The 144,179-nt window shown below is 43.8% G+C and overlaps 1 protein-coding gene across 1 annotated transcript; it reads right to left on the bottom strand.

The window, feature by feature from the left end:
• Positions 1 to 60,086: 60,086 nt before the first annotated feature.
• Positions 60,087 to 117,967, bottom strand: NPVF (neuropeptide VF precursor). The gene is made up of 3 exons (XM_069209250.1): positions 117,760 to 117,967; positions 80,957 to 81,423; positions 60,087 to 60,588 (listed from the first exon to the last, which is right to left on the bottom strand). The coding sequence occupies exons 1-3, from the start codon at positions 117,895 to 117,897 to the stop codon at positions 60,492 to 60,494; spliced, it is 702 nt and encodes a 233-aa protein (XP_069065351.1). The 5' UTR covers positions 117,898 to 117,967; the 3' UTR covers positions 60,087 to 60,491.
• Positions 117,968 to 144,179: the final 26,212 nt, after the last annotated feature.

A 144,179-nucleotide genomic window follows, 5' to 3' on the forward strand; every position in this document is an offset into this window, starting at 1 on the left:
GCAAGGCAGTGACCACAGGGAGTACTTTAATTTTCTCAGTTACTTCCAAAGTGATTCTGAAAATCAATAAAATGTTACCATTGTACTTGGTAAAATGTACTTGTAAACGGGAAAAATGAACATCAGTGGAGTACGTTCCACGTTAATGCGAGAATAAAGACGATAACAGTGGACATACTTCTTGTGATATATTTTTTGGGAGATACACGTTCCCTTTCGCTAAAAAACGTTTAGACGTTTTGGGTCCTTCACATACAGTATATTTTATCCACTGTAGTTAAATCATTTTTGGACTTTTTTCAAGGTGCTCTTCTACCCCACACGACCCATATAATTGGGTTGTTTGGGATAGCACTAGGTAATTTTACGCATTGTGGAACTAGACGTGAAAAGGGAAACAAATTTAAGGTTTTCCTCTCCTCTCATTAGCGTCCTGTCCAGATTGTGAGGATTCCTACAATCATGCACATCCCTGAATCCTCCTTCCACCAGTGTTAAGTTGAGGTTGATTCCAAAGTATTTGGTTTCTTCGAAGACACTGCCCCCAATCTACTCACCGAATGGTCTGTTCCACTATTTAGCGTTCCTGTTACAGCCTCCAGATTCACGACCCTTCGCCCTGAGGTGGAGGCACGTGTCACCCCCGCACCACGCTCCGCTCAGGAGGGGGAGCATTATGAGCATGGGGCGGGTAAAAGTGACCCAGCAGTGCTTTTTGTCTCTATACATATTACAAGAGCGGGCTTCTGTGTTTATGCGGGAACTAATAACAATTGGCTAAGGACATACTTTAAAACATGCTTGCTGAGCCATTGATACGAGGAATATTTTAAGCGCACGAGGGACCAGATAATCTCTCTTGTATTTCCTGTTCGAGGAAAGACTACAGGATATTTCTACTGCGGGTTTAGAGCGCAGAGTCAAAAACGGTTGCTCAGACAATTCGTAGTGAATGGAATAAGAAAGGAAACGTTCATGGCACAATCTTCTCTGGGACACTCAAAAGCGATTCCCCGAACAAATCGGGAAATGCACTTTATTTAATGTCACCCTTCCTCAGGGAAAGCTGTAGAAGGGAAACTGGACCTTTGACAACATAATTTCTGACTTCCACACATAGGCTCTCATTATAACATTGGTGGTATATACTGCAGCGGCTATGTCTGCCAAAAGACCATCGCCGTGGGTACCAGCCGTCAGCCGTAATATGACCACAGCCGTATTTCCGCCAGAAGGATGGCAGAAATACGGCTGTGGCCATGCCAGTGGATGGAGGTAAGGTGGCGATGCTGCCAGCAGCAGCGCCACGCCAGTAGACTGCTGCAGACCATATCATGAACCATGATACGGCTTGACGGTGTTCTGCCGGTGGACGCTGCTGCTGGTAGCAGCGCCCCGTCTCCTGCCGGAGGACCCCATCAAAAAAGGTAAGATAGGGGAGGGGGATGGGGGTGTTGTGTGTGTGTGTTGGGGTGTGTGAGTATGTCTGTGTGTGCGTGAATGCGGGTGTGTGTTGCGTGTAGTATGTGTGTGCATGTATGGATGTGTGAGTGTGTGTATGTTGTGTTGTGTGAATGCGTGTTTGATTGTATGTATTAAAGTGTGTGTGGATGTGTGTGTGAATGGATGCCTGCATGCGTGGATGAATATGGGAATGAGTATGTGAATGTGTGTGTGAATGAAGGTGCATGAATGAAGGGGGGTCTGGAGAGGGAGGGAGGGGTGGGTAGGAAACAAGGGTAGAGGGGTGGGGAAGATTCCTATCAATGACAGAGAAGGGATTCCCTGTCATCAATAGTGCCTACTGCCATTGTTTTCGTGGCAGTACGGTTGCCACAAAAACCATGGCGGTAGGCGGGGTCATAATCCTGTAGTTGGGCTAGTGACAGCCGCCAGGCTGGAGACAGAAGTCTCCAGCCCGGCGATCGTTACAGCTGTGGTGGACGGTATGGTACATTGGTGGTTGGCTTGAGCCAAACCACCAATGTCTTAATATGGAGAAAAGTACTACTAGCCTGTTGGCAGTACTTTCCTCCATATTGATGCCATCCGCCGGGGTCATAATGACCCCCATAATGTGTTTCTACTGTATCAGGAAACTTGGATGACTGTCCTCCACCTAAGAAACTAGAGGGGCAGTGTTTAATTTGTAAAAAAAAAACATAAGTACCAGGGCCCACCTCATGAGGCCAACTCAGCTTGCACCACATATTGTCACTGTCATTGCTGCCAATGACAGGACCTACAAAACTTCTAACCATCACACTGCTACAGTGCTTAATTTGTAAATAAAAGCGTGCCGGTCCCCAAAGCCCTCCTCTTAAACATGCGGCTGCTGCAATTAAATGTGCGAACAGGGAATACTGAGGCAGTGTAATCCTGAAGCCATCTCAGGCCTCTTCAATCCATTTAAAGACACTTTCTGCCACCTCAGTTCACTCTTGCACCTTTCTGCTTTCTCCCATACTGTTCGAGCCCCCAAAGCACAAGAATGGCTTCAGAGGCAGGCATAGTTGTTTACAATGTATATTCAATTAGTGAAAAACTGTTGTTCTGCTCATCTTTAAATTACAAAAAAAAACAGCACTACTATGTAGCAGCTGTCAAGCTGAGCACTCAAAGCCATTGGCTCAAATTAAGCACTGTAGAGGGGAGAATGTGGGTCAAAAGAGATTGGTGTAGGGTGACCACCTTCCACAAGGGTATTGTAAGAAACTGGGTTATTAGTTGAGGGGTGTAAGTACCCACCTCAAGTAATAATCACAGTCCTGTCAGGGTGAAATCACTAAATAAATCTAAGCCCAAGTGCTTGGTAGCTATCGCACAGAGCAGACAGGTTTAACTTAAATATTAATGCAGTACCAAAACAGTAATAAAGTCAAAATGAAAAACAATACGTATCCCAAAACAAATTTAAAAAATACTGTAAAATTTAATAAATGCACTTACACCAAAATGACAAAAATTCAATAGGGGAACCAAAACTACACATTTTAAAAGTGCAATGATAGTCAATGAATGCAAAAGAACAGGGCCTAGGGACAATTTGTTGTGGAACATTGGCTGGATACACTAACTAGGTACATCCTGGTCAAAGATTTTACCTTATGCTTTTAGTCCTTTAGGTCCTGATCCATCACAGCAGTACACTTCTAAAACCCCTGGGACCTCAGGGGAGGCATTTAGAGAATCACAGAGTGTCAGGCAGAGGACAACAGAAGGGTCCAATACAGGTCCAGTTGCCACTGTTCGCTGGTCAGTTGCAGGAAAAGCCCTCTTGTAGCTTACGTTCTTGTAGGTTTAATAGGAGGTCAGTCTTACGGTCCTTGAAGTCCACTTCGTTGTCTTGGGTACACAAGGGGGAACAGGTCCAGACTTTGTGGCTGTCCTCAGGTTACAGAACGGAGGTTCAGTTCTCTTCTGATATTCCACATGTCCAGGAGTGTTCTGAAGTGGTGCATGGAGATACCACATTTATGCCTGGCACAAGCTTCTTGGTGCTAACTCTGCCCACTTCAGGCATTTTCAAGATGATGTTTTCGGCCTCTGAGGACTCTGAAGGATGTGTGTATGTGAGTGTGGGAAGAGTACTATGGTAACCCTAGTGTTCTCACACATATAACCCTAAAAGCCGGTTTTAAGAAATCCCTGTACACAAACAAGCTCAGAGACTTAAGTCTGATAGCACAAAGCCTAGTTTTCAGCAACCAGACAGTGAATACTCACACGGTTTTTGGCATTATGGTTCCCTTTGAAGTTTGCCCGAAATGTCACAGGAATCCCCCATCAGACCTGTCAAGTAGGTTTTGACACCTCAGTAGGTTCTGTTACAAGAGGCCCACTGTGATAGAAGCCAATCTGTCTGGAGGGACAAAACAAGGGTGCAGGCCTGAGTGCTAGCTACATCTGCTTGTGACAGGGTTGGTTTCTTTGAAATTAATGAAGGCCGTGGGCCCAGCCCACAGGGAGTTCTGTAAAGAGCAAACAAACACCTCCACACCTTAGGCCTACCAGGGAGACCAGATCCTCGGGGCCTGCGCACGTTCCCATGTCCACCACTAGACAGCTCCAAAGCTCAGATAGAAATATCACAGAGCCTGAGAGAGTCCAAGTGGGGGAAAAGGGGATTAGGTAGGTAACAGCTGGGAAGGAGACCTGTAAGAAGCAAAAGGTTAAACAACACAATATCAAGATATAATCACATTGATTTTCATAAAAACTCTCTGTTGAATCTAGGTTCCAATGATACTCGGAACATGAAATAACACTCTGTTGAATCTAGGGTTCAATGATACTCGGAACATGAAATAACACTCTGTTGAATCTAGGGTTCAATGATACTCGGAACATGAAATAACACTCTGTTCTGAAGAAACATGAATGGTCTAGAACTAGACTCCAACTAGGCCTCAAAAAATCTAGGTACCTGGAAAAATCAAGAATGGGTTAAGACAATGTTTCATATGAGCTTTTCATGAAATATCATATACTGTGCATTTTTACATGAGGACAAAAGGCTATCTGAAACACTCCCTGGAAAACAATAGGAATTGTACTAGGGACTTAATATGTACAAAGAATGTCACATTTTGAATTTAGCATCTTCACAGAAAATCCAAAAGCTCAGGGTAAATGTGTGCACCTCAACAAACACAACACACCAAAGCTTTAATTGCCATGAAATGGTCGCGCACACTGTTGCCGATCTGAACGTCAAATTTTACATGCTGGAAATGAATCGCGCACACTGCCGATTTGAACAAGAATATGTAAATGCCATGAAATGATCGCGCAAGCTTTTGCCGATCTGAACATCAAGTTTTACATGCTGGAAATGAATCGCACACCCTGACGATTCGAACAAGAATATGCAAATGCCATGAAATGATCGCACAAGCTGTTGCCGATCTGAACGTCAAGTTTTACATGCTGGAAATGAATCACGCTCACTGCCGATTTGAACACGAATATGCAAATGCCATGAAACAATTGCGCAAGCTGTTGCCGATCTGAACTCCAAGGTTTACATAAGAGCAATGAATCGCGCACTCTGAAAGTTTCACAAGTAGGTCCAAAAACTCGAGAGTCTTTGAGAACGGGGTCGGGGGCCCAGCCCGACCTCCGCCTTACCGCCCTGCTCAAGGATCACCAATATAATGCGGGCAAGCCTGGAACATCAAGGTAGGCCTCCGGAACAGGAGCTCAGGAAGTTGCTGCTGCTCTGCACCGGGACCTCTGAATATTGAGCACGTGGAGCTGGGTTGGCTCCCTTATATAGAGTCTGGCCCAGCCCACAAACCACACCCAGTTGTGCTGCAGGGAAAGCTTCCAGAAGGTCCTAGAAAGAGACCACACCCTGACACACTCTGTAAGCCTGCAGCAATACCTTGCAAATGAACATTATTTGCAAACATCATTAATAGTGGTTTCAAGGTAAAACTCTGCAATGCAAAAGGTTAACAAACTGCATATAAACACAATGCATGAATTCTGATTTTTGCATAAAGACTGGGTTTTTGCATTTTAGTAGCCCGTAGAGCGCGCACTGTCCTGATGTTGACAAAGCCTTTTGTTCCTGTTGTGGAAGCAAGTTTAAACCTTAGTCATACTCTTTGAAATGCTAATTACTGTACGGAAGAAGGGAGAGGACAAAATGCAGATTTGGTTTCCAGGGACTTCAGGCAGGGAAAAAGTGACTTTTTAAAAGTCAGCTTTCCATAATATTTGTTACAAATCCGACTTCTCCAGTGAATTGAGATTGTTCTACATATTTGAAAATGTCCACAATTGGATTTGTGGCCTATTACTAGGCGGAGAAAACATTTTTTAAATTGATATTGTGTCCCATTGCTTTCATATGGACCAGCTAACCCTGTACCAGTGAAAATAGCTTTTAAGTGCTAGTCACTGTAAGGACATGGTTAACATTAACATTCACATATCCTGCTTTTAAATACCATGCACCCTCAGTTCATAGGCAGTGAGGCTTACTTAGGTGTGACGTATAAATAAATAAAGGAAAAGTTGTAGGCCTGTCAAAAGGGGTTATTTTGACTGTTCAAATTTGCAGTTAAACCTTCACAACCAAGCTACTGGTGGCAGGCCTACAGTCAAGTTTATATTGTCATTGTATTGGGTGGCACAATGAGTGCCACAGCCCACTGGTGATAATTTAATGCACATGCCCTGGGAACACTATGGCCCTCATTAAGAACCTGGCGGTCTTTTGACTGCCTGGGTTTCTGTGGCGGTATCACAGCTAACAGGTTGGCAGTATATACCGCCACACTATGAGTGTGGCGGGTTGGCCCCTGCCAACCTGCCACATCTCCACTCATACCACCATGGCGGTATGAACCGCTGGGCTGGAGATGTACATCTTCGACCCAGCGGTCCACAGCAGACCGCTGGCGGCATTTTAAGCTGGCCTACTGCCATGGTTTCCGCGGCAGTAGCACCACCACGAAGACCATGGCGGTAGGGCTACCGGTGATGGGAAATTCATTCCCTGACACCGGTAGACGGCTCCCCCACCCCACCAGCAAGCACCTGACCCCACTACACACATAGCGCCCCAAACTCCCAACAGTCTCAGTGCCCCCCAGCCTCCACCCCCTACAGTCACAGCATCCCCCTACTTACATGACACCCCCCACATACATGCACACATACACCCACACACACCATGCATACACCCATTCACTTACACTTCAAGACCCGCATTCACTCACACTCATCCATACACGCATCCACTCACACTCATCCATACACATTCACTCACACATACTCACATGCATTCAGGCACGCATACACACAAACATCCAAACATGGATACTCACACGCATACACACTGCCATGCAGACACGCACTCATTTCAACATACATACATGCATTCACTCACACGACCACCCATAAAACACAACACTCACAGTCGCATTCACAAACGCACACACACATTCATACACACACGCAGAGACCTCACACTCACACACAACACCTCCCACCTCTCTCCCATCAGCGCCCCGCCAGCAGGACACTGCCAGGCTGTATTAATGGTCTTAATACGGCTGGCGGCATCCTTCTGGTGGGGCGGTGCAGGTGGTAGCAACACCAGTGTGCCGCCATCCGCCAGCAAGGTTCTGCCTGGGGCAAGTCTCCTGTCCTCTTTCTTTGTGACAGAACAGACAGCACCTATATGTCAGAATTCACTAACGTCACTCTTGGGGTGCTCTTCCCTCAGAGCAGGTAACCCCTGACCTACTGGTCCTCCAACTATGAATGGCCTTCACCTCCTACCTTTTACTCTCCATCTGAGTCGCCGTACTCTCAGTTTGGGAGCAGTACCTCCAGAACTCTTTCCTGGGTGCACCCTGGCAATCCCCAACACCCAGCTCTTTTCTCACCGATAGAAGCACATTGCCAAGGATGCAGTCAGTGGACTGGGGACTGACAGTGGCCCTCCTCCAGGCCAGTCTTCTCCCATTCCAGGAATACCAGGGGCATTGGGCAGAGAAAGTCCTGCCCATATCTTGTGGTACCCTACATATCTGTCCTGGCTTATACAGTTCTTGGAAAACCAGCTTTTCCACAACCATGGTGTGACTGACACAGGTATCCCTCAGAGCAGTGACACAGAACCCACCATCATGGACCCTCAGATAACCTTCTAGGTCCACCTCCTAGTTAAGGGACACTAGAGCATACTCTCCTTCAGCAGAGGAACCAACAACATTTTTTTCTCTGCTGGAACCATCGAGGGCTGTTGTATTGCAATGTAGTAGCTACACAGTGTGTTTACTTACTATACCTGTGTCTTTAATATTTTCCACTTTATTTAGATATTACTTTTTACGTTCTGGTTCAGATGCTGCTGACACCAGCACTGACAGTACTGCTTTTGGTTGTGGGCTTTTCTCCAGTATTAAAGCAGAGCTTCCATACTCATTAGATTTGTCTGTCATCCTTCTGTTGCCTTGGCTTTACTGGGATCCCACCAATTGATACCAGGATTGGGGTATAAAAAAAAAGAGAGATTCACACATCCCACCAACAGGGGAAAGGACATCCACATTTAGGCCAGATTAGAGTGGTGTGGATGCCAAAGTAGGAAGCAACTTTTGGAAGCCGCAGGTTGCAAGTAGAAAGAAAATTTGATTCATAGAGACTTCATGATCAGTGAAGCAGTGCTGCTTACCTCGGCTCATTATTTTTTTAAGTACACTCAACAGCGAATGCATGAGATGGCATTTGGGCCAACAGTGAATGACACATGTTGTGGAATGCTGAGGGTCAAATCCTTGTGATTTGTTGCACAAGTAGCCACCCTGCCACAGTGCACTGCGTAAACCGCCAAATTGGATTCAGGACATGTACTTGTTAGAGTGATTGCACAGCATCAAGGGGGGCATATTCCTCCAGTATCCTCTCCCTAGAAATGTTGTCCTTAGATGTTATCTGGGGTTACAATTCAGTCAGAATTTATTAAAACGAATTAACAAAGTGGGATTTAAATTACTTAATTTATCACTTTACACAAAAAAGAGGGAGTAATAGCCACAAGTCAGAATGCTGTTTAGCCCCCCCTTCAGATAAACTAGAGATTTAAGTAGAAACGATGACTACTTATTTTTGAAAACTATTTAACAGCTATTGAAGTGACTAGATATGGTGCACCAAGGAAGCTAGCTCTCCTTTCTAATCATCTGGCTATTGCCGACCAGTGGGTCTTTGTTAATTTACTTGTTGCTATTGACACATAATGAAGCCAATGCTGTCTGGGATGTTTATAGTGAAACAAATGAAAAAAAGTTGAGACAATATGCAGAGGAGGCAAGTGTGTTGCTGGAAAAGCTTAATTTCTTTAAACCAAAATGGAATACTGATGAGTCTGTAGAAGAATATATTGGCACACTACAGGTTCTGTCATCAAAGTATGCATTTAAGAATTGTATTGACATTTATATGAGTCCAATGTGTGTTGAATTGTTTTTCCAAGAAAATACAAGAAAGGTTATTGACTTGTAGGAACCCAACTTTGTCAGAAGGTATTGACATTGTGAAGAGTAACGGAAGATCAAATATTTCTTCACAGGCTTTGTCCAATTAAGAGTGTTTGCTATCAGTTACTTGCATTTCTGAAGTGTCTGCTGTGAATACCAGATTCAGCAGAGTTGAAATGGGGCAAATAAGTTGCTACAAGAGGAGCTCAAGAAATCATGTGGAGAACAATACCTCATGTCCAGCTTTGGGGAAGAAATGCAACAACTGTAATAAACTAGGACGTTTCCAATCTATGTGTAGGGCACCTGGGAATAATGTTAAATCAGTGATGAGGATAAGCAGGAATGTGCAAGTACTATTAGCCATGTGCTATTGATACTTGTCTCAAAGGGTGAAACCACTGCAGATAATAAGATCAAAGGACCTTTGTGTCAAGCAAAAAGTGATGGCAGATTCGTACTTGTAATGGCTCACTCGGGACCACCCATTAATATTTTAACAGCTACAACCAGTTATACGGTATAGCCTCGTAATCTCTAGCTGGAGGACACTGATAGTACTCCAAAAGCCTGTGGTGATCATGATATTTATATATTTGGGTACTTTGAGGCTCAAGTGGACTGTTTGGGAAGAAAGAATTGTACTGAAGTGTATGTGGCCATCAAGGGAAGGGACATTGTAGGATTGAAAGACTTGGTGAGGCTAGGCATTATATTCAGACAAGTTCATGAAGATACCACTATGTATTGTGAAATGCCGAATTTATATTTTGAGACAAATGAAAACATTCTTCAGTTGATGGTTGAAATATTTCCTGGTGTTTTTAGGAAAGATAGTGATACAGTTAAAGGTTTCTCACATTGTATTAAGACCAAACATTATGCTACACCCACTGCCCATAAAGTCAGACCCATTCCTCTTAGTGTTCGTAAAGATCTGAAAGTACTGCTTGACAATCTTTGCTCAGAAGGTGTTATACAGCCAACCAATACATCTGAATGAGTTTCTCAAGTTGTATTAAAGAGGAAATGCTCAGGTAATTTGTGTGTGGACCAATGCTCAAAAGAATCAGAACATCTTGATTGGCTGTTATTTGTTTCCCCACATACAAGAAATGATTGCGAATATTGGTGAAGCCAAATATTTTTCTACTATTTATCTGCACTCTGCTTATCACCAGATTGCTTTGAGCAAAGATTCTCAGGATCTTACTACTTTTGTTCTGTATATTGGGGTATACAAGTATTTGATGCTGCCATTTGGCCTGACTTCGGCAGCCAATATTTCCCAAATTATATAGATATCCTATTTAGTGATCTAGAGAATTTTAAGGCTCTCCAAGAGGAATCTCTGATTTTCACAAAGGAGAGAGAAGAACATGTATTGGTTCTTGAGAACTTTCTGGAAAGTTTAAATGAAAGGGGTATGAATGTGAGACCAGAAAATGTAAACTTCTTGTTTAACAAGTTGATTGAGGAGCACACTATTTCAACTGATGGCATAAAACTCAAAGTTTGCAATTTGGAATCTACTAAAAAAGCACAGCCACCTACCAATGAGGATTTGCTCTGATCTCTATTAGGGCTTTACAAATATTACCCATGTTTTGTTCCTGGATAAGCTTTGTCTCTGAAACCCCTAAAATCATCACTTTGTATAGGAGCTATATTTGATTGGACGTTAAAGGTGAGCAGTGCATTTAATGAGATTAAAAAACAAAAACTGATGAATGCACCTGCTCTAAAGCCCCTATGTACCGGAAGGCAAGTGTTCTATAACTGTGGATGCCAATTTATAAGGGTTAGAGTTGTATTTGGCCTGTTGGTTGATGGTAAAGAAATCATGGTTGGTTTTGCATCTAGAACATTAAAACACGCTGAAAATAAGTAAAGTAACATTAAACATGGCACCTTGTATATGGGCTGTACAAAATTTGATTTATATACCAATTAAAAACCACTTGTATATAATTTAAGTGGCAATGGCCTAGGCAAAGCTCTAGTTCAGACGCCTTTCTAAGTTACAAGAGTATGACATGCATGTAAAATATATTGAAGAAGGAAAGACTGCTCACACTGATTGCCTGTCACACCTACCTTTATCTATTTCTGAGCAACATGATGATGATGACAGTCATCATGAGTGTGTGGTGGCTGTGATTGATGCTGTTTTGGAAACTAAGGGATCAATTTTTGAGGATGATTGGGCGCTCACAACTTCTCATGATCCTGTTTTTCAGAAAGTGTTACATATGTAAGAGAAGGTTGGCCACACCCTAAAAATCCTTCTAATGATTTGAAATGTTTTAAACATGTTTAATCTGAGCTGATTTAGGAATACAGGTTTGACCAAGGAATGTCCTTTTCATACCATCAGACGGTTTACGAGAATCCATCATTAGGATTGCTCATGAGGGGCACTTAGGCATTGCTGCAATTTAGAAAAGTTTGAGACAATATTACCTGTGGCCAATCATGGATAATCAGATAATAAACACTGTTAATAAGTGCCCCCAACTTATTGTTCCCGACAAACATTGGAAGACATTAGAGAAGCCTTTTAACCCAGTTTGTTTGCCAAATGGTTCATGGGATTAATGGGCTCATTACGAGTGCGGCGGTCTATACACCGCCACATTCACGGTGGCAGTCTGGACCTCTGCCAATGCGGCGGTCCGACTGCCACATTAAAACCCTGGTGGTCGGACCGCCAGTGAACAGCCAGAGATGGCGGAGATCCTAATCCGACAGGGCAGCGCTGCAAGCAGCGGTAACACTGCCATGAAAAGGCTGTGGCCCCTGCACTTGGCATGTGGGCTACAGCATTGCCGCTGGCTTAGTAACGAGCCAGAGACAATGATGTAGCCTGTTTCCCGCTAGTTCGGCGGGCGGAAACCGAGAAACCCACCAGCCTAGCAGGGAAACTCTTAATGGGGACGGCGGGGAGGTAGCATGTATGGCGGCAACCTCCCCTTCGAAGTTTGGCAGACTGTAAAAAACATCAACCAAACTCATAATGACCCCCTAAGTCTCTTAAGATTTTTCTGCACCTTTCTAACTTCTTCAGTATAAAAAAAAAAAAATCATTGTTTCAAAAGGCTACTTTTCAAAATAAATTTGTTTTAGATTTGTTGATTCACCTAACACAAAAATACGTTTGCATTAGAAGGATCTTCTAATTGAATTCTTACAGAAAATGGCACATGTGTTGTATGTAATGAAATGAACCAGTTATGAAATTGCACAATGTTAACATTTAAACATTTTCAGGTAGCCTTTTACAGTCCATCTCAGACTTTGTGGAAAGGGCAGACCGTTTCATGAAAGAGGGAGTTCAGACTGCATTTTCAGCAGGACTTGATGTTGATAATTTTCTTATAGGGAGGGTTTAGGGCTATTTGATTTCTCCACAATCTACCACAGGTATTTCACCATTAAATTGCTTAGAGGAAGAAACCAAAGTCTAAACTTGTGATTGGCTGGTTGATTAAGAACGATAAACGTGGTGCAAGTATTGAGAAGAGTGTTGGGAAAATATGCGAAAGAGTACTTTTCAAACAAAATGAACAGCCTATGAATTTTGAATGCAGGGAAAATTGGGAACTGGATTTTAAGAAAGAAGCTTTGCAAAGTAAAAAAGGGGAAATCTAGGTTTACTCTTTCTGTTAACATTGTGAGAGTTGACAAAAGGGCTGTGGTATTGTATGAAAGGAGCTAGTGCAACAAAAGCAGTCTTGTTCCCACACATTAAAGTTGGACTCCGTGCGGTGTGGGTGTGGGTGCGGGGTGCACTGTGGTAATCCTAGAATCCTCCCTTATCTGTCACTAAAATTGTGTTTTAGGCAATCATTGTACCCACAACAAAACCAGAAACAAAGCTGAGCTTGCTGCTATCAGAAAGTGGATATACACAAATAGTTTGAGCATTCTGCTTCCCTCCTTTGTAGGATTCACAGACTGCATGGGCCAACAATGACGCTCTGCGCGGTTCGAGGACAGGACATTGCATTTATCCCAGTAGAGCCCAGCAACGACAAAGTGACCTGACTGCATTCAAGATACCCCCACATCGATCCCTCGACATGGATGCTTGCTGAGGTACTGTTTCAGCGGACCCTGCATGGGTTCTATAACCGGCCTACTCTCCATCGTGGTCGGCCTAAACTTTAAGAATTAATATCTTGACTTCTACTGATAGGATGTTTGTCATTTTGGTCTTGTTTTACTCAGATAAATATTCTCTATGTTTCTGAACTGGTGTGGAGTCACTTTTGTAGTGTCTTCTTTGTGTTGCTGTTTGTGTGTATTACACAAATACTATACACATTGCATCTTAAGTTAAGTCTGACTGCTCTGTGCCAAGCTACCAGGGGGTGAGCACAGGTTAATTTATCTGACTTACCCTGACTAGGATTGTGGTTCCTACTTGGACAGCGGGCATATCTCTGCCAACTAGAGACCGAATTTCTAACAATCAGGAGTTTGGAGGACATTAAAACACACTGACATGGCCATGCGGTCCTGCTTTGGCTTCAGAACTATTGGTTTGGACTGAGCTTGTTTCGGTTATAGTAGTTTAATATTCGTTTCCTTTTCAAAGAAAGAAATGCATTGAGTATCTTGGAAGGTAAACTAATGCTGAAGTATAACAAAATGCATTCTAAGATGGCCCTTATATGCAAATGAATGTGAATGCGTAAGTGACCGTTTTATAATGGTGTTGTTATACTTTAATAAACACAATTATATTATGGCTGCAGGTGCTTGCGCATGCATGTGAACACAAATTTGGCCTTCTTGGATTGTGTTTTGTTAAAAAGTATATAAAAACAAAGCTATCCACCCATCCATCTTTCAAGCACCCACATTGGAATGACTTCAAATGAAGTCAACAAAGTCAATCTAAGATGACCATTTGTGTGTGTAAGTATATGCATACATACACATGGGTGTCCATAGTGGAATGGTTTTAAAGGCCATTTAAAGGTTTTTGATTTAGCACACTGCAAGTTACATCGAGGGGCTGGGTAGCTGTATCTGGTGAGTTGTTGGTTCCTCAAAATCTCTAATAAAAAAATCAAATGGGAAGCATTTGTTTTATTAAAAAACAAAAAAAAGACACCTTGATCCATCAATCCCTGATTGCTATGGAGACTACTCTTGTTGCAGCTGTGCTGATTGTGAATAGGCAAAATGCTGTCTCTTACAGTGAGGGGAGCCAATCTTTGAAGTGGACCAATCCATTTCCATTTCCATTTGCAGTATGCTGCATTGGGTGGAACCTAAATGTTGATGGCACTACAATAGAATAACGGATGAAGGAGGCTGACTGAAAAACCTCTCTGTATAAGTATGTATTTTTAAAGGTTTTTTTTTTGGGGGGGGGGAACAAAAGTACTTCATTAATGTCAAACATAAAATAAGTCTGGCTGAACCTGGAGGCTGACCACTGAAGCAGCTTAATTTCTGTTTCTGGGCATACCCCAACCCACACTGCTCGCCTTGCTACTTTACTCCAAATGAACAGAAGAATTCTAGGGTCACATAAAAGATGAACAGGCGAGGCAACATAGAGAGGAAGTAAATTATAATAACAAAAGAAATAAAATAAAGCAGGGATTTAGCTAAGGGGAACTCACTAATAGGTTGAATGTGTCTATGAGTTAAAAAGACAAGAAAGAAGAAATTAAGAATATGTTCATATCATCAGAGATGCTGCTTGGTGTTAAGTATAAACCAGTACATAAGTGTAATCTATCGAGCCGGAAATGTTTTGCATTTCCTATGGTACCACTAAGAGAAAACCAGATGGATATTGTAGTATGAAGTACACTTTATCAGAAGAGATCTCAAGATGTGGATGAAGGGCTTACAATTGATGAGATTGAAATCCCGGATAAGATCCCTAAAATTATCTTTCTCCTCCCTTTTATAATTTGTAGATTTCTCACATTGTAAGTAAATTTAACAAAAGTGAAGTATATGATATCATGACAGCAAATTGATACCAGGCTTATGTACTATCTTTCATTCAACAAGTGCTGTTTTATTACTTTTAAATGCTGTAAAGATATGCATTATTTTTAAGAGATTAAAATGCAGGGAAATTGTATGGAATATATTACACTTTTTAAAGTTTTCTTTTCACTTTTGACTGGAAATCAGCGATAAAGGTCTTTGAATCCTACAATGATGCAACTACCTTTCAAGAGCTCCATCATGATGCCAAAAATGCTAGGAGGCTTTACGTCCATGACTTTGTACTGCAAACACACTGACTGATAACACCCACGTTTAAGATTATCCCCAGTCTAAACACACTACTTTGCAAAACCTTGAATTTCTTGTGTATTGAGTTCTTAGATTTCAGTTCAAATCACTTTATTCAACACACAGGTGTTAAAAGATACATACATTAAACATACATAAAATATAATACAATCTTATGAATCAATCAACATTAAAATTCAGCAAAATACAATCTAGAACATAGTCGCCCTTGATGGGTGACGCGTCAGACAAAGAGCAAGTAAGCTATACACTCCCCTATGACTGACATGTTTCCAATGGGACTGTATCTTTCCAGACCACCGCTCCTATCTAAGAGAATGGCTTGACTAACTTCCCCTTTGCAGCATTAAAAATAGGTAGTGCACTAACCCTCCAATGATTTGCAGCTTTCAAAAAAGAACAGACACCACAACAAACATTATAACTGTCTAAAAACTGAAGACAAATCAAAGCATTCCTGCATTTCGTGATTCTCAAAGATTTAAAAACTGGCTTATGAAATAAATATAAGAAGGGTTTGTTAAATTTGCAAAAAAACATGAAGTAAATCAAGGTCTGCTCCAACAGACCGTCAGAGGGACAAGCCGAATCAGACACACCACAAATACCTTCTGTATTTGAAAAGTTAATTAAACGCTATACAATGCCCACCCTGAAATGAAAAAGTAGGGATCTCTTCCAATGTGAAAACAAAGTATTTAAATACAATACAGGCTCTGCAGGTACAGGGAATACAAGATAATCTTTGTCCGATTTTATAACAGATTGAGACTTCAATCTTTGCAGTGACAAAACTCTGAGGAATTAAGCTTAACCAGTGATTTGACTGCTTTTTTTGAAGTGCAAGATGCATCAAAGTGGCCTGGCAGGCCCAATGCTCTAAATCTTTTTGGCAATAAACTAACCAGAGAATGGGGAGCCTTTATCCAATGTGAGGGAGTCTAACATGATGTATCGCCTCAATGTATATTTCAGTGTGGGTCTTTAGTAGCCGATAAAATAGGGGGGAGATATACATTACAAATGGAAACCCCTCCAAGTTGGAAAGTTAGGTGCATCTGCTGTTCTAATATTGAGTGAAATTTGAAGTGTGAGCAATGTAATTGATTAGGTACCCTGCAACAAATACGTTGGACCTCTATCTAAAATGTATATTCAACATGTGTAGAAATGATGGTCCATAAAGTTGAGATCTTCAAAATGGTATTTTATTGTAATTCACAATAATATCTCATCCACATAGAGTCCCACAGCAGCTCTCCTTTCTTCAACTCCTTCCACAGCCTCTCTGCAGTCTCTCCCCCACAGGAATCTAGAATTCCTTTATATTCCACTACTTAAAAGATGCAGAGCATGCTTCACTGCAGACACCACACACCTTTCCCTCAACAAAATTAGTTATAAACATAAAACTAAAAAACTATGTACATTAAAAACGACACAATAAAAGCACATATTGAAATTTCTTAAAGGAAACTTTTCCAAGAAACCCATAACAAAGATAAACAGAGAAGAATTCAACATCTTTCTTCCTAGAGATAACAACAAGATTAAGATTTCATATTCTTCCGTCACTAACTTTGACTGCATTCTTGAACAACTTAGTGACCACAAACAGACCACAATATTTACTCCCACTCTTACCTAATATTGGTTTCCTAATCAAAACCACTGCTCCTACTTTTACATTGACAGAACATGCCCTTTTTGTTCTATCAAAATATTCTTTCCTTCTTTCCACTCGATCTTTTTCACTGTTCCTGTCATACTCCTCCTGAGACCAGGAAACTGCCTTGTTTTTGTCCCCAGATACCCATCCAGGATTCTAATGTAGTATTAGCCTTTCTACCCCTGAACAACTCAAAAGGAACTGCCCGGTGGTTGAATGTGGAGTAAAACGGTATGCTACCAGAATTTTTTTTAAAACATTCTTTCCAATTTCTGCCTGCCGCCACCTCCAGTTGCACAAATTCTTTTATACACCTATTAAACCTCTCTACCACTCCGTTCCCTTCTAGATGGTACAATGAGCATAACTTATGCTTGATCCCCAATTTCCTCAGATACTCCTCCATTTCCTTGGAAATTAATTGTGGACCATTGTCTGTTAAGATAGAATTGGGAAATCCTTCCAGAGCAAAGATTTCTTCAAGAAGACCAATTATCCTCTTAGTTTCCACACTGCTGACCACGCCCATCTTGACCCACCTGGAAAATTGATCCACTAAAACTAAAATGTAACTGCTTCCTGCTCTTCCATAAACTGGTCCTACGATATCCATAGCTACCACATCCCACGGTCTGCTTGACAAACTCCTGACACACATCAATGGTACTCTTGTTTTATAAATCTTATCACTGTTACAACAGTCCGGACATTCTCTAATTACTCTCTCTATACTCAAGTCCATTCCTGGCCACCAATAGTTTAGGCGAATTCTAGCTTTAGTTTTGCTTACACCTTGGTGTTCCGTGTGTCACAGTTGTATTATTTTATTAGTCAAAACACTTGGGACTACTAATCTTCCTCCACCAAACAATAACTCTCCTGACACAGATAACTCATCCCTTACTTTCCAGAATCCTTTCAATGTTTCAGAATCTCTCAAGCTCTCAGAATCCCACAAGTTCTTCAGAGAATGACATACATGTTGTAAAACAGGATCATTAGCCACTGCTTCCATCCACTCATCCTGTTCAATTATACCCTCTGTGATACTGCACACACCAAACTCATCTTCTTGACACTTGTTCAAGTCAGAAGCGAGTCTAGACACACAATCTGCTGTATTGTCATAAGCTCCTGGCACATAAAACATTCTGAAATTAAAGTCCTGAAGGTTAACAACCCACCTGCTTATTCTAGTCGAGATTTGATCAAGTCCCTTTCTGAATGAAAACTTCCAATAATGGCTTGTGATCAGTATAAACATGGAACTTCCTTCCCCACACGAAGTTCTTAAATTTATTAATAGCCCAAGAAACTCCTAAGGCCTCTTTCTCAATAGTGGAGTAATTTACTTCTGCACCTCTCAGTGTTCGTGAATTGTACACCACTGGTTTCCACTCCTGATCATTTCCTTTTTGTAAGAGAACAGCTCCCAAACCCTTAGTACTTGCGTCTGTCATCTGGATTAAACGATTTCAAACATCCCACTTTAGATAGCTCATTTTGTACACTACTAAATTCTCTCTCACACATTTCATCCCATGCAAATTCAACTCCTTTCCTGAGCAATCTATGCATGTACTCTGTTTTTGAAGCTAAGTTGGGTAGAAACTTGGCATGAAACTCTACCATACCTAAAAATGACAGTAATTCTTCTTTCTTTTCTGGGGAATGCAACTTCAATATATTCTCTATCAAATCTCGTTTAGGGTACAACCCTGTTGAAGTAATCTTGTGTCCCAGATATTTAATGTCCTCTTTTCCAAAGGAACACTTTTTCAGCTTTAATGTGAGGCCATGATCTCTTAAGATGCTCGAAACTTTCCTTACTCTCTCCTCATGCTCCTCTTCCGTTCAGGCATACACTAAAATATCGTCCTGAAAATACTTTACCCCTAATTCAGAGCCAAATAAATTGTGCATTAAATGTTGAAATACTGAGGCAGCTGACACTAGCCCAAAAGGCATTCTTACAAATTCTAAAGGTACCAAAAGGTGTGATAAAAGTGGTGAGGTCCTTGGAATCAGCATGCAACACAACCTGATGGTAAGCTGAAGCTAAATCCAAAGTACTAAAATACTTTGCCCCATGCAATAAAGTTACCTTCTCACTAATTTTGGCAGAGCAAACTGGTCACTGATGACTGCCTTGTTGAGATTTCTCAAGTCCACACATAATCTGATCTCCCCACATGATTTACGTGTGACTACTATGGGAGAAACCCATTCTGATGCTTCTACTGGTTCTATTATACCTTCACTACACAACCTTCGTATTTCTTTTTCCACATCATCTCTCATTGATATGGATATTGGTCGCACTTTGCATACTACTGGTTCTGTCCCTTCCTTGATTTTGATGCAATGCACATTTTTGGCTAGGCATCCCAAAGTGTCACTAAACACATCCTTGAACTCACGCACAAAATCTGGTACACCTTCAGCCTTATTATTTTTCTTACAAGTAGATATCTCACACACACCACTTGACATTTGCACAAAATCCTTCTTAAGCATAACTGGCGTTGGGTTATTGGGATCTAAAATGACCTTCAGTTCTTTCTGATGTGGCCAGCTTAAAACACTATCGCCCTTTACCGGAACATAGATTTTCCCAACAATAGTGTTAAATCTGAAAGTAATTTCTGATTTAAAGTATCCCTTCAAGTCTATGGTTTGTCCTCCATAACCCCCTGGAATTACATCTGGATCCTTCAGTTTCACACTGTGACTTAAATACATATCAAACACTTCATTGGACAATAAAGTCAACCATGCTCCCGAATCAAAGAGGGCTTCACACTCGACCCCACACATGGTTACAAAGTCCTTTGGATGTTTCTTCTTCTTTCCTTGTGCATCCACCATCAATATGCAGTCTTCCACCACCTTGACTGAAGGAGAGTCTTTTTCTGATCTACAACACTTTGCAAAATGTCCACGCTTGTTGCACAGTTTGCAGATTGCATTGACCGCAGGACACTTTTTATAAGAAGCATAATGTCCTAGGTTTCCCCACCTGAAACACTTGGTATCCTTGAACTTAAACTTCTGAATTTGACTGAGCTTCGCCTCATCTTTTCCCCCATCACTGTTTTGTGGTCATCTTGTTGCTAATTTTTCTGAGATTTTTATTTACCGCCGGACACTTGCTTCTCTCCAACTCTTCCACACAAGCTAAAGTGTGCTCTACACTCTTAGCAATTGTCACTACCTCCTATAGAGAAGGATCATCCTTGCTCCAAAGTTCCTGCCTGATTTTGTCACTAGAGCATTTTAGCATGAATTGATCCCTTATCCGTTTCTCTAGTGTCATTCCAAATTTGCATGTAGCCGCTAGCTTCCTTAATGCTGTTATATAATCCTCAACCGGGTGATTTCTGTTCCCTCATACCACAGTGATAGCATTCCAGAATTGTGCTGATTTTCGGCAGATAGTGTAAATCCAGCTTTTTTGAGCATAATTCACATTCATTTAGATCTGTCCCATCATCATCCGGTTCAGGTAGAGTTTCAAAAATTTCCTGTCCTTCACTTCCCAAACAATGCATAAGGAGGGAAGTTTTTCTTTCATTGGATAAATTCGAACCATGCACCCTTGTATAATGAAGAAAATACTTTTTTTAATTTGGACCAGATACTTGGTGCTTCACCTGTGACAGTTAAGAAAAAAGGAGGCGGAGGTATATTCTGCATTGTTAATATTTGTTTAAAAGATTTTTGTAAATGGTTTTTCTTTTCCTTATCCTTTTGTCTTTTTTTTTTTATTTGTTGCCTCTCACCCTCCTTTTGTTAAGATAGATACTAAAGAGGCGTTTTCTTAAGGAATTCCTGCTTGTTTCATTGTTGCTTGCACATTTTTTTTTTTTTAAGACGAGTTCCCAAGGAAAGAAGACTGCAGCTCCAAAGGTAAGGTCGATATTTATTTTTATTGTCCTTTTATTTTTTTTAATTAGATGCTGCAGCTCCAAAGGTAAGAGCGATACTTATTCTTATTGTCCTTTTATTTTTTTCAGTTAGATGTTTTCACACGCTCGCAAGGCGCGCACGAGTTCAAGCGTGTGTGCTAAATGGCTTGGTTACACGCGTTAGTAACCAAGCGGTCCACGAGCACCAAGGTGCTTGGTTACATGCGAGAGAAAGCACGTTGGAAAAGCTGCACGCGCACTCGATTGCATTGAATTTGAAAAAATGCCTGCAGGTCGGTCGTACAGCATTCTTGAGATATTTACACAATGCCAGAATTTAAGCTGTAAATATAATTTTACTTCGATAAAGAAAACGCATAGTAGTAGTTCTGATGCTTTCTTATAAGTCTTTCCGTTTGAAGTATAACCACAAAAAAAACAGTAAGAACAGGATGAGGAAGGTTCTTTTCTCTTTTTTTCTTTAAAAAAAATGTTTCATAGAAATATTAAAAGATGAATAAGACTCACCACAATAAATACAGTCTTATAACAAGGTGGGTTTGAAGAAGAAGATGTAGATGAGTTCAGAACCAACTCCTTGCTGTAATCCAACGTGGGTAATTTTGTGTTGAGATATGTTAATAAGTCCAGACCCTCGTCGCCAGTGTAGAAATGATGGTCCATAAAGTTGAGATCTTCAAAATGGCATTTTATTGTAATCCACAATAATATTGCATCCACATAAATTCCCACAGCAGCTTTCCTGTCTTCAAGTCCTTCCACAGCCTCTCTGCAGTCTCTCCCCCACAGGAATCTAGAATTCCTTTACATTCCACTACTTAAAAGATGCAGAGCATGCTTCACTGCAGATACCACAACATGGCCTTATTAAGAATGGGACCGGAATATTATGGATTGAGGTGTCACAATAGTTGGAAAGTTGTGCCCGATGAAAGTCATTATAGAAGATTGTTGGTTAAAATTGAAGGTGTAGATATTTTTTTAATGTAAGTACTTGATAACGTCCCAATTAAGGAACTGTGAAAGTGTATTTATTTCTGCTATACCAGGAAAGAGTTCTCATTCCTGTTTTTTATGTCTAGATTGGAGACTGAAAGCCATATTGTTAGTATTCGGTTCCCTTTAAAATACATTTGGAGAATGGAGGGAATATATGGTAAGCTTTGAGGACAGCATTGGGTGACTGAACACGATAACATAACTATTTCTAATCACTATATTGCGTTTATTTTTTATATACACAACATATCGGGTGATAAAAGGGGCATTGCATGAGGATATTATATCATGGATAATGAAGAGAGAAAGAAAAAGACAATGCAGTACTATAGAATACTGAACTTCATGGATGTGACTATTGTTTATCTAATTGCTTTGTCCATATAGAAGTGATCTGTGCCTCGGACTATAGGGAAGCAAAGGACGTCTTCTGGATGAGAATAGAAATTTGGTGATGGTTGGTGAGATCATGTTTTTATGGTGTAAACTGTACAGGTGAGTGGTGTGATTTTATGATGATGATAAGAGTATGTGTTTTTTTAAAATGAGATGAGTGACCGACTCGAATGGGACACCTCCATGTGATGTTTTGACAAAAGAAAAAAGGTGAACTGATGTTCTTGCTTATATAATAATGGGAGGTTTAATTAAAGGATCTCTATGTTAAAAGAGGGTTTTAGAACCGTGGGAAATTTGGGTATTTATCTATATCTATATTTTTCTGTTTTTTTTAGTCGTGTCTTGGCATGAAAGCAGTGTGATGGGAGGATATCGCATTGTCCTGAAGAAGGTGGTGGACAGATTTTGAAAGACCACCGAAACGCGTGAAAGCATGTTGAATTGCTGGACCAATTGGAACTACCTAAAATAGATTTGTAAATTTGATACACAAAGCAATTGGACAGTAGATACCAAACTTTGGACAGCATAAGATGACAGACTATGGAGTTTGTCTTGTGTTCTGTCTCCCATTTTATGTGGTGTTAATTGATTGTTTTTAGTTTTATTTTCAGCATTTGTCTTCTTATGAGGCATTCTAGCTGAGTATTTTATATGGGGCTATTTATTAAATTAGTCTTTAGATATTCCTTTATCAAGACTGATCATTGGTGGGTATGTATGTTTGTGCAGTGTACTGAGTGGTGGATAGGTCTTGTGTTCCCTCCAGGGGTTATTTGTCTTTATCGCCTCAATGTTAGCCCAAACGCTGGCCCCGAGTAAAAGAGGGGCCAACTTTGACTTATCCGATATATACTGCAGGTTTAGTTTTGAATGGATACTGAAATGAGAGCTGGTGGGCGGCAGATGCATGAGGCTCCTACAGATGGGGTTTTCCTCGGTCTGATGAGTCTCAGCATTATGATGTCCTCAGGCCCCAGCACCATAAAAGGCCACTGAAATGTACGGACCATTATACATTTTCAGAAAGTGCAGAACAGTCCCCCAACCTGCAGCCTGTGGCATGCTGAATAGTGCCTCTGATGACCTACATAACCTCGTCGAGAACAGCGGATCTGCGGTTGCCAGGAGCCTGCATTGTTAAAAACATCCCTATATAGTTAAAATCACTCACAGTGCCAAGTGACTGCCCCTTCACCATTAATTATGATACATTTTTCTTACCCATGCCATAATGTGCGACTTCCCAAATTTAGTTAGCAGGTCTAGTTTACCCATGCAAGATATAAAGGATTCAACCAGAGTACGCAGTACAATGGGGTCTGTGCCATGAGTACTGTGTTGTCTGTGTAAAGAAACACTGGCACAGGAACTCCAGAGACCATTGGAGTGTCACTAGTTGTATTAGCTTGGATATGGCACAAGTAGTTAATATAGATAACAAGCATTTGCAATACAACAGGTCTTGCATTTTCTTGAGTTAGAGCTACTGGCATTGTAAATTCATAACCAGAATTTTCTTGCCACATAAACTGGTCAACCCTGCCTCATAATTTTGCCTTTTGAAGGTATAATAACAGTGGCCCTGCATAAAACTAAAGCACTTCCATGTACCTTCTTCCTCTATCTGCAGCAAAAAATGAAAATGTTGCTATTTAGCAGCGTTTAATTAGGCAAAGCTTAATTGAAGCATGCTAACATTGTGTTTACTGAAGGCAACTATGTGCTTACAAAATATATGATTTCCACATAAAAACTATAGTAGAACCACAGAACATATTGGCCACACGGAAAATAAATATTTTTTAAAAGCTAATGCCTGCATATTAATACAATTGTGTCTTTTAATATTTATGTTTACGTGTTGTTTTACTGGTGTGTCCCATATGGTGTTTGGCTGCAATTTACACTGTTTAGGTCTGATTCACTCCACAAAGTTTTATAGCAACTGATAACATTGCTGCTGTCTGCAGAGCAAGCCAGCCAGCCAGTTATTTACACTCTTTTATCTGGGTGATGCTGCCCTTTCATGAACACATGCTAATGTTTCTGCTCTGTGATTTTGTTTTTCACATTAAACTTTTGTCTCCCCAGCTGTCTTTTTTACGTTAATTTGCTGTATTTCACAATGTTTAGAGTAACGAGTGATTTATGTCCTTGTGTTAAAACATGTTTTCTACAACATGATAACATCTTGCTGTTTAAATTTCCAGCCTAGCAGCTTGTTTATAGTTTGCATTTCTAATAAATTATTCTTTATTTTGCCCACAGAAAATCAGTGAGGCAGAAAATTAACTGATGGCCCTTTAACAAAAATTGTTTGTGCCATGCATCGGAACACACCGGCTCAAATTAAGCACTGCAAACATAATAAGTGTGCCTTATTTAGATCCAGCTGTTACTCTACACAGAAGTCAGATTTATTTTTCCTTGATAGTGAAGCCATAAGCTTTCTGGTTTTAGCTTACAAGACCCACAATTGCCTTTTTAGCAGAAACAAAAGTATGTTTTTTCTAGGCTCAGCTGTCACTTTACACCCCACTCTAATAACTGCTGCATATACTTTTACGAGTACTGAATAATAAAGCAGGCTAATTTGAAATTGCAAAGAAGTGAATTTTCCACTGTTTGTGTTGCGCTTTCATTTTGGTTTTGTTATGACCTTCCCAAGTGTCTCTTTTGGTAATTCTAAGTGTAGCGCTGTAAGCAAGAGATGAAGCTTGGAACTATTATAAGGCGATATTTACGGGCTGCTGGCAAGCAGCAGAAACTTCACTGGAAGGACAGATGGGGATTGTTTTTGTTAAAGCTCTTTTCCCATTCGGAGGTGTTTCTGAAAGCGATTGAAACCAGGGGCCAGCTCAGCCCCTTCGCTCCTGATAGCAGGGAAGGATTTTGGTTTGTGCACAGTTTCTAAGCAGTACCGCAGTACCCCCATTGTGAAAAACATAGACATGAGCTGCTCAGAATGAAATATTCCAAAACCACAGGCTGATAGGCCTGTGTTCTTAAAACCGAGGCTGTTGTGAGAGAAAGAAAGGGCATAAAAGAGAAATAAGTACAACACACACCAAAGACATGATCAATAAACAACTAATAAAAAAATGAACGTAATACAGTTTCACATAAGCAAGCCGATGGCCGCTATGAGTATCAGCATGAAGAGACATAACAAGCAAGCTGATTCAAAGCACCACCGCTGCCATGAGTGTGAGAGCTATTAGCTCCCTGCCTGAATATCCAGAAAGGATCCCGGCTTGGATGAAAGGCAAACCGAAACCAGAGGAGGTGCCATTGCAAGCTGTAACAGGAGGAAGCATGACGGAGCGTGATAGCCAACAGAAATGTTCATGAATGTTCACTTAGTTAATATGCCTGGGGAGGGAACTCAACACACAGAGGAGGGACATTTCACAAAATGCACCAATAAAAATGAAGCATTTAAGAAAAGCACAAAAAGGAATGAAATGCAAGAGTGGACATGGTTAAAAGCCCACAGAGATATTACAACAGGCTGTAGAGCGCTTACGCGCTCGACCCTAATAAAAAGAATTGGGTCCATGAACCACCCCTGCCAAACCCCTCGAGCTAGGGAAAAGAAGTCAGACAATTCTCCAGCCAAATCAGACTTTTACTGGTAGGTTCTCATGAAGCGAGTGCAGCCACAATTTAGTGTGGTTGATGCAATCAAATGCCGTTGACAAGTACCTAAAGGCCATGTCCAGGGACAGCGCTTAGCGACAGTATACCTGCCAATGATCAGATTTAGAGTTAACCACTGTTCTCTACCCAGTTCCTGGCAAAGCCCAAAATGAAATTGGCACACAATGTTATTATGATTAATCCATGTTTTTAAACAGTTTAAAAGTCACCCTAGCAATGAACTTGTCCCAGCTATTAATAAGGGAAATGAGGTTATAGCATTTGGGTGACAGACAATCCCCTTTCTTAACAATAGGGACTATAGTGGAAAAAGCCCAGGAACTTGGGATCCTACTACATAAAGAGTTATTGAAAGTGTTTGCTAACAGGAGTCCGCATACATTGGCATTACATTTGATGAGGTCCATTGGCACCCCAGCGAGTCCTGGTGCTTTTCCACTTGGGCTTTGCCTAATTGCCTGGGTAACTTCCTGGAGAGTAATCCTCGAAGTTACAGAGTGAGACAATTTTATTGTTTTTGAGTCCCCCAAGCTCTCTTCCCCTATCGATTGGTATATGGCTCTGAAGTGATTAACCCATCCAGAACTCAGGACATTACAGTTGAGAGGTGATTAGGTGGCGCTCCCCTATGTTTGATCTTGTTGACCAGGTCCCAAAATATTTTACTATTCCCAGTTCCTACAGTTCAAAATAGTCTTTCTCATCCTCACAGTGGTTTTGTAAATTTTGCTAGGTCCCCACACCACAGAATGATCGTTCTGGGTGGGGGAGAGAGAATTTATGGTTGGCTAATATGCAGTGGCTGTCAAATCAGCGAGGGTTCATCTGTCCCCATCTTATCAATTGTAACAGAAACTGATTGATTTGTTTACTTAGGATTTCATAATAAGCTAGCATTTCACCCCACTGTTGTCTGACAAACAGTGCAAGAATATCGCACTATGCGATTTCAGCAGAGCGCCTAAGGTCACCCCTGGATCTTTCCAATGCCACACAAGCCTTCCACTATCCCCAGAATGCTGAGAAATGGAAATAGGCGCACCTGGTAGTGCAGCTTTAGGCAACGGGGATTGTTCCACAGGATGCAGGGCGTTGTGATGCCTCCAATCTATCGCCAGAACTGCACCATGCGAAAACCATGCTGAAAGACTTCTAGTTGTGAATATATAATCTATAACTAAGCCCTCTAAAAAAGGTCAATAACGCCCTATCATTGTTAAACAATTCCATAACGTCAACAAAACCAGGTTCAGCAATATATCTATTAAATTCCTCCCCTCTACTTTCTGGTTTAGTCCACGGGAGAGGATAACACATCTGACCCCGGACCAGAGAATTGTGACTGAACACCGAATTAGTACTAAAGTTTCCACACACATGACAGTTGGGCTGTGACATACGCCTGGAGCCAAAAGGCTTTAAATCAGCAAGGAAAGCAAACATGCACTTGAAATGGGTACATACAGAATTTAAAAAATAATTGTTATAAAAATTGTTTAAATAAAAATACAAAGCACTTTATTCATCCTTAATAAGCAGAGCAATGAAAGCAGAACGTTTCGTTTCTAAAATTGAGACGACCACTTTCAGATTGAGCTTAACCCACACCGAAAGCCCCCCCTTTGATCTGCCTCGTACTGTGGGGATGGGGCAATAAGGATAGCAGGCATAGTCAGGACAAGTAGAATAAGTAGTGTCCCAAGTTTCCTGAAAAACGAAATGTAACCAATCAGGAAAAGAAATCTTGTATTTGAGCCCAGCGATGATCTAACTCATCAAAGTAAAGGAACTCCTTGTACAGTCGTTCATGGGACCCATGATGAAGGCTCCATCACCCACAGAGGTAAGGGTGCTGTGAGGTGCAAGAGAGAGAGTTTGGTTGACACCTTGCTTACCATCTAGGAATCAGTCCACAGAGGACAAGACGTCAAAGCAATTCAAGAGTGGAATAGAAAACTGAGCCCCATTACTATAAGGAGGGTGCAAAGTCTCCCCAGATGAAAGTGAAGCATTTGAGAGATTGAAGGGACCAGCTTGGCTATTTGGATAGTTATTTGTGGGCGAGATTCCACAGTGAGGGTACCATGGTTGCAGAGCAGCAGGGCTAGGTCCATGGGGCCACTGGTGTGCTGCCCCTCACTCTTGCCCGGCTCAGAGACCCAAACAAAAGACTTTGTACGAAAAAAGGAGTCCTAAAACTAACAATTACACAGTCTCCCTCAGTAGAGACCGGGCTGGGCCCAATCCATCCATCTCTGTGGGTCATCCGAATGTCATTAGTGAGGGCGAAGGAGAACCTTCTAAAGTGTACAAGACAGACCAAAACGTTATTGCTCAGCTCATAGCTGGACTCCATCTGCCCCCCATGCAAAGGAGGAACTCCAATAAGTATAGCCATGTATGGACAGGTGGCGGAGAAAGGTTTATGTTGATCTGAGATTTGCTGGTACATAGATCACTTCTAAGTTGCCCCTCAGCATGCCCCTCTATGCGTGGATTGTTGAGAGAGCTGCCTCTACTAGACCCTTCGGAAGAAAGAGGACACTGACCTCAGTTCGTTTTTCAAGCAGGCCTTGATGTCGGAAACCTAACAGTAGGCCAGTTTGGGACCAGCTCTTCTGGTGCTCTTAAGGTAGATAACATTGTTGAGCTGCAGGGTGGTGGCAAGGAGGCAATTAAATGAGAGTTATCCCCTAATGTAGTCCCCTCTGGGTAGCTGGACTAGCTGAGCAACGAAGTACTTTGCAATTCAATAGTTTTAATTTGCTCAGTTAGAGTGGAACGTTCCACATGAAGGAGATCTTTGATTTTCCCACAACAAACTTCCATAAAGTGGTCAAACCAGAATTGATCCATTAGTGAGGTCCCTAGGCCCCTAGCCTGAGACGGGAGTAGAGCGGCAGACTCCGAACTGATGGTGGGGACTGAACCCGTAGCTAGAGTTTTGCTTGCCTGGGTAATTTTTTAGTCACCTTATTAGTAGAAGTGTTTTGCTTACTGCTTGTTACCCATTTTGTTCTCCTGTTGGTTAAAGGAGGAGAAGTAATGGTTTTGCTAGGGGCTAAAATAGACGAGCCAAGAGTGCCCACAGAGTCTGTGACAGGGACTCGCTTGTTGACTGAGAATGGACTGAGTTTCCATGCCTGGGCCTCAGAACTGCCTGTGGATACCTCATTGAAAAAGGGTGTGGGTACCATGGCCACACTCGGCATGAGTCTCCTCTCTGTTAGAACAGTGTTGGTGCTAACAACCACCACAGCTCTTTCCAACATACAGTCAATAAAGGTGAATTTCCCTGGGGAGTGAGGGCTGGATGATCCCAAGTGTTTTTTTCTTTCCCATTATCTTGACAAGCGAGCCAGTAAATTAGCAACAAGTCACTGTGATTAAAGCTAGGAAATTGTTAGAAATTAGGTTGTCCAAGCAGGAGCCACAGTCCTTGTCAGGGTATGTCAGATACGCACGATAAATTAAACTGTGCTCACCCTCTGGTAGCTTGGCATAGAGCAGTCAGGCTTAACTAAAGGGGCAATGTGTAAAGTATTGGTGCTACACTTCAAACAGTAACCCAGTGAAAACACCACAAAAGAACCCACTCCAGGTTGGAAAAATAGAGCTTAATTGTATTAACAAAACAAGTCCAAAACAACAGAAATCCAATAAGTTGAAGTTGAAAAATGATTTTTTAAAGAATAAACTGAAATGTAGTGCTTCAAACCATAAAGCGCTAACCAGGACTATCTGGTTGCACTAGAATTCAGCCAAAAGTCCTATTTGCGGGGAAGAAGTTTGGCGGGAGCAAGGACAGCTTAGATGGTGGTTGTCCACCGGCATGAACAGTTGGCCAGGCCTCGTGGATGGGCAGACTGGAGCCTCATGGGCATGAGCAGCGATGCTTGCTGTGTGAAGACATTAACTTGCGGCGACTCACGCTGATTCTTCGGGCGAGTGGCATAGTTCCTCAGCAAATGGGCCTGGTCGCTGTAACAAAGACCCCAAAAGCTTGATTTTAGGAGCCTAAGAATGCTTTCCAAGGACCCAGGACCTGAGAAGCACCTCTTGGGGGGTCAAGCTGGTTGAAGGTGGGTTCAGAGCTGTGGGTGCTGAGTTGGAAGTCTTTTGTGTCCTTGAGACTTCAAAAGAACAGCAGACAAGCCAGCAAGCCCTTGGAGCCCTTCTGGGGTCCTGAGTTCAAGTTGAAGTTGCAGGTCCAGTTCTTTTGCCCCAGGTCAGGACGGTAGCAGACAGCAGGTCGGCCCAGCAGGAAAGCAGTTCTTCCAGAGCAGCAGTTCAGCAGAGTAGGAGTCCTTATAGCAGCACAGCAGTCCTTCTTCCTGGAAGAGTATCCACGGTTCAGACGTGTACTGAGTTGGTAGCATTATAAGTCCATTTCTCATACCCAGTGGTGCCTTTGAAATGGGGGAGAGTTCAAAGAAGGGCTTTGAAGTGCAGGGAATCCCCTTCCTCCCCTGGCTCCAAGCTGGCTGGAGTGACAATACAGGGTCATTAGGCTTATTGTGAGGGGACAGGGCACAGCCTGATCAGATCCAAGTGGGGCTGTATGCCAGTTCTCCCCCACATTAGGCTAGTTAATGACACATCAGGGCCCATCAAGTCACACCTAAGCTCCTGTCTAGAGGGAAAACACAAGCCCAGCTGTCACCCCACCCCGTCGTGTATTGGAGACTGGCTGCAAACACGAGGGCTAAGAGCAGGAAAATGCCACCTTTCTAAAAGTAGCATACTCAAAATTGTAACAATAAATCAGACTTTAGCATTAAAGAGGATTTCTCATTACAGTTACATACGTACTAAATATGACATGTCTTCTGCTCCACCCCGCTGGATTGTAGTAACTCCTGCACTGGGGGAGACAAGATCTCCTTTTAAAGCTCCTGCCTAGGGCTTAATTAAATTTGGCTGTGTCTTCCTGCAGCTTTGCCTGTTGGTTAGCGAAGTCTTTTGGGTCCCCATAGGACTGTAGTAATTCCCATGCTGCAGGAGACAAGATCTCAGTTTAAAGCTGCCGTCCGGGGCTTAATTAAATGTGGCTGTGTCTCCCTGCCACTTTGCCTGTGGATTAACAAAGTCCTCTGGACGTCTGCAGGATTGTAGAACTCCCTTAGAGAGCTAGGAACTGGTGGGAGTACAGGACCTCTTTTCAGTTCTTGAGAGAGACCCAGGAGAATACTCCTGCTTACCTTTGAATCCTTGAAGCAATCATGATGCATGGCTTGGGAAGGACAGATATGACGTAACTTATGTCTGCCAGTTTTGGTAGTCATTGGTCTAGTTTCTCAGGGTGTTCAATATGTGTAATATAGCTAGCTTCTAAGTGCTCACAACTTTTTAGGAGAATTGAGACCCATCCTTCATACTTTAGATGAACATGCTTAGATTAATGTCCCTACCCTGTTGTGAGGGACCCGGCCCAAACGGTCAGATAATTGTAGAAGGCTTTGCTCTTCAATCTGGCCTCCAGAACAGTGGTGTAACGAAACTTGAGGGGGGGGGGCCTGCAAATCACATGGAGGTGCCACCCTCCGAACTCACTCAGGAGCTCTCAGGTTAGGTTACTGGGCAGAGGGGGCCCCCTGGAGCTCAGGCCTCCCTTGCATCTCAGGGCTGTAGGGGCCTTTGTTATGCCACTGTTCTTGACTGCTCAGCATCAAGATAAGAGCTTAGAACATGGTCCAGTCACTGGGTGGTGACTCAAGTACCAGGTATCAAGTATTTAGAAAATCCTGAGATACGTTCATTTTCTAAACTAATATATTTAATGTGTAGAAAAATATGTTGGAAAATTATGTTCATGAGCTAGTATTAAATGTACTGGGTAGAGGATTTTCAGCAGTATTTATATGGTGTGAATTAATTGCACCCACAAAGGCTGCCTGACTCAAACTCAGCCTAACCCAAGGTGCCAGGAATGTCTATAAGGTTATGGAACAATAGAATTTGAGATAAAGCAAACTTACACTGTTGGGGACAAAGAAACTGCAGGAGAAAGTTTACATATTTGGAAACAAGGACTTTATGCTTTGATGGCCCTCAAAACAGAATAAAAATAATTATACTAGTCCCCACGACTGTTCCTAAACATTTTATAACCTTGACCGAATTTTTAGAAAGACAAACTTTTCTGACACACCTAGTTTTAATGGACATGAGGCAGGCAATTTTTTAATGTAATACCAGCAGTTGTTTGAAAACATCACAACCTTGACCATGCCATCTGATATCAGATTGTAGCCAAGATATTGACCTTCCCATAAAAGTGGCAGTGATGAACTGCTCTGGAGACTGGAGTTGGAACACTTTTCAGAATAAGGTGTTGGACAGTGGTGTCCGTTCACTAAAATCACAGGTCTTCTGACAAATCTTGGGGTTGATACCAGTGATTTTAGCAAATTTCGGAAGCCCCTTCTGCAGCAGAGTATGGGGTTAGGCCTCAGATAGATTTTTGTGTTAAAACGAGGGCCTTTGGTGGATTTTGGACTCCAGTATATATATTTGCAGTTTTATATGCCACAAACATGGCCCAAAAGTGATTTACATGAGCACCAGATTACATTACAAAAGGTCAGATTTATTTGATTTTACATAGGGGATATACATTTTAGGACTGGGCGGAGTTCACTGAGTTCCAGTCCGTGGAATTCTGCGGAGTTGATTAAAAACTAAGTGCAAACAGAGTTCCGTGAGCTGCGGAGTCCTGAATGTGCCTGATCTCAGAAGCATTAAGCAGGGTCGAGCTTGGTTAGTCAGGCTCGACCCTGCTCCTCTCTTCCGAGATTGGGGCATTCAGGAGAGGGCCATAGGCAGTGAAAACTGCCATTGCAGGCCTCTTGTACACCAGCCTGTCTTGTGAGCACTGCACATGAGGCAGGCCCGTGCACAAGAGTTCTGAAACTGCAGCTTTCTTACGCTGCTGACAGTCCTGGCCTGAATTCAGGCAGGGGCAGTAGGCAGCAAAAGCTGCCAGGCCTCTTGTGCACCGACCTGCCCCTTGTGCATTGCAGATGGGACAGGCTGGTGCACAAGAGGCCTGAAACAGCAGCTTTCTCTGCCTACGGCCCAGGCCTGGGGGCCATTGAAATCAATGGGAGTCTCATTTTAATGCCTGCTTTAAGCAGGTGTTAAAAATGACGGTAGAAATGATACAATGGAATGTTGTAGATTCCATTGTGCCATGTTTAGAGACCCTCTAATGAGGGAACGCCCCCTTTGCATACATCATGCATATATTATGCATGATGTCGTGCAAAGGGCATACAGGGTGGCGCAAACATAGTTTGCACCACTTGTAAACATGGTGCTGTGGTAGTGGGCCATTAGTGTCACATTTGTGGCCAAAATGTGGCCGCAAATGTGGTGCTAAGGGGCACAAGGGCATTGTAAATCTGGCCCTTAGTTGGCAGGCAGCAACTTAGCGCTGCATTTCCTTGCAAGCAATATCCCCCACTCCCTACACCTCCCCACACCAGCACCCTCTTCTGCACTGGAGTGAGAAGGGGTTTGGGGTAGACTGTGAACCATGTGGTTGGGTACCACTGTAAGAAAGTACCATCTTTCCTGGCATGTTACCCACAATTTCTGCCTGCTTGTCAGTGTGTTTTTACTGTCTCAGTGGAATCCTGCTAGGCAGGACCCCAGTGCTCATAGTTTGTGGCCTATATGTGTTGTCAGTATGCTTGACTGTGTCACTGGAGTTCTGCAAACCAGAACTCCAGTGCTTATGCTCTCTCTGTGTACCAAATTTGTCACTATAATATAGTGACTTCGTACACCAATTCCAAATGGCACACTGGTCCCTCCTTATAAGTCCCTAGTATATTGTACCTAGGTAATCAGGGCATTGGGGTTCCAGGAGATCCTTATGGGCTGCAGCATTTCCTTTGCCACCCATAAGGAGCTCAAACAAACACTCCTGCAGACTGCCATTGCAGCCTGACTGAAATAGTGTACACACTGCCATTTTTCACTGCACCAGGTAACTTATAAGTCACCTATATGTCTAACCTCCAGTTACTGAAGGCTAGGTGCAAAGTTACTGTGTGTGAGGTAGCCCTTGCACTAGCAAAGGTGCCCCCAAGTTGTCCAGGGTCAATTCCCGGGACATCGTGAGTGTGGGGACACCATTATAAGTGTGCACTACATATATGTCAATACATATAAATAGCTTCACAATGGTAACTCCGAATATGGCCATCTGAGGTGTCTAAGATTGTGAAAGTGGACCCCCAATCCAAATGTGGTTTGGGGGGCCAATTCAATGCACCCTGGGAGCTCCACCATGGACCCCCAGTACTGCTAAACCAGCTTTGAGGTTTCAACTGCAGCACCAGCTGCTGGCACATCAGAGACAGGGTTTTGCCCTACTTGGGATCGAGCAGCTCAATCCCAGGAAGGCAGAGCAATGCATTTCCTTTAGGAGAGGGGTGTTACACCCTCTCCCATTGGAAATAGGTGTTACAGGCATGGGAGGGGTATCCTCCCAGAGCCTCTGGAAATGCTTTGAAGGGCACAAATGGTGTCCCCCTTGCATAACCCAGTCTACACCTGTTCAGGGACCCCCAGTCCCTGCTATGGTGCGAAACTGGACAAAGGAAAGGGGAGTGACCACTCACCTGTCCATCACCACCCCAAGGGTGGTACCCAGAGCTCCTCCAGAGTGTCCCTGGTGTTAGCCATCTTGGATTCCAAGGTGTGGGGACCCTCAAAGCACTGTGACCTGCAACTTTGGCTCCAGCCAGCGACTGCAACAGTTTCCAAGATGCGCACGCTCTGAGGACTGCCTGTCTTCATCCTGCACCAGAAGAACCAAAGGAATCTCCCATGGAGTGATGGAGTCACTTCCCTGCTTCAGCAGGCACCTCTCTGCGATGACGACCGGTACTCTGGGACTCTTCTCCTGTCGTCGAGCATGATCCCTGGAACACAGGTGGTAGACCGAAGTGATCCTGACTGCCCAAAGGTCCAGCTGTCCAAATTTGGTGGAGGTAAGAGCTTGCCTCCCCGTGCCAGACAGTACCCCTGTGCTTTGCGTCTACTGCAGCTCCTTGGGCTTCTGTGCACTTCTTCCAAGAGTTCTTCATGCACAGCGTAGCGCAGGTCTCCCGCACTCCATCCTGTGATGCACAGCTCTCTGAGTTGTTCTCCGGCAGTGTGGGATCCTTCTGTGTAGTGCTGAGATGACCACACTTTGCAACTCCTCTGTCCCTGTGTCCTGGGCTCTCCCATGGGTGCTGCCTGGTCTTCTGAGGGCTCTCTGAAGTGCTGCGAGCCCCTTCTGTCTCCTCAGTCCGAATTGAGACTCGGTCTCCCAAGTCTCTCAAGTGGGTGGTTTGCCCACTGCATGATCCTGGGGAGTGCAAAGCCACAGTCTCTCAAGTGGGTGGTTTGCCCACTGCATGGTCCTGGGGAGTGCAAATCCACAATCTCTCAAGTCTCTCAAGTGGGTGGTTTGCCCACTGTTTCAGGAGGGGAGTTTGTGCCCAGAGTGCTTCATCCTGCCAAGGACTGAGGTTGTGGATGCTGCTCTCCAATGGTTCTGGAGGGGGCTTGGTGCACAGAGTTTTTCATCCTACCAAGGACTGAGGTTGTGGATGCTGTTCTCCACTGGTTTTGGAGGGGGCTTGGTGCCCAGAGTGCTTCACCCTGCCAAGGACTGAGGTTGTGGATGCTGTTCTCCACTGGTTCTGGAGGGGGCTAGGTGCCCAGTGATGCTGCACCTGGGGTGTGGCAGTTCCCATTCCCTCACCTGGGTGTCTGAGCCACAAGATTTTCAGGGAACAGGTAGCACGATACTCCATGGAGGCAGAGGCACACTCTAACCTGCGGCGACTTAGCCTGCCAACTGCTGGTAGTGCCAGTTCTGGCTGTGGTGGCTCATGTAGTGTGTGCAGGGTCCAGGATGTCTCCAGCAGCCTCGGACGGCTGCCCACTGGGGATGCTGCTGATGTCCGCTGTAGTGGCACTGGCTGGGCACGTCACAGGGCAGGTGGCAGTGTCTGCGGCGGTGTCTGCGGCTGAGATACTGCCGGTGGTGCAGGTGTCTGTACTTGTGGAGGGAGACACCAGGCCGTCTTCTGCAGTCTCGGGAGGGTGCCCACTGGGGATGATGCTGGTGACTGTAGTAGAGGCAGCAGACGTGCTGGTGGCAGTGCAGGTGGGAGTTGTTGCGGCGGTGCCCACCGCCGTACAGGTTGCTAGTCCGTCTTGCAGAAGGGATGACACCAGTCCCTCAACCGGAGCCTCCGTGCCCTGTGATGACTTCCCTTTGCCCTTGTGTCCCTTCCCCACCTTGGAAGTTGCTGCTGGGACCTTGCCACTGTCCTGTTTGGTCCTGGAAGAGGCCTTGCTGGGTGGTTGTTGCAGCTTCTCTTTTCAGCATGCGGGCCCCTTCTTTACCTTGGCAGGTGGCAGAATAGGGTGGTCCTTGGCCTCAATGGGTGGCACACTGGCAGCCCTGATGGATGGCGGCTTTGATGTTCCCAGACTTGCAGGGACCGCACTGGATGATGATTTGGTGGCTGAGGTGCTCGGCTGGGATCTGGACATCCTGGCCCTAGCCGAAGGACGGGGGGGAGGTGTAGGGAAGAGGTCAGTGGCAGCTAGGAAATGTTTTTTAGACACACTGGGATGGGAAGATGGAGGGGGTTGGGAGTGGAGGAAGAGGTAGTGGTTGTAGGAAGTGTACGTCTGCTGAGTTTGGGTGAAGGTGCATGGGCTGGAGGCTGTTGTGAGTTGGATGGCTGTTGAGTGGGTGTGTGCCTGCGTTTGTGTACTTTGGGAGGAGGGCTCACAGACACACTGGGAGAGGACACAGGGGACGTGTGCATGGTAGTGGTGATTTCACCTGAGCGGTGTGTGGTGATGGGCGTGCTGGTAATGGAGGTAGTGGCTGAGGATGTAATGCATCCAGGTGTGAGTGGAGATGAGACTGGGAGGGAGGTGGACGACGTGGAGGAGGGGGACACAGTGGATGTTGGTGTGTCTGCATGGGTGTGGTGCTTGTGTAAGTGCCTGTGGGATGTGTGGTGCCTATGTTTGCCTGAGCTACTTTTGTGTGTTGATGTGTGTGCATGCTGGTCAGATGGTGTGCTTGGGATAGGCTGAGGTAGAGGGGATTGGGTCTGGGTAGTGGTAGTTGGAGGGGGAGGCTGGACACAGGGACAATGGCTGCCATCAGTGCTGAGGCCAGAGCCTGAAATACTCTCTGTTGGGCCGCTACGCCAGAGTGAATGCCCTCCAGGTATGTATTTGTTTGTTGCAAATACCTCTCAACACACCCTGGATGGCATTCAAAATGGTTGACTGCCCAACAGTGAGGGATCTCAGGAGGTCAATAGCCTCCTCACTGAGGACAGCAGGGCTGACTGGGACAGGGCCTGAGGTGCCTGGGGCGAAGGAGTTGCCCACCCTCCTGGGTGAGCGGGCACGGGAAACACGCTGAGGGGCTGCTGGGAGGGCGGTGTTGGTAAGGGGGTGGGGGCTGTACCTGTTGTTGTGGTGGGCACAGAGGTACCCGCCACTGCAAGGGAGCTCCCATCAGAGTAGGAGTCGCTGTTGCTGGTGTCCCCTCCAGTCCCCGTCGTGGAGCTCCCCTCACCCTCCGTCCCACTGGTGCCTTCAGACTCCATACATTCACCCTCCTGGGCCATGTGGGTTGCAGCTCCCTCCTGCTCCGGTGCCACTGCTCCTCCGCCAGATGATGCTAATGCATACAAGGACAAGGTGACAAAACAAAAAGCGGGGGGAAAACACAGGAGACACATGGTCAATGCCAGCAACACCACTACCGTTGGTGGACACAACACACGGAGCAGCCCTATGCACTAGGCCATGCACTAACAGTTATTAGGAAAATCACCTGCAATGCCTAAGCCCATTTGCTGCACACCTGGAGCCCACAGGAGGCTGACTAGTTGTATATGGCCACTACCACTATTGGGGTTGGAGTGCCACAGAGCCTGCCTAACAAGGGACCTACCCTACCAAGTTCGCCCTTGCCTAGGGGAACCCACAGCCTACTTCCCCCACCCAGACACCTCGTAAAGCGTGCAGAGTCAGCTGTATGCGACTGAACTCACCCCCTTGTGGCTGCTGTAGTGCCCTCAAGTGCCCATCCAACTCCAGATATGCCACCGCCAGAGTCCGGAACATCAGGGGGGTCCTGGTGCAACAGGCACCCCTTCCATGTTGGGAGGCCATCCCCAGCTGGGTCTCTGCCGTCTTCTTCCTCCAGCTGCACAGGTCCTCCCATCTCTTGTGGCAGTGGGTGCTCCGTCTATGATAGACCCCCAGGGTCCGCACTTCCTTGGTGATGGCACACCAAATACTCTTCTTCTGGTGGGCGCTGACCTACAGGAAAGGTAAAGTAAGAATGGTTTTTACTCCCCCGTCCGGTTAATCTTACTCATTGGCCACAACTTCCCTACCGTGCCCTGAAACACATACACTGACCATCCTCACATGGAGGCCACAGCTGCACCCCCACCCCCCATTTATCTTCCATCCACGCCACTCCATACATTAATGTCACATACACCATGCACACAGTGTACTCACCTGTTTGTCTGGAGGACCGTAGAGTTGCGTGTACTGGGTGAGGACCCCATCCACCAGGTTGTCCAATTCCTCAGCGGTGAAGACAGGGGCCCTTTCCCCAGATACTGTAGCCATTGTTGCTTCCAGACTCAGGTCACAGCAGCACTTGCAGTGTAGGTCCTCTCCTGTTGAAGGTCAGGTATCAAGTGAGTGACGAGTTAGAAAATGGCGGTCACGTCCGCGGCGGTGCATACCGTCACCGCCGGCGTACATCATCATTGGCTCCTGGAACCTATAGGACCCAATGATAACCAATGCTGAATTGTACTGCAGTCTTCGTCCGCCTACCGCGACGCTGCACAACGCCAGCGCAGTTACCTCATTTCTCCTTGTCCCTTCTTACAGGTCAGGCAGCCGCCATTTCAGGGGGACACATGGCAGGGCACCTAACTGCATCACAGCACTTTGGGGCAGGAGTACAGACAGACAGTGCCACACACAGATTACATCACAATAGTGCAAAACACCCTTTTGCAACATATGTGGTATATGACCCTCTGCTCACCCTTCTCCTCCATAGGTCACATCCGCTGGGGCAGATGATGAGATGGCGTCATCCTCCGGTGTACAGATCCCTGGTGGACCTGTCGACAATGGAAGACAGACACATCATTATTACCTACAGACTTGATTGTGCCACAATCCATGAACTGTGTGCCCAGTTGGAGCCAGACCTGATGCCAGCTATCTGCCATCCCACAGGAATCCCCCCTTTAGTGCAGGTCCTGTCAGTGCTCTATTTCCTGGCCAGTGGTTCCTTTCAAACAACAGTGGCCATGGCATCAGGGATGTCTCAGCCAATGTTCTCTAATGTGTTGTCCAGAGTTTTGGCTGCCCTGCTGAAACACATGCGCAACTACATTGTTTTCCCCCAGGTGGAAGATTTGCCCACAGTGAAAGGTGACTTCTATGCCCTGGGACATATCCCGAACATCATTGGTGCCATTGATGGAACACATGTGGCATTTGTCCCACCCTGCAGGGATGAACAGGTGTACAGAAACCGCAAAAGCTACCATTCCATGAATGTGCAGATGGTGTGTTTGGCAGACCAGTACATCTCCCATGTGAATGCCAAGTATCCTGGCTCAGTGCATGACGCTTACATTTTGAGGAATAGCAGCATCCCTTATGTGATGGGCCATCTACAGAGGCACCATGTGTGGGTAAAAGGTGAGCCCAAGGTCCCCACACAGTTTGAATAGGTGTCTGGGTATGGGGTAGTCCTTAAGGGTTTGTGTATGTCTAACAGATGCCCCTCGATAGTTGGAGGTGACTCTGGTTACCCCAACCTGTCATGGCTACTGACCCCAGTGAGGAATCCCAGGACAAGGGCAGAGGAACGCTACAATGAGGTGCATGGGTGAACTAGGAGGATTATAGAGCGGACTTTCTGCCTCCTGAGGGCCAGGTTCTGGTGCCTCCATCTGACAGGTGGCTCCCTTTCCTACTCACCGAAGAAGGTGTGCCAGATAATCGTGGAATGCTGTATGTTGCACAACCTGGCTTTGCGATGCCAGGTTCCTTTACTGCAGGAGGATGGGCCTGATGTTGGTCTTGTGGCAGCTGTGGAGCCTGTGGACAGTGAAGAAGAGGAGGCAGAAGAAGAAGTTATAGACAACCGAAACAACATCATCATGCAATACTTCCAGTGAGACACAGGTAAGAGACTGGCACTGCTCCTCTCATATCAGACTACTGTATGACAGTGCATAAATCTGCATTTTTACCTCTGTGTATGGACCCTGACAGTTCACTTTGGCTTTCCTTTTCACAGATCTGTGTACCACAATCTGCCTTCTTCTATGTTTACTGCTGCCCAACAACTGTCATACATTGGTATGTGCAAATGAACATTGCCATTGATATTTGTCAGAGAGGTTGTAATAATACATTGGTGAAAGTACAGACTGACTCCAGATTGTTTAGTGATTCAAGGGTGTTTATTTAAGTGCTAATCAGTGGAGGGGTATGTGCAATGGGCTGGGGTGATGGTGGAGGAATGTCCATGGTAGATTCCAATCTATCGGTATCACAGGTGAATTGTTGAATGGGGCATAGGAAGTGGAGTAATGGCAGTTAAATTAGGATAGGATGATATAGTGGGACAGAGGGGTGACAATCAGGAGAGTCTTATTTCCTGGTGGGGGTCTTCGCAATGTTCTCTGTTTTGTGTCTGGATCGCAGGGACCATTTGCGGGGTGGTTCTCCTTCTGCAGGGGGTGGGGTGCTGGTGGCCTGTTGGTCCTGTGGCGGGACCTACTGTCCATTAGCGCCGGCGGATGTGGAGGGCTGTTCATCGTTCAGGCTAGTGTCAGGGGCCCGGTGGTGTGCCATTGTCTCCCTCATGGTGTTGGCCATGTCTGCCAGCACCCCTGCAATGGTGACCAGGGTGGTGTTAATGGACTTCAAGTCCTCCCTGATCCCCAGGTACTGTTCCTCCTGCAGCAGATGGGTCTCCTGAAACTTGGCCAGTACCGTGCCCATGGTCGCCTGGGAATGGTGGTATGCTCCCATGATGTTGGAGAGTGCCTTGTGGAGAGTGGGTTCCCTGGGCCTGTCCTCCCCCTGTCGTACAGCAGTCCTCCCAGTTTCCCTGTTGTCCTGTTTCTCTGTCCCCTGAACTGTGTGCCCACTGCCACGGACCCCAGGTCCCTGATTGTCTTGAGTTAGTGGGTTTGCCTGGGGTCCCTGCAGTGGTGGACACACTGCTGATTGACGTGTCCTGGGGACAGTGGCATGGGCCTGCTGGGTGGGTGCTGTTGGTGGTGTTTCCTGAGGGGGGAGGTTCTGTGGTGGCTTGGAACTGTGGCAGGGGAACTGACTGTCCAGAGGTCCCTGATGGGCCGAGCTGGTCATCTTGATCCAGGCGTGCAAAGCTGCTGTCGTCACTGTGGGCCTCTTCCGTGGGGGGACTGGATATGGCTGGCTCCTCCTGTCCAGTGACGTTGGGTAGGGGTCCTGTTGGGGTGTAAATGCATGGTTATTGGGTCTGTGGGTGCCATCTTGTGCAATGTGGGAGTTTCCCTCTACTCCTGTGCTAGCATTATTGCCTGGGCCCTTGTGTGAGTGGTGATTTTGTGGCCTGGTGGGTCTCTCTACTGGACATGCTTTGGTGATGGGTGTCCATGCAGGTCTGTGATGGGTGTCCATGCATTGGTGTTACATGCAGGGCTTGGTATAGGGATGTGTGGGTTGGGATAGTGGGGTATCTGTGAGGTGTTGGGGTGATGGGTGTGAGGGTACGGGTAGGAGTTTGTGATGGCATGCAGGTAGGGTGGGGGGATATAGTTGTAAAGATTTGACTTACCAGAGTCCAGTCCTCCTGCTACTCCTGCGAGGCCCTCAGGATGCATGATCGCCAAGACTTGCTCCTCCCATGTTGTTAGTTGTGGGGGAGGAGGTGGGGGTCCACCGCCAGTCCTCTGTACGGCTACCTGGTGTCTGGATACCACGGAACGCAACTTCCCCCGTAGGTCGTTCCACCTCTTCCTGATGTAATTCCTGGTTCTTGGATGCTGTCCCACTGCGTTGACCCTGTCGACAATTCTCCGCCATAGCTCCATCTTCCTTGCAATGGACGTCTGCTGCACCTGTGATCCGAATAGCTGTGGCTCTACCCAGATGATTTCCTCCACCATGACCCTGAGCTTCTCCTCAGAAAACCTGGGGTGTCTTTGAGGTGCCATAATGTGGTGTGGGTGATGTGTGAGGTGATGTTTGTTGTGCTGTGTGATCTGTTGTGTTGGAGTGTGTTCTTTGAGGTGCGTGGATGTTGTAAGAGTGATGGTGTTGTGTGCATGTCGATGCTGGTGTTGTGTTTGCTATTGTCTCTATCCCTGCTTCTTCCAAAAAAGTCATTGTAAGGGGTTGTGGGTAATGTGGGTGAGTGTTTTATAGTGGTGTGGGTGTGGTGTGTGTATGTGTATCAGATGTGTGTATTTTGAATTGTCCCATGTGGTTGTGTTTTGTATGTGTGTGTGTATTTTGAGTGTGGCGGTGTGAACCTCCAATGGTTTACCGCGGTTGAATGACCGCCGCGTTGATTTGTGGGTCGTGATAGTGTGGGCGTAGTCCTAGTGGCGTGACAGTGAAGGTTTTGCTATTGTCAGTTTATCACTGACCTTTGGTGTGGCGAACTTGTGTGGGTGACCGTATTGTGGAGGATTACGAGATGTGGGTCGTAATACCTGTAGCAAATTTCTGCCGCGGCCATGGTATGTTGGCGGCCGTCAGCATGGTGGTAAGCGGGATTTACCGCCAGGGTTGTAATGAGGGCCTATGTCTTTTTTGCTCCTAACGTGTGCTCTCTTTTGTCAGTGAGTTCCAATGTTTTAAATTAAGGTCACCAGTCATCCCTCTAGATTCCACCTGCTGCACTTGTGCTGCTCCCATGAATCCAGGTAAATATGACAACTTAATTTTTAGCCTTCTGTTTGAAATTCTTATACATTTGTACTGCATTTTGAGTTGTGCTACTTCATGTCTATATACCTTCGTAAACTGCTAATATAATTTGATTTTCTAAGCAAACACAGACCCCCTGAGTCAGTGCTGAATTTGTGCTGGTGTTTGTGTGTGTTTGCCACCGGCACTTATTTCTGGCAGCCCAAAGAAAGAGTCAGAGTCTGGAAGTGTGTGCATGTGTCTGAAAAAGAGCTTGTCTGTGACAAGAAAAATATTGTGAGTGTGTATGGGACAATGCGCTGTTGAAGAAGAGAGTTTTGGTGAAAGTGTGCCCCACTCTTCATTCCGGGCCAGACTGGGAACCCAAAGCAGCCCTGGCAAGAATGTCAGACCAGGCCTCGGGTGGGGAGTGGGGGAGGACGGACAAAGCACTGCTTCTTTTGTTCTGGGGTGCGATATTGCAGCACTTCTGCAATACTGACCCTCAGCAACAAAACGGTCCCCACTGCTGAAAAACCGGCTTCCACACTTCCAGCTCACTGGGAAAACACCTGATGTCCGCTATGGCCGGATCGCCATGTCTTCATTCGTTAGACTACCTCGTCTTTAATAATTTTACCCCCTTTATGGGGCCTTTCTCTCTTTATTCAGCACTGTAAAGTCAAGTCTATGCCTTATGAGCTCTCTAGCGTCCCGGAAAGGCGACATGTAGGGCCAGATTTACAAGCCCTAGACCCTCTTAGGGCCACACTAGCGTCACTTTTTTACGCTAATGTCATGTTAAGGAGGCTATTCTCCTTCGCCACCACTTTTTAACCCCTTGCACCACATTATGCTTGTGCGAGGCATAATGTATGCAAGGGGGGCGTTCCGGCACTGTGTGGCCTATAAAAATAGTGAACCAATATTTACAACATTTCACAGAGCCATTTTTAGTGTCATTATTAACGCCTGCTCAGAGCAGGTGTTAATATGGCGCACCCATTACTTTCAGTGGGCCCCCCTTTAGTTTGCCAGATTAGTGCCAAAAGTTATGGCGCTAATCCTACAAAGTACTACAATAACGTCATAAATTATGATGCTTTTGTCCTAATGTGTGTCATGGTGCACCGTATTGTAAATACGGCACACACATGGTGTTATTGGGGGGGCACAAGATAAGTAGTGCGTCACAACAGATGCACTACTTTCTTGTAAATATTGCCTGTAGTGCTTTAAGAAGGATGAAAAAGGTGGCGGGCACTAAAACGCTTGTGGCTTGAAAATCATTTACATGAGACGTAGCTTATGTAGTAACGCACGTGAACTCACATCCTTTGTTTGACATATTATTAAACGGGGTCTCACTAGAGAAAGCATAATCAAAACCAACAGACTACTTTATTTTAACTGTTCACTTAGAACTTTTGTCCACTGCCAAAAGCAATAAAAACTTGACAAGTTCAATTTAAAAGAAAGTGGCAATACATTCGTTATTCAGTTGTAATGATGCTTTCGGCCTTGGTACACCAATGGTACAAAACAGTAGTCAGCTGTCTCTTAGTCCCTGTGTCACAAAAGATACTTTTAGTGACATTGTATTGCAGCACTAGCATATGACAGGCCAGTAAATGTCAGAAAGAGAAAGACCTATAAGGTTCCCTGCTTCAATGTCCATTTTTTGCTTTGCCAGGGCCCAGTCTTGGCCAGCTTAGAGCAGTGGTGACATGTCTCTGCTACCTTGCAGACGTTTTCACACACAGATGAAAGTAAGCGTTGGTCTGAAGTATCCGTAAGACAACTATAGCTTAATTTTTTTCAAAGGACTATAAATCAAACAATTTTCAGTCTAGTAGTTTGTAAAACATCAGAACAACTCCATGCCAAGCCTGCACTGCTGGTGCCTGTGTTGCATCTCATCTATAAGCATTATTGAGGAATATGTTCCTGCTCTGTCTGCTGGCACCATTCTGCCAGATCCCACGCTGGCCGTAGGGGCACCATTTGTAGAAGTGGGCAGCTTTGGAGTGGTGGTGAACTTCTAAGAAAAATGGTGGACTCTGTACTTATATTTTTTTGTTTTACAGGTTAAGCAGTGCCAACACCGGTCCTTACTAAAAGTAGCCTGGAGATGTAATTTCAGCAAAAAACATCAATGTTCAGCTAAGATAGGATTACAAGCAGTGCAGTATTACCCAGTAATTCTGTGTAGATTTCCAGGTACACATCCACCTCCTAACGCAAGCGGAATACATGTGTGAACCACATGCGGAAATGATTCCCCATTTAAGATGCAAAACTAGAAATGGCCCAGTAAACGTGTGGTAATACCACATGGTATTCATCCAACAGTGTGCAGTATTACCATGCCACTTTACTGTACCAGTTGCAAGCATTGCGCCACTTTGTAAATATGCCGTGGCGTTTTTGCCCTTCCGACGCCACATTAGAGTAAAAAAAAATGACACTAATGTGTCCTTGGAATGACGCTTAGTAACCATAAATCTGGGCCTTAGTAGTGTCTTCACGGATTAAAGTATGAAATGTGAGCCTTATTGGCTTCCAAGTCAGTCTCCTAGAGTTATTTTTTAAAACTATTTCTCCCAGATATGAGTTTCTGTTTTTTAGCTTACATACTGTTACTGTGGATATATATATTTTTTTTTTTGTAATGGGTCATATTCATGATTAAACTGATTTTGTTTTATTAAATACACCTTTAGTCTTGTGTTTGATTTTGAAAATGTCGCCTTTACTACTGTGGTCGTTTGTGCATTACGTAGCATCGGTATCAATTTATAGTCTTTGCTATCTCCTAGTGTCGTTATATATTCACCGCATAACTTCATTAATTTGAATGATGGGTCTGCATGCTGTAGTTAGAATAATTAGTTGTTTATCAAATGCCTCCATTCTATTCACATAGTTACTTTTTCACAGGCACGTCCTTTCTATGTAGCACCTTCTCAGTGTAGGTGAAACATCTGCTCATGTTCTTTCATATAATAATAAAAAGAATATAATGCTTTTTAAGGCTAACTACTTAAAACAGGCATAGTTCAAGACACACTATAAACACGGCCGTAGGTTTAGGTTTGTACCAACTTTACCCCAGGTATGCCTGCCAGGGATTCCTCGCAGGGGTGAGCCTCTTCACAGGTACAAAGATCTCTGTCACAAGTGTGGCGATCTCTGCACCTGTAACTGGTACCCAAGTCGTGGGATAGAGTGAATTTCTGGGCATTCTGAGCATGTTTAACGTTGGAAGTTTGTGAACGCCCATAAACAAGTATGGTTGTAGGCATTCACAAACTCATATAATTACCCTTTATAGCCTGGAAAGGGTTGTATATTTAATTTAGCATAGATTTGTCATAAATACCCTTTCCTGTGTGGGAAGGGAAATGAAACTCTGCCAAATGTTGTGGCGGTGTATGGGAAGAGGTTTCTCCATGAGCAAGCATATTTCTTGTGGGGGAAAAGAAACATAAACAAATTGTATTTATATGGTAAGATATATTACCGAAATATGGAATACATTGTGGATGATTCGTGTGAGCTACGGGAAGTGTGGAGATGTGTGTTCAGAGGCAAGTTGCGGCTTTGATGTAGCCAGCCAGGGACTGACCAGTGCAAAGGAGCTGCTGTGCCATTTTATTTAGCAGCAGTCATGAAGGCGGTAATTTATTTCCACCACCCAGGACACTATTGAGCAAGGGCCGGGTCTGAAGCTAGCCAGAGGCTGAAGTGGGCTGACCTATTGCCTCCTGCTGCATGTTGTAGCTGGTGGAGGTAAAATGTGAATAACTTAAAAGCATTCCAACTGATGAAGAGGGCTGCCTGAAATCCCCTATGAGAACGTAGTTTGTATCTATCTAATTTTAGTAAAAATCAGAATGTCTGGGCTGACGCCAGGCCTAACAAGCTTTCCAAAGCCATAGGTCCTACTTTGGTTGCCAGCAATTTGGCTTTGTCAATGCTTATGTTGACATGGATTTCACTAAATATTGTTGGAGACGCTGCCAGGCCCTTGACATTTGAAAAAACGGGGCTAAAAACAAAATCATTTTTTTGTCAAAAAGCACACATTGTCATAATAATCCCTGACACACAATGGAACTGCTTTGCATATGTACGGGCTTCTTGTAGAAATGAAGAATTCCGTTATTTACAATGCACTTAGCCAATGGCTGAAGTAGGCGGGCACACAGCCCCATGATGTATGATGTACTGGGATGACAAAAATGTGAATGACAATAATAGAGAAGTGGATGAAGAGGACTGTTTGATAGCCCCTCCAAGTAAGTATGTCCTACATATAATTTTAGTGAAATCAAAGGTTCTATCTAACGCCAGACCTAAAAATCTCCCACTAACTGCATAAAAGAAATACTTTCGAGCTGTTTGTCCTTTGCTGCCCTCTAGTGGTCTTTCAAGCATCTCACAGTCTCTGCACATTTACGTTGTACGTACCGAAAAACTATGAATCACTTTCAGTCCAAAACAATCTCTCTCGAGTTGTCGGCTTTTAACGGTATAGGGAATGTACATTCTGGGCCGTCTCTTTCAAAGGCTTTGCGTCTCGGCCGAAGTCTGACCTCCAGTACACTGCCCACAGAGGAATGGCTGTCTCTGTTTTTTTTTCTTTTTGTTTTTCAAACTGACCAGGGACGTAGCTTTCATTGATGCAGCGCATGCAATGACACCACCGAGGCCTGAGGGCTCTCTGAAACCTGATTACCACACCCACCCAACACAGGCGTCAAAATTGACTTGGCGCCTGCAAATAAAACAAGCATTTGCAATGCAAGGGTCTCTCATTTCTCCCAGTTAGAGCTATTACCATTTGTAAACGCCCAACCGGACTTTTCTTGCCACATTAAATGAAAAAAAAGGGCGCGAACGCGCTGCTACAGTTCACTCGTAGTGAAACCTATTGGCAAAAGTGCAATTATCTACACAATTATCTACGTAACAGGCAAAAGTACAATTAACTAAGTAACAGGGTCGATGTCATGGAAAGAAAGTACAATTAACTATGTAACAGGGTCGATGTCATGGAAAGTGCTCAACTTCTGCCAAGCGAGATCGCGCTACGAAAAAAGATAAAAAGTAGTCCATAAACCAGACGGAAAACAGCGAGCCTTGCATGTTTTCAGTACTTGGTCGCTGCGCTCGAGGAGGGCTAACCACCGCAGAAGGCATGACCTATGCATGCCTTCCACTAATGAAAGCAAGCAGATTTTAACAGGCAAGCCCATGAACCAATGAAAGACACTGACGTGACATGGACAGGGCTCCGAGCCCTTTTCTAACACCTAAAGCGTCTCGCAAGCGAAATGCATGGGCAAGCGCATGAGATGCAGGCTCAACTCTAAAAAGTGTCCGAGCGCATGTGCTCAGGGCCAGTTATTTACCATCTGATTATGTGTCCATGTTGTCCTTTCTGCTATATGAGGACCGAGGGCCCAGCACACCAATGCCGCATAGGTGGTCTGACTCCACGTGGTGCGTCACCTCACTGCTCATTGCCCTGAAGGAGGAAACAAGATGGGCTCTGCTGCTGTTGCCTGCCCAGGACAGTGGTAACGTCACCCACACACATAATGGTAAACCTTTTCCTTGCCTGAAGGAGGGAACCGAGATCATCTGTCTCTATCACCTTGCAGCAGCTGCTGCCGTCACCTACAGACAGGCTGTGTGAATTGGTGTGAAGAAGGACAAACACCACTATTTGCAGGACGAAAATGAAGGAGGTGCCCAGGCACCTCGAGGTGAGGTATGCAGCACTGCCCACCTGTCAGTGGGACAAGCGAGGAGTTAAGATCCACTTAAGCGTTGGTCATCAAATGGATTTATTAGGTACACAAATGCGACATGGAAACAAGCAAGCTCCCTCACCGACCTCCAGCACTCATTGATCTCCCAATGTCTCTCTGCTTGCCCTTGAGCCCCTCCATAATTCTAGACTGTAGGATTCTCGGCATGCAGAGAATTCCACAAGCACTACATATCCACCTCCTTTACAAAAGAGAAAACAAAACAAAATAAGGATCCCAAACCCAAAATACAAGTTACATTACAAGTCTATGAACATTTTTAGAAACATAAGTTACATCACATGTCTATGAATAATTTTAGAAAACAAGCTTTAAATAACAAGCTTTACATAATGTAATCAGGTAAATACTCTGGGGGTTTACAACTTGTTATACCAACTCCACTTGTTTGGGTATTTTTTGCATTAATTCCATGAGCATCAATTTCCAAACCAACCCTTGGCACCCAGTCCCCTGTGGACACCAGACTGTGTCTGAACACACCCCTCTCTACCAACCACTCCATTGGTCAATAGGTCTTCATTACTCATAAGTAAGAAACTACTGTATTCTTAAGGATTCAGTCTTCTTTCCCTCACTTTGTAGCCTCTGCTGTACAAGGCTACTCTTCTCTTGTTCCACTATTCTCTGTTTTCCAAAACTACATGGAACTCTTGTACGTCTTTAACCACATATGGTCCACGGAATTTCGTAGGACCTTTTCCTATACATCCTGACTTTATTTTCACTTAATCTTCCTTCCTTATGTTCCTCTCCCAATCCAGACCCAGTGTTCCTACCCTCCTATCACCTAAACTTCTTTCTTCCAATACTGACAACATCCAAAGTGGGTTAATCTTAGTGCGTGCCCTTCTACCTGTCATCTTCTTAAATTGTATTTTGCCCGTAACATTGTTCATAGTGGTATGATAAGCCCATACTAAATTATTTACCATAGTACATACATTTTTGCCACCTCTTACCGCCATTTGAATAACTCCTTTCACCATACGATTACACCTCTCTACAATGCCATTCGCCTGTGGATTGTACAATGCGGTACGGGTATGGCGAATACCACACTGTTTAGGAAATTCTTCCATCTCATGGGACACCAACTGTGTCCCATTGTCTGTGATGAGTTTCACCAGACAACCTTCCTCATAAAATATTTCTTGCAATACCCTGATGGTGGTTCTTGTGGTGACTTCCTTCATGAACTTCACTGTCAACCACTTTGAATGAAAATCAACCATTACTAATGCGTACATCATGTCCCATGCAACTCCACTCAATGGCCCAATGAAATCCATGCATAAAGTATGCCACAGCAAACCAGGATCAGGTATCGTTCCAATTAAATTCTGTTTACCCACCTTCAACCTTTTATCACTCTCCATGCAATCAACACACCTTTCGACCCAACTGTCCACATCACTATCGACTCCTAGCCACAAAAAATTCTCTTTCAATCTTATTTTTGTTAACGTTTGGCCTAAGTGACCCTCATGAGCCAATTTGAATAATTTGTATCTAACACCCACCGGAGGAACAAATCTATCACCCCTCACCACAATGTCTTTTGTAACAAGAGACAATTCCCCCAGAACTTTTAGGTATGGTCGAACCTGAACATTCAATATACTTTCTCTCCTCTCTCCTTCCATAATTATTTTGGCTACTCCATTTAATGTGTCATCATTTTCCATTCCCTCACACCACTCTTCATGGAATACTACGCCTTGGGCACATTCCACAACATCCTCTAGACACTCACCACCGCTCCTTCATTTTCATATTTCCGTACACATTGTTTATCTACCTGCTGCCAATCTAGAGGTAAACGGGATGAACAATCTGCCTGAATGTTACGCCATCCTGGGATGTACTCAATAGTAAACTGTACTTGTAACCTCGCAGATAATCTGGCTAGACGTGGCAACACTTTGCTCACCCCCCTCCCCCGGTGACAACACCCTCAACAATGGCTTATGATCAGTACGGAGTATTACTTGCCCTCCCCAAATATAAGTTCTGAAATATTCAAAGCCCCATGAAGCAGCCAGTGTCTCTCTCTCTCTCACTTACAGAGTAATTTCGCTCTGACTTAGTCAGCAACCGTGATGCAAATGCTACTGTCCATTCCTTTTTGTTGAGAACTTGTGAAAAAACAGCCCCCAACCCAATTCCACTCGCATCCACAGTTACAATAGTTTTCGCATCAACAGTAATAAGGCACTAATACTTTTGCCTCACACATTTCTTTTTTTATGTTCTTGAAGGCAGACTCTTGCTCCTCTCCCCATTGGAATTTTTGACATTTGCGTAGTAGTTTCCTAATGTTTTCAGTCTTATCAGCAACGTTTATTATGAACTTGGAATAATACTCAATAAGTCCCAAAAATGATCTTAATTGCTCCTTGTCTTGGGGAGAAGGAACTTTCTCAATGGCCTCCAGTAGACTCTTCTTTGGTTTAACGCCTTGTTCTGACAAAGTATAACACAAATACTCAATATCTTTAACTAAAGAATTTACATTTCCCTCTCTTTAACGTAAGTCCAGCTCCCTTGACCTTTTCCAACACACTCCTCAGTACTTGGTTGTGTTTCTCCAAAGTGTCCCCAAAAATTAGAATGTCATCCTGAAAATAAATTATGTTATCTACTCCTTCAAACACATCACTCATCATCCTCTGAAACACACCCGCAGCACTGGCCAAACCAAATGGCAACCTAGTGAATTGAAATACCCCATCCATTGTGAAAAAAACACTGTTAATTCCTTTGAATCTTCCTGCAACTTGACTTGGTGAAATGCACTTCTAAGGTCTAACTTGGAGAAGTACTTCCTCCCTTGTAGTAGTAGGATCATTTCATTAATATTCAGCAATGGGTAATTATCCTCCACAATATTTTGGTTGAGTGATCTAAGATCAACACAAAATCTCAAAGAGCCATCTGATTTGCTCATAATAACTACTGGAGAAATCCAGCTTGAGGTTTCAATTTGCTCTATGATACCTTCCTGAACCATATCGGAAATCATTTTTTTACCTCTTTTCTAACATTTATGGGAACCCTCCTCAAGTATGCTGTACCGGAATAGCATCCTTCCTTACCATGATTTTGTGTATGTACCCTTTGAGTTCTCCTAACTTGTTAGCAAAAACCTCTTTATTCTCGTTTAAGATCTCATCTAGGGTGATGTCTTGTACCATCATAACCCTATCATCTACTCTCGGGTCTAACCTAATGTGTAAGTCATATTGATGGTGCCAACCTAAGATTGGTGGGCCATTAGTGGCCACGTAAACCTTCCCCTCAATTTGTCTCTCCCAAAATGTTATCTTCGCCAACATGAAGCCTATTATATCTATTTTTTCACCTTGATACCCACCAGGATTGATATCTTTTGGTAAGAGGTGTACCTTAGGCTATTCCTTCATAAACATGTTCTGGGCTACAACTGCATATAAAGAACCAGAGTCAATCATTAATTGAACGCACTTCCCATGCACCACAAAATTCGCTGTTGGGCTGGGCAGCCTGGATACATTACTTTTCCTGTCACAATTATTTACTACTGACAAAACCCTGTCCACCTCTTCTTCTAACACCATATCTTCTTCATGAATGACACCCAGTCTAGATTTAACATTGATCTTACAAATGCGAGCAAAGTGTCCCTTTTTACCACATTTCATACATTCTTTACACACAGCAAAAAATTACTTTGATTCTGCATTGTGAAACTTGCTCCCACACGTAGTACACATTTTACTAGCTGACTTGTTTATGTTGCTGTACACATTTTTGTAAGCATTTTTAGATGTACGTCCAATTTTTGTGCTTGGTAATATGTAATTGCTCTCTTTAGTAATTCAATTTGTATCAGAATCATCAGTGTATATTTTATCTTTTTTTCCATTTCCTTCATACAGTACTCAGATTGTTCCTCTATTTTTGCTATATCAATGGCATCCTTCAATGAAGGGTTTTTCGTTGCCCACTATCTCTCCTGCATCTTTTTGTTATGACATTGCACTATCAATTGGACACAAATGAATTCTTCTGTCATAGCACCAAACTAACGTTTGGTAGAAAGTTCCCTTAACCTTGTAACAAACTCATCAATGCTCTCTTCTGATCTTTGTGGTTGGGTATTAAATTTGTGCATCTCCATTACAGTATTAATTTCCTTTGAAACCCTGTTTTCAAGTCTTTTCTTTGCTTCTTTATACACATCTGTTGCTTGTTGACCATTCAGCTCCAACATTGGAGATAAGTCTTTAAATATATGCTGACCCTGCTGGCCCAATGTGCTGAGAAGGATAGCTTTCTTCCTTGGTGGCCTCAAGTCCTGACCATCGAGTGCCACTAAATAATTCTCAAAAATATCAATCCAGTAATCCCAAGGAATAGGTGGGTTACCTGGTTGGGCAAGGAATGGGAGGGATGGTACTATTCCTTGTGTATTGGAAGCCATGTAAATGTTCTATAGAATAAATGAAAAAAAAAAAAAACATTTCTCCTTAAAATGATGTATTACATTTTCCTTAAAATGATGTATGCCAATACTTCCTAGTTAATATGCTGGAAGTCCTTTGTTTCCTTTTTTTTAAGGAATGTCGGTTGAAATATCAAATCTGTAATGCTACATATACCTAAAAAGAAAATGTCTACTCCAAAGATGGCCGCCAACTGTTCCAACATATGTGTGCTGAACATGAAGTTCCTAAAGAAAATAACCTGCACGTTGACGGTGGTGACACGCACCTGCCCCTTGACTCCCGCACCATTCGCTGGCTGTGGTGCGTGCCGGCGCTCAAGTAAATGTGAGTGAAGAAACAGGGAAAGAAACATACAAGGTACTTTCTTTTTACTCACAAATGATTAATGGTCAGTTTGTATAGTACCTTTTCCGTAGTACGACAGTCTATTCACGTTTCACCGTTTTAAAATTCGGAGGTTCGACACTTGCGGGTCTCCATGCTCCCGTAGTGTGAAGCCAAAGGTAGGTGCTCGTCGCCAATGTTAAAATCCACTGAAACATCTCCTAAACTTAAGTGCTGGTCATCAAATGGATTTATTTGGTACACAAATGCGACATGGAAACAAGCAAGCTCCCTCACTGCCCTCCAGCCCTGATCGATCTCCCAACATCTCTCCGCTCACCCTCTAGCCCCCCCATAATTCTAGATTGTATAATTCTCGGCATGTGTCACATGCTGATAATTCCACAAGCACTACACAAGGCTCTTCTGCTCCAGAGGGAGTGGCGCTACAATAAGCAAAAACCTGGGATGATCCGTACAGCCACCGGCTACCGGCACCACTGTTCTCTCTGATAAACCTGTCATCCACAAGAGCCTCACTGCATCACTGAACCCAATGTAGGCCTTGCCGAAATTGCAGATATTTTTGATGCAATGCTGCTAGTGCCAATGAAGACGTGAGGCGCAGAGCAATACTGCCAGATTGAGGTGCTACTCGCGCAGTCCTGGAGAGGAGTCTGCCTCACCCGAGGCTGCACCTGCACTGCATACCCCATGCCTATCTCAACAATGCTCACGAGGGGCAGTGTGGCCTACAGCGAGACACACGTTCAGCCCCTTGAAGCCCCAAACCTACCTGCTCGGTCCCAACTGTGCACAGAGTAGCAGTGGGTGCGGTTTTCTCAAGCAAGCCTGCAGCGTCACCTAGTAGTGGTTCATCAAATCACAGCAGTGGCTGCTTGTTACTACCACATGAGGGGGAGAAGAGATGTTCCTGTCCAACGGTAACCCCACACCACTATACAGGTCACTGGCCCCAGCAAAAGTTTAAAAAAATAAGAAAAGAAAGCTGCTTGCACTGGTCGGTCCGCTATACCTCACTCACAAGGGAAAGAGCAGAGCCAACTAAAAGGGCACTCTTTGTGAAGCACCAGTAGACCGGCACCAGACCGAGGGGTAGAGTAGCCGTGCCCTCCGGTGGTCGGTTGACACTTCCGCACAGAAGCGGAAAGAGTTTCATTTCTCACAGCAATCCAGCTACAGTGGCTGAGGCCATGATAGAGAAACTAAGTGACTTGCAAACCGCCCCCTTTGATTAACCCATTACCCGCAGCGGTGGGAGCCGCCCACTGCATCCCTTGCCATTGCTGCAGCTGCAACAGCAAGGTAGATGAGACGCAGGAACGATGGCAGAGGGCTCCTCTAGTGCCCACAGGCCAGAAGAGTACTGTGTGTCCCCAGTGGCAAGATACCACTACCGCAGTACGAGAGAAGGTTATGACCACCCACAACAGCAGCATCTGTGTGTTTTTATGCCAGCAAGAGAAGAGGAGACAAGTACCTGCCAAGAAAGACTGCCAGCAGAGGGATACAGCACCCTGCCAGCAGGTGAGAAGTGCCACCTGGCAGCCACTCACTGCACTGCACACAGGCAAACAGCAACTTACATAATGGTGGCACGAACTAAGCAAACACAGCCATGAAGATAAGCTGCCCTGCCCAATATGTGCCTACAGGCCCTGCACACCACAGTCCACACGTAAGGGTGGCCTCAGCAAATCTAAGTACCAAAGCTCTGCAAGAGGAAGACAAGAGCACTGCCTGCCGCCTCTGCAAAGTGCAGAGAAACAAAAAATTGGTCATACTCTGAAATGCCCTGGCCAGCCACGAATTCTGCTGATGTGATGAGAAGCAACACTGCCCCAAAACCTTCCCAGAGCAGCAAGTCACACGGAAACTATAAAAGAGACTGGCCATGTGGGCTGCCTATCATTTCAGAGAGCAGAGACTGATAACCCCTACGAAGAGCCCCAGGAAGCCCAAAGCTTACCCTGCCAAGAAAAACACAGCCACAGCAGTGAGACCCAAGGCAGCGAAGCCCCAAGCAGCAAAGACAAAGACAGCAAGCCCTGCTTGACAGCTAGCAAGACACAAGGAGTACGGTGCACTGTGCATGCACCCCCTGACAGCTGTCTACCACCACAGCAATTAGGAACATAGAGCCACCCACCCCTGGTGGTGAACCGCCACCAATGCAAGAAAGAAGAACAAGCACTCAAGGTTCCAGAAGAGGGCACCCCTGAAGAAACTGTCTAAAGAACCCAAAAGCCCTCAGAGAGTGAGGAGACATGCTGCATGAAAGAGCCTGTGCTAGCTGGCCACCCAGGCACTGAATGGCCACCGTTGGCCCATCAAGGAAAATGTCACATGGGGTGACCAACCCGGCACAAACCTAGGCACGACCAGGCATTGTGGCGACACAACGTCGAGGCACAAGCACTACGTCCTCAAATGAAGGTGGAAAAAGGTGATGCAGTGAGCAGAGCCACCAGAAGATCTCTGAGGAAGGGACATGACCTGCAAGAGGTCCATGAGGAGAGAGCCAAATACTACTGACAGGACAGGACCTAAGTGAGGTCCACAAGGAGAAAGTCAAGTCCTACTGATAGGACTCGACCTGTAAGAGGCTGCACCAGAAGAAGATCAGCACCGTCCTAGGAACAGGATGCAATCAGTGAGAGGTCTATGTGAAGTGAACGTGTGACAAGTGGCAGGACGCCACATCAACGAAGGAGATTGTGTTCATCTTAACTGCACTAGCACTTCCCCGCCGGGGGCCTGAGACTGTTCAGGGAGTGTCCCCCCAACACTGCTTCAAGGCGGAGTTGCCAGTGACCCATTACAGGCAAGAGGCGAGTTGCACACCCGTGAGTGGCAAGCTGCCACCAACGCAACACAAAGAAGAGAAGACATGTAGACAGGTGCCACATCACAGCAAGCAAAAAGAGACCATGGCACAAAGCTATGTTGTGAAGAAAGAAGAAAAGGCAAAGAAGATTATGTGACAGACCAGTAATGCTGAAAGACCTGGCGACCACAGATGCACAAGAGTGAAAGACCACAGAGTGAAAAACTGAGGACTCACTGCTTGGGCAGCAAGTATTAGTTGTTTTATTCTATATTGAATTAATAACCAATTATTGTTGTGTTCATCTCTAATTTAGACAAACAGCACCGCCATCTGGCAGAACGTCATAAGTGCCAGTGTTGAAAATTAAGTGCACCGGAAACCACTGGCTCAATTTAAGCACTGGTTGGCTCATTTCCTTCCTTGCAGTAAGGCCTATGACACACGGCCTATGCCACTGGAACTGGCCAAAAATCTTGTTCGACAATGATAGGCTCAGCACAGCTGGGGGAGGATCCATGCAGTAGCTGTCACTTGGTACTGAGGCTTTTAATCAGATCCTTGACGTCAGTGTGGAGTAGGATTCCTGTGAGCTGTGTCCTGGCCAGATATGAAGGCAAGGCTGTTGAACAAGTCTAGGTATTCATCAAAAAACAGACTACTGTGACACTATGGAAGCTCACTGTGGACCCCCATGTGGCTTCCAATGTGCTGCTGAAGCTTGCACTGGATGCAGGAGTTTAAGTGGGCTGGGTCTCTCTGGGTCTGAGACCTGGTAGTAATCAAAACCAGGCATAGAAATGGGTCCCTATTCATGTCACAATGTACTTTTTCATGTTTAAGTCACATCCTTGATTATGGAGTCCACACTCTTTTGAGAGACCCGCCAATTTGTTTTTCACACTTAAAGCCCTGAGTAGACGTTTTAGCACAGAAAATCAGTGTGAGCCTGCCAACAGCTCCATTACCCTTAGATGAGAGTCAGTACAGGATTATTATATCACATGTGACAAATTACACGCCAAAAATATTGCAACCATTATGCCAGTCTAATTCAAACTAACCACTGTATTGCACGGTAATTCTAGGTAAGTAGTATGGAGTTAGGAATGGTAAGTGTATACTTATCCTGTGGTATAGTGGTAGGCGATCTAGTGGATGCAATATTTTTGCAGGGGGAAATTGTAGACCTAAATATAGTGCTATGGAACCTGAAAAACGACATTATTCAAGAGTCAAAATCTATAGCAGCCTCACCTCTTATCTTCATATCTCAAAAAAGTTGATGAGTTGCAGCTACATCGAATCCTGCACAATGTGCAACATAGCCATCAAGAATGAATATTGTTCACAGTTTATCACAATTGTATTACAAAAAGTGTAAAGTATATTGGGTGTGTTTTATCAGGAGCAAATGCACTGATATGGATTACTGACAGGCTGTGTTTAAATAATAGTGCTACTTTCATTAGCAAGTGCTCTCTGTGATGCCTCTGCCATAGTCCAGTTTTTACATAGTCAGCATTTCTTTGACTTCATGATTACATTCCTGGTCATTCTTCCTGTTTTACCTCCATCGTAACATTATTTTCCCCCTTCCAAATGATTAACATGTGCAGCGTGTTAAGCCGATGTTAAATGTATACCAGTTAACAATTTGTGTGCAGTCCTGCAGGCGAGTTCAGTTCTCACTGTCGCTCAGAAATTCTTTGGAAACAGACCCTTTCCTGATGATTGACAAATCTAACTGGGAAAAAGACATTCTAGACACTCCGGTAACCACAAAAGGTAAAAATGTGCATATGTAACAAACTTTCACAACTGTCCCATTCTACTGTTTTCACTAACCATCAATTATCTTACTTGTGAGAGAAAATAATATTGCATACTCAAAACAAGAATTCAGCACGAATTTAGTCCCCATCCTGGAATGTCAAAATGGCATGAAATGGCATGAAAACCAATGCCTCATGATTTACAGCTGAGACATCATTTCTCTAGTGCTAGCTAGACTCTTACATCCAGTAAGTTTTGTTCTCAACCGACGTGGCTACTAGGCATGAACTATGCAGTCACTATTACAGAGTTACTGGCCGCAAAAGTATTAGAATGTACTTTTAGTTTAGTCGATGATTTATCTCTAGGATTCTAAAATGTCTGTGAATCTTCTGGCACAGCCATGTCTGTGAATTATCTGTCATTTTATCCCTGACTATCAGCATGTGTTAGATCACATATGTATAACTGGATACATGCTAGATGCATGTACCTGATTGATTTCTTATTCTGTACCTGCCAAGACAAATGCCTGCACAATCTGGACTCTGTCCGATGGACAATTTTCAGAGTGGAGCAAAAAGCTAAAAACATAGAAAGTGCGTTCCATATTAATGCTATCTCTTTAACGTTCCTTTCATTTGTATCATTGTTCCATTGTTTGTACAACAGATTAAGGACTTGCGGTCAGATGTATAATTTTCCACAATAGCGATTACCTAATTGCGATTTTTAGTGAATCACAATTAAGTAATCGCTATTGGAATGTATGAAACTCCAGGAGTTTCATACTGTGATTAGTAAGGGCTCGCAAATCGACCTACCTCATTAAGGGAGAGATGTAGAAAGCTTTTGGCATGGTGCAAACTGCGAAAATCGCAGTTTGAGCCATGCAAAAAGCCCTTTGCGATGCACATTCACAATTTTCTAGTCGGTATCGACTCGCAAATTGTGAATGCGACTCTCAAATAGGAAGGGGTGTTCCCTTCCTATTTGAGACTTGCATCGCTATGCTAAATTGCTTTGTGACCGCGAATGCGGTCGCAAAGCAATTCACAGTTACCACCAGTGTCACACTGGTGGTAACCCATTCGCATTCCCCTTTGTGAATGTTGCCAATAAGGGTTTTTCAGAGCAGGCAGTGGTCCAATGGACCACTGCCTTCTCTGAAAAACCGAAACCAAAAGGTTTCGTTATTTTTTTTATTTTGCAACTCGTTTTCCTTTAATTCAGTGTTAGGAAGGGACGCGCTTGGCACGCCCCTTCCTAATACCGAATTGGTATGTAGTCGCAAATCCAATTTGCGTTTTGGTAACAAGTTACCGAATCGCAAATTGGACTTGTTACATACCAAATCGATTGGACAGCCCAATGCGTTCCCAAAAATGTTTGATACATCTGGGCCTTGGTAACTAGTAATCTGCAAAAAATATCAGCTATAGAATAAAACATCATTAATAGCTTCACATATAAAAAAATATTTTCTAAACACTTACTTATCATCCTAGATGGGAGTTATTTTGTGGAGTCATTAAATTGGCCAGATATTCAGAATCTAGATCAATTTAACCCCACCTCTTAATTCAGTGTCAGAGTTGTTAACTGGGTATGAAAGCTGGTGCAGATCATCAGCCTTTAACCAAGTGCATCCTGGATTTGATCTTCTGTGATTAGAAATTCTAGGAAATACTTACGGCACGTTCAAAGGTCTGGGACTCTGCCTGTGCATTAACATAATATCTCACCAACACATAGTTCAGGAAAACTGTTCTGGATCTACACAAAGACGGAAATCTTAGAATACTTAGACTCACTAGAGAGTTTGTTAGTGTTGTAATATTTTACTTTGTTTACATTCTTTCAAAATGCTCATACATGTAGATACTTAGATCGCTTTAAGGCAATCAAATGTAGTTAACACTTTAATATTTTATGTATACTTTATCCAATAGTGCAGTTCTGTGTCAAGCAAGAGTCAATACCATTACTGTTTTAATTTATTCTTTCATAGAACTTTAAGTCAAGCTCAGCCTTGAACTTTCTTTTATTTGTTTAGGATGCTTTTTATTTTGATTACAAACTTTAATGATACGGTACATCAGTTGAACATGATTATCACAATTCATAGCACACCAAGTGCACAGTTCAGCAAAACGTGCTGTAACTTTAAAATTCAGCTTAAATATGAGTGCGTTATTTACGTGCCTATAATTTCAATTAAACTAAGAAAACCGTGTTCTGATCTTCAGCAAGCAGCTAGGGTCCTTCACATGACCATTTGGTGGTGATTAAGATTCCGGTCGTTTTGAGATGTTCCTTCTTCTTTCTGTTCATCTTCAAGGGCATTCTCCGCATCAAACATCCTAAAACATCAGAAATATGAAACATAAATGTTGGCCTCTGCACATTGATTTTTCCAGGGTTACAAAGTTTGGAATAATATTTCAGAACAAACTGTAATAGTTTTACAAGGAATCTGTAGTTCACACTATTAATCAGTATTTTTAACAAACAAGGATATACACAATGGAGGGTCATTCGTTAACGACAACCTGAAAATTATGTTCCCATATTCCTTAATGATATATATTTACAATATGAACTGGAAATACCAGGGCTTGGAACAATGTTTTAAACAACAAATGTGTGACAATAAACTTCACTTCCATGATTTATAATCATACAATTAATATACTTGTTGTTACAGGCAATTAGTCTCTAAAAGATAGTTAACTACCATATTAAAAGAAAATGTAGATGGAAACTGCATTTTACTTGAGATGCCCTTGCATCCATGTCTTCTGCTAAAACACCTTCTGTACTCCCACATCTTTTGATTCAAATACATTATATTGGACAATCAAAAAGTCCAAAAGAAGAAATGTAAATTAAACTGTTGAATAAACTGAGTTAATGAAAAAACAATAGAATAGTTGCGGCCTACATGTTCAAATGAATAAAAAAATAATTTACACCTTAGCTTACTCTAAAAAAGCAAGCACTTTAAGAGGATTATAAAAATAACATTAGAAGTTCATCTGTCTTGTCCATAATTTTAGGAGGCTCTTCAAAAATGGTCGAACATGTGTGTACTGAAGAAGAAAAAATGTGAAGGTCAACAGAGAAATATGTATAGAATTAAAGATACAAATGGCTTCACAGAAAAAAGGAACCTATCAAGACTTCAGTTCATTTTCCTGAAGGGAGCTTACTAAAGTGGAAAATATGTAACTGAAATGTTAGGCAATGTTCACCCTTTACCTACTATCTTTTTTTATCAGATGCACTTGTGGGAGAAGTTAAGCGGAAACAACTGCACATGCTGTCGAAATCAATTGGGAGGAACACAAAAGTATGATAAGCTATGGAATCCCAAAGCACCCCTAGTGATGCACTTTGATGATGTGAAGCAGGACATTTCATAAATTTGTCTTCAAGTATTGGAAAAGGCCCCAAACTTTCACAAAGGTGGCTAAAGAGACAAATTAAGAACAAGCTTTGCCAAAGCCAATAGGGGTTGCCTTTGGGGCATAATGAATTTGCCAATGGTCGTTAGCTATTCTAAACAGCACCCTTGATGCTGCACAGCAACACTAAAGAATTAAAAAAAACAACCTTTTGGTGCATACGGTCATATAATTTTGTATGAATGCGCATCACGCATGCGTTCACCAACAAAATGATGCAGACATTTTTTTTTACTTTTTATAGTGAGCATGTGGGAGAAGCAAGAAGGAAGAAACAACACAGGGATGAAGTAATAGGGAGGAAGCAAAAAGGGTCTTGGCCGGAGTTCAGAAGCAACATGGGGGATAGAGCAGAAGCAAGGTATTGGGCTCAGATGCTGGGTGGAAGAAAAACAAGATATGCAGGTTGGAGGAAGCAATACAGACAGCGCAGGTCGGAGATGCAGCACAGAGGTACAGGTGGTGTAGCAAATGTGCAAAAGACAGCAAAATGTCGCTGATGGGGAGAAGCAAATGGGTGAGAATGCAACACAGGGAGTAGAGGAGAAGTACATGGGTAAGAGAGAAACATGCAGGTGAGAAGGAGTAACACCAAGCTCAGTAGAGGGAAGGGGTAGGAGTACACCAGGGAGAGAACTGGAAAACACATGCTCTCTTGAGGAGTGGTTAAACTAAAAAAGGTAGTGCTTGAAAAGTGAGCAGTAGAAAGACACAAGTAATGCATCCATGCTCCAGATGAGGGACCAACACAAGAAGAGGAAAAAAAAAAAAAAAACGGTCTAGCAAATAAGAAGTATGCAAATGAGAATGACAACGAAGCCAACCAACAGTAAACAATGTGCGGTGCAGGCTATAAACCCACTTTAAGCTAACAATATGTTTCGTAACAGACAGTACCCTATCCCCGTCACTCAACAGAAGAGTCACCTGTGATACTGATAAAGGATCTTTGGATCTAGCATCTCGGCCATGTCCTCTCTTGTCCTTGATGGGTCTCCCATTATTCTTCATCTCTTTTGTATAGTGTGATGAGGACACCTGAGTGGCATGTGGGTGCTTTGTGAAGGACATTCATACACTCATGCACTGATTCCTTAAATATGGCTTTACCCAAAAAATCATGACTGACTCCTGTGTATCTCAATTGGCCTCCCATGATAAACATGACCTATGATTGATCTAGAGGGGAAATGATGTAATGGCTACCCAGATTTTAAAAGAGCTGCATGAGCATACATATGGTAGAATGTGTTGTACAAATGCTGATAAATTAAAATGTATTAAAGTACTGGCGTTGTCAGTGTGTCGTGGGCCCCAGTGCAATTAAGCAAATGTCCCCAAGTCACAGTTTTAATTCTGAAATACAAAAATAATCAGCGTTCGGTGGTTCCCTCAGACTTCGAGGCCCCAGTGTCACTGCACCTGCTGCTGCGTCCCTGTATAAAAGTATCTGCTAATACTGATGAAAAATGTAGATTAGGATTTACAAAACCCATGTTGCATTCCCTGGCACAGCAGACATTTTTAATATGTCTGTCCCAGGCCTGGCATCTTAATATAGCCCTGAGAAGCCACCTTTCTCACCGCTGCCTTAGTCCGAGCTGATGCCTGGGTCTTGTTTATGTGCCAACTGGGCCTCCGTCCAGCAACACAAGAGCCATCTTTGGTTGATGGAAATAGCAACAATTGTGGAGTAGCCCTCGGGGGCAGGACATAGACAGATATACCTACGCTTTCATCTCCTTGGCACTTTTAATGAAACAAAAGACTCGCATTAACCGGGCTCTGTATATAAGACAATACATAAGCTCATTCTTAAATTAACATGAGGCTGCCTGTGGCTTTTCCATACACACTGACTACTTAGAATCAGTTACATCGAATTATGAGACTCGAAACAAATAGTTCAAAGACATTACTAGTGTCTAAGTAATGATTGAGATGTGTGTGTGTGTGTGTGTGTGTAGGTTGTTGTTATAGAGGTGAGAAATAAGTTAAAGGGGAAGGTCACCACAGCAATAAACAAGGATGGATATATTGTACACGGGGAGGGAGGACACTTCGGTGTGATAAGGAGAATCCTAAGAGGAAGAGGAGCAAGCATTGGCAAAGACAACAGATCTCGGCTTAAGGACCTATTGTCTTTGCTAATTAAAACAAACTATAAAGTGAGTAATGGGAGGCGTTGAAGCAATAAAGAGCAGGGAGAAGCGCACAGACAAACTGAGGAACATAGACAGTGATGGAAGAGGTGCAGCTGATGTCAATCAATCAGTACTTGTAGAGCATGGTGTATCACCAGCGGGGTCTCAAGGTGCTGTTGCGCTCAAAGAGCCAGGTCTTGAGATCCCTTCTGAATTGCTTCAGTGATGCAGCCTGTCTGAGGTTGAGTGGGAGAGTACTCCATGTCCGGGCTGCGAAGTAGAAGAAAGATCTGCCTCCAGCTGTGCTTTTCCTGATTCTGGGGATGGCAGCAAGAGCAAGATGGGAGGATTGGAGTTGCCTGGCTGGGTTGCAGAATGTCAGGCGGGTGTTGTAGTAGTCTGGTCTGATGTTGTGAAGTGCCTTATAGGTTTGAGTCAGTAGCTTGAAGGTGATGTGTTTGTCGACAGGGAGCCAGTGGGGGTCTCTGAGGTGGGCGGAGATGTGGTTTTGGCGGGGGATGTCCAGGATGAGTCTGGCTGCTACATTCTGGATTCTCTGTAGCCTTGACTGCTAGCTCTGCAACCCTGGTTCAATGTCCTGTGATTCTGGGCACATCACTTATTTCCCCTTGCCAAAATATGTGTACACCTGTGTAATGTAACTGGTGCTTATTAATGTAAAGCTGTGCCTAACATAAAGCACTCCAATACCCCCGCGACCGAGTTTATGCTATATATGAAAAATTGAAGCAACAGCATGCAAAAGAGCAATATGGCAAGGGTCAGGGGCACAACAACAACACTTAGGTAAGACTGTAACTTAGAGTGCTGGAGTTGCACATAACTACACTGTGCTTAACAAGAGCAATGTGGAGCCTGGGGGGACTCTCATGGAGTTCTATAGGAAAAAGAAAAAAGAGTTGCCAAGCATTCCGGAAGAATAGAAGGAGCCACTCAGAGAAGTGATAAATAGGCTATGCTCCACGGGAGGGGCATAGATATGCTGGGCCGGCTAAAACAGAGCCAGGGAATAGAAAGAAAGCAACTGTGAGTGACAAAATAAAAAAGAAAATGGTATACAGTGGACGAAATGCATTCCTTGTTAACGGTTCAGCTTTTACCTAAAATATCTTGACAACCAGACAGCTGCGGTAGTCTTGACCTAAAATTGGGGTGTCACATGTATTAATATTTTATTTTATAGATTGTAAACAGAGGGCAGGGTGATCCAGAATGCTTTAAGTAAGAACTACCAATAATGGGTACGAACTATTCACAATGAAGGAGGCAGTTACATTTTTTTAATAGTGGGTGGTTAAGGAATATTTATATCCTTGATAGGGAACTGTTGACACCATTTTACTTCACTGTGCTAATCAAATACAAAATAATTCTGTGTTCTTATGCTCGCATGTCAAGTAAAGGATACACCTTTAATCTATTATAGGTTACTGAGGTGTAAGTTAAAGTTTGATTTCAAGTTTGAAAAGTTATATAGGTGCATTTTATACTGCTCTTGATGAAGCACATCAGACGAATAAAATACTTTGAGCTAATTTGTTTATTTCAGAGGAATGCATGCATTGGTTTTCAAATTATTAAAAAGAAACAAAATGCTGAATAGAATTCATGACTGTTTTAACTTACTTTATGCATCATGAAGTAAAAACAGAGCTCAAGCGCCTATGGTGAAGAATTACCACAACTATTAAAAACCTTGATCCGAATATAGAGATTTCTATTTAGGAACGTTTGTCCAAATATGCTACTTAAGGTAGTGTATACCTAAAAATTGGTGCATACATGAAGTGAATTCAGATTGGACAACAGAATATAAAGCCTTGCTGGGTATTGTGTGTGGATGTAAGAGGGTTTGTCCTGTAATTAGAGGCCAGGCAAACCATAGAGCAGAATGTTAGGCTGTGGCAGTCCTTATGGGCTTGTTCATATCATCAGTCAGCCCCATTATGGGACTTCATCCTCCATCAAGTTGCCAAGGAATGGTAGCCTCTGTTTTTCCATTTTTCCAAAGATATTGATGTACTTTACATGAGCACCAGTTACATTACACACGCTCACATAATTTGATTTAAGATCAGGGAGATGAAGTGATTTGCCAAGAATCACAGGATGTTGAGCTGACACCGTCCTTGCTAGTTTAGAATGTGACACTCATTCTCCCTGTGTGTCAGTGTTGAGTTAAAATGAGACGTGTTACCTGTATGTTTATTGCTGAGTGACATCAGGGCATTTCTCTGACAATGTGCCCTTTCTCACTCAGGCCCTGATTTATACTTTTTGGTACCAACTCAGTTTTTCACCAAAACGTTTAGCACCTGCTTGCACCATTTCTGTGCACCAGCCAGGCACCATATTTAAGGAATGGTGCAAGCCAGTGCAAAGGGTAGGCTAGAGGCAAAAAAAATGACTTTAGTCGGGTTGGGCTGGCAGTATAGAAAAAGGGGTTTTTGCACCAAAAAATGACATTAGGAAGGATAGAGTAAACAAAATGACTCTAACCTGCCTAGAGCCATTTTCTGATGCAAAACCATCCATACCATATGACTCCTGTCTTAGAAAAGACAGGAGTCATGCCCACCACCCCAATGGCCAGCACAGGGGACCAGGGTCCCTTGGGCATGGCCAATGCACCCAGTGCCATGTAGGGGGTTGGGCATTTCAGGGCCCCCAATGGCACTTTAAAAAATAAAATAAAATACTTACCTGTACTTACCCCCATCCTCTGCTGTCCCTCTGGTGTGGGTGTGGGTGGGGGTGTCCCTGTGGTCTGGGGAGGGCACCTTTGAGCTTATTCCATGATGTTCTGCCATGGAAATAGGACCACAGGTCCCCCAACGCCTGCCCTGACCCAAGCATAAAAAAATGGTGCAAAGCAAGCTTTTCACCATTTTTTTACCACTCCTCCCTCCCGTGCACCATTTGTGCACGGGAGTATAAATATGGCGTTAAGGCCATAGAGTCATTTTTTGCATGGGAACGTCTACCTTGCATCTCATTAAAGCAAGGTAGGTTTCCACTTCCAAAAAATGACTTTAGCTCCATAAAGGTGGCGCTAGACGAGTCTAGCACCAAAGTATAAATATGGAGTTAGTTTTACACTGGATTAGAGTAAAAATAAATAACGCTAATTCGGTGCAAACAGAGTATAAATATGCCCCTCAGTGTCTGCTTGATCTGCTTAGCCGTCCAGCTCCATCCAGTGTCCAGCAAAACTCAAGAAATCAAGGGTCTTCTTTCCTTGAAGTTTTCATTTTTTCAATTCCCCATAATGTCCTCTGAGGCTCTGTTTAGGCACCCATATGTTCGGTACACATGGGCAGTTTTTGCTCTGCTTGTTGAAGTTTCAAATGCGCTTTTGGGGGCTGAGTTCATTGGAACACTCAACTCATCTCCACTTCACTCAACTCCTATAAAGCCATGTTGAACACCAGCCATGCTGGTGTACAATATGGCTAAAGCACATTCCCAAAGCCAGTGCCTCTCTCATAGGCAAGATCTATTGCCTTTGCTAACATTTATTAAAATCCTGAGGTTGGAGGATTGGACAGGTTTCCTTTCAAGTTTGGTAATGAGGACAACCCTCTTTTTTTGCTTGGCTGACGTCGACCTACTGCTGGATACTTCTCCAATTGGCTTACAGTGAGGACTCAGTTGGTTAGGGGTCTGCACTCAAGACAATAATCTTACCATCAGTATGGATAAAAAACTGTTTGTGTTTTGGACATACCAAATCCAGTGGCAGCTGGCCTTTTATTGCCAGCAAACTGAGGCGAAAGATCTGCTATAAATATTTAGGTCTAGCAATTCACAACAAACTATCATGAACGGGCCTGCTAGATACCAGAAGTCACTCACTTATGGCCTCTGCGGCTGGACCATACCATCTATGGCTTGTGGTGTGGAAAATGAGTGGGGCGGTGCGTGGTGAGGGGTGGGATGAATCGGGACAATGATAAACAGAAACATTAAGGCCCGTATTTATACTTTTTTAGTGCCGCATTTACACTGCTTTTTGGTGCAAAAGCGGCGCAAACTTACAAAATACAATTGTATTTTGTAAGTTTGCGCCGCTTTTGTTTAAAAAAATTATGCAAATGCGGTGCTAAAAAAGTATAAATATGGCCCTAAATTTAAAAAGACCTCTTGATTCCCAGACGCACCGCTCTTCTGCCTCCATTACAGGCACAGGCTCCCAGCCTGCCCTGCGGCCAATCGAATGCTGCTCTCATGCTGCTGGCAGCATGAAAGAAGCGTTCGGGTTGGCCAGAATGCCCTGGCTAGGTGCTCTGAGGCAGACTGGGAGCCCCTGCCTGCTCTCTCCAAACCTGGCAACACAGTGCAGGGTTGGAGAGAGCGCAGTGCACCTGTGTGTTTGGCCGGCCTGATACAGCTGGCCAAACACACATGCGCTGTGAAGGGAGTGCTGTGCACTCCTCCTCTGTCCCTGTCATTGTCCGTGGGCCCGCCTCCTGAAAAATAAAAACGATAATAAACACTGTTAATTATAGTTTATATTTTTCAATTTGCAGCTGCTGGCGGGGGTGATGCTCCTCCTCCATACAGAGAAGCTGCAGCTGTGGCAGTGTATTGACCTTGAGATTTAGTAAGGCTTAGAAGGCAAGATTGTGCCTTGCTTTAACATAAGGATCTCCACTTCGGCACTTGTTCTGTGATCATAATTTTCATATTCTGGAAGGAACCATTTGAATTGGGACCGTGAACTATCAATTGTAATCCCTTACGAGATCATTAGGTTGGAACTTTTCATATTTATGTGAAATCTTGCTATTTCTTCATCTTTGCCTTGCAGCACAAAGCAGATCAATCAAGCCATATTCTCTCTTAGTCCTCATGAATGAGGAATAGCAAATTAACCATCTTGCTTCTAACGGCAGTGTCACCCTAGCACATCTTGATGTTTGGGCTTCCTTTTGCAATCTGCCTAAATACAAAACAACTAAATCACTTGTGTAAAATTCCCAGTCCTATTATACTTGCTTGACATGTACACCTTTGCATCTTACACCACAGAGTTCCATTCGAAGATCATTCAATCATATTCATGGGACGCTTTGTCTATATCAGAAGGACATCTTCATGTTTAGATTTTGTACTCTTTCGTTCTTGATTTAGATGGTGTTTTATAAAGTGTGTTGAGGGTTGTAAATGCATACTCTATGTTACTCTTACATAGAAATGCATCTCTGTATATTATTACATCACACTAGTGTTCCATGTCGTCAGAAGCTTCACTGTTGTTCCCCTCAGGAGTCGATTAGATATTTATGTTGCAACCTGTTATGAAAAGATTAGAGAGGCCTTACCGTATCTGGTTAATTTGGGAGGTTATTAGCTACTCAGTTTTTTTAGCATGGTGTGTACAGCGTGTCAAGCCTCTGGGGTGTGACAATAGTAACCAGATATGGAGAATATAATGAGCTAGTACGACAAGAAATTCTGCTTTTGGGTTTTATTTTTGTATGAAGCTTACCTTTTGAATGCTGTTATAAGGTCTAATCTTGCACTGATATTAAGAAAGAGGTAGATCGTTAAGGACCAGATTTACAAGACTATTTTGCTATCAAAGTCACAAGGTTTGCAACTGCATAATTCTCTGTAAATGAAGCCCATTTTGCAAGTCGGAAAAGCCTTTCTGGCTCACAAAATGCGGTTTTCAATCCAGTTTGAATCACAGGTATGAGGGAGCATTAAAAAGGCATCTCCTCCTAAATGTAAATTGCAATTGTATGTAACCATTGATCAGGTACTAACACCTCAACGGAGATGGTAACTGATTTGGAAAGAGAAGGGTGTGCCTTAAAAAACATGGATTGCTTTCATGAAAGGTTTTTTGTTTTGAAAAGCATATGCAGTAATGTAGGTCTGGCTTGCCTTAATGGCTTTGATCCCTGTTGGCAGCCAACTACAGGGACTTGCAAATTGCAACCTTCCTTGTTAATACTCATTAGCAGGTCTTTGTATCCCTAAGCAAATGACAATTTGTGATTTGACCCATTGATACCAAGTTTGCAATGTAATTTGCATTCACATTTGTACTCCAGTTTGTGTGCAAACTGCACATTACTGGTTTGGGAATGGAAATGGTACGTCTTGCCCAAACAAAACTATATTGCGTTGAATTAAAGATGTAACTGTGCTTTAAATGATTTTAAACTCGTGATGTATTTGTTTAGTTTGTCTTCGTGTTTCGTAAGTTTATGCATTTATAAAGCGCATGGCTATCCTAAGGCTTTCCAGCGCTAGATGAGAGAAAGTGTGGATTATGCGGAGTATCAATGCAATGTTGGATTAATATTACAGATTTAGTAAATCAGTATTATTGTGGGAAAAGCTAAGCTTTAAGCAACTTCTTAAACCCTGGCTTCCTATTCCAAGTGCCTTAACTCCAGGGGCAATGCATTCCATATTTTGGGGACCAAATAGGTAAATGATCTACCCCTCCCACCTGGCTCTCTGTGTACTTGGGATCTTCATTAGGTGGCCCTGTGAAGATCTAAGGGGCCTTGATGGGAGATATGGTGGTAACAGGCCTCTCAAGTCGGGGGAAGGGGCATTGAATTGAGTACTTTGTGTATCAGGAATAGCATTTTGAATAAAATTCTTGACTCAATGGGCAGCCAGTGCAACATTCTTAGGACCTCTTTCGATGATTCTGATCTGGGTATTTTCAGTAGAGTTCTTGCTGCCATATCTTGTACTACCTGCAGTTTTTTGTGTGACATAGTTTGGCAAGCTAGGTATAGGGAGTTACCATAGTCCAAACGAGAAATCACGAGGGATTGAACTACTGTTCATCTGGAGTGCTCCGAGATAAGGTCCAGGATCTTACAGATAGTCCTTAATAAGCCAAAACAGGTGGCAGACACTTTTATTGCCTGAAATTCCATAATTAGGGTTTTTGTCTCGCCACAATCCCAGGATTTTTATTGGGGAAGTGGGGGTGGGAGGATTCCCCAAACAGTCTGGCCAGCTTATCCCAGTCATTAGGGTTATGTTATTCCCCAAAAACAGTTTTAACATTTTATCACTATTTAGTTTTAGGCAAAAATTTGCCATCAAGCTGGCAACTCTTTCAAGCAAGGGCCCAATTGTTGCTATTCCAGGTTCTGACCCTTCGCCAAGGATACCACTACTTGAGTATCGCCTGCATATGAAATATAGACACACCATGCTCCTGTACAATGTTTGCCAATGGTCGCATATAAGTGTTAAAAAAGTGGGGCTAAGGGCCGACTCCTGTGGTATCCTACACTTGAAGAGCATAATATCTGAGAGGCATGGGATTTTCCATAATTTGGAAAGTTTAGTCCTTTACAAAGGAGGACATCCAATTAAAAGCCTTGTCTTGAACTCCTACTTCCTTTAACCAATCAACCAGAGTCTAATGATCCACAGTGCCAAATTCTGCATCTTATCTATGAGCTGCCTGGGGTGAACCCTAATTATGCAGTCCGCTTCCTAACAGTGATGTTTGCTTAACTTAACCTGGACATTTTTGAATTTATTTTCCTCAATGATGCTGATTCCCAAATTCATGTTCACATGTTTGGATGTTTTTGCACACCTTTAAGTAAACTAAAAAAAACAGAAGTGGGTGAATACAGAAATAAGATTCAGAACCATGTATCAAAATTTTGTGAACAACCTACATGAAATTGTTGCCTATTTTGGAAGAGATCGGCAAAGTAATGACAATAAAGGGAAAAGCTCTAGCAAAGCCCATGGAAAAAATCAGGTAGTTATCAGTGACAGTCACAGCTCCTACCTTCCCAAGTGATGAGCTGTGTGCAATATTGGGCTACACTTGTACTCATCTGGGTGCAAAGGAACACTGGACATGAGAGGTATGTAAAATAAAAGATGGAATTATAGATAAGCAAGGACCAGCAATCTAGTGTCTTCTGGAGAGTAGATGAATTATGGAATATTTACAAGTTGCTCACAGATCAAGGAACATAAAACTACCCCAATGGAAAAAATGGGGCTTACTTTGGATCATGGCAGAATTTAAGGTAAATGCTTATCCAAACGTCAGAATTCCATAGCAGAATTGAACAAGTAACCACGCCAGATATAGTACAAAATGAACAGGTAAACTCTGTTGCCTCTTCCTGCTGGCATACACTCCACAAACTTTGAAAGATCTTCACAGGCATCCCAGCAGACTGTTGCAGGACAGTCACCCACGCTTTAGTCACTAGGAAGCTCGACTACGGCAATGCCCTCTATGCTGGCACCTCAACCAGGAACCTCCAAAAACTTCAACTCATCCAGAACTCCGCCGCCAGATGCATTCTGGACCTCCCTCACTGAAAACACATCTCCCTACACCTGAGGATCCTCAACTGGCTACCGGTCGAGAAGCGAATCCCCTTCAAGCTTATCCCCCACACGTACAAGGCCATACACAAATCAGGACCAGCCTACCTGAACCAATGATTCTCCTTCCACAACCCCGCCAGATCCCTCCGCTCCCCCTGCACCTGAACCTCAAGACGTGGCTCTTCGGATGATGCCTCGCCCCTCCCCCCCAGCGCCTTGAGACCCTCACTGGTGAGTAGCTGTGCTTTACAAATATTAATTGATTGATTGATTCATATTCACATGAAACTGACACAGGTCCACAATATTGTAAGAAAACATTGAAGTACAAAAGAAGAAATTATTTATTCTCACCAGCAGTAATGCAGGATTACCCACAGTCCACACAGACAAGGTACTTTTTTCCTTCCAAGGCATGCATTATGATGATCCTCAAAAATATTGAGGGTACCACAGCAGCAATGGATAGTAATATTGATAGGATGACTAACGATATGATGAATCTAGAGAGAAGCATAGGCTGGGTAGAATGTCCATTGTACTGGAATATGCTTGATAACAGCTGCAAGGATGTTGAAAACAACCCAGGCGGTTAATGAAATATTTCTGTTCAGACCCAGGCCTAGAAAAATTGGGCAACAAGACAGGGATGAAGGATCTTTGTATTCTGACAGAGGCGGTGTGTCCACTGGGGGTTGGGGCGTCACCCCACTGATTATTTTGGCCCGCATAGCTCCCAAATAATAATGCATAAATAAAAGTAAAATTTCCACTTTTTATTTTTAAAAGGTGCAGAAGCATGATGCTGCTGTGTGTGAGCACCTCACGTGTGCCTCTCGATATTGTGTGAAGCAGGCAGCCAAGCGGGCCTGAGGGGCTGGGGAGTGGGGCTTATGAATTGCAACAATGTTGCAACTTGCCACAGAGTAAGATTCTCACATGGCACAGCACCGAACCTAATGCACATTTCGGGTTGGATGGCAGCCTTCCTCCGGCCAAGCCAACATGCGCAGTAGGTCTCCACTTCATAGGGCTACATAGCGCACATTAATGTGCCGGGGGTGTCTCAGAAGGCGCAGTCCCCAGTCTAAGAAATGAATGTTGCGGTCCCCTGCCCCAACCAGTCCTGACGCTGCAGCAACAGGAGGACCAGTGCCAGGATTGGTTGACAGAGACGCAACACCGACGGTGTGCCAGGCAGGCAGGGGCCTGGCCGGATTGGAATTGATTGTTTGACAATAAAAAATAATAATGTTTATATAATCCGAAGCAGTGCGTACATGCGCGTAACATGATCAAGGAAGGTATGCGCTCAGCTCGCATGCACTGCTTTGTATTATAGAAACATTGTTAAAACAGGCTGGCCTACTACTAGGTCGCTAATTTTTATAATGTTTCTATAATCCAAAGCACTGCATGCTTGCAGATACCGTGGCCAAGGAAGGTATGTGCTTGCGTGCACTGCTTTGGATTGTGGAAACATTATAAAAATGGTCCGGCCTACTACTAGGCCGGGCTGTTTTAATAATGTTTCTATAATCTGAAGCAGTGTGTGTATGCACATACCGTGACCAAGGTATGTGCACTCACGCACTGCTTCGGGTTATAGAAACATGCATTATTAAAATGGACCGCTGGGCCTACAATACTGCCCTTAGACTAACATTGACTGCATTGCAGATAAACACGTCAGGGCCTCACAGGAAGGCCTGTCCTGTGCTGCCTCCTCCAACTCCTCAGTACATTTCTCTTGTAAAGATGTATCAATAAATAAGGAAATCTATTTGGTACTCAGGATTGTTACCTCAAATCCTTTTATGAAGTTCTCTGGTTAGAGTGAATAAGCAGCTACCTCTATCATTATTATATGAAATCTCTTTATTGATGGCATAACTACACTTTCACAATTGCTTTATTATCCTTCTTGCTTTCTCAGAATTACTTAAAAATGCACCATTTGCCCACTCTTTTTCCAAAATGTTCTCTCCTGTGCCCCCCTTATAATAGTTGGGCTCGCTCACTACTCTCACCCGCGAATGGTCACTCATCCCGAACTTTTACACCCCCCACTTTCAAAAGTCCCCTGCTGCCACTGAATCCTGGCTGTACCATAAAGCACAAAGAGAAATGATAGGGGTGGATTCCTTAGATGAAGTGGATCCTTACAACGGAAACCATCGTTCCCGAAATGCACAGAAGTGCTAGGCTCATAGGACTAAAGACGACCCTGAGGAAAAAAGACATGACGATTCGGGTCATGATAAAGGTCATGAGTGAGATGTGGGTTATTGGCTCTGGTGCACATTCCTTTCCAGATGTTAGGACACTAAATACATTAATAATGCAACCAAGAACTTAGAGGGCAGAACCAGCCTCTTTAACCAAATGTCTCACAGCCAAACATAGAACTGAAATCCTAAGCAGTCCCCGCTACAAAAGTGCATAAACAAGGAAATTAATAAAAGCTTTGCCAATGCAGGTGCTTAGGCAGGGATCTGGGCAGATGACACTAATTTGGACTGGTTTAGATACCAAAGATACTACAGATAATCAAAAGACTTTTAATGAGATTAGAGAGAAACCCGCACTCATAAATGAGTAAGGAAACAAACAGGGAACCTGCCTGGAAAGTGTAGAGTGCAAAGAAAATATCAGATAACAAAAGAAATACAGAAAGCTGGACAAACACTAAAGGGGTGGAACTGCAGAAAACATTGGCACTATGGAAAATCCACATGTTATTCTGAGCTCAGAAGTTCATGAAAAGGCAGTACTGTGCCAATGGGCATCACATTGACTTGTTTCAGCACACTGATCCAGCTATATCGTTTCCTTCCTTCTCACTATTGTACACAATTTTGCTTGACCCCCCCTTTCCTAGCACGTGGCTATAGCTCCTAGTACTTGTACAGTGCTCTATAGCTTTCCAGGTAGCTGAGGCTTCACAAGTACAAATACCAATTTCAATGCAATCAGAGCTTTTGTGCAAGCAAAAGTAAAACAGTTAGTTATAAAGCAGGTAATAGGATCCGATCCGATAAATATCTTAGTGATGGCCATCTGTGCACAACAGTTGCAAGGAACATGTAAATTAGAAAAATGATTGTTGGCTGTAACCAGATTGTGTTTTTTCGCCTTTCTGTATGTATGCATATATCTGTTTACATCTCCATGTGTACAATTACTCAAATTTCTTCCCTCCTCTCTACAATCTTTGAACATTGAAAATGTGAATTAAGACTCATGTGATGCAAATCATGCTTTTCCACTTATATACATGTAACTCCAGCTCTGTAATATGTTCATTACCACAGAATAACACATTGCTTTTCAAATGGAAACAAGACATATATTCACAAACACAGATAAGTAAAAGATGCCTACGAGCCGAATTTAAAAGGGCAGATAATACTCCATTCCTCTGGCCATTTCATCTCTGCTATGTTGATGGACTACCATCATGAAATAACACATTTAAAGATCCCTAGCCAAGTGGTGATCTCTGTGCTTTGATAGGTATCACTGTCTTGGTTGTATCTGTCAAGGCTCAAAGGGGTTGGTAGATGGCTGTTTCAGTTTTGATAGCTGTTATTCAAATGTTTACAAAGTTTTTGATTTTGACAAAAAAAGTAGTGATCCCCACATGCAAGGAATTTTTGTCCTGGGTGTGGGGGGTCATTATTTGTTTTTTTTTCTGTCCCTCAGAGAGAAAAAAGGTAATCACATCCTAAATAAGGTGAACGGTGTAAGTCCCTTTCTCTGAAGACCCTATGTAATTGGGTCATCAAACAAAGCTTTCCATCCATTGAGCCAAAACAAACTTCATCAATAGAACAGTGGCGGTCTGCTGGGCCCTAGATCGGGAGGAGGACCATCAGTTTGGCGATAGGGTACTCTGTAACAACAAAGTACCCTGCCTACCAAACGCTAACTGTTTCTTTTGGTATCCTTTTTGGTAAGTGGATCAGGGTCAAATTTTTGACCATAAAATATGTCCTAGGGAGGTGCAGGATTCCAAGAACCATGCCGTTCTATAAGAGAGCATATGATTCAGATAAAGGTAGGAATGTAACTACTAAAAATATATTAACTTGATAAAAGGAAATGTTCAGGTATAAAAATAGGCTTATAGTGTTATGGGTCACGGGCCACCGAAAGCTAGAAGTTTTGCAAAATGTTTGGAAATTCTTCTATGTTCTGCTTTTCGTAGCCTGACCTTTATTCCCAGACATCCCTGGCAATAAGTGGATGTGGTTTAAGCTGATGTTAATGGTGATCATCAGATTGACAGAGTAGGGTAGCTACCATTATCCTTCTTAAGCTCCATGAGTTTGGATGGCCTAAATCAGTGCTGCAGGTGACGCCGGCTTTCTAAGTTGAAAACGATCTGGGTTGGGAAGCTTCTGCTGGGTGTAAAGTTGAATAAGAGGTCCTTGAATGACTATAATGAATTCTTCCTCTAGACCCATGTGAAGATTGCCCTTCAAGGCAAAGTTCTCTGGAGTTTTCACTAATCACTGATGGAATTGCGGCAAGTTTGATCTATTTAATTTAGCTTGATGGTGTAATTGTTGAATACATTTAAAAAGGTGATTTTTCAAATCAAATGTTCTTATTGAGCCAGAACCATGAACAGACAGAACTCTTGGTTCTCATTTTCTCTCCCCATCAGACATCCCTGCAAATGACTTTTACTGGCTCCAGCACTTCCTTTTCACCTATCTTCTCTTTCATGGTTCATAAAATATGTTATCAGCAGTGGCCACGTATTTAACAGCTGTGGGCATTTATGATAATGTATCCCACTAATATAGCACAACATACTTCATTTCCTCTCTCTTACTTACAATTGTCATCAAATCTTCAGTGTCTGGGCTTTATTACAAATTGGATAAAGTTATCCTGTTTGCTTTTGCATGCTTCTCCTATCACAGAAGCCTACAGTCCACGTGTCTCACAAATAGTATCAAATCGTTTTCGAGACCTGGGGTTTATTATAAATGAGGTTAAATTAGGGTCTACGCTTCTGCAGCAAACATAATTCATAGTCTGTTACTCCCATTAATTCAATGGATTTTTCTGCACCTCCTGCACGACAGGACTCGTTAAACGTTACTGACTTATTTTCTCAGACAAGTCTCTCTTATGACACCGAGGTGACTTTGAAATTAGAAAATTTCAAAATCATGCAGCATTCAATCCTTCGGCTTTTTGATACATCAGCGTTGTTGGAAATATGAAATAAAAACCTTTAGCATAAACATTCAAAGATTTCTGCAATTTCAATGCAGATTTTCCAAATATGTCACAATTATATCTCAAGGAACTTAATCGAATCAAGCAGTGTGGGCTTCGATCACAGAACTGTCTCAGTCTGCTTCTGGTTCACCTTTCAAACAGTGTGCCCTATTATCATGAATGTGCTGCCCGAGGGCAGCCACAAACATGTGACTATGCTGGGGCAGTGGAATCAGTGGAAGAAGGATCCTAGGCTGACCAGCTGCTCCGTGTTTTACTGCAAGGGCACCTCCTAAAGGCCTGTTTACCTCTGCGCCCATATCCCTTAAAGAGTGCAGGTGCAGAGGTAAAATGATTACCTTATTTGCATGCCACCATACAAATGAGGAAATACCTTCTCACCTTACTGCTGGCACTGAAAGTGCACCCGGGCTATCAATATTACAGAAGGGGATGCACAAGATTAAGTAGCACCTTCTCTAATACCACAACACAAAGTGGGCACACATGCCTGTTGTGCCCCTAGCCTAGCACACAGAATAACGCCCCTGACCCTTCTCAAGACATTTTATGATAGTTTACAAAGGTCAGGTCTTGATAAATTAGTTTTTAACTGGAGAACAGATCCCGTGGCTATTGAAAGAGATGCATTGATGCAGAAGTCTAATGTATACCTTTCTTCCCTTCCTTGTGAGTCCCAGAATAATATCCTAGCTGCAGTGCCAGAAACAAATAATTTGTCTTAGTTTCTTCATTTTGGCAGATCTAAGTTTGATCCCTAGTGCTGCTCAAACTCTCAAAAACTGTACCTCTATTTCTATCTTCTCTTCCATTCTTTTTACGGATGCCCTATGGTAGCACACACCCACACCTGCTAGATGAATCCTTGGCCAGACAGACCTATTAATCAATCGTGCACTTCCTCGGTTTGCTGGAGCCCATGGAAGCTTGTTATAAAAGTCTAGAGCTTCTCCTGGTGCCTCTGTCACTTTCCCCAACTCACTGAGGTGGATTGCAACCGGCACAGGAAGGGTCAAGAAAGAGAGCACGAGAAGGAGGGAGGGAGAAGGCAGAGAGAAAGTGATCAGATAGCGAGACAAGGCAGAGGAGAGAAGAAGAGAGAAAAGGGCTGCATGGGAAGAGAGAGTCTCAACAAAAAAGGAAAGGGAGCAGGGCTGGCTTGAGAAATGTTGCCAGGGCCGCTTTTGTTTCCCCAGTATGCCCCTGGATGAATCTCTAGTGGCCAGGGAGCCTTGAGAAAGCCCAGGTCTTAAACACTTATCTCATTCATGCTTTAGCAGAGCATTACCTCCGGGGACAAGAAAGAATTATGGGTTAGCTTACCTACATGGGTGAGGTGATGTCTACTATGGAGTCACCATCGACGTCATTTAGGGGTTGCCAGGTATCACAGCTGTGACCTCTGGCTTGTCCCCTCTGATCCCTGGCACTGCCTTTGCAACCCGTCGCCTCAGATGTGGCAAAATCAGTCCCAGGCACACACATAAGGGCTGCCTCACTTTCCTTGTTTTTTATGAAGTCTTTATTACACTAAGAGTGAATAATATTTTATTATTCACAATCAGTGAAATAAAGACAATTACAATTTGCTGGAATATGACTGTCCCTGGCACCTGAGGTAAGAAAAAAATTATTTTAAATGTATATTTGTGTGCGCACTTGTGGGTGAGAGTGCGCTTATGTGAGAACAAGTGTGTGTATGTGTAAATATATGTGTATGCATAAGCATGCGTGTGTGAGTGAAAGTCAAGGCTAAATGGCATGTGATGTCACCGCGGCTACCCCTAGCATTTTGGTGAATTAACATTCATGTGAGTCACATTGTAGAATTCATAAGCTCATCTAACTTCAGAAGGCCACGCTTGTTGGTCAGTCAATATGGCAAGGTCTGGTGTTTCTGCAGGGCATGAGTGTGTGGAACCATGTCCACTAGGGAGTCCCCATCTGATTGACTACTTCCCTGGGGTCTTGGAGCCGCACATCCTCTTTTACTAAAATATTCAGCACTGTAGGATGTTAACCCACTTTTTGATTACCTTTTGATTAGGCCTGGTAACGCTGACATTAACCTCAACAGGGTGTATCCAGATCAGAAGTTAAAGAGCTGTACATTGAAATTAGAGCATTTCAGTCCTGCGTTTCCTTTACTTTACGGAGACATACACAAACTTTTTTGGTGAATTTGGAGTTTTGAAGATGTGTGATATATGCTAAAGTGAAATATGTTGTGGCTGCCTTGTGTAGTGTGTATAGCTATCAATACATTTGTGGTAGGGTGGACAGGACATCGCTTTTTCACAGATGCCCTGCATCTGCCAAACTCTAAACCCATCCATGTGTCATCTTAAATTAATTAACCTATTTTGTGATGCAAAGTAGGCTGCTTATTGCACAGGGTTTCAAGGTATATAAGGTGTACGCTCTAGATCTGCATTCAATATCAAAATATCATCCTCCCAACGCTTGATTTCTTTCAAGAAACCACATTCTTCTTTCTCTCCTGTACTGATGCACTGTCGGAAGTGGACCATGGCCTGAACAGGAATAAATGTGGCCCAGTCTGGAGCTTTTTCAACGGGGGTTATCATGACATCCAAGGTCGTCCTTTGTACAGTTGATTCATCCGTAAGTAATTGTTCAAAATGTTTTATTGCAAGCTAGTTGACAATCTGCTATGTAGCTCTAAAGCAGCACAATAGAGGCAGCGCCCTTGCAATAAATAATGAAATTTACTGGCTAGAGTAATTTAAAATTCCTTATACTAATAAAGACAAATACGTGTCTTTCCTGAAAAGAATATGCACACATATTATCTGCTTCTTCCATAAAATTCCTCTCAAATGAATACATTGTTTTGAGCAGGAGGAACCTCAGCGGCAGTGTGAACTCCTAGGGTGGTCATTGAGCACAGATTACTTGCTAGCCTGGATTTACCTGGCCAACTCATTTCCATATCAAATTACTATCTTCATTGGCACATCAGCTGAAAATAGGTCTTGCAAGCAACACAACAGAGCTATATGGATTGTATCATCAGCCGACTGATTGTTTTATTGAAACTTCCTTTGGATAATGTTTTTCTCACATGTATTTAAGAGTGGTAATTTTCAAGGTGCTGTATATTAAAGCAAAATGAGAGAAGGCATAATGTTCGCCTACCCATCTTTAAAAAATTAGATGTTTCCCTTATTTAGGAAAGGTAACATTCATAATTCTTGTATAAACGTGTGTTTTTAAAATAATTATTATGTAACAAACATGTCTGCATTGTAGCTCCTGTCTAGCCACTTTAACTTTGATTTAAATTTGTATCCTTCACATTGGGCGTAGTGAAAAAAATATTATGATTTAGGAGATTGACAAAACCTAAACTCAGTTTATTTGCGGAAATGTAATACGTGTTTCTAAATTAGAAATAAAATAATACTGCTAATACAGTGCAAATCATATTTTGGTAACAAAAAGCTTAAAGTATTTGTCACAAAACGTTCACTTACCTCTTCTCACCATAGCCAGATTCTTGTCCACCTTGTGAGTAGGTACTCACAAAGTTACTTAATTTGTGAAGATCTATTGATCGCCCAAATCTTTGAGGCAAGTTAGCGAGACTCTGAATAAACTGGCCCGCATATGGTGCTCTACCAAATCTCTGAGGCAGGTTGGCCAGCGGCTGGATGGAACGTTTACTAGCAAGATAGCGTCCAAACCTCTGTGGTAAGTTCGGGACACTCTTAGGAAATCTTTCATCAAAAGCTCTTTCATATCTCAGAGGTGAATAAAAAGAAGGACTACTTTTTGCTTCTTCCAGGAATGCTCTCCCAAATCTCAGTGGTAAATTAGCCGAAGCGTGTGGCATCCTATGGATTAAAGGGACGCTCATTTTGACCATATTTCTAACACCAACTTCCTTTTCTTCACCAGAATTAACACTTCTCTGTGTTTCTTCAAAGACATCTTCATTAGACTAAAACAAAACAGAAAAATCATAAATGTAACCTACGTACTCCAAACGATGAACTAACAAAAATGATTGACAATCAGCGCTGTGAAATAAAGCATGAAGGAACTGATAATGTTTGCTAACCTCTTTCTAGACAATATAGAGAGAATTAATTAAACATCATGACTTTAGAGAGACAAAGACATGCACATTATTTCAGAATTCATTTATGTCTCTAAGTGTGTAGGATATACTTGATATTTTAGTTTATAACAAGTAATTTGTATAGAGGAAAGACATCAATTTTTGACCACTGCCTTGCTACACGTTTTAGTATTAATCTAATCCATTCAGTAGGAAACACATTTTTACTAAGCTATTCTATGTTATGTACATGAAGAACTGTTTCTAGTCTCATATTTTTGCCTCCTATTCTCAAGAACAGTAATACCCTACAAGGGTAACAACAAATAACAAATTCATGAAGCAGTATCTAACTGTTCTGGTGTGGTATGTGAGTTTTACTTACAGATATGATCTTTATTTGCATTTTGGCACTTGTAGTTTTATTTTACCTTTTATAGATGTAAGTCCACAAGTAGTGAAAATGAAAGTTGATGAAGGCCATATCAGATGCTGATAAATAAAGGAAAATGTATTATCCTCTATTATGGACATTTTTGCATAACAATTGGCCTGATGCTATTGAAAATGGGTGCACGGAGAGTTCAGAAAAGGTGAGTTTGATGAGGATGAGGTGGATGATGTTGACGGAAATGCTTCCAAGAAGCTTGTTCCATTGCCTGTGTCCTGGCATGGAAGGTGTCTATGTGAGATGTTTTTGCATTTTCTGGAGATTCCGTTTTTTTTCTGGAGGCTTTGACCCACACCCCTGTAGAGAGAGGTGCAGATGTTCTCTTTCATAGTGTAATATGTCTGTATAAACTTCTAGCTGAGGTGATGATACTACTACTTTTGAAATGGACAGTACTGTATGGTAGCTATATACAGGAACACAGTGAGCAGAATTCAATTCTGGACCCCGTGTACAAAGGTATTTTGCTGCCGCAGCGCCTGCGATTCCCAAAATCACAGACTTTTGTGACTGGAAAATGATTATTTATAAGGTATAAATCTGTTTTATGAGGCGGAAAACGCTGTCCAATTCCAAAAATGGCGTTTGCAATCTTCTAGGAATTGCTAGAGAATGGGTATGTGAAAGAGGTGGTTCCCTGCCCTACTCACTTCTTCATCCTTGCCCTGTCACACCTTGAACTGTCGGGCTCCTCTTCTACACTGTTCCTCTGAGGCCTGTGATCGCTCCCCTCAGAAAGCTGACCCTTCTTCATTGTACTTTTAAAGCTATGCCTCGCACCCTGCACTGCTTTCATTCGCACCCTATTTCGCTCTCCCTCACATTATGTGGGGCGCAGACTTACACCTTGCACTGCTCCCCCCTTGCACAGAGTACTAAGGCCCTGATTTACACTTTTTTTTGCACTTCTTTACCGTCATTTATTGATGCTAAAGCGGCGCAAACTTACAAACTAGCTTGTCCGTTTGCCTCTCGCTCACTGCATTTGTATTTTGTAAGTTTGTGCCTCTTTTGCGTGAAAAAATGACAGTGGTGCGGCACAAAAAAGTATAAATCAGGGACTAAACATCTCTTGCACCTTTCTCTGCTCCCCCTACACCCTGAACTGCTTCTTCTTGCACCATGCCCGTCCCCTGCACTGTTATCCCCATTAAGCACATCCCCCTTGCGCACTGTACTCCTCCCTATCTCACCTCTGCATCTTTACTGTGTTGCTCTGACAGTGCACCTTTCTCTTCTTGCATACTTCAGTGTCTCCCCTTGCAGCATGCCCTGCTTCCACCTAACACCATGCTCTGCTCCCCTTCCACTCTGACTTGCTCCCGCGTGCATCTTGCTCACCTCTTGAACCCTGTCTTGTAACACCCTGCACTCTCTCTGGTTCCATCTGCCACTCTCTGCTGCACTTCCGTCACCCCTCACCATACGCTGCTGCTCCCCCTGCCCTGCCTGCTTCACTTCACTTCCTGTGCTGCTTGCACTTGGATTGCTCCCACTTGAACTCTGCACTGTTCTTTCTCTGCTGTTTCTCTTTCACCCTGAAATGCCCTCCTTGCATCCTGCGCTCCTCTCCCTGCTACCTTTGTCACTGTCTGTTCCCAACACTGTTCACTTCTCTTCTTTCACCTTTGCCCTGCTCCCCCTTCCACACCATGCTTCTCCTCTCAAGCACCCTCCAGTGGCTTTTCCTTGCACCCTATGCTGCTTCCCTTTGCCTCGTGTGCTGCTGCCCCTTACCCTGCCATACCACGCCCTTGCATTCTGCAGTGCTACCCATGCACTCTGCCCTTCTCTCTGTTGCACCCTGCTCTGTTACTGGACAAATGAACGAGAGTAGCCCTCAAAACCAAGGGTAAAGGGTTACTTAAAGCAAATCACAAAAAATACACAATCTATTAGCACTGGTGCCTTTACACATTCTTGACTGGGTGTCATGGATAGCTAGTGGAATGTCATTTGTATGTCTAAAAGACAGATCATTGTGTCTCATTATATCTTCCAGATTTCTAAAGAATTATATATTTATTATTCATAAAGTATGGGATTAAAACCATATATATTTCTAAAAAAATATTTGTTGTACTGTGGTTTTGCCTATACTGTACGTGAATGAGGTATGAATGTGAGTGCTGAATGTTATTATTAGCTATAAGGTTGGTCACTACCAAGAGCGCCCTGCTCTCTTACCTGTTTAAACTGACCTTTCTCCTTTTGTACCTTGAGTTGTTCCTCTTGTGCACTGCTCTCTTCCCCCTCGCAATCTGCCTTTCTTCCACATGGCACCCTGCCTGGCCCTTTTCCCCCACTCCACTGATGCACCTGCCCTGCCCTCTCCTGCACTATACCCTGTTTACCGCTTTGCACCCCACCTTGAAGCCGTTTTTTATTCTGCCCTACTTCCCTTATGTCCTACCATGGCACGCCCCCTCTCTTACATAGTGCTCTACACACCTTGCAGTCTGTGCTGCCCCCTTACACCTTCTGCGTTTGCCTCTCGCTCACTGCAATGCTCCTTATGGTACCCTGCTTTCCTTCTCCCCCATACTCTGCGCGGTACGCACTGACATCTTGAACTACTGACCACAAGCAACGTGTGTTGTTTCCACTTTTGCTGTGCCCTGCCCCACGCACACCCCATACCTCTACCCCTTGAAACTGGCGCTGCTCCCCCAACAACTCTGCCCTGGCAGGCAAACCCTGTGAGATGCTTCTATCCCGCATACTGCGTTGCTCTTGCTAGTATTCAACCCTTCTTGTCAGTGTACCCAGTCTGCAGCTCATTACACTGTGCAGTGCTTCTCGCTTGTACCCTGTCCTGCTCACACTTGTACCCTACACTACTCCGCAGTGCACCTCACCCTCCTCTCCTCTTGCTCCCTGGGTGCTTACCGTTTGCACCTTGCACAACTACACACCTAACCCATGCATTATTTCCCCCTGCACCCGGTTACACTCACCCCTGCACTGATCTCCATTGCACATGTGTCACCTTCCCTTGCAACTTGTCCTGTTTCCCTATTGTGCCCTGTTTAATTCACCCCTGGACCCTTTGCTGCTTCCTTTTGCAATCTGCGCGGCTGCGCCTTGACCCCTGTCCCATTCCCCACTGCGCCCTTCTCTGCTACTTCCCTAGAACACTGTTTTGCTACCCACTTGAGCCCTGCACTGGTTTCTTCTTCACCCTGCATCGGACAGCAAGAACAACCCCCTACCCTGCACTTCCTTGCACTGTGTGCTACCACCCTTGCATCCTCAGTATTGTCCTTTGAACCCCGATCTGCATCTTCTGACACCATATGCTTCCCCATTCACACCTTTGGCTGCTTCCCCAAAGCTCCCGGTTAGAGCCATGCTCTGCCCCACTCACACGTGTAATGGCTTCCATTTGCGCCCCGTGCTGCCGTGTGTGCCCCCCGCTTCCCCCTAGAGGCGAGTGAGCTTCTGCAAGGTCGAGTCAGGCTCGAGTCTGAATCCTGGCTCTAGCACAGCGCGAGGCCCTGTAGGAACTCTGAGCCCATGAGCTGAACTTTCATCTGGCTTCTGCCAGTTACCTTCGCTCTCTATCCTCATGAACAAAGAGGTAAAAACAAACATTAATATTTGAGGCAAAAATGAGAGACAAATAGATACTCATTCAGGGGTTTATATATACAAAGTGAAACTAAGATTAATCAGTTTCCCTGCTTACCAAATTGTGTGAATTTAGTCAAATATTTTAATTTACCGATTCTCCTTTTTCTTCACTATTGCATATGAAAGCACATTCAAATGTGTGAGTTCGGAAATCCAGCTGTATAAAAACCTATTGTGTTTGATTTAATAGACTATAATGTTGCTCTAGACATAAGAATCTGGGCCACATGTGAGGTCCACATTCAAACTGTCTTGCCTCTTATTTCACTAATGACACAGTCACGGGCGGGGCTGGAATGTTTTTAAGCTCGTGTTTAAAAACTATTACTTTTAGTTAGTGCTTGTGAGTGCAGTACTATAATGTGGCATATTAATGTCAAAGCTTCCACATGTTAAAGAAATGCACTTTTTTAAATTTTGAAAACACTTAATCATATTTTAGGTGATGTTTGTTGTATGATTTATATGGCAAACATTCTCAGAGCTCAGCTCGTGCATTGGCTCTAAGCGCAAACCCAGACCCTTGACCTTGCTCACTCTCTTAATTTGTTGGCTTGACAACGCTTCTAGCCTGGCTGTAACACAATGCAATTGCATTACTTTCCTGTTGCACCGTGCACAGCATGCTCCCCTTACATCCTATGCTGCACCTCCTTTCACCCTGCGCTACTACACCTTTTAAGCATGTACTGCTTCCTTGCACTTCGCGCTGCAGTTCTTTGCGCCTTTAACTGCCACTGCCCTACACACTACACTGCTTCCTCCTTGAACACTGCACCAGTGGTGGCTGCTGCAATCAAGGGTGGCGGGGCAAGAGGGGGAGATGGGAGGTAGGACTGTTGGTGGGGAGGGGGTTAAAATTAATTTCTAAAATCTTACCTGCCTGCCGCTCCCACTGTCGACAGCCTCCGTGATGATTCTCTCTTTTCCCGGCACTGGGCCACAAGGCAGAGGCTCCCACTCCAGATACTGCTCTCATGCTATACCAAGCATGTCAGCAGCACCGGGATTGGCCTGAACAGGCTGGCACAGGGTGCTTGTGCCATTTCTCCAATCTGGCTGTGTAACACAGCTGGGTTGCAGAAATGTAATACTGCTGTCCAAACTGACATGCACACTTACAAGTGCCCACCACTCCTCCTCCCTGTTATGGCCACGCCCACCCTAGACTCCCATGGCTCAGTCAGATAATGACAAATGATTATTTGTCACTGCCTGACTGAGCAGAGGGATGAAGCTCCTCCGCTCTTATAGAGGAGCTGCAGCTGTCCTGCGCTATTCATTCTGTGCACCATGTGCTGAGATCTCCTCACATTATATTCTCCCTCTTTGCAACCTAGTCTTTTCTTTCTTGCACTGGTGCCATACACCCCTTTCCATCTGTGTTAAGTGCTTTCATTATCTCTTGTTCACGCAAATATTTTTTTGCTTTAAAGATAAAAAAGGCGCCCACAAAGTTTCAATAATACAAAACAGGCAAGGGGCACTATTCGGTGGTGGATGGAGTCCCTTCTTATTTTATAGAGGGTGTCTGTTCCCTTTGCCTGAGGTCGAGGAAGGTGCTCCTGGCATTGGCTTGTAACCCCCAGCAGATCAGCTTGCATTTCCACACAGGAGAGGATGATGCTTTGAACCATTATTTACTAAACTGTGGGTTGGGTCGCGAGACGATTTTTTGTGGGACTCAAAAATCCAAGCAATAAATAAAGATGTATTTATATTATGTATTTATCTTGTCACATTTGCTGTGTTTCAAAAACAGAGGTTAATTGTATGGTTATTTCGTTATGTCATTTGCTGGTTATTTTTTTAACATATGGACTGGTGTTTACAAACTCCTCTCGCTTTGTAGTCAGAGAAAGACAAATAAAGTGAATTATGTGACAATCATTCAGAAGTACATAAAGTGAGAAAGGAATGGCTGTAGGATTTCAATTTCTTTGGAGCACACAACAAAATGTAAATGCCTGTAAATGAACAGCACGCAATCATCAGTGTGAACTATGATTTTATTAGGTTCAGAACAAATCAAGACGTTTTACTAGTTGATGAACAAATAATTATTATTTACTGAAATCAGATTTCCACACATTATCATTTATGTGCAATATAGTTTTATCTGTAAAACTGTATATCTGAGCAAATTTAGTGACAAGAAAATGTGCTCTCTGTAACTAACAACGCACTGCCACAGAATGCATTAGTTGCATTAAAAAATCACCCACTTCATGTCCATTAAAGCTAGGTGGGTTGTGAAATGTCATACTAAAAAGTGAGTCGTGGTTCTAAAACGTTTGGGAAGCATTACTTTAAACTAACATGTACTCGTTTATTGTCTAAAACAGATTTGTGAGTGTCTGGTTTACATATGTATGCGTACATTAGCTATATATTTTCTATTTATAGCAAAGATTGTACCTCTGCTTTGACTGCGGAACAGCCCATTCCCTTTTCTGTGAGAAACAATAAAGGGATGTGAAATAACTTCCTGTGATGTCACTTCATGTGACATCATTGCAAATTGCCTATGCTAATTAATCCTGCCACTACCTTTTAGGACTAGAGCCCAGAAAGCACAGCATAGGCAGACTCATTGTAGAAGTCCCCACATAAAGGGCAGTTGAAACATGTGGCATTTTTGGACGGTTCTTCACACACTCAGTCATACCACAGAGCCTGTAGAGCGTGTGGAGCAGCAGCGCAAGATTCCCAGAATATGTTGTAAGTAAGCATCTCTGCTACTGTTACTGTTCTGCCTGTTCTGAGTTGATAAAACTTTTTGAAAAAATAAAGATGGGGATTGCCATGAATTGTTTATAAAAAATGTTTTGAAAGTACCGGCTTTGGTTTTACTTTTTTCTGATGTTCGAGTGCCCTCTAGTGGCTAATTAGAAATACATTCGGGAACAGTGAAATTCGACGTTAGATGCACAGAGAAAAAGTAATCCAATGGTGGTTTACTGCTTCTTATATTAGCAGCACAGGTGTAACAAAGGCCACGTAGCACACGCAGTGCGGGGGTGCCACCGAGCTCCAGGGGACTCCCTCAGCAAAGTACCCGGACCAGAGAGCTCCCGAATAAGCCCGAAGGGGGGCCATCGATGTACTTTGCGGGGGGCGGTGGGGGAGGGCTCAAGTTTCGTTGCGCCACTAGTCAGCAGATGCTCCTATCTTATTGAACATCCATCACCCCCACTGGTCTTCAGTGGAAACCCAACTAGTTATGTAAGTATCCTAGGTATGACAAACTAATAATTTACTTAGCCGAAAGTAAATTGTTAAATTATTGAAAGACCAGGCGAATATAAGGCGGCGACTAGACGAGTTACCTCTGGAGGTCGTTAATGGAAATATTTTCTCAAAAACATAGCCAGGGCAGCCCAGTCCCAGACCTTATAATTCACACGGCGCCACGGTGTGTGCACTGTCACACGATATTGGCTCCTATCACGCGCTCACTGGGTGGTGTGCCACAATTAGCTGGAAACCTCTGCAGAGAGGAGGTATCCAACTAATTGTTTGGAGGTTCTGCTCAGTCAATGTGTATTACGAGGCGTGAAAGCGCTCCTGGACACAAGCAACAGACACAAAAGCTTTGTTTTTGTTGTGTTTCAGGGTGTGTTCGGCACTAAGCCCTGCCCCTTCAAGGCCCCACCACCACCTCCTCACACAGAAAAAAAGTTTCACAAGTTGGCAAATCTGCAATACCAGAAACAAATTGGATTGATAACTTCAACTGGAAAAGTTGTGCTGGCTTTCCAAGCTTCCAGTACTAGCATATAGATCCTAAGAAAGGTTGATGAACAAAAATACCCCTAAAGATCATAAGAAAGACTGATGAACGAAAATGCTCCCAATTGCATTGCACGAAATCAAATGCCTTTTCTGAAAACTATTTTCTAGCCACCAAAGTAGGGGTAAGAGACAGTCCTAGCTCCTTCGGCCACCAGTCATTGGACCAACCACTAACAGCGCATCCAAACAGAAGAATCTGTTTTTTGGAGGATTTACATTTTAAACAATTGCTGTTCCTCTATTCTACCATCACCAACAGGTATTTTTTGAATTGATTGATCAACAGACGACTGTTTGTCAAATGAAAACATATGTTGAGTGTTGCCTGCATACAACATCGCCTTAATAGCAAGTCATTCAGTGATGTGGGCAAGCAGTGTCATGTACACAGTGAACAGTGCATGGCTCAGTAAGAAGCCCTGTGAGACTCCGTATTTCAGCTCTTTGGAGGACGAGGAGAAAGATCCGAAAAACCAGATTGTTCTCTATTAGGTTTAATATATCCAAGAAATGCACCACCTCTCCCCAAGTTTGCAGGTCTGGCCAGCAGTATCAGGTGAGAGATAGTCTCAAAAGCCATTGACACATCCACCAGGATGAGGGCATCCATCTCTGCCCATGATCAAGACAGATTTTAATCTCCTCGAATACCTCAAGCAGAGCCATCACAGTACTAAGTGTTGATCAAAAACCTGATTTTGATGGATGCAATAAGTTGTTTGATTGCAAGTGGTTACTCAGCCTATGGTTGACCAGTTTTTCAAGAACCTTAGAATCTGTGGGCAGTTAAGAAATAGATCTAAAATGTTCTAACTTTGTAGGATCCCTAGCCGGCTTCATAAGTAATTGAATGACTGTGGCCTGCTTCCGTCATTTTGGCACAGATCCAGACAAAAGCAATTAATTAAAAACATGGTTAAACTACGGTGATGAAATGGTCCTAATTATACTATATTGAAAATCTTTCTTAATTATAGTCTGATTTCTATGAAATTCGAGGTTATATTTTTAATTGCTTTTATTTGTTTTAAACAAATGATGTTTTAATGCATTGCTGTATTTCAAATTGCCCCCGCATATTTCATTTTCATTCTCTTGTTTTTCCTGGGGAAATGTAATTTTGACTCATTACATTAATCAAATCAATGCCTATATCATTATAAATGTATGTATCAAATATTGCTGTGAGATGATAGTGTCGGTGATATGATAATAATAATAGCAATAATAATAATATTAATAATAATAGTGATTATAGGGAAACTAAGTATTGCTGCTTCATGTTCGAACAATTCACCAATAAACAATAATACTCATTTATATGTGTTTATTTAATAATTTTATATATCACTTACAAATGTAAGAGTATTAAGATTTGGAGAATTGTGGTATATTAAAGTATTATGGCATTTTACAATATTACAGGGAAATAACAGTAGTATGTACAGTTGTAGAAGTATTGCTCTGAATGCCATTTAGGAATTTGTTTTTAGAGGGGCAGAGTGAAGCAGCTTAAGAAGAGGCAGAAAAGGTGTTTTTTAAGGGCTTCCTGAAACTGGGAAGTTTGTTCCCATGTGATAGTGGTGGTTCCAGTGAAGAACGTCTTGGAAAAATCCGTTCTATTTCTTGTTACCTCCAGTTTTTAGGACATTTTGGCTTTTATGACCTCTTTGACAACATGATCTGGGGTATGGGTGCTTGAAATTATTTCCTGGGGCGCAAATTGTATGGTCTGTGCAATGACCCAGGGCCACATTGATGCAAGCTGGCTAGGTAGGAGTGGGCTTTGAAGGGGGGTGGGGGTTAAGGTGGGCATAGGTTAAACAAAGCATTACATGGTGCAGCCAGTGAGTCATGGAGTTACTATGAGTGTTTCATTCCATACTACACACTAAATTAGGCCTCCAGTCTGTAGAAAAAAAGAGTCATAGATTTGACAATACTGTGTTATGCTGTATCTGAATCGCTAACCCTCAACTGCACCTTTAGGTAAACCTTTTCTGCTTGCTATCACTATTTTGGGAGAGTGAAGTGTTAAAAGGAAGTTACTTGGTTACTGAATTGGAAAGAAATAGGATTGAACAATGTGAAACCAGAAAACCTGGGATCAATTCTGGATTCCCAACTTCACCAAATTGTGTGACCATAGGCACTCCTTTCATTTCACTTTCCCTCCTTTTTTCGAGATCACACAGACAGCAACTTCGAACATGAGTTCAGGTTGTATTTTGTATAAAACCTTTTCTTGTGTTTAATTTATTAAACTATAATGTTTCATGTGACAAGTCACTTGCCTCTGAGCTCATTCTTGGCATTGTTGTTAGGGTGGGAGGAGGCATGAGTGTTTCTACATTCATTTTTGAAAACTATAACATTTTAAAACATCTCTCTTAAAACATGATATAGTCTAATGTACTGAGATGAAAGATTTCTGCATGTTAATGATACACAATTTTTTGAAATGTGCTTCTTTTATTTCACTTCATTTATTGTGTAAATAAATGCCTGCTCATTTATTTAACATCTTTCTACACGTTAGTGTTCTCTCAAATATACAGCAGCCCAGTGATGTTGTTTAGCAAAGGGACCCATGTGAAGTTGACGAGGGTTGCATGCGGCCCCAGACCTTTCTTTGAACAGCACGGATCCAGAGGGTAGATCAGATAGGTGTCTGGGCGGTGTGTAGGTAAGAACTTTGTAAGTGAAACAGTGTCACTTTATGTTGATCCTCGCTTTAGTTGGTTGCTGTGGAGGTCAAAGAGTATGTGTGTTATGTTGTTAATTGTTTTTAAAGTAAGCGTTTGAGAAATCTCCATAATTTGCTATGCGTAATTATGTGAACAAAGCACTGTTTAGTATTGCTAGTATTAGAGGCTCTTCATTGAAACCAATGCATGGTTGTATTGGAATGACCATGTACCACCCTTGGAATGTTCCCTTAATGCACAGTACTGTGAAGTCATTCATAGTGCTAGTCGCGTTACTTTTGACAACACTCCAGTGAAAAACAAGTTGTGTGCTGGAAGGTAGATAGCTTATTAAGATGTTGCATCAGTTTGTGTCACTTTTTGTGACTTTACACCAGCGCAAGCCTTGATAAAGTTGCCTGTTTACCTCCTGCAATTATATTATTATTGATTCATTTGATTCACAAAGGCATTTAAGACTATATAAAAGATTAATCCTGAGTAGTACTTCCTGTAATCATAAATGCTTTTGTGGATAGGCCCCTGCCTCTTCTTCCATGCCTATTATTTCCCTTTATATCTTATTTACATATTCTAGCCACTCAGCTAATTTACATAATTACTTGCAGAAATATAAATCAAATGAGAATATAAATCAAACTTTTTATATGCATAGTTCCCAGTCTTCAAGGGGACAGAAAAAATCATAAGATACCACTTCAGCACCACAACCTTCATTCAGAAAGCTACTTGCTTGTGCAGATTTGTCTTACACACATAAATACATTCTTAAATAGGCAAAATGCAAATCTGTCATTTTGTGATATATTTTAGTGTAAAATGCTTCCGTCCTTACATTTTTGGCACCAGGAGGCATTTAAACAAAATGATGATGAGCAACAGCTGCGCGTTCTGTTGTTTCGGTATGTTGCAGTAAATTCTTAATGCAAATTTTGCATTTCACAGTCATCTTTTACTCCGAATGCCACATACCTACAGAAAATTTCATAACAGCACCATTTTGGGTATTTTGTGTAACAACTGCAAAGTGAAATTTCCCAAAATTACACAAATTATGCCAGTGTAATTAAAATTTTGTCCAGCATACTGTATATACAGCACACATGTAATGTTGTAAAAGTTAGGACAAATAAAAACATTTCTCTTTTTTAACAATTGCCTTGTGGGGGTATTATTTCTCGGTGCAAACCACTGTTTAGCATTGCTAGTAGTAGGGGCATTACATCAAAATTCACAAGTGTTGTGTAGGAACACCTATGTGCCATCCTTGGAATGTTTCCCATGATGCACAGTAGTGTTAAGTAGTTTATAGTGCTAGTCAGGTTACTTTTTGACAACACTCCAGCGAAAAACAAGTTTTGTGCTGGAAAGTAGATAGTTTATCAGGAAGTTGCATCAGTTTGTGTCACTTTTTGTAACTTTTATCCAGGTGGAAAGCCGTAATAAAGTTGTCCATTTACCTCCTCTAATGATATTAATATTGATTGATTTGATTCACAAAGGCATTTAAGACTATGGAAAAGACTAAAGCTGTGGAAGCACTTCCTGTACTCACACATGCTTTTGTGAATAGTTCCCAGTCTCTTCTTCCATGTCTATTATTTCCCTTTATATCTTATTAACATATTAAAGTAGCTCAGCTAAATTGCATAATTACTTGCAGAAATATAAATCAAATGAGAATATAAATCTAAAGTTAGATATGCATAGATCACAGTCTTCGAGGAGGCAGATAAAAGAATAAGATGCCACTTCAACACCAACATCTTCATTCAGAAAGGTACTTGCTTGTGTAGATTTGTCTTACACACATAAATACATTCTTAATTAAGCAAAATGCTAATCTGTCATTCTGTGATATAGTTTAGTGCTAAATGCATCCTTGCATCAATTTTTGGCACCAGAAGGCATTTAAACAAAAGCAAGATGAGCAACAGATGTTCACATTCAGTTTTTTCTGTATGTTGCAGTAAATTCTTAAGGCAAATTGTGCATTTCACAATCATCTTTTACTTCGAGTGCCACATAACTACACAAAGATTATAAAGGCATAATTTTGGGAATTTTGCAGAACAATTGTAAAGTGAAATTTCTAAAAATTATACAAATTATGCCAGCGTATTAAAAATGTTGTCCAGCATACTCTATATACAGCACACAAGCAATGTTGTAAAAGTTAGGGCAAATAAAAACATTTCTCTTTTTGAACAGCTGCCTTGAGGGGTAATTACTTCTTGGTGCAAAGGAAGTTTAGCATTGCTAGTAGTAGGGGCTGTTCATCAAGCCCCACGGGTGGTTGTGTAGGATCGCCCAGGTACCACCCATGGAATGTCCCTTTGACGCAAAGTAATGCAGAGCAGTATGTAGTGGTATCTGCGTTATTTTTTACAACACTCCAGCGAAAAACACGCTTTGTGCTAGAAAGTAGATAGTTTATTATGACATTGCTCAGTTTGCGTCACTTTTTATGACATTACACTGTTGCAAAGCATGATAAAGTTGCCTGAGTACCTCCTCTAATGAAATTATTATTGATTGATTTGCTTCACAAAGGCATTTAAGACAATGTAAAAGACTAATCCTGTGGTAGTACTTCCTGCTCTCATAAATGCTTTTGTGAATTAGCCAGACTCTCTTCTTCCATGCCTATTATTTCACTTTATATCTTATTTAAATTTTCTAATAACTCAGCTAATTTGCATAATTACTTGCAGAAATATAAATCAAATAAGAATATCAATCAAAATTGTGATATGCATAGTTTACAGTCTTTGAGAATACATAAAAAGGGTAAGATGCCACTTCAGCACCTAAATCTTCAATCAGCAAGCTACTTGCTTTTGGCACATAAATACACTCTTAATTATAAAAAATGCAATTCTGTCATTCTGAAATATATTTTAGTGCAAAATGCATCCTTGCATCAATTTTGGGCAACAGAAGGCATTTAAACAAAAGCACAATGAGCAACAGCTGCTTGCATTCTGTTGTTTTTGCGTGTTGGAGTAAATTCTGAATGCAAATTGTGCATTTCACAGTCATCTTTTATTCCGAATGCCACATAACTACATGAAGTGGCATAATGGCATCATTTTGGGAATTTCATATAACACTTGTAAAGTGAAATTCATGAAATTACACAAATTATGCCAGAGCCATTTATATTTCGCATACTGTATATACAGCACACATGCAATGTTGAAAAAGTTTGGACAAATAAAAACATTTCTATTTTTTAACAGCTTCCTTGAGGAGGTATTATTTCTTGGTGCAAAGCACTGTTTAGCAGTGCTAGTAGTAGGGGCTCTTCATCAAAACCCATGGGTGGTTGTGTAAGAATGCCCATGTACCCATTGAATATTCCTTTGATGCAAAGTAATGCAAAGTAGTTTGTAGCAGTATTTGCATTAATATTGACAATACTCAAGCGAAAAGCAAGTTTTGTGCTGGAAAGTGAATAGTTTATTAAGACGATGTGTAGGAAAGTCCTCCTTTTTACCCTGGTCACCCCCAAATGTTTTGGACAGATACTAGTGGGTACTGACTCTTGACTGTGCCCTGGGTACTGTTTACCAGTCCCAGGGCCAGTGCTCTGTGTAAAATAAATATGCAAATTAGGCTAATTATAATTGGCAATTTAACCTACCTATAAGTCCCTAGTATATGGTAGTGCATGTGGGCTTAGAGACCCCAGCATAGGTAGTGCACCTATAGGTACACTGCTGAGGTCCCCAGTGTCATTTTAAAGGCAGGCCTGTCTTGCTGGCTGTTTTAAACTAAAGTTACATGTAAATTCGACTTTGGAATTAAAAGTACTTCCAAAGTCTTAAACTACCTTATTTTTACATATAGGTCAACCCTAAGGTGTGCCCTATGTGCCCCTAGCGTTGGGTGCCATGTAACTATGACCAGGAACCTTATTGAAATAGTTTTATAAGCCCTGGTGAGGTAAAACAGCCAAATTAGTTTTTCCCTCATTGTAGTGAATGATCTCCATAGGTTAGAATGAAGAGACTTTATTTTAATTGATAAAGTCCTCGTGAGTGTAAGATACCCCAAGTTTGCTATCAAATTAATTTTTATATTAAACCCCACAACTTACAATTGTTGGATTTAATATAACTTGTTCAGGTAAAGAGTTTTAAACTCTACCTAAAAAGTTGCCAACTTCAGCCCTGTAGTGCCCTTCTCTGATTGGTCAGCCTCTGAGAGCCTGGCCAGGCTGCCTTGATGAGGTGTGAAGTGGCCTGGGTTGAACACAAAGAGACGTGCCTCAGGGAGGAGAACCTCCCTCAGCAGATGGAGAAGCAGGAAGGAGGAGGTCTGCTAAACTGGTCTTCAAAGGCTGGGAAGGACATTTGGAGCAACCCAGCACCTCCCTTACATCCGACAAACCCAGACAATTAGGTGACCCCTTGATTAGATTTGGAAACGGCAAGAAAGGTTGTGTTTAGGATTTTTAGCCACACCAGTGGGTGGGCTCAAACAGATGTAACCTCCAAAAATCAATTTCAACCATGATTGATTTTTGAGGAATGTTGCTCCCTGGGATTGATCTTTGACACACTTCCCAAGAAGTGATCTTCACAGGGGGAAGGACCCTCACCTGATTGGAGAACCAACACCCCCCTGTTTTTCACCCAGGAGCAATGATAAAACTGGCAGACCTGCACCCACACCTCAGATCCCTACAAGGAAGAACTCCAGGAGAAGAAGGACAGCCCTGCTGGACCTCTGACCTGGACCTGGACGCCGCACTCTAGAGGACTGCACCAGCTGCACACTTGGGCTTCACCACAAGAAGGACTTTGCCTGGCTTCAACTGGTTCAAGGAGGGACTCTCTGTTTGCTACAGGTGAAAAATTGCTAACCAGAGTCCCCTGCCCCACCTCCTGAAGAAACGGACCAGCTGACCACTGTCCGATTTGGAGTTTGCGGCAGGTGGATTCCGGGAGTTGTAGTCTGCACACTCAAGGAGCATCTCAGAGCTTCTGGAACCTTGAGGTGAGCTGTGGACCTCAAAAGAACCTTAAAAGAACATCTGGGAGAAGATCCAGTAGTTTGGAGAAGTTTAAGGAACTTTTGGAAAAAAGCTCCATAAAGGGACCGACCCACTGCGGCAACTCTAGCCGGCTTGCCTCAACTACGACCCGGCCTGACCTGCAGGTTCATCCAGGTCAAGAAAATCTCAGAAAAAGTGACTAACTCCCAACGTAGGAAGTTGACCCAGGCAGTGTATCCCAAGAGGGCTCCAAACACATTGGATCAAGATTCAGGTTTGCCCCAGTCGAAGGATTTTCATCTCGAAAAATGTCTAGGTCCGAACGTAGAAATCTCCACCGAGGACTCCCGCAATGCGTATCCAAGGAAGAGTTCCAGGAGATCGGCTTGGACTGGTGACTTGGTCCCACTGAAGAAAATATTCAAGAAAACGACTAAGTCCGAAGGTAAACTTTTGACCGAGGCCTCCTGCGGGCTGTAGCCGAGCAAGGCTCCATCGCGGTCGGCCTTAAACTTTGCCCCGGTCGAGATGCGACCAGATGACCAGATTGATCCTATTTGTTTCTAAGCGCTAACAAGCATTAATTCTTTAATAATTCATATCTCCGTTTCCCTTTATCTGATATTATTTGTTTTGGTGTCATTTTGAAGCTAAAAATATTTCCTATTGTTATAAATTGGTTTGGGATTTTTAAACTGATTCCTGTGTTTTATTTAATTACTGTTTTGTGATACTTGAATGGTTTACGCTTTGCATCCTAAGTTAAGCCTTGTTGCTCGTTGCCAAACTACCAAGGCTATGCTATGGTTAATTTATTGAGACCTAACTGAACCTAGGGGGGGTTGATGGCCTATTGCTAAGTGTAGGTACTTACCTGCCTTTACCAATAACCAATTTTCAAACATTTTTGGTGCTCAGTGGTGGGATCCTGTACTTGTGTTCAGTATTCTCCTAGTGCAAAAATTGTTTTGAATTTTTAGTTTGTATTAATTTCAATTATTGAATTTTTGTAATTTTTCTAAATTCTTGTTTCCAATTTTGGGAAATGTTTTTGTTGACACAAAACTAGGGGGCAATGGAGCTTGATCTGGCCATCCTACTCACAATGACAGTAGTCCAATTTAGGGGGTTGAGGACTGAGAGAGGGTTGCCTGCAGCCACTAAACTCAGGAAGCATGTCATGATTAAATCCCTGACAGCATGGGCTGAGGACCAAGAAGTAGACACAGAGGAAGATCCAGAGGGGGAAGAAGAAGGGGAGGTTGCTAGCTCCAACCACTCAGGGGAGAGGGGGCATCTGAGCTTAGGTGAGGATGAGAAAGACCGGTCCTCAATGCACACAGTCACTAGGGCCACACCCAAAGCTAGTTGGGGGGAAGAGGGTCCCTTCAGAAGGAGAAAACCTGTCCCTTGGGAAAAAGAGCAGGAGGCCCAGCTAGCATTTATAGCTTTGGAGGTAGAGAAGCTGGCCCTAGAAAATAAAAGTGGGCAAGATAAGAGGAAATAGATGGTGGCAGCGACAGAGGAGCTGAGATGTCCATGGGTAGGGGGTTTTGCACTAGATTACCCAAGGGGGTGGCTCCTGCCTATTTCGACGGGGATGACATAGACAAGTGGCTGGGAGCCTTTGAAAGGGCCCTCCTGATGAGGAGAGTTAAGCCTCGGTACTGGAGTTCACTTCTTTGGGAGTTGGTCCCGAACTATGGGAGAGAGAGGCTTCTGACCTTAAGTCGGGAGGATGCAGATTCATACCCTAGTATGAAGACGAGCTTAACTAAAGAGTTTGGTCTGACCACAGAGCAGTTCAAGTTTAGTGGCACCCAAAAGACAAGCACCCAGCCCTGAGTTGATTTTGTGGATATCTCAGTTAAGGCAATAGAGTGCTGGATACGGGGCAACAAGGTAATTACCTTTGAGGGGCTTTACAATTTGTTTATGAGAGAGCATCTTCTAACTAATTGTGCCCAAGAGAAGCTCCGCCAGTATCTAGTTGACTCTAAGTTGACCAACCCCAGAGAGCTTGTGGAGGCAGCAGATGACTAGTTAAGAACTAGGGTTAACCAGAAAAGCCCTAGGGGCTGATCAGAAAAAGGGAGGACATGGTTCTTCTCAGGGGACGAACCAAGGGAAAGATGATAAAAAGTCCAAAGAGTCCTCACAAGAGTCCCCAAAAACTTCTAAGGGTGGGGGAGCCCCGAGCCATGCCACTTCTAAAGGGAACAGGTATCAGGGAAAGCATTATGATCCTGTTAAGGCAGGAAAGTTTCAGGAGCTTTTTAAGGGCAGCAAGTGCTTTGAGTGTCATCAACCTGGATACAAAAGAGGAGATGATATATGCTCCAAGAAGCCCCCCACTGGTGGGCAATCCCATGGGATTGCTAGTGTAGTGATGGTGGTGGAAGTTGGCCCAGGTCTAGGATCAGGATACACTGAGGTCACCTTTGCGTCTGTGGGTGGGGTGGACATTGCAACTATGGCACTTTTCCTCCCAGCATGGCGAGGTATAGGCAGAGGCCTAAAGTCAATGGGTCTGAGGTGGATGCTATGAGAGATACAGGAGCCAGTGTGACAATGGTTACAGAGAAGCTGGTTTCTCCAGAGCAGGTCTTACCTGGTGTCTTCCACCAAGTAACATATGTAGATAGCAGAACCAAACTCCATTCCATGGTGAGCCTGGAATGGGGAGGTGTGACTGGCCCTAAGAAGGTAGCTGTAGCACCTGCCCTCCCAGTAGAGTGTCTGCTGGGAAATGATCTGGAAGCATCTGAAAGGTCAGAGGTGGAAAGAAGGGTCCATGCACAGATGCTGGAGCTCCCTGAATGGCTGTGTGCTGTGACCAGGTCACAGGCAGCACAAGAGGGAAGTGCTGGACACTTGGACCTTGGAACAATGGGGCAAGCCTCCAAGAAAAAGAAAAAGGGCACTGGGTCTGGCTTGCCAGCCCCAACAAGTCCAGAGAGTCAGGAGGAATCCAAACCTGAGAGGGAGGATCTGACCTCTGAGGGACGGCACCTTCCCCTGCAAGCTCTGCCTGACTTGACAGAACTGCAAGGGGCAGGAGGGCTAACATTGGTGATCAGCAGATGGGATTTGGACTTGTATTTGTACTTGACATACAGTGATTAAGTGTATACTACTGCTTTGAGTGCAGACCACTACATGACCACATACTGCTTGTCTTGTGATCTTTGATTTTTCTCTTTTACTTGGATTTTTCCCTACATCCATTTTTGTGGTAATTTTTGATTGACTTCTGAACTTCATTTGAGAACTTGTTTTCCGCTTTTTTTGGAACTTTGCACTTTTGATGACTTTTCATCATGTTCCAATCTGGAGATGCATCAGTTGGAGTTGCTTTTGACATACAGAAATTGGATAGCTATAACAAGGCCCAGTTAAAGCAGTTCTGTAAAAGTTTTGACTGTACCATTAAGAGCTCATCCAAGAAGGAGGAGCTGCAAAAGGCACTGAGTGCCTGGGTGACAGCCAAGAGCACTGAAGAACACACAGAAGATGAGGAGGATGAGGAGGAGTAAGGGCATTCCATACACAATGGTATTGGGCATGGGCCTGTTATGTCCAGGCAGAGGGTCTCCAGGGCAGGTAGCAGTGTCTCATCTAAGGGTCTGACCCCTGAAGAACTGCAGGACAGACAGGCAGAGAGGGAGCACCAGAGAGAGTTGGAGAAAATGAAGATGGCCATTGAAGAGAAAACGTTGTTGTTGGCTCATGAGCTCAGCTCGAGGGAGCTGGATCAGAGGAGCCAGTCTACTAGGGATGGTGGCAGCCACATCACAGTGCAGCCTGAGAGGAGGGTACACATTCCTAAAGATCTTGTGAAGGATTATAAAAGGGAGGACAACATATACTTGTGGTTTAAGGGGTATGAGTTTGCTCTCCATATGAATCTGGTCTCTGAAGCTCATTGGGGGGCGGGTCTGTGGAAGCACTTTGAGGTAGAGGGGAGGGATACACTGACAGCCTTAGGGGATGCTCAGAATCTCACCTACTCTAGCATAAAGGATGCCCTACTCACAAGGTATGGTCTTACCCATGAGAAGTACAAGGATACGTTTAGATCCTACAAGAAGAAGGAATCCTAAAACATGGTTGGAATGTGTTGATTCTTCTTGCAGATCACTGGATGGTTTGGTGAAGGGCAGTAAGGTAACTACGTATGAGGGGCTTTACGTTCTGATTGCTTGGGAGCACTTGTCAGTTGATGTTTTCCAAGCTGTGCCAGCACCTGATTGACAGTAAGCTGACTGACCCCAGGAAGCTTGTGCAGGAAGCAGACCACTGGGAGAGCACCAGGGTCCAAAAGAGGTATGGGGAGACCACGCCAAGGGTGGGCAGGGTCCCTCTCAGAAGAAAGGGGGGGTAAGGGTAAACAGGGGGAGTTCTCTAAAGGGCCCCAAACTGATTCCCAGGGTAAGGATTCCCAACCCCCAGTGAGAAGAAGCCATGGTTAGCCAAAGGGAAGCCAGTGGCAGGTGGTCCCCCATGTAAATGCTATGCATGTGACCAGGTGGGTCATGTGAGGGGGGACTCCAAATGCCCCAAAAGTACACTGGCACCCACTGGTGCGCCATCCCAGGGTTTGGCCAGTGTAGCGCTTGGGGAGGAGTTGGTTCCAGGTGGGTGGGAGCCAGCTGAGATGACCCTTGTCTCACTAGGGGATAGTGAGATGGTCCACAGAACCCTCGTGCCTGAGAACACTAAGAAGTACAGGCAGTGGGTGACCATTAATGGACAGAGGGGACAGAGCGTGGAGGCTCTGAGAGACACAGGAGCCTGAGTGACTACAGTGAGGAGTCAGCTAGTGTCTGAAGAGCAGATAGATCCCCGGGTACTTCACCAAGTAGTTGCAGTAGACAACTTAGAGCACCTGTGCAGAGTGGTGCAGGTTCCCTGTGAATGGGGGGTCTCAGGTTCCTTGAAGGTTGCTGTGAGTCCAACCATGCCTGTTGATTGTTTGCTAGGCAATGACCTGGAGGACTCCCCTTGGAAGGAGGTGGAACACAGGTCGCAATTGGAGATGTTGGGTCTTCCTGGTTGGGTATGTGTATCCACCCGGTCAATGGCAGCCCGTCAGGGTGGTCAAGAGCCCCTGGAGCCTGAAACAGTGGCCCAGGGGACCACCAAGAAGAGGAAGGGCAGGGGGTGTGAGAAACTGGCACCAGAAGTTCCCACGGTCCGGGAGGAGGCAGATCTTGAGGGTGACACCCCGGAGTCTACAGGGGAACAGGTGGCTGAACTGGGGGAGGTCCCTGAGCTATTGCAGTGGCAGCAGGAAGGGGAACCACCAGGGAGGCTTTTGTGAAGCACAGAAGAATTGCCCTACTCTTGAGGGACTGCGGAAGCAGGCTGCAGCCTGCAGCCTAGGCGGCTAGCGAGGAGCCCAGCACTCACCTGATCTATTGGGAGGTTGGCCTCCTGTATAGTGCACCTAGGGTTCCTGAGCCTGGGTCAGCTCATATGCCGGTGGTTCCCCAGTGCTTCAGGGCCTTCCTACTGGGGTTGGCTCATCATGTACCTTTGGCAGGACATCTGGGGCAGGATAAGACCTATAAGAGGCTTGTCTCCCACTTCTATTGGCCCCAGATGAGCAAGCATTCTGCTGCACACTGTAGGTCTTGCCCAACTTGCCAGTCAAGTGGCAAGAGTGGGGGGAAATGTAAGGCTCCCCTCCAACCTTTACTTGTGGTTAGTACTCCCTTTGAGAGGGTAGGTATTGTCATTGTGGGGCCTCTGGACCCAAAGACAGCCTTGGGCAACAGGTTCATCCGGGTCTTGGTGGACCATGCCACTCGGTACCCAGAAGCCATCCCTCTGAGGTCAGTCACTTCCCCTGTGGTGGGTCATGCATTGATGTTTTTTTTTACCCACATGGGGTTCCCCAAGGAAGTGGTATCTGATAGGGGTACCAACTTCATATCCACGTATATGAAGTCTCTATAGAAAGTGTATGGGGTAACCTACAGGTTCACCACACCTTACCACCCCCAAAGACATGGTCTGGTTGAGAGATTCAACAGCACCTTGAAAGGCATGATCATGGGACTGTCAGAGCCCTTGAGGCGGAAGTGGGACGTCCGCTTGCCATGCCTTCTGTTCGCTTACAGGGAGGTGCCTCAAAAGGGACTTGGATTTAGTCCCTTTGAGCTCATCTATGGCCACCCTGTGAGGGGACCTTTGAGTCTGGTAAAGGAAGCTTTGGAGAAAACTCCTAGTAAACCCCCCAGGATGTATTTAGCTACATGCTGACTTTTGGAAACCAGACTGCCAGCTTCAGGAGTCTCGCACAGGAGAACCTAGAAGCAAGCCAGGAGGATATGAAACAGTGGTGTGACCAGAATGCCACTCTGGTCGAGTTTCAACCTGGTCAGAAACTGTGGGTGATGGCACTAGTGGAGCCTAGGGAGCTTCAGGATAAGTGGACTGAGCCATTTGAGGTGGTGGAGCGCAAGCGTGAAGTCACCTACCTGGTGGACTTGCAGTCTCCAAGGAACCCTTTACGGGTCCTGCATGTCAACCACCTCAAACCTCCCTTTGAGCGGACTGAACTGTCCATGCTCCTTGTGACAGATGACTGGGTGGAGGAGGAGAGTGAGCCTCTTCCTGACCTCCTGTCTGCAGGAGAAAAAGATGGGTCAGTGTAGGGAGTGATCCTCTCCCCCTCCCTGACTGAGGAGCAGCAAGGTGACTGTCACCACATGTTGGGACAGTTTGCCTCACTGTTTTCCCTGATCCCAGGAGTCACACACTTGTGCGCACATGATGTGGACACTGGGGACAGTACACCTATTCAACAAAAAGTTTACAGGGTCACTGACAGGGTCAGGGCATGCATTAAAGATGAAGTATCCAAAGTCCTTACCCTAGGGGTTATTGAGCACTCCAGCAGTCCTTGGGCCAGCCCAGTGGTATTGGTCCCAAAGGCTACTGCACCTGGTGCCACTGCAGAACTCAGGTTCTGTGTGGGCTACCGGGGACTCAATGCGGTCAGCAAGACCGATGCACACCCCATCCCTCGAGTTGATGAGCTCATTGACTGATTAGGAGCTGCCAAGTACCTCAGTATGTTTGAATCAACTTCTGGGTACTGGCAGATTGTCTGAACTGAGGGGGCCAAGGAGAGGTCAGCATTCTCTACCCAGATGGGCACTTTCAATTTAAAGTCATGCCATTTGGGATAAAGAATTCCCCTGCCACCTTTCAGAGGTTGGTCAACTAGGTGCTGGATGGGCTGGATGAGTTCAGTGCCGCCTACCTGGATGACATTTCTGTGTTTAGTTCCACATAGGAGGAACACCTGCAACACCTCTGGAGAGTGTTAGAGGCCCTGCAGAAGGCAGGCCTCACTATTAAGGTGAGCAAGTGCCAAATAGGGCAGGGTTCTGTGGTATACTTAGGACACCAGGTGGAGAGTGGCCAGGTGGCAACCCTACAATTTAAGATTGACACAATTCGGGCTTGGGAGCTCCCCAAGACCCAGACTGACGTAAGAGCCTTTTTTGGTCTCACAGGATACTACAGGAGGTTTGTCAAGGGGTATGGTACCATTGTTACCCCCTTGACTGAGTTGACTTTGAAGAAGCAACCCAGGAAAGTGATCTGGACAGAGGCTTGCCAGAATGCTTTTGATGCCCTGAAGTCTGCCATGTGCACAGCACCTGTGCTGAAGGCACCTGACTACTCCAAGGAGTTTGTTGTGCAAACAGATGCCTCAGAGCATTGTATTGGAGCAGTACTCTCAAAAGTTAATGAAGAGGGCCTAGATCAACCTGTAGCCTTCATTAGCAGGAGGTTACTTCCCAGGGAACGTAGGTGGAATGCCATAGAACGTGAACCGTTTGCTGTGGTCTGGGCACTGAAGAAGCTAAGACCCTACTTGTTTGGGACTCACTTCTGAGTTCAGACCGACCACAGGCCCCTCAGATGGTTAACGCAGATGAGGGGTGATGTCCAGGCAAGGCCCCAGACACTCACCAGGGGGTTGGAGACTGCATTGTGTGAGGGCAGGCACAGCCCTTTCAGGTGCGAGTGACCACTCCTCCCTTCCTTCCTAGCCCAGATGGCTCATCAGGATATGCAGGCTACACCCCAGCTCCCTTTGTGTCACTGTCTAGTGTGAGGTGCAACCAGCCCAATTGTCAAACTGACCCAGACAGGGAATCCACAAACAGGCAGAGTCACAGAAATGGTATAAGCAAGAAAATGCTCACTTTCTAAAAGTGGCATTTTCAAGCGCACTATCTTAAAATCAACTTTTCTAAAAGATGTATTTTTAAATTGTGAGCTCAGAGACCCCAAACTCCACATGTCTATCCGCTCCCAAAGGGAATCTACACTTTAATCAGATTTAAAGGTAGCCCCATGTTAACCTATGAGAGGGACAGGCCTTGCAACAGTGAAAAACGAATTTAGCAATATTTCAATGTCAGGACATATAAAACACATTACTATATGTCCTACCTTAACCATACACTGCACCATGCCCTTCAGGCTATCTAGGGCCTACCTTAGGGGTGTCTGACATGTAAGAAAAGGGAAGGTTTGGGCCTGGCAAGTGGGTACACTTGCCAAGTCGAATTTACAGGTAAAACTGCACATACAGACACTGCAGTGGCAGGTCTGAGTCATGATTACAGAGCTACTTATGTGGGTGGCACAACCAGTGCTGCAGGCCCACTAGTAGCATTTGATTTACAGGCCCTGGCACCTCTAGTGCACTTTACTAGGGACTTACTAGTAAATCAAACATGCCAATCATGGATAAACCAATCACATACACATTTTGTAAAGGAGCACTTGCACTTTAGCACTGGTTGGCAGTGGTAAAGTGCCCGGGGTAAAACAAATAGCAAAATCAGAGTCCAGCACACATCAACAACCTGGGGAACAGAGTCAAAAAGTTAAGTGAGACCACGCCAAGGATGAAAAGTCTAACAGTACCCAAACCCAATCCCCAAGGTTACAGAGGGTTAATTTATTGAGACCTAACTGAACCTAGTAGGTATTGATGGCCTATTGATGAGTATAGGTACTTACCTGCCCTTACCAATAACCCATTTTCTGACATGTTGTATCCGTTTGAGTCACTTTTATTTACTTTACACTGGCGCAAGCCTTGATAAAGTTGCCTGTTTACCTCCTCTAATGATATTTTTATTGATTGATGTGATTCACAAAGGCATTTACGACTATGCAAAAGACTAATATTGTGGTAGTCTAGATGTGGGGGTGAATTACGAGTGATAAGGCGCTCCTGCCTCCATGGATAAAGCTACAAATCGTATTATAGTGCACTGTGCCAAATACTGGGGTTGCACCCTCCAATCTCCCCAAAAAAGGTAAACCAATGTTACCTATAATCTACTAAACGGTATTCGCACACATGCAATACTTCAAAGAAATTATACACAGGTCAGTGAATAGTCATAATGATTAATTACATGAAATTATACACACTCCGAGAAAATTAGTACATCAACATTTGGCATAATCAAAAGAAAGTTCCATCAAAACCGATGCTATAAATGTAAAGTTCATAAAAATTAATTTCCGTCCAATTGACCTGATTTTCACAATGAATTCTTATTGCTTCCCAGTTGCACAATTTGAATTAAAAAGTATTGCATGTGTGCGAATACCGTTTAGTTAATATTGTGGTAGCACTTCCTATAATCATAAATACTTTTGTGAATAGGCCCCAGTCTCTTCTTCCATGCCTACTGTTTTCCTTTAACCCCTCCACTGCCAGGCCTTTTCCTCCTCCTGTGCCAAGCCTTTTTTGGCTATTTGGGACAGTTTGCACTTAGGACCTCATAACTTTTTGTCTACATAAGCTACCCACGCCAGATTTGCGTCCTTTTTTTCCAACATCCGAGGGATTCTAGAGGTACCCAGAGTTGGTGGGTTCCCCTGGAGGAGACCAAGAAATTAGCCAAAATACAGATAAAAATTATTATTATTTTTTTTTTTAAAGGGAAAAAAGGGCTGCAGAAAAAAAGCTTGTGATTTTTCCCTGAAAATGGCATCAACAAAGGGGTTATGGCGCTAAAATCACTATCTTCCCAGCTTTCAGGAACAGGCAGATTGAATCAGAAAACTACATTTTTCAATACAATTTTGGCATTTTACTGGGACATACCCCATTTTTACTATTTTATGTGCTTTCAGCCTCCTTCCAGTTAGTGTCGGAAATGGGTGTGAAACCAATGCTGGATCCTGGAAAGCCTAACATTTCTGAAAAGTAGACACAATTCTGAATTCAGCTAGGGGTAATTTGTGTAGGTCCTTCAAGGTACAGAAAGTAACAGCTAAAATAAAAAAAATATTGAAATTGAGGTGAAAAAAGAGCCATTTCTGTCCACGTTTTCTTATATAGCTTTTTCCAGCTATGGCAGATTTTTTAAAGCAATATAGCATTACGTCCGCTGGACTCTTCTAGTTGCGGAGATATATAGTGCTTGTAGGTTCATCAAGAACCCTAGGTACCCAGAGCCAATAAAGGAACTGCACCTTGCCATGGGTTTTCATTGTATATCAGATTATCATAAATATAACAATTCATTTAGTTAAATATAAAGAGTGAAAAATAGGTATCCAGGAAACCTTTGTATTTCCAAAATGGGCACAAGATAAGGTTTTGAGAAGCAGTGGTTATTTACACATCTCTGAATTCCGGGGTCCCCATACTAGCATGTGAATTACATGGCAGTTCTCAAATAGATGTCTTTTTTACACACTGTCCTACATTTGGAAGGAAAAAATGTAGAGAAAGACAAGCGGCGATTACACTTGTTCTGCTATTCTGTGTTCCCCTAAGTCTCCTGATAAAATTGGTACCTCACATGTGTGGGTAGGGCTAGTGCCCGCCACAGGAAACGCAACATGGACACATCACATTTTTATTTTGAAATCTGATGTGTTTTTTGGAAAGTGCTTAGCTATGGATTTTGGCTCAGCAGGCACCTAGAGAAACCTACAAACCTGTTCATTTTTCAAAACTAGACACCTAGGGGGATCGAGGATGGGGTGAATTTGGGGCTCTCACCAGGTTCGGTTACCCATAATACTTTGCAAAACTCAAAATTTGGCAAATAAAACACTTTTTCCTCACATTTCGGTGATAGAAAGTACTGAAACCTGAGAGGAGCCACTAATTTCCTTCCACCCAGCATTCCCACAAGTCTCTCGATACAAATGGTACCTCATTCGTGTGGTAGGCCTAGTGCCTGTTACAGGAAATGCCCCAAAACACAATGTGGGCACATCACATTTTCCCAAAGAAAACTGACCTGTTTTTGCAAAGTGCCGAGCTGTGGATTTTGGCCTCTAGCATAGCCGGCACCTAGGGAAAACTAGCAAACGTATAAATTAAAAAAAATTAGATACCTAGGGAAATTCAGAATGGGTTGACTTGTGGGGCTCTCACCAGGTTCTGTTACTAAGAATTAGCAAACCTCAAAACTGAGAGGAGCCACAAATTTCCTTCCACCCAGCATTTCCCCAGGTCTCCCAGTTTAAAATGTTACCTCACTAGTGTGGGTAGGCCCAGTGCCTGCGACAGGAAACGCCCCAAAACGCAACATGGACACATCGCATTTTTACATTGACAACTGATGTGTTTTTTGGAAAGTGCCTAGCTGTGGATTTTGGTCTCTAGCTCAGCCGGCATCTAGGAAAACCTACCAAACCTGTGCATTTTTTTAAACTAGATGCCTAGGGGATGGGGTACCTTGTGGCACACTCACCAAGTTCTGTTGCCCAGAATCCTTTGCAAACCTCAAAATTTTGCAAACAAACACTTTTTCCTCCCATTTCGGTGATAGAAAGTTCTGGAATCTGAGAGGAGCCACAAATTTCCTACCAACCAGCATTCCCCCACGTCTCCTGATATAAATGGTACCTTACTTGTGTGGGTAGGCTTACTGCCCACAAAAGGAAATGCCCCAAAACACAACATGGACACATCACATTTTCCCAAAGAAAACTGACCTTTTTTCGCAACGTGCCTAGCTGTGGATTTTGGCCTCTAGCTCATCCGGCACCTTGGAAAATCTCCTCACAATTTCCTCACATTTCGGTGCTGCAAAGTTCTAGAATCTGAGGGGAGCTAAAAACTTCCTTCTACCCAGCGTTTCCCAAGGTCTCTTCATAAAAATGGTACCTCACTTGTGTGGGAAGGCCTGGTGCCCGTGACAGGAAATGCAGCAAAACACTACAAGGACACATAAAAATGATCAAACACAAAACTACCTGTTTTTGCAGGGTGCACCTGCGTTTTTGGTCCTGGGCTCAGCAGCCATCTAGGGAAACCTACAAAACACAGACATTCCTGAAAACTAGACACCCAAGGGAGGTGTGACTTGTGTGGGTCTCCCAGTGTTTTCTTACCCATAATCCTCAGCAAACCTCAAACGTAGCTAAAAAAATCTATTTCCCACATTTCTGTGTGAGATCACCGCACCGGCACAAATTTTCTACCACTTAACGTTCCCCTCAGTCTTCCGATAAAAATGATACCTCACTTGTGTAGGTGGACCAAGTGCCTGTGACAGAGAAGAGCCAAAAATATGTTGTAATTGAGAGGGAAGCAAAGCGGGTCGAAAAGGGCAGTTTGAAAAAAAAGTTTTTAGGCTGCGTATTGGGACAGAATTTTTATCAGTATAGATGTGACAATTCTGGGTGGCAGAAATTTTGTGGATTTCTGCAGATTCCGGATGGTTCCATCACAAAAATGTGGGGAAAATGTGTGATTTCAAGCAAAGTTGGAGGTTTGCAGGGCATTGTGGATAAGAAAATGGTACGGGTGCATGTGAAGCACACCACCCTGGATTCACCCAGATGTTTAGTTTTCAGATGTGTGTAGGTCTTGTAGATTTTTCTACATGGCAGCGTCCCAAAGTCCAAAAAGTGCCGCCCTCACCATTTCAAGTGGGACGATTCTGAGAGTTAGAGAAGCTCTCAGGCCCAAATGTAAAACCAAAACCCCAAATAATCAAATGTCCTCTTGCTTGCCATTGGGATAAGATCTTTTAGTGTGCAGGGGGAGAGCTGAAAGACTGTCACCCCCTTCAGTTGGAATGGGGGCATAACTATGCCCACACTGGCATCTAGTAGGCTTTCTGCCCCTCCCAGGGGTGGATCGAGGGCATTTGCCCCATCTGCCCACCGGTGGGCAGAACAACTTTGTCCCCGTTTATTTGGGGTGGGGGTATGGCCATACCCCCACCCTCTTTTAAAAAAAAAAAAATCTTCCCCGGTGTCTGGTGGGCTTTATGGCTCCCTTGGGGGTAGATGGACCTTACAAAAATAGGCCGATCTGCTCCCAGGGAGGCAGAAATGGCCATCAGTAATGCCTAAGGGGTCGCTCCCCTTGCGTGAAACTGACATAAAAAAAAAACTGGTGTCTAGTGGTTTCTGCCCCCCTTGGGGGCTGATTGGCCCAATAAAACTAGGCCGATCTGCCCCTAAGGGGGGCAGAAATGGCCTATAAAGAATTTGCCCTCCAGGGGAGCGACCCCTGCCTAAGGGGTCGCTCCCCACCTCTAAATAAAAAAATATATGTATATCTCTGCTGCCTAGTGGCTTCTGCACCCCCTGGGAGCAGATTGGCCCCAGGAGGGGGCAGAAAAGGCCTAATAAATAATTGTCCCCCAGGGGAGTGACCCGTGCCAAAGGGGTCGCTTCCCCTCATTGTAAGCATTATTAAAAAAAACTCCCTGGTGTCTAGTGGGCATTTCTGCAGCCTGACCGCTTCACGATCGGGCTGCAGAAATGCTCAGACAGACATGAAAGGAAAGGCCTTTCCTTTCCTTTCAAGTCCTCTGCCTGCCCCCACCCACCGATCGGAAGAGAAATGCAAAGCATTTATCTTCCGATCGTGCTGGAAGGAGATGGGGGGGCCTCTGATGAGGTTAGCGAGCGATTGTGCGCTGACGTCATCAGATGTCACTGGAGGGGGGGGGAAGCATTCAGGGGTAGAAAGGGAAGCGATTCCCTTCCATCCCTGCCCTGGTGGGGTGAGTGGGAGGCTCATGGGGGAAGCGCTAGAGCTCCCCCCATGAGCCGGTCCCAGGACGTAATGGTTATGTCCTTGGGGCCTGTGTGCTGCAGCCAAGGACATAACCGTTACGTCCATGGCAGGGAAGGGGTTATATCTTATTTACATATTGTATTTGCTCAGCTAATTTGCATAATTACTTGCAGAAATATAAATCAAATGAGAATATAAATCAAAATTTTGCTATGCATCGTTCACAGTCTTTGAGAATACAGAAAAAAGGGTAAGATGCCACTTCAGCACCTAAATCTTCATTCTGCAATCTACTTGCTTGTGAAGATTTGTCTTACACACATAAATACACTCTTTATTATGAAAAATGCAAATCTGTCATTTTGTGATATATTTTAGTGCAAAATGCATCCTTGCCTCAATTTTGGGCACCAGAAGGCATTTAAGCAAAAGCACGATGAGCAACTGCTGCTCGCATTCTGTTGTTTCTGTGTGCTGCAGTAAATTCTTAAAGCAAATTGTGCATTTCACTGTCACCTTTTTACTCCGAATGCCGCATAACTACACAAAGTGGCATAATGGCATCATTTTAGGAATGTTATATAACAATTGTAAAGTGAAATTTCAGAAATTATACAAATTATGCCCACATAATTTATGTTTTGCCCGGCATACTGTATATACACACACATGCAATGTTGTAAAAGTTAGAATGAATAAAAACATTTCTCTTTTTTAACAGCTGCCTTGAGGGGGAATTATTTCTTGGTGCAAAACACTGTTTAGCATTGCTAGTAGTAGGGACTGTTTATCAAAACCCTCGGTTAGTTGTGTAGGAATGCCCAAGTACCACCCATGGACACATGTACCATCCATGGAATGTCCCTATGAAGCAGAGTAATGTGAAGTAGTTTGTAGCTTTATTTGTATTACTGATAACAACAGTTGAGCGAAAACAAGGTTTGTGCTGGAAAGTAGATAGTTTACTAAGATGCTGTATCAGTTTGTCTCACTTTTTGTGACTTTACACCAGTGCAAACCTTTGATAAAGTTGCCCGTTTACCTACTCTAATAATATTATTATTGATAGATTTGAATCACAAAGGAATTTAATACAATGTAAAAGACTGATACTGTGGTAGTACTTCCTATATTAATAAGTGCTTTTGTGAATAAGCCCCACTCTCTTCTTCCATGCCCATTTTTTCCCTTGAAATCTCATTTACATATTATATTTGCTCAGCTAATTTGCATAATTACTTTCAGAAATATAAATCAAATGAGAATATAAATCTTCATTCAGAAAGCTCCTTGCTTGTGCAGATTTGTCTTACACACACAAATACACTCTTAAATATGCAAAATGCATCCTTGCATGTATTCTGGGCACCAGGAGGCATTTAAACAAAGGGACGATGAGCAACAGATGCTCGTGTTCTGTGGTTTCTGTGTGTTGCAGTAAATTCTTAATGCAAATTCTGCATTTCACAGTCATCTTTTACTCCAAAGCCATATAACTACACAAGGTGGCAAAATGGCATCATTTTGGGAATTTCGTAAATCAACTTTAGGTCCAGATTTAAGAGGGCCTAGCACCATTCTAATGACACATTAGTGTTATTTTATTTTTATGCTAGTGTGGTGTTAGATGGCAAAAAATGCTGCACCATATTTACAAAGTGGTGCAATGTATGCATTGCACTGCTTTGTAACCCTTCGCGCTACATTATGCCTGTGCCAGGAGTAATTAATGGAAAGGGGGCATTCCCCCGTTTGGGAGACCAAAAAAAATGGCGCAAAGATATCTAAGATATCTATCAAAACCCACGGGTGGTTGTGTAGGAACGCCCATGTACCACCCAAGGAATGTCCCTTTGATGCAAAGTAATGCAAAGTAGTTCATATCCCTATTGGCGTTACTTTTTGACAACACTACAGTGAAAAACAAGTTTTGTGCTTGAAAATAGATAGTTTATTAGACATTGCATCAGTTTGCATCACTTTTTGTTACTTTACAATGACGCAAAGCCTTGATAACGTTTCCTGTTTACTTCATTTAATGATATTATCATTGATTGGTTTGATTCACAAAGGCATTTAAGACTATATATAGAGTAATGCTGCAGTAGTGTTTCCTTTACTCATGTATGCCTTTGTGAATAGGCCCAGTCTCTTCTTCCATGCTTATTGTCTCCCCTCATATCTTATTTACATATTCTCTATTCGCTCAGCTAAATTGCATAATTACTTGCCGACATATAAATCAAATGAGGATGCAAATCAAAATCTTACTATACCTACTTCACAGACTTCAAGGATTTTAAGAAAAGGGGAAAATGCCACTTCAGCACCTAAATCTTCATCCAGAAAGCTACTTGATTGTGCAGTTTTGTCTCACACACATAAATAGACTTGTCCACTAGTGCAAAACCGCTGTTCAAATTGAGGCACAATGGTCGTGAACTTTATTGGATTTAATCACAGAGGATGCCAAGTGTGTAATCTACTCCGGTGGAAGGTGAAAGGGAATTACAGGTTGTCAATGCTCCGGATGCTTTTAACTCCCACATAGATGTACTTATAGAAACTCGTAAACCTTTTTCTGACAGCTTCTCCCCAAGAAAATGTCAGATATCTACTCCTGTCAAGGATAGAAGTAAACATATCTGTATTTGCTCAGCAGGTTTACTGTTGTGAAAATATAAATTTTTGTATGAGAAAGTGGAATTGACGAAAGCTTCCAGAAGTCTGGAAACCAGAGATTGTTGCAGTCTTCGTGCATTTTTTTCTCCTTGGGTTTTTTTTTTCCCAATAGAAAAATCTCTTTCCATTTTGCAAGTGATTTTCTTAGTATGAAACTGTCAGCAGATTGTTGGTAAATACCCACAAACACTGCGTCAGGAATCAACACATCGCTTATTTTCATCAACTGAACTGCCCAGTATTAGCAGCAAATGTTAAGAGCCCCTTGCATATTTCCTCAATGATTTCTGCGTTTTTAATTCACCATATGCTGCAACTTGTCTAAATTTGACATACCTATTTAAAGAAAGAATCAAACAGTAAGAAAAAAGTCTTACATCTTTTAATAGGTCTAGCTCATTTAATTTGCCCAGGGTCATTTAGATTCCCAAAATTAAACAAATTATGCCTGCTTAATTTAAAATTTGCCCAGCATATTGTCTATAAACCTGCTGTTCACCAGGGTGGTAGATTCCATACTCTCCACCATTTTAGAAGAGGATGGTCTGTCCTATTTAGAGATTTGTATCTGCCTGACCTGTATCTCTGTGCTGGGAGGTGGCTGCGAATGCAACCCCTTTGGCCAAGTAGTCTTGTGGCAGACAGACTGGGAGTCAAGGATTACTATTGACGGACCCTGCGAAGGCGCCACAGACAATTTTCAACGCTATCAAATGTACCTAACAGATTTTGAGTTCGGTCTGACGGCGGTGCACCCTGGATAAAGCTCTTCTGATCAATATTATTTTCACGTAGCCCACAGCGTTAGTTAAGTGTGTATTTAATACTATGTGTTCCTTTCTGCTCTTGTCAATATAATGATTGTGTGAATCAGAAAGCAGCTTGGGTCATACACACTGCCTTAGTCTAATCTGCATGAGAAGGTAGCCTTGAATCATGAAGGAATGTATTCTTTAGTATGATTTTTACTTTTTGGAAGCAATTCTTTGTTGTACTGATAAAATTCAAGTAACACAACTTCATCAGTTACTGCGGGCCTTTTATGACCTATTCACTTTTGTTAATGGAAGATCTGCCAGTTTGCACTATCTATATTTGTTCAAACAAATTATCCTGTTGTGACCTGTTGATTTTTTACATTTACTTATGCTAAAATCGACTTCTGTAGCACATGTGAGGTGATACCGTGAGATTGATGTATTCCTCCCACCGGGTCCTGTCAGCACCACATCACGGCCTTGACATGTCTGGGATCAGCAGCATTTCATAGTAATGCAGCACCTGTACCAGTGGAGCATGCCGGGCTACCACCTGTCCAGAGGTACTCAGTGCTTAGTTTGTAAGTAAAAAGGTGCCGGTGCCGGTGCCCAAAGTCCTCCTCTTAAATTCGCGGCTGCAGCACTTAAATGTTTGAACACGGAATACTGAAGAGGCGTAATCCTGAAGCCATCTCGGGCCTCTTCAGTACATATAAAGCCACTCCCTTCCCCTTCAGCTCACTCTGGCAGCTTTCTACTTTCTCCCTTTGTGACGCTTTTTCGTTTTCCCATCCTCGTCTTTCCCATATGTGTCTTTTGCTCTCAGCAAATGCTTGAGGCAGAAGAACAAGCGCCGGCCCTCAAAAATAAGTGCCGGTGCTCAGCACCGGAAACAACAAGCACAAATTAAGCACTGGTGGTACTATGCATTCCTGCTCTTCGGCATCCGGTTCCACACATCCTGATGTGCAAAAAAAAAGCAGAATGCCTTTTTCTTTACGGACTTATTCAACTACTACTTCCAATTAAATGGGCATTTGCTGGTGAAGAAGAAAATCGACACATTCCTTTACTGATGGTTAAAATCGACAAATCGTGTTTAAGATGAAGGTAGGCTGACCAATTTATGAATGTGATCTATTCCACTTAATATCCTGGAAGGGTTTTTACTCCAGCCCTCCAGAAGGAAATGCAACCATGCCCAGACCTCTCCAACCCTGCCTGGGCACCTTCCAAAATGCCTGGGCATATGAACTATTTCATGGATATCTGTAACCCTGTCTGAGTGCCTGCAACTGGTCTGCAAATTACAGTAAACAAGCTAGGGTATTGACGATCAAGCCTGAGTTGATACCTGAGCATCAGCAAACCTCCCTGAGTGACCTCAGCTCTTCCTGAGTGACTGCTACCCAGCTTGAATGAGTATAACGTTGACTGGGAGCTTGCAACTGTGCCTTGATACCATCAAGTATACCTCAGAAACTGGTACCTTCTCCTGTTGAATTCAACCCTGCCTGAGTACTTTCAATCATTAAAGAGTAGTTTCAACCCCGCTTACGTGTATGTAGCCGCACCTCAGTGCCTTCAACTCTGCATCAGTGCCTCTAGCCCTTTCTGTATGTTTGCAACCCTGAATGATTGATGGCAACCCTGTCCGAATAGCTGCTCATCTACATGAGTGACTGCCACCTTGTGAGAGTGTTTACTACTCTGACCGGCTGCCATTTTAGTGACTGATTGCAAACCTGCCCAAGTGACTGTAACAGTGCCTGTGTGACTTCAGACCTATACCAATGGCTCTCTCCTTGACTTACTGACTGCAGCCCTGGCCGCATGACTACAGCCCTGCCTTCAGTGCCCGCATGTCTAATTAAACGCACCAGGAACGTTTTATGTACAGATGTCTTCAGTAGATACCAGATACATAAAATCAAAAGTGAAAGTAGCTACGAAGAGAGATTAGGGGGAACCCTTCCCACCTTTTAGACATAGATGGCTTTACACGAGTGTGATAAAACATTGGTCACAATAGTGGGAGGCTATTACGAGATTACCCTGGATATTTCTTATTCCTGGAGGTCATAACAGATACTCCTTATGAGCCGAAGGGCGCGCAATTACTTAAATGCGAAATTCTGCTTTCACATATATACAACTCGACAACCATTAAAATGTTTAGGAGGAAATAGGGTGAGCGGATGGCATAGTTAGATACAGTCAGACAGCACTTGAACATTGATATTAAAATCGATCAAAACAAAGGGCTAAAAACTGTCTAATAAACCCAAGATACATAATGGTAGAGCGAGTAGATCACTCTATGTCACTAGACACCACTTTTCAAGATAATGATAATGTACCTATCAGCCAGAAAACAATAGTACAAAATAGTTATGTTTTGTTTACACTTCATAGTTAGATTTGTTACGTGATTGTTGTATTTTGATTATTTAAATGCATTGTCGTCATTCGAATCTAATGAACTTGAGACAAGAGAATGAAACTCAGCAATTTATTACCTAGCCAACATAGTTAACACCCCAAATTCCTCCGAATTATTCTGGCCCTAAGCTCGTAATTATTGGGTCCCCAAATTACAGACCAGGCAATTATGGTCCCGGAAACACCGGAACTAACTATGGAGCCCGGGGTGTGGGGGAGGATTTGGTGGGGTGCCATCACAGACTGCTGCTGTGCCCAACTTCTGCCGCCTGCATCTCCTCAAATAAAGTAAAATATAGGCAAAGACGTAAATTGCATCATTGTAGAAAAAGGAGATTTGAGATAAATTCAGAAACTTCAATAGAGATCATGCATTTTCTTTATGACAGCAAATGACTGACCGGTTTCTGAGCAAAAATCAGGAATTGACAAGCAGATACAATGTTAACATTCCGTTCAATGCATGCTAATCACAAATATTCGCGCAAAATATTACATGCTACATTTTAAAGGGTCCTTCATTAAAGTGATGCCACAGTAGATCTCATGATCCCATCTGACGGCATCACAGAATGCCTTTTGCTGGCGATTTTATGAGATGCAGGGCTGGGCAAGGAGAACCATTTTTTTTCTCTACACTGGATGGTCAGGCTCCTTTAAGATGCCCGAATTACGCCTGGAGCAAACACAAATCCTACCTCGGAGAAGTCGTCTTCGTCGCCTTCCTCTCCATACAGATGAAATCTTCCTGTGTCTTCAAGGCCGAGGATCTTAGAAGCAAGCAAGAGAGTAGCCATTGTAAATAACAACAGCCTGCTCATTAAGAATATCTCCATTTTATTTTGAAATAATACCACGCTCACACACAGTACTAATAATCTCTGCCCTCCTGTCAATGGTCATGCTCTTTATACTCCTGGGAAACAAAAAAGAGCATTCCTCACATTGTGTCCCCTTTTCTAGAGCTTCTGTCTTGTATTAATTAAGGTTACCATTGATAACTTATACAGAAGAAGCAAGCATGTTGGGAATTTGTTTTCCGAACTCGTTTCACCACGCTCCTGCAAGCATACTGCCCTTTGAAAATATTTCCCTTGCGAGGTAATACCTATTAATTAGCTAAGAATGGAGGCGAGGACAATTAGGATTTGGAAGAACTATTGAACGTCATTGACATTTTTTTCTTTCAAAACCATCATACCATTTAATTTCCTGTAATACAACAAACAACTCCCAAGAAAAGAGCATGCCTCATCTAGTTTGAATGATTAATTAGGAACATGAGCATTGCGTCAACATATTTTCACCTCAAGAATCACGATGAAAATTGACAACTAGAGTTATGATACTTAACTAAACCACTTCGATTCATCAAATTTAAGGGTTTTATCAAAGAAAGATAGATTTATTAGGAGCTGAAGGGAAACAGTTTTTACAAACAGTCTTTGAGAGAGCTCTAAGTGGTTCATGTGTGTATTATGTAAGCTTGGACTCATGATTCTAACTCCCCCAGAGATGAAAACTCTTTCTGAGCCCCTTTACTGTCAAGATAAGTCTTTCAGCTTGTGCAGCCATTGAACAGCTGTTGCTGATGCCTTTGGCTCAGGAAGTATCCAGCTCTGAGCTACTATGAAAGCCAAATCCAAAAAAAAAATGGGAAACAAAACAAGATTCCTGGGCAAATGATTCTTAAAAATCGACACTGACAACTTTGATATTCACGTCTTAATATAGCATTATACCGTGCTGCAAAGATAATTTCCATTGGGTAAAGGCTCTGAACTTGAGTTATAGTCCTGAGCGGCAGACGAGGGCCTAGAAAAAGGGAAAGGGCCTTAACGAACTAGTATAGCCATAGCAGAAGGGCTACAGTGCTAATAGATTATTCAACCAACTGAGATTAAATTGTTCAAAATTAAAGAGTGAGAAACCGTGCCACTTATCAATGGTGGAACAGGCACTGCGGTACAACCTGGATGAAAACGTAGGTCCCATTTTAGATGTTGTGGCTGGGAGCCCAGCCACACTAATAAAACCGTTCCTCTCTCTTGTTTTTATAGCATTTTATTTAAGCTTTTCTTACTCATTTTTGTGATGTGTATTTTAACTGCTTTGCATGCTGGTTATTTCTGAAATGTTTTATAACGGTTTGTATGTGTTTTTGTGGTTTATAATATAACCAAACAAAGACTATTCGATTGATTGCATCCTTCTGTGTGCACTTGGTTCATCAAAGAAAGATTGCATGTTACAGTTCGAACATGTCCGAAGCAAATTGCCATCTATTACATCAATAAATCCCTCTTGGGCTAGAATAGTTACCTATGATTAAAATTAAATGAAGCACTTGACCTGGGCTGTACAGTTACTGGGGCATTGTATAATGCAGAAATGTTATGAAAGAAGCACGGGTAGAGATTTGAACATTTGCCACTTTTGGCCCTCCCTCCCCTAATGTAGCACATCAGTTATCAAGTCAGAAGTGAAGGCGAGGCCATTGTTCCCGATTTCAGTCACCTTGCAAGAGGTCCTTGCACCAGAAACATCCTGATAGTTACAAATCTCAAGGGATAGAGCAATGCTGTAGCACAAGGCTCTTTAAGAAGACCCCTTTATTTGTTAGAAAAAGCACATTTACGATAGGATCTTGAAAGGCTAAAATATCAGGTAATAGTGAAGGGATAGAAATGCACAACTCCACAAGAGAAACATTTCAGGAAAAGGTCCCACAGTAAGTTAAACAGAATAGATGGAGAGGAGATGAGGAGAGCCTTGTTCTGTTCATAACACCAGTGAAGTCAGACTGCACAGGGTGATTTATAGGTATATTTATTTTCTGGGTTTCTTTGCTTAGTTCCACAGCATGCTCTGAAAGATGTTGTCTTATATCAGCACCCTCAGGAACTAGTCAAGTTATTAGCAAAATGCAGTTTTCATATAACTCAGGTGATTATAGACAGGGGACAATGGTGGTACATGTACTTTTCTTGAGGAAATAGAAAACAAGCTTGGAAGTGCCAAACCAGAATGATCAATACAGGATGAGTCCAGCTTTTCCTCAAATTCCAAAGTTCCCTGGGAAGATGGTAAATGGTGGGAAGGAATCCTTCGACCAAGTCAACTGATAACCTTTTTGAAAGCTACTGGTTCAGGAGAGAATCAAAGAGGTCTAAACAAAGAGGAACACAAAATGAGTTAACAACTTGCAATACCTGAGGATCCATCATCAAGCACTGTAGACCTTGAAATGCTCGAAGAAATAGTTTCAAAGAGAGGGAGCACACTGCCTGCACTCCAGCAACAAAGTATAACCCCAAAGCATCATAGTAAATGCAGTTGATTTGTAGTCCATTCAAAAAGTAAAAAGAGTCTTTCACCTCCGTAGGTGCAGCAAGTGCTGTATATCCCTGTACACGTGTTTCTGGGTTTAGCCCGTCATCAGCAGGGAGCAGCATGGACTATGGGCTTGCTTGGAATGCCGCCAAATGTCTTCTCAGGTTTATGTACCGCTCATGGTGCACATGTGCCTCCCAAGGCTCGTCAGCCGTGTCTCAAGGGAGCCATCAAAAGACTATTTCAAAGAGAGGGAGCACACTGCCTGCACTCCAGCAACAAAGTAGAACCCCAAAGCATCATGGTAAATGCAGTAGATTCGTAGTCCATTCAAAAAGTCTTTCACCTCCGTAGGTGCAGCAAGTGCTGTATATCCCTGTACACATGTAGTCGCTTTGCCGGTCGCTCCCTCAGAGGTCAATATACCAATCGAGACTCCTACAACCCGCAGAACCAGCTTGACACCTACACAGGATACAAGCCACGCTTCTACCCCCGCCGTTCAAGAGGTGATCGAAACAGGGGTTATGTCAGCAAAGGAGAGCAGATTTCCGGTAAGTGTTTCTAATTCTGGCCTTCCTCCAATAGGAGGCAGAATAGCTTTGTTTCTAGATTCATGGTTGTTTCTCACGTCAGATCGCTGGATAATTCAATCCATTCAAGGTTACCTCTTAGAGTTTTATCAACCCCCAAGTCAGTCCCTTTTTACTCTTCCCCTTGTTTTTTCTCAAGAACAAAACCAACTTCTCCACAATGAAGTCCAGTCTCTCCTCACCAAACAGGCCATAGAACCAGTTCTGTTCGACTCTTCGGGTTTTCTCAGTGCCATTTTCCTGGTCCAAAAGAAAAATCAGAAGTTTTGACTAGTTCTGAACCTCAAAAAATTCAACTATTTTCTAGTCTATCGACATTTCAAGATGGAGACTATCCTCCACCTCAGGGATATTTTACTTCAAAACGACTGGTTGGTCAGATTAGACCTTCAAGATGCTTATCTCACGGTACCTATTTATCCCTCACACAGAAAATTTCTTGAATTTCAATGGCAAAACTCTTTCTACCAATTCAAGGTTCTTCCTTTTAGGCTCTTTTCGGCCCCTTGGTGTTTCACCAAGATTCTCAAGCCTGTAGCGGCCTTTCTCCGCTCTCACGGTGTTCGTCTGATTCTTTACCTAGACGATTTTCTACTGATGGCACAGGACAAAGACCTTCTCCTTGTTCATCTACATTTTTGTCAAGATCTTCTACTCAAATTGGGATTCCTCATCAACTTTCAGAAATCAGCTGTCGTTCCAACTCAAAAATTGGAATTTCTCGTCTTTATCATAGACACTATTCTTTCAATTCTTCAACTTCCCCAGCACAAAGTCTCCTTACTCAAGAAAGAAATTCGTCAATCTCTGTCCCTTCCTCACATGTCCTTCAGAACTCTAGCTTGCCTAGTGGGCCTTCTTGCTTCCTCTATACAAGCTATTTTCCAAAGGTCCTCTGCACTATCGCGCCCTCCAACGTCTAAAGATATGCCGTCTTCACAGGGGCCTTGCCTATTCCGATCCACTTGTTCAAGACTTCGACTCCAAAGAGGAGCTTCTATGGTGGCTGCCTCACCTAGATGCCTGGAACGGAAGAACTATCTTCTCTGCCAACCCAGATCTTGTATTAGAATCCGATGCAAGCCGGACAGGTTGGGGCGCAAGATGTGGTCAGTTCTCGACTGGAGGCGCATGGTCTCTGAAGGAGTCCTTCTTGCACATAAACAGTTTAGAGATGCTTACAGGTTCCTTTGCCATCTGGGGCCAGATGTAGCAATGTCCGGATTTGCGATTTGGATGCAGAACGGTGTCTCAGACACCATCTGCGAATCGCTATGGGGTTGCATGCACCATGCAAAATGCTTCCTACATCTGGCCCCTGCTCCTTTACGACAGACAAGGTACGTTGCACCATTCTTCTCAGGATGGACAACCTAACCGCCGTCAGATATATCAACCATCTAGGAGGCACCAGGTCCAAGATTTTGCCTACCCTGGCAAAGCATCTCTGGGAATATTGTCTTCCTCAACAAATCTCAGTCATGAGCAGTTTATCTACCGGGCAATCTGAATACAGTTGCAGACTGGTATTCCAGACATCTTCACGATTCCAGCGATTGGCAGCTGCACCCTTTAGTGTTCACCCTTCAGTGTTCAATCATCTTATTTCCATCTTTGGTGACATGTCCATAGATCTTTTTGCTTCTCGCCTCATTTCCCACCTTCCTTCCTTTTTCAGTTGGAGGCCAGATCCGCAGGCTCCTTCAGATTTGGCCGTCATCTCTTCTTACGCTTTTCCTCCCTTCCTTCTCGTGTCCTTGCACAAGCGCGCAGACAACAATCCACACTAGTTCTCATAACCCCATTTTGGCAAGCTCAGCCTTGGTATCCAACTTTATTGGAACTAACAACCGACCGTCCGGTCTGGCTTCCTCATTTCCCCAACCTCCTCTTAGATCCCCAAGGTCGACAACACCACTTGGTCCTCAACAACTCCTTGTTCCTCATTGTTTGGAGGAATTTCAGGGGATGCTCTCAAACTCATCCAACAGTCCAGGAACCCTCGTACCTCCAAGGCTTACAAATCTGCATGGGCCATTTGGTGCAGCTGGTGTATGGAAAGGATTTCAGATCCCTTTTCAGCTGATGTAGTGTTGGTTGTGAATTTCCTTGCTTCCTTGGCCTCCCAGGGTAAGGCCTATCGCACTGTCAACACTTACAGATCTGCCTTCTCTGCTGAACATCATAGAGTCAATGGCAGACCGATTGGTGAACATCCTCTCATCTGTCAACTTTTAAAGGGAGTAAGATGTGTTTTTCCTCCATCTCCTAAATATAATGTAATGTGGGATGTTAATTTAGTGTTCAGATTTTTTACGGCTTGGCCGGATAATGACTTCCTCTCTCTTAAGCAGCTTTCCGCAAAATTGACTATGCTTTTATGTCTGGTTTCCCTCAAACGAGTTTCGGATGTTAAAGCATTAGATGTTACCTCCTTTTTCTTCTCTTAGGGTTTCTTTTCAGGTTCGAAGACGTACTAAAACTAACTTGCCATCTGTTCATTACCCATTTTTTCTCTCTCATCCCAAATTATGTGTTGGAAATTGTTTAAAGAACTATGTGACTCGTACTGCAGATTTGAGATCATCCTCTGCCTCCCAATTACTTATTTCCTTCCAGAAACCTGTTTCTTCACCCACCCTAGCTCGTTGGGTCAAATGGATCATGTCTTTAGCTGGGATCAATGTGGATTCCTTTGGAGCCCATTTTGCCAGAGGGGCCATGCCTTCTTGGGCTTTCTGGGCCAGGTAATCTTTACAGGATATTCTCAAGTCTGTAGACTAGTCTAATGAAAGCACTTTTACAACTTTTTCCTGTAAACCAATTTCTCATGTTTCAGACTCTGTTATTGCTATGCTTTAAATATGCATAATATGAGCCTCTGGTCTTGTAATAAAATTGAGATTTTCCTAGCCTTGGTGTCTGAAATGCTAGATTTTATCAAAGACACGGAGGCAAGTATTATCCTGCCACTCGATTAACCCTTCCCTGTTCCTTTATTTCAGTTCCAACTCCCTCTTCCAGCATTGGCTCTTCCCAATCAACATGATGTTCTTCCATCAACACAGGATTCTTTCGTCAATGGTACCCCTTCCTGGGCCCCTCTCTACACTCGCCAGCTTCTGGACTGCTTTATTGAAATTTTTACGCTGATATCTGTTTTTTATGTGATTTTATTGGTTACTTCTCCTCTTTAGTTCTCGCATCAAGAAAAGAGGACTTGTTGTTCGCAGTCAAGATATTTAATAGTTGTATTCAACGTCCTATTGGATAGTCCCAATGTGATGTCACTTTGTAGTTTTTACTTTATTGGGAAATGTAGTTTTTCTTCTTGGCTGCTGTTGAAATTAAAAGCAAGAAAAGACTGCATAATACTCGCCTTCGTGCCTTTAATAAAATCTAGCCTTTCAGACACCAAGATTAGGAAAATCTCAATTTACAAGCAGTGTGCTTACCTGATATACCCACTGTTGACTATATTGTTCTGGGTTTGGTTCTGTTCTATACATTTGTGAAAGGAGTGCATGAGATGAGGGGGCAGTTCATTTATCAGTTTCACCTCATTTAGAGGGTGGGATTCTGTAATACTAATTGCTTTCTCTTAAAACTAATTTGAGTCAATTGTTTTTACCTGAATAAACGTGCCTCTGAAATATATTATTTTGAGTCACTGAATAAAAGTTGTTGGACAAAACATATTGCATAAAGGAAGCATTTCAGGAAGTTTAGCAGTGATCAAAATGTTATTGCGTCTAAAATGCTGTGAAGATCGCTCTAATGTCAACATGGTTAGTTTTAAAATGTGTTTGCTCACTTGTTTTTTTATATACTGAATAGCCTCCTTGTTGCAATGAAGAATACCGCTTAAGGAGCTTCAACTGAAAGTAATTTATTGCTTATAGGGAGGTACCAATGAAGCCAAGGCCATGGTACATTAAGGGAATTCCAGCAGAGCATCGCAGAGCAGAACAGATGGTTGTGGCCTCCCTTTGTCTTCGCCTATAGCATCTGGAGACCAGACTGGGCAGTCTCTAGGCCTGCTTTGTCACAGCATGGCCATTTCTGATCCTCTCCCAATTGTCATTCTCGAACTGACAATTAGGCAGTATGTGGCTAAAATTCAAAGAATAAGGAAATGGATGGCCGGGGCATTAAGCCAACGGTGGACTGGTGGGAGTAACCAACTCCATGGACAGTTGGAGGGGGGTGGAAATCAACCAAATGCACTCTCATGGAGTGCAACAGAAAAAAAGAAAAACCTCCAGAAGCATGGTGGAAGGACATTGGCTGTAGAAATGAAGATGTAGTTGGTGCTTGCTCCACAGGTTAGCTGAATACAGGAAGACAACATGAAACCAGGATGTGCTGGCCAATGGAAAGCAAGGAAAGGCTCAGTGATGTGGAAGCCAACCAATGGTAAATAGTGGGGGGGCTCTAAGCCCTTTTGTAAGTTTATTTTGATTACAAGAAACCTCGAGCAACACTGCATGCGTTTTCAGGTGAGACCTGAAAAACAATTAAATAATTAAATGTAGTCTATTAAAGGAGATGAGAGAAGTTGTACATGAATCTAAGATCCTTGGAGAGATTTTTGCTATTGGTGGGGACGCTCCACTGTCTACCACAGCATTAAGCATAAAGTTAAAGATAAAATGAAAAAAATATGAATAGAAAATACACAAGATGAGCATTAAAGTATTGAGTATTAAGATACCCCAGAGAGAAATATTCTAGTGTGATGGAAGCCCCAGCTCTCGCATTCATGTTATGAAATCTCTAGGATACCGGCATGTGTTCATGTGCGCAAGAAATAATTAATTACAGACTGCAGAAAGTAAGAACGAGTGGGGCATTCATACGATAGATATGGCCATTGTCATCTGCATGAGGGAATCATTGGAACACATTATTCTCTGCTCCCACTATACACATAGAGCAGAAAAAAACAAATTACTCAACATCACGAAAGAATCTCGAATAGAGAAAATATATAAAATGATACTGTTTTTACTACTTTATTAGTATAGTGACATTTCCATAAGAGTCACTGCCTTTTGAGATAAACATGGAAAAGGGGAGCCCTAGCACATAAGTCGAATTAAGTAAGACTGGAAGGATGAAAGATAACACGAAAGAGAAAAGAAACACAATGGTTGTCTTCTTTACTTTTGTGGTTATGGCTTGTCAAATGATAAAAAAGGTTAATTACAAGAACAGGGAAAGTGGCTGTGCTCTGGGGAAACAGGAGTAAAAGTGGTGAATGATAAAAGTAAATTGTAATTTTGAAAATATAACACGACTGTAAGGTGACAAAGGGGCTTCAATAAATGTGCTACATTTTTACAAGCAAAATTTGAATTCTGGACCCCCAAACAACTCCCAATTTTACAAGCATGTTTTACGTATAAAGTGGAAGCAGGGGTCTTGTAATCTAATTTAGCAATCAGAAATAAATGTAAATAAAAAAAAAACAGTGGACAGAGCGAAACTAGATTGATTAGTTCTTGATTGAGTCATGGGTCAGTGTTACTTTCTGCAAATTACTGATGGCAGTAATATCTCTCATAATACGGGTCACAGAACTTTTGGACTGGCACTATTTATTCTCTGCCCTTAGTGGTAATTAATGTGCTTGGTGAAAACGTCTTTTCTAGCGTACATTTTGTTGTGATGGTGATGTGTTGCATTGCCTTTTTGTGTTGCTGTGCTGGATCACTGCAATCTAATTTGTTGTTCTGCGGCCAGTGTGTTGAATTATGTTTTCTTATGATGTGTCCTCTTATTTTTAGGGTCAAGCCTGCGTTGCATTCGCTCGCGCATGCGTATCGCAGCGAGACGCTTTAGTATTTAGAAAAGGGCTCGGAGCCCTGTCAACTTCACGTCAGTGTTTTTTATTGGTTCGTGGGCTTGCCTAATAAAATCTGCTTGCTTTCATTAGTCGAAGGCACGCATACGTCATGCCTTCTCCGGTGGCTAGCCCTCCTCGAGCGCAGCGACCAAGTACAGAAAACATGTGAGGCTCGCTGTTTTACATCGGGCTCGTGGACTTCTTTTTCTCTAATTTACGAGCGCGATCTCACTTGGCAGAAGTCGAGCGCTTTACATAGTTAATTTCACTTTTTCGGGTTATGTACATAAATGCACTTTTGCCCGATAGGTGAAAAGTCGGGTTAGGAGTTTACAACGCAATCAGCTCTAACATGAGCAAACGCGAGACCCGTTGCATTGTAAATGCCTGTTTATTTATGTTGGCCTGTTGGTTTGTGTATCACATTGTTATTGTCTGTTGTTCGCTTTGTACATTTATGTATATGTTTCCAGTCAAATGACCACATGCCTTTTAAGTTCTTGTGACAAGCAAGCAAATATCAGTTAGCCTGAAATCAGTGGCCTAGACCAAGTATTAGATCAGCACTTAGTAGTGGCAGCGGACTCTTAAGGAAACCTTTGGGTTAATGTACTAACGTACACGCATCCCAGAGTAACGTATCCCAGAAATGGTACTTTTTGTCCTGGGATGTGAGCCTCCTTTCTACCATTAGAAAACACCACTGGCAGGGAGTGCAGTGCTTAATCTCAGTCTTGTGTGTGTGATATACCTTTCTCAGGTTAATGGAGCTGATAGGTCAGGACAAGCATTCCAAATTAAAGGTCTTCAAGGCCAGCAGCAATAGATTGAAATATGATGGCAATAATTTAGTTTAGGAATTCAACACATAAAAAAGCTCGGACATCAGCCTTTACGAGGCGTTGTTGTTGGAATCCTCTTTATTTTTGGGAATCACTACAATCATTGATAACCCAGTTGATGCCAAGTACAGTGCTCTTTTTTTCAAGAATGTAGCAACAGGTTAACTTTATGGAGTGCTATTGGTGCCTTAATTGTCATGTTAAATACGAATCTAAGCCTACATTTTAATAGTCTGCCGACTATGTAGCTACAGTAAATCTTACCATGGTAAGTTATATGTTGTTGTAATTGTATAGCGCTTACTACCCCTGACAAGGCGACGGAGTGCTTTATGGTGAGTAGCATGCTACTCAGAGCCTAGTTAGTGGTTAGTAAATTGGTTATTGGGGTTAGTTTGCATGCTGTGAGGGGGCTTGTTTCGTTTGATGTGATTATTAGAGCAGCTGTGTGAGGCACAATTACTAGCTGGAATTAATATTGTTATGGTTTCAAAAGAGCTTTAAGGCAGATAGGCATGAGATTTTTAGAGTAACGTTGTATACAGATGAGGAAGCCAGACGGTAGGTAGAAAGAACCAGAGGTCGATTTAAAAAAACATAAGTGATTGGAAGGTCAGTTTTCATGCAGGAGTTTTTAGAGTAAAGTTGACTACAGATGGGGAAGCCAGAAGGTAGGCAGAAAGAAGAAGAGGTTGATTTAAAAAATCATAGGTGATGGGATGGTCAGTTTTCATGAAGGAGTATTTGTGGATGTAAACCTGTTAAAAGAAACAGTTTCATTTAAAGATACTGCTCACAGTAAAAAAAAGGATGCACAGTGTGACAAATAAGAGCATCATATATATCCACTACACCATATTAAATACTATACTACTATAACATATTGGGAGTGCTTGCAAGTTATATGCACCATAAACAATGTATTATAAAAAATGGTTCTAAACATCCACCAACTTGAAAATAAAATAAAGCAATTAATATAGACACATTGCAGTAACCATTAGTATATTCAGTGCCAGATTTGACACTCATTCAATGCCTGGTTTGGAAGGGGCCTGAAACTAAAGAGCACCCCACCAGAACAGACACCATGTCCAGCTGAATTGATGTGTCTGGTCACCTCCTTCTAGGACCCACCTTGCCTTGAAGTGGTTCTCTGCTCAATCAAAGACCGAGGAGGCCAGCTTCATCCAAAAGGGCATGCTTCTCTAGGTTGCAGCTGAGTATATAGCATGTGGGAGCACTCTTAGGTCCTGATTACATGGTGGCCAGATTTATATGCAGGAAACCATGTAGCCACAAACAACATTTCTAGCTGGTATTCCCCCACATAAATTTGGCTATCACATGTATTTGTAACTTGTTCTTAGCAGGTGTGAATGGAAGCAAGTCCCCAGTGCAGGCCAGGTGGAAGGGCAAGGGTAGGGAGTGTGCCAGGCCACAGCAGAGTCTGTTTATTGGTAAGAGAGGCTTTCCATGATCCCCCCCTGCAATGAAAAGGGGTCCGGCAGGGGGTCAGGGGCCAGGCTGCACCTGCAGCCTGATCTTTGTGATTTTGCTAGCTGGATTTTCTGCCTGATAAAATCGTCATCCGGGAAATCTAAGAAACTGGCCCATAATTGTAATCTAACCATGGATCTTCACTCACCCAATCTACAGTTCAATTGCCAACAGATGTTCAATGCTAGAACCAGGCATGTCTTACTTTGCACTATGGGACTTGTAGTAGCACAATAATATTTATCTTTGGCATCTTCACTTTATCCAGTCACAGGCTCAATAGCCCATGTCAGTGATTTATGGCTATTTCAGTGGTTAATATAGCAGTACCATTTATTGCAGCTCTTGATATGTATTTCACTTTGAAGCAGTTCAGACGTGTGTAGCAAAACTAGTTTGACCGCAGTTGAAATAGGACAGAGCCTCAAATACAAGCTTTAAAATTTCTCTTGTATAAGGTTCCTTTTCTGGTGGTGATCAGAACGAAGAATTGGTTCACTATCAGCTTTTCTCTGCCCCCCTCCTTGTTTGAAGTGCTTGGATGATGGTGCTATTCTCCGTCTAGACCACTCTTTTCTTCCAAACATCAACTCTTCCTTCCACTGTTCACAGGAGGTGATTCTTCCTTCTTTCTTCCCTTCTTCGGAGAAGGACAGGTCTTTCCACTCTTTGGGTGTTAAGTGAGCTCTTTCCATTTAACAAGAGATCACAATCATTCCAGAAGACAGATCAACTGTTTGCTGCTTTTGAACTAGCAGGTCAAGACAGGAAGGCAACTAGATATAGTTTAAGTAGGTCGCTAAAGGCTACTGTTGCGTAAGCTCAACATGGATCAGCTGGAAGTGACTTTATTCAAGGAAGATCTACCAGGGGAATGGCTGCCTCTTGGGCAGAGTTCCATTGAGACTCTATTCAAGAGATTTGTAATGAGGCTACCCGGTCTTCAGACTCTACATTTGTTAAGCATTACAGACTGAGGTGGTCATTCGCCGCCCGCCAAACTCATCCCACCACCTGACCGCTAGTGTGGCCAGGACACCGCCGGCCCTATTCCAAGTTCACTACAGGGTCAGCGGGCAGAAACAGTGTTTCAACCCACCGGCCCTGCGGTGAAGAGGGCCTGAACATTGATGACGGCTCGGAATCAAGATGACGCCAATGTGGCGGTGCAGCGGGTGCAGCAGCACCCGTTGTACATTTCACTGCCCGTAAGTCAGGCAGTGAAATGCATGATGGGGCTATGCATGGGGGCCCCTGCAAGTGCATGGGCAGTGCAGGGGTACTCAGAGGGCCCCCTGCACCCCCATTCTGCCATCTTTTCCACAGCGGTGTAAACCGCCAGGGAAAGGCTGGCAGATGGGGACTCGAAATCCGGAGGGCAACGCTGCTTGCAGCGCTGCCCTGGCGGATTACAAACTAGCTGGCACTTATTAAAGCTACTAGAGCCAATGACAAGAAGCTATTCTGGCAGATTTTTTCAAATGGTGATCCTAAAACATCTTGCCAACCAGATGTGTCAGTTCAGCGCCAGCAATGGGTTAAACATTTTAGGGATCTTTAAGCTGCAATCACCCTGTTAACCCCATCCCTGACTGAATGTAAAATAGTTTCACCTGCCAAGACCAGCTCACACACTGACATGCCCATTTGTTTTACATTGGAGGAGACGCTATTGGCTATAAACTTGTTACGCCCTGGTAAGGTGTCTGATGCAAAATAAAGTTCCAGGTGACCTTTTCTGTTCCGAGCCTGGAACATGGGGCCCCGATATAAATGCTATATCTTATAACATTTTACAAGGCACAAGCATACCTCCACAGTGGTTAGGGGCTGTCATAATGCCTATCTATAAAAAGGGCACTAAAACCCTGCCTTGTAATAATAGACCTGTCAGCTTGATAGATAACCTTCAGAAGGTTTTTTGCCATTCAGTTTAGTGAGATTACAGGTCTGGTATGACAAGAGGAAGATCCTATCCCCCTTTCAAGCAGGGTTCCACACCAAAGTGAGTACCATTGGCCAGCAATTTCGTTTGAATTTAATTTTATGGAAATATTTGAAGCTCTCAAATGACCACTTGCACCTAGCCCTTGTTGATTTGAGAGCGGCTTTTGACCAGGTTCCAAGACATCTGTTGTGGTCAACAATTCCTCAGATGGGGTTTGAGCCATGTATGCTGCATGTTCTTGTGAGAATGCTTGACAATAATTTTGCCGAAGTGAGATGGGGTGCGGGGGAGGGGACACATGGACTGTGGGCCAGGTGTAGGAAATTCCGAGTTTGCGACTTGCAAATTGCGAGCCTGAGCGACTCGCAATTTGCAATTCGCAAACCCGGTTGCAGGATGGTGTCCCTAACACCATCTGCGAATCGCAAGGGGGTTGCAAAGACCCACCTCATTAATATTAATGAGGTGGGTCTCAATTTGTGACCCCCTTCCGATTCGCAGCACTCACAGGTATGGTGGCCTGCTGAAGACAGCAGACCACCATGTCTGTGACTGCTTTTGAATAAAGCAGGTTTTTTTGTTGTTGTATTGAAGCCCGTTTTCCTTAAAGGAAAATGAGTTGCAATACAAACTAAAAAATGAAACGTTTTTGTTTCATGTTTTTAGAGCAGGCTGTGGTCCATAGGACCACTCTCTGCTCTGAATTGTTTTTTTTCACGGCCATTCACAAAGGGGAAGGGGTCCCATGGGGACCCCTTCCCTTTTGCGAATGGGCTAGCACCCATTTGAAATAGGTGCTAACTGCGAATTGCTTTGTGACCGCGGCAATTCTACATTGTGATGCGAATCGCAAATAGGAAGGGGAACACCCCATCCTATTTGCGAGTCGCATTTCCATTTTGCGAGTGGTAACCAGGTTATAGGAATGAGCATTGCGATGTGCTTTTTGCATGGCGCAAACTGCAAATTTCGCAGTTTGCGCCATGCAAAAAGCTTCGTACATCTGGCCCTGTATACCTATTGCTTGCAGGGTACAACAGGGCAGTATGCTTGCCTCTACTCATTCTCCTTATATATAAACAATTCGATTGAGTATTTGTTGTCTTGTGTTCATGATAGCCATAAGCTGGGGGGACTGCCAACTCCTGGCTTATTGTTTGCAGATGCACTGTGTTACTTTCTCAAACCCCTGCCAGCTTGCTAAATCTGCTTAACTGTTTTGCTGAATATTGTGACCTTAGAGGGTTAGAAGTTAATACTTCTAAAACTATAATCATGGTCCTCAATCCTCATAAGTCTTTCAGGGTTGATTTTCTATGTGTGATGCTAAATTCCGTCATTTAGGTAAGTATAATTATCTGGGAGGGAGAAATGACAAAAACCTCTAGATGGAAGGCCCAGATTGCTAAATCTAAATTGTCATTGCCACACAATGCTTCCACAGTTATTAAGCAGTATAAGGTAGCTACACCAAAATCAGTGTCCTCGGTTTTTGAGTATATAGGTCGAAGATCCAATCAGCTGTCTTGTATGGTGCAGAACTATGAGGTAGTGGGAACATTAGTGGGCTGGACTTGAGGGAAAATGGGCTCATTGTTATAGAGAATTGAAGACCAAGCTAGACATAGGGCCCTCCTCTTCTGGCTCAGACTGTGGTCTACACCAGAACTTGTTGTGCATAGATCAGCTCTGGAGGAGGTTGTCAATAGGAGTAGCTTGAAAATACATTGGCTTAGCTATATTAAAACCCAGTTGAGTATATTATGCTTAAGTATGTTATGGTCTACTCCTGCTCAAATTAATAGCAGTTCCAATATTATAGTCAAAGGGAAGTTTGGGGCTTACATGCTAAATTCATATCATCTTAATGCCAAGCCAGGAGAGTTAACTGACAGGTTTCTGCTATTCAAAGCTGTTCCCTCCTTAGAACCCTATAAGGATGCCTTTGTTCCACCATTAGCCCGAACCCTGCTGATAAAAATGAGGGTTGGTACCCTGCTCTTAAACTGTGTTTACATACAAGCGGACTTCCATCAACCCAAGTACCAAAATTGGCCCCTTTGCTCACAGTCTATGGAGCATTTGCTTTTCTTCTGCCTGACTTATGACAGGCAGAGGAAATTATGGATGAAACCACTGTGTATTACTATTGGCATAAGACACTTTAGTGAAACATCGTTAATTTTCAAATCGAAATGTAGTATTCATATGGCAGTTAGGCTTGGGTCATATCTGTTAGCTGTTAGGTGCATTAGGAAAGCATCAGGATTTCCTCTATGGAATTTAGATTTTTTTATTGACTGTTCTATTTGTAGCTGCTGTGTATTAATGTTTTGAGTGTTCTTAATGCATGTTCTGCTGTCATTATGTGAAGAGGTGTGTATAGCTATGTGCTACCTTGCAACTTTGTTTAGTCTTTTTTTTTTAATTCTGCTGTCTATGATTGTTGTTAAGTTGTTTTTTATTGCTTGTTGTTTTATGAGTTTGTATCAGAAAAAATATATTTGATGATGAACTTTGGTGCCGTTTGATAGATACTCACAAACATTTCAAAACTTTGGTGTAAATCTATTCAGTAGTTTTGTAGTTATTAAAGGAAAAATAAATATAGATATTTAGGGAACACAGATCCCCTGCAGATCCAACAGTCCCATGCTGATACCTGATATCTGATATCTGTCAAACACAGTTGAGTACCAAACAAAATTAAAAATAAAGAAAATGGGGCAGAGTAGGAATACCCTGACCCCCCACACCTGGGGCACTGCCTGGGCCAGAAAACATTTTTTTATGCCGCAAAATTGCAGAGGATCTGCAAATCCCAGCAAAACAATTTTTTTAAAAGTCCACGTGCTGTCTCCCTCATCTGTTCAGCATTTAACCTCGTTAATGTTAAATATTATGAGGAGGGGGCACATGCACCCCCTCATGGCTTATCTTGGCCCCTAGGACCACCACCTTGCAGGTACAGGCTGAAAGATTTAATTGGAGGGGAGCTGTGCGGTTCCCTTCCTTAGGCTCTTGAGAGCCTTGGGGCAACCACCTCCCAGGGCCTTGTTCCTAAATTGGAGGTGGGCCATGTAGCCCCCACCCTCAATTTTTCTGTGAGGCCCTGGGGACCACCACCTCCCTGGGGCCAGGAATACAATTAAAGGGGGAGGGGTGCCACACAGCCCTCCCTCCCAGGCCATATTCTGCCCATGGGACCACAACCTCCCAGGGACATGGCCAATTTGTAAAAAGAGATGGGGACCGCCTGGCCCCCCTCCCAGGCTGTTTTCACTCCCGGGCACCACCACCTCTCCTTGGGCTGGCTCTAAAAAGAAAAAGAAAGTAGGAGGGCTGCACAGCCCCCCACCCCTAGAGCCAATAATGGCCCTGAGGACACCACCTCCTCAGGGACGGCTCCCTGTATCCCAAGGTGTCCAGCCTCTGGACATAGCAATTTGCTGTCACTAGGCGGGAGCTATGACAGCTCCCGCCAAGCAAGAGCAAACTGTAAGTCCTCTCCCAGCGGGCAGAAGCATGAAAACTGCTCCCACCCACTGGGCGCAGACTTTCATCTATTTTCTGCCCACTGAGAAGCGGACAGGAAAACAGATGAAACGATTGCTCCACAGGGAGCAGCAAAAGATGTGCAGGATTAGTGGAACTGGGGGGAAATTGAGACTCCCTCATGCAGTCTAGAAGAGTCCACAGTTTAGCGTAAATCTGTGGTCTCATCTTGGAAAAAAAAGCAGATGAGAATCCATTCTGGCACACATGTTCAGTATACAGAAATTAATGCTTGCTCTATTGGAGCGCAATCTCTTCTGTAGTGACTGTGACAAGTGGGATCTTTCGCCCTTTCCTCTCCTGGTAAGAGCAGGGTCCCTCTTTCATCCTTTTAATCACTACAAGTATGCAAACGCCAAAAATGACCTTGAAGCCCTGCCCCCATTATGTTAGTGGTATGCATAGCTCTTCTTGCCTTTTTCCAGCTTGATGGAGAGCTTCCCAAAAAGCTCCCTGAGCGTTCCTGGTGCAGAAGAATAAGATCACATCTCCACCAAACAAGGAAACACTTACTTCATATAATTAAGAGAAGTACCTTTGTTTGGTGGAGATTCAACTCTTTGTAGCCTCGCCATCCTCTCTATACAAGGATTCATGTTAGTCCAGATTTCAGTATGAAGATGCTTGGGGAACAATCACATTGCCTAAATTTTGCCGCTTGTGGTCAATGGAGACATAACACTGTGGTCCTTTACGCAGTGGAAGGGTAGAATGTGCACTATACATTTACCCAATGAGGTAGCACTTACTAATTAGCCATTATAAACTACTCCAGTTGGGTAGACATTTTTCTCCAAACTATGCACTCTTTGTGGATAAATAGGCAAGTGAGGATCCATTCTGATGCTCATTTGACAGAAATCAAACCTCAACGGGAAGCATTTACAAATATAAACATAGCTGGTGCCCCAGTTGAAACTCTGCTTTTGTAAAGGATAAATATTCTCGACTTCTTAAACTTGTCCAAGGCAGGGAAAAGGGGCCAGATGTAGCAAAGGTTTGCGACTCGCAAACGGGCCGAATCGCAATTTGCGACAGTGCAAAATCGGAAATGGGATGCAAAAAGCCCATTTCCGACTCGCAAAAAGCGATGTGCCCCGTTTGCGAGTCGCACCCGTTGCGACCCCCTTTTGCGACCCGCAATGTGCGTGTCGCAATTTGTGACTCGCAAAGCTTATGCAATTGCAACTCGCAAATTGTGACTAGTCGCAAAAAACCCAGTTTGCAAGTCGCATTTACCACTAACTCAGAGCAGGTGGTAACCATTACCAAAGTATAAAAGGAGACCCAGAAGGCATCTGGGTCACTCAAGATGGCGGACATATACCTGATAGCAGTGAGGAGGAGAGTCTACGCAGCCCAGCAGAGGAGGAGGAGGGCCCACAGACAGGAGAAGATATATAGAACAAGGCAGACCCTTCTCCAGCAAACTGAAGAGGAGATCTATGATAAATACCGCCTTAGCAGCGCTGCCATTCTAGAATTAATAGATTTACTAAAACCACAGCTAGAACACAAGACCCTGCGTGGCTGCGCCATCCCTACGCATGTGCAAGTACTATGCACACTGCACCTCTTGGCATCAGGGAGCTATCAGGGGGTCATTGCCGTGGCAGGTGGGGTATCCCAAAGTGCAGTGTCCAGGTTCCTCAGGGCATTCCTAGATGCCTTAGTAGCGCACAGGTCTCAGTTCATATACTTACCAAGGAATGAGGCAGAAATTAACAGCACGAAGCTGGACTTTTACCGCATTGCCCACTTCCCCCAGGTCATTGGATGTGTAGATGGGACACACATTCAAATATGCCCCCCGCTAATCTGGAACATATTTTTCGCAACAGAAAGTGTACCCACTCACTCAACATACAGGTTGTTTGTGATGCCCATTACGTCATCACGGACATCGTAGCTAAGTTTCCAGGCAGCACCCATGACTCATACATTTTTAGACATAGTGGGATCCATCAACGCCTGGAACGTGGGGAGTTTGGAGACGGATACCTCCTAGGTAGAGCTGCATACACCTTGCAGACATACACACAGGTCACTGTGCACGACTATCTGGACATACTAACAGTGTACTTTTGTGCCCAACAGGTGACAGTGCATATGCTCTAAGGCCATGGATCATGACTCCATTTTTAACACCCAGCAATGAATCAGAGAGGCAATACAACAGTGCGCATAAGAGGACCAGGAACCTGATCGAGCGCACCTTCGGACTCCTGAAGGCAAGATTCCGATGCCTCCACCGCAGCGGAGGCGCCCTCCAATACACCCCCATTACCGCCTTCAAAATTGTGGTCGCATGCGCCATCCTCCACAACATAGCCACCAGACGTGGGCTACCTCTCACCCCTGCAGACCCAGATCCTGATGAGGAAGAGCAAGAACAACCACACCGCCATCATGGGGATAGGAGTCTAGCTAATCAAGGCAGACTGAGACGGGAACACATTGCAACGCAATATTTTGGACGGTACGTGTAAACTCCCACCATACTCACCCATTAACCAGACACTCCTTTTGTTAAGTGGAAGAGAAATAACTGTTTTAATAATGTAATGGATGAACTATATACATGATTCAATTGTCCATGGGCAGGGAAATGCCAACCACTCATGTGGCACATTAAAGCCATGTGCCACATTTGTTTGTCCGGGCTGTTGGCTAACTTCTCCTGCCCCTCCTGCCAGCCTGGCTGGTCCCAGCCGCATCTATGGTGCTCTGCCTCCCACTCCTTAGCACCCTACTGTCAGTGGCAGATACACTGCTCACTGTGGAGCCCTCTTCACTATCTTGGGGTGTTTCCCCGGTGGCCATCGACATCTCACGTGTCTCCATTAGTTCAATGATATGTGTGAGACGTCCCAGGCCCCTGGCAACATCCCCAGCAAAATGGCCCATCTCAATTTGCAGGCCAACTGTCCTCCTCGACAGGCCTGTTGTGTTGATGGCTAGCCTGCCGATTGATGTGGCCATCCTGTCCAGTCTTAACATAATCTGCCTATCCCTGCGCCGCCCAGCCTCTGCCTGACCCAGCAGTCCGGCCGCCAGTTCCCTGATGGCAGAGGCAATGTCCCCAGTGTTCTGGCACATCAGGTCCATCCGCCTGTTGAGGTGCTGCATGCTTGCCTGGTTTTGTCTTTCAATGCGGTGCAGCGCCCCACTGATCCTGCCCAATGTTGTGTTTTGCAGGCCCTGACCCCGCAGCAGATGTGCCTCACTGCTGGTTGGAGGATGAATCCGGATATCAGACGCTCTTGCCCTGCGACGCCTGCGCAGTGGTGGCTGCCCTGTCCTCGCACCTGTATCCTCCCTGGCTGTTGCTGGGGCAGCTCCTGGTGTTGCTGTTGCAGCAGGCGTTACAACTGCAGGAATGCTGCTGACTGTGCATGTGGGGGTGCTGGAGGGTCCTGGGGTGTCCTCCTGGGCCTGGGTGCTTGGGGTGTAGGGGGTGTCTTGCTGGAGACCTGTGGGACATGGGGAACACACTGTCAGTGTCTAGTATATTTTGCACAATTCCTAATAAACATTTGCCTATGCACTGCCTATTGGACTACATTCCCCATAATGCATCATTCTGGCTTTTTCTACCCTGAAATGGAGCTAATTTGGTTGTGCATGCACATGTGTACATTGTGGGTGGGGTATGACATTGATAGGGGTACAGGCTAATCACATGGTACTCACCGGTTGATGTGCTGGGCTCTGAAGTGTCCAGGTCCCCAAATCCACACACTGCCTCCGGCTCAAAGGTTTGCTCAATCCTGTCTTCAAGGGGTGTGGGTGGTGGCACAGATGATGGTCCCCCTCCAGTGCCTCTCATCTCCCGGAGCCTTTCTGCCACCCTCTCCTTGGTCCGGGAGCGGAGGTCATACCACCTCTTCCTTATGTCGTCAATTGTCCTGTGGCTCACCCCCAGGGCATTGATTTTCTCCTGCATTTCCTGCCAGATTTTTTTTTTGGTGGCCTCTGGAACAGTGAGGGCAGCTCTCCCAAAGAGCTCATCATGGTGCTGACAACATTCTTCGGTCAGCACCTCAAGCTCCCTCTCTGAGAATTTAATTTTCCTTTTTCGGGGGGTTCCCTCCATGGCTGCTGCAGCTAGCTCAGTGTGCAGACTGGCAGTTGTAAAAGGGTGTGGTCCAGCCTCCTCCCAGGTGTATTTGTTAACTTCCTGGCTGTGATGTCATCATCATGTGCCAGGAAGTGTTTCCAGAGTGTTTTGGTGTGCTTTCTGGAGTGTTCTGCTGCACCTGCAAGCAATTTTGAGGGAACTCGCAATTTGCGACACCAACTCTCTAATTGCGAGTTCGTTTTTTGCACACTCGCAAACAGCGACCTCGCAATCTGCGGACTCGCACACAGCGTTGCGAGTCCGGATGCGAGTCGCTAAATCGGACCGGTTTCTTTCCTGGCATACCAAATTGCGAGTCGAATTTTGCGAGTCGCATTGACTCGCAAAATGCGACTCGCAGTTTTTTTGTTTCCTACATCTGGCCCCTTGGGCCAGATGTAGCAAAGGTTTGCGACTCGCAAACGGGCCGAATCGCAATTTGCGACAGTGCAAAATCGGAAATGGGATGCAAAAAGCCCATTTCCGACTCGCAAAAAGCGATGTGCCCATTTTGCGAGTCGCACCCGTTGCGACCCCCTTTTGCGACCCGCAATGTGCGTGTCGCAATTTGCGACTCGCAAAGCTTATGCAATTGCAACTCGCAAATTGCGACTAGTCGCAAAAAACCCAGTTTGCAAGTCGCATTTACCACTAACTCAGAGCAGGTGGTAACCATTACCAAAGTATAAAAGGAGACCCAGAAGGCACCTGGGTCACTCAAGATGGCGGACATATACCTGATAGCAGTGAGGAGGAGAGTCTATGCAGCCCAGCAGAGGAGGAGGAGGGGCCACAGACAGGAGAAGATATATAGAACAAGGCAGACCCTTTTCCAGCAAACTGAAGAGGAGATCTATGATAAATACCGCCTTAGCAGCGCTGCCATTCAAGAATTAATAGATTTACTAAAACCACAGCTAGAACACAAGACCCTGCGTGGCTGCGCCATCCCTACGCATGTGCAAGTACTATGCGCTCTGCACCTCTTGGCATCAGGGAGCTATCAGGGGGTCATTGCCGTGGCAGGTGGGGTATCCCAAAGTGCAGTGTCAAGGTTCCTCAGGGCATTCCTAGATGCCTTAGTAGCGCACAGGTCTCAGTTCATATACTTACCAAGGAATGAGGCAGAAATTAACAGCACGAAGCTGGACTTTTACTGCATTGCCCACTTCCCCCAGGTCATTGGATTTGTAGATGGGACACACATTCAAATATGCCCCCCCGCTAATCTGGAACATATTTTTCGCAACAGAAAGTGTACCCACTCACTCAACATACAGGTTGTTTGTGATGCCCATTACGTCATCACGGACATCGTAGCTAAGTTTCCAGGCAGCACCCATGACTCATACATTTTTAGACATAGTGGGATCCATCAACGCCTGGAACGTGGGGAGTTTGGAGACGGATACCTCCTAGGTAGAGCTGCATACACCTTGCAGACATACACACAGGTCACTGTGCACGACTATCTGGACATACTAACAGTGTACTTTTGTGCCCAACAGGTGACAGTGCATATGCTCTAAGGCCATGGATCATGACTCCATTTTTAACACCCAGCAATGAATCAGAGAGGCAATACAACAGTGCGCATAAGAGGACCAGGAACCTGATCGAGCGCACCTTCGGACTCCTGAAGGCAAGATTCCGATGCCTCCACCGCAGCGGAGGCGCCCTCCAATACACCCCCATTACCGCCTTCAAAATTGTGGTCGCATGCGCCATCCTCCACAACATAGCCACCAGACGTGGGCTACCTCTCACCCCTGCAGACCCAGATCCTGATGAGGAAGAGCAAGAACAACCACACCGCCATCATGGGGATAGGAGTCTAGCTAATCAAGGCAGACTGAGAAGGGAACACATTGCAACGCAATATTTTGGACGGTACGTGTAAACTCCCACCATACTCACCCATTAACCAGACACTCCTTTTGTTAAGTGGAAGAGAAATAACTGTTTTAATAATGTAATGGATGAACTATATACATGATTCAATTGTCCATGGGCAGGGAAATGCCAACCACTCATGTGGCACATTAAAGCCATGTGCCACATTTGTTTGTCCGGGCTGTTGGCTAACTTCTCCTGCCCCTCCTGCCAGCCTGGCTGGTCCCAGCCGCATCTATGGTGCTCTGCCTCCCACTCCTTAGCACCCTACTGTCAGTGGCAGATACACTGCTCACTGTGGAGCCCTCTTCACTATCTTGGGGTGTTTCCCCGGTGGCCCTCGACATCTCACGTGTCTCCATTAGTTCAATGATATGTGTGAGACGTCCCAGGCCCCTGGCAACATCCCCAGCAAAATGGCCCATCTCAATTTGCAGGCCAACTGTCCTCCTCGACAGGCCTGTTGTGTTGATGGCTAGCCTGCCGATTGATGTGGCCATCCTGTCCAGTCTTAACATAATCTGCCTATCCCTGCGCCGCCCAGCCTCTGCCTGTCCCAGCAGTCCGGCCGCCAGTTCCCTAATGGCAGAGGCAATGTCCCCAGTGTTCTGGCACATCAGGTCCATCCGCCTGTTGAGGTGCTGCATGCTTGCCTGGTTTTGTCTTTCAATGCGGTGCAGCGCCCCACTGATCCTGCCCAATGTTGTGTTTTGCAGGCGCTGACCCCGCAGCAGATGTGCCTCACTGCTGGTTGGAGGATGAATCCGGATATCAGACGCTCTTGCCCTGCGACGCCTGCGAAGTGGTGGCTGCCCTGTCCTCGCACCTGTATCCTCCCTGGCTGTTGCTGGGGCAGCTCCTGGTGTTGCTGTTGCAGCAGGCGTTACAACTGCAGGAATGCTGCTGACTGTGCATGTGGGGGTGCTGGAGGGTCCTGGGGTGTCCTCCTGGGCCTGGGTGCTTGGGGTGTAGGGGGTGTCTTGCTGGAGACCTGTGGGACATGGGGAACACACTGTCAGTGTCTAGTATCTTTTGCACAATTCCTAATAAAATTTGCCTATGCACTGCCTATTGGACTACATTTCCCATAATGCATCATTCTGGCTTTTTCTACCCTGAAATGGAGCTAATTTGGTTGTGCATGCACATGTGTACATGGTGGGTGGGGTATGACATTGATAGGGGTACAGGCTTATCACATGGTACTCACCGGTTGATGTGCTGGGCTCTGAAGTGTCCAGGTCCCCAAATCCACACACTGCCTCCGGCTCAAAGGTTTGCTCAATCCTGTCTTCAAAGGGTGTGGGTGGTGGCACAGATGATGGTCCCCCTCCAGTGCCTCTCATCTCCCGGAGCCTTTCTGCCACCCTCTCCTTGGTCCGGGAGCGGAGGTCATACCACCTCTTCCTTATGTCCTCAATTGTCCTGTGGCTCACCCCCAGGGCATTGATTTTCTCCTGCATTTCCTGCCAGATTTTTTTTTTGGTGGCCTCTGGAACAGTGAGGGCAGCTCTCCCAAAGAGCTCATCATGGTGCTGACAACATTCTTCGGTCAGCACCTCAAGCTCCCTCTCTGAGAATTTAATTTTCCTTTTTCGGGGGGTTCCCTCCATGGCTGCTGCAGCTAGCTCAGTGTGCAGACTGGCAGTTGTAAAAGGGTGTGGTCCAGCCTCCTCCCAGGTGTATTTGTTAACTTCCTGGCTGTGATGTCATCATCATGTGCCAGGAAGTGTTTCCAGAGTGTTTTGGTGTGCTTTCTGGAGTGTTCTGCTGCACCTGCAAGCAATTTTGAGGGAACTCGCAATTTGCGACACCAACTCGCTAATTGCGAGTTCGTTTTTTGCACACTCGCAAACAGCGACCTCGCAATCTGCGGACTCGCACACAGCGTTGCGAGTCCGGATGCGAGTCGCTAAATCGGACCGGTTTCTTTCCTGGCATACCAAATTGCGAGTCGCATTTTGCGAGTCGCATTGACTCGCAAAATGCGACTCGCAGTTTTTTTGTTTCCTACATCTGGCCCCTTGGGCCAGATGTAGCAAAGGTTTGCGACTCGCAAACGGGCCGAATCGCAATTTGCGACAGTGCAAAATCGGAAATGGGATGCAAAAAGCCCATTTCCGACTCGCAAAAAGCGATGTGCCCATTTTGCGAGTCGCACCCGTTGCGACCCCCCTTTTGCGACCCGCAAGGTGCGTGTCGCAATTTGCGACTCGCAAAGCTTATGCAATTGCAACTCGCAAATTGCGACTAGTCGCAAAAAACCCAGTTTGCAAGTCGCATTTACCACTAACTCAGAGCAGGTGGTAACCATTACCAAAGTATAAAAGGAGACCCAGAAGGCATCTGGGTCACTCAAGATGGCGGACATATACCTGATAGCAGTGAGGAGGAGAGTCTACGCAGCCCAGCAGAGGAGGAGGAGGGGCCACAGACAGGAGACGATATATAGAACAAGGCAGACCCTTTTCCAGCAACCTGAAGAGGAGATCTATGATAAATACCGCCTTAGCAGCGCTGCCATTCTAGAATTAATAGATTTACTAAAACCACAGCTAGAACACAAGACCCTGCGTGGCTGCGCCATCCCTACGCATGTGCAAGTACTATGCGCTCTGCACCTCTTGGCATCAGGGAGCTATCAGGGGGTCATTGCCGTGGCAGGTGGGGTATCCCAAAGTGCAGTGTCAAGGTTCCTCAGGGCATTCCTAGATGCCTTAGTAGCGCACAGGTCTCAGTTCATATACTTACCAAGGAATGAGGCAGAAATGAACAGCACGAAGCTGGACTTTTACCGCATTGCCCACTTCCCCCAGGTCATTGGATGTGTAGATGGGACACACATTCAAATATGCCCCCCGCTAATCTGGAACATATTTTTCGCAACAGAAAGTGTACCCACTCACTCAACATACAGGTTGTTTGTGATGCCCATTACGTCATCACGGACATCGTAGCTAAGTTTCCAGGCAGCACCCATGACTCATACATTTTTAGACATAGTGGGATCCATCAATGCCTGGAACGTGGGGAGTTTGGAGACGGATACCTCCTAGGTAGAGCTGCATACACCTTGCAGACATACACACAGGTCACTGTGCACGACTATCTGGACATACTAACAGTGTACTTTTGTGCCCAACAGGTGACAGTGCATATGCTCTAAGGTCATGGATCATGACTCCATTTTTAACACCCAGCAATGAATCAGAGAGGCAATACAACAGTGCGCATAAGAGGACCAGGAACCTGATCGAGGGTACCTTCGGACTCCTGAAGGCAAGATTCCGATGCCTCCACCGCAGCGGAGGCGCCCTCCAATACACCCCCATTACCGCCTTCAAAATTGTGGTCACATGCGCCATCCTCCACAACATAGCCACCAGACGTGGGCTACCTCTCACCCCTGCAGACCCAGATCCTGATGAGGAAGAGCAAGAACAACCACACCGCCATCATGGGGATAGGAGTCTAGCTAATCAAGGC

Source organism: Pleurodeles waltl, chromosome 10 (assembly GCF_031143425.1).
Source record: "Pleurodeles waltl isolate 20211129_DDA chromosome 10, aPleWal1.hap1.20221129, whole genome shotgun sequence".
NCBI lineage: Eukaryota > Metazoa > Chordata > Amphibia > Caudata > Salamandridae > Pleurodeles > Pleurodeles waltl.

Excerpts from the sequence above, each read along its gene's own strand:
- NPVF (XM_069209250.1), bottom strand. The coding sequence starts at position 117,897 with ATGGAGATATTCTTAATGAGCAGGCTGTTGTTATTTACAATGGCTACT. Across the intron at positions 81,424-117,759 it reads ACGAAGACGACTTCTCCGAG|TCTAATGAAGATGTCTTTGA; the intron begins GTAGGATTTGTG and ends GTTTTGTTTTAG. Across the intron at positions 60,589-80,956 it reads TCTGGCTATGGTGAGAAGAG|GATGTTTGATGCGGAGAATG; the intron begins GTAAGTGAACGT and ends CTGATGTTTTAG.